At 45.5% G+C, this 144,179-nt stretch overlaps 2 protein-coding genes and 1 long non-coding RNA gene across 9 annotated transcripts; 2 read left to right on the top strand and 1 right to left on the bottom strand.

The window, feature by feature from the left end:
• Positions 1-44,374: 44,374 nt before the first annotated feature.
• PLEKHG2 (pleckstrin homology and RhoGEF domain containing G2) lies at positions 44,375-103,916 on the top strand. Its single transcript, XM_069943646.1, has 20 exons — positions 44,375-44,673; positions 58,142-58,226; positions 71,079-71,153; positions 72,278-72,714; positions 83,016-83,116; positions 84,501-84,567; positions 85,134-85,180; positions 85,935-86,085; positions 86,170-86,301; positions 87,007-87,189; positions 87,692-87,784; positions 87,899-87,985; positions 88,214-88,247; positions 89,760-89,849; positions 92,714-92,815; positions 92,933-92,971; positions 94,400-94,416; positions 95,059-95,349; positions 95,879-97,217; positions 98,550-103,916. Exons 3-20 carry the CDS (start codon positions 71,105-71,107, stop codon positions 101,000-101,002), a joined length of 5,712 nt encoding a protein of 1,903 aa, XP_069799747.1. The 5' UTR covers positions 44,375-44,673; positions 58,142-58,226; positions 71,079-71,104; the 3' UTR covers positions 101,003-103,916.
• On the bottom strand, positions 76,494-118,198 carry LOC138766230 (uncharacterized). 3 transcript variants are annotated; one of them, XR_011358706.1, is made up of 6 exons: positions 118,014-118,198; positions 92,681-92,812; positions 92,090-92,201; positions 91,689-91,902; positions 86,975-87,162; positions 76,494-76,866 (listed from the first exon to the last, which is right to left on the bottom strand). It is a non-coding gene; the product is annotated as an uncharacterized lncRNA (long non-coding RNA). The 3 variants fall into 3 exon arrangements; XR_011358708.1 differs by having other exon boundaries at positions 92,681-92,808; XR_011358707.1 differs by lacking the exon at positions 76,494-76,866 and adding an exon at positions 85,717-86,249.
• Positions 118,114-142,299, top strand: SUPT5H (SPT5 homolog, DSIF elongation factor subunit). Of its 5 annotated transcripts, none has more exons than XM_069943648.1 (30): positions 118,114-118,239; positions 127,094-127,190; positions 128,279-128,447; positions 128,532-128,597; positions 131,695-131,709; positions 132,583-132,652; positions 132,753-132,821; positions 132,910-132,975; positions 133,193-133,223; positions 133,772-133,840; positions 134,103-134,354; positions 134,725-134,814; positions 134,990-135,060; positions 135,151-135,256; positions 135,347-135,440; positions 136,419-136,555; positions 136,732-136,887; positions 137,059-137,205; positions 137,579-137,725; positions 137,847-137,972; positions 138,057-138,141; positions 138,247-138,357; positions 138,628-138,730; positions 139,493-139,620; positions 139,721-139,826; positions 139,939-140,097; positions 140,253-140,421; positions 140,501-140,704; positions 140,974-141,069; positions 141,755-142,299. In XM_069943648.1, exons 2-30 carry the CDS (start codon positions 127,110-127,112, stop codon positions 141,893-141,895), a joined length of 3,264 nt encoding a protein of 1,087 aa, XP_069799749.1. In that variant the 5' UTR covers positions 118,114-118,239; positions 127,094-127,109; the 3' UTR covers positions 141,896-142,299. The 5 variants fall into 5 exon arrangements, with proteins under 5 accessions (XP_069799749.1, XP_069799753.1, XP_069799750.1 ...); XM_069943652.1 differs by lacking the exon at positions 118,114-118,239 and adding an exon at positions 124,873-124,980 and having other exon boundaries at positions 131,698-131,709; positions 138,250-138,357; XM_069943649.1 differs by lacking the exon at positions 118,114-118,239 and adding an exon at positions 124,873-124,980 and having other exon boundaries at positions 131,698-131,709.
• The last annotated feature ends 1,880 nt before the right edge of the window (positions 142,300-144,179 follow it).

Raw genomic sequence — 144,179 nt, 5'->3', positions numbered from 1 at the left:
TAGTGAAATGATCTACAGATATAAGTGACCATATGTCTATATATTGGTTGGCTCAGATCTTCTCCTTCACTTCTTGATCTACATGAGTGCCCAACAGACTTACCCCACAAAAGAAAACATCCTTTTGCGCGCTAACCGGAGGGCGTATCACTTTTGCAGTAGCGGGACCAGACTGTAAAGGAGGGGCAGGACCAGTGGGAGTGACTTTGTCTAGCAATGATTTAATTAACAGTAACATATCCCCGGAACCCGCCCCCCAAGCATCAGCATAGGTAAAATCGCCCGCAGCAGTCTGCTGAAACTCACCCGTAGCAGCTGGTTGAGGAGGCAGAACTGGTATGACAGGTGCAGCAGGAACAGGGAGAGGAGTAGGAGGAGAAACAGGTGCAGGAGGAATAGAAATAGGGGGGGGGGTCATCATGTGGAACCAGGCTGGATGTCCTGGGCGGCGGAGGCTCCAGCCTCATGCGTGTGTGAGACCGACCAGTCTCGCCGGAGGACCATTCTGAAGAAGACGGGGATCGCCAACGGGAGTGTCTGGACCGACGAGATGATCTGGAATAATGGCGGGAGCGGCGCCTTCGGGAACTTCTATGACTACGGCTCCCAGAATCTTGTGAAGAAGAGGAGGATCTGGACCTATGCCTATGCCTATGCGAGGATTCATGAGGCCTAGAGGCGACCTGAGGGGTAGTGGGAGCAGGAGCAGAACTCACAGCTTGCTGGAAGGAAACAGGAGCGGGGGCCATAATGTGAGAGGGAGGGGGTTGGGATACCGCTGCAGATCCCGCAGTAGCAACAGTGACGGGCAAAAGAGGGGCTACTGCCACCAGAGGAGGAGCGGAAGCAAGTCCCGACTGCCCCGGCAGCATCTCCGACTGGGAAAGTTGAGGGGTGTCCGAACCCTAAGGGGAGGAACAGCGGCTGGACTGTGCTCCCATTGCGACGGTCAGCGCGGGAATAACACTGCCGCGAGGCGCACCGGAAGACTTCCGGTTGGGGGGCAGGACATAGGGTGAGGGAGAGGAGGACAGGGATTGCTGCGGCGACCCGTTGCTAAGTGGACAGAGCCTGGGCTAAGCCTGTTTGGAGGCCGCGACACTCGCGCGGACCGACGGCTCCCTGTGCTCACCTGAAAAGGGGGGAGAACGGTACCGGAGTCGGAGGGATCACACGGGTGGGCAACATTACCGGAGGCAGGGGGGGGGGCGTTATGACGGCCATCAGCCGGCCCAGGTGGCCCTGGTCAGAATGCAGACCGGCCCTGATAACCTGCAGCAGCTGATCCTCGGCCATTACTCTGGAAACAACGGACAGCAAGGGAGCGTGTGTCTTGCTTGCTACCGGACCACCAAGAGGAAGAGGTAAGCTGTAGGAGGGGGTCTTATTCCTTCTACCTAGATACCATTGGCCGGCTAACATCATGTGCCCAAAAGGGGGTTGTCCCGGAGCTACCATATGCCAAAGAGAGGAGGGGGGGAGGAAGCATAATGGAAAAAACCATCTAAGCCCTGCATCTGCTAAGCTTGCCTATCTACAAGCATTAGCAGTCCCTGGGCACCCATGCTAAACGCATGTATGCCTCCAAAGTCACCTTTCCTCTGCTCCAGCGCTGGCCTGCTGGCCTTCCCCTGAAGCCGGAGTAGTGCACATCTACACCTGAAGGCGGTGCACAATGAAATGACGTCATCCTGAGTGGATAAAAAAAGATGTGCGTCACTATGGGTTACATGACCTGGCGGGCACTGCACCCTCCTATGTCTGGTGGCTGCCGCACTCAGAATGTGCCTGGTGCCCAGGCCTGTATTTAGAGTTCATGCTGCCCTAGGCACTTTGCATACTGAGGTGCCCCCCCCCCCCCCCAGTTACATGCATGGTATATACCCTGGGTGCCGCGCTGCTTGATGCCTACTGTTTTCATCAAACAGACATGATGGAGGAAGGAAGGAGGCCGGGGACATCTTAGTTTGGGGACCGGTTCTGTCCAGTGTCGGACTGGGGTACCTGGGGCCCACCAATATAGAAGCAGTGAGACTGGGAGTTGTAGTTTCTGAGAGGACAACCCTGTAATAAATCACTGTGTGCAGAGGCTCCTGGTGGCTGCAATCTGTGGGTGACATCCATCAGCCCTGAAGGTCCAGCGATACATCTGTCTACAGCGGCAGAAACTGTACTACAACTCCCAGCATATCCTGAGGGCTACAGACTGTCAGTACATGCTGGGAATTGTAGTGCCTGCAGCTGTTGTAGTTGGGTCCTAGGTGCATTATACACTGGATGCTTTGTGGCATATAAGAATACAAAGATCTGTGGGGGCTCAGTGCAGGAAGTTGCAGTGTCCCAGAACATGCAGACTACTACTCCTATTATGGCCATTTCTCTTGCTGTGTCAATGCCTGTTCTGGTAAGTGTTTGCACTGCAACTGCTGCTGGTTTTCCCCTAGTATTCTCTGGTATTGTGCATTTTCATGTGTATTGTCATGTATTCCTGTGTATTAGTACAGTGTACAGTGGTATGCAAGGCTGTTGATCACGTGACCTGTAACCATGGTTCCTCCAATGGCCGACTAGGTCTGGCCAGGAGCAACCATGTGACCTTCCACTTCCTCCTAACAAGTTAGTCTTCCCCCTGCTTCCAAGCAAGGAGGATGTGTGTCGTCCCTCTCCTGCCTCAGAGGAGTTGGGCTTCTTCTCTGCAGCTCCCACTTCACCACTAGAAGTGTGGATCAGATGCTCTGCAGTATTCAAGTCTTCGGCTGTATCTGCCTGCTCAAGTGACCGGATTCTTCTCTCTCATCTGGGTGTCATTCCGTTATTTCTCCTCATCGCTGCAAGGATTCACAGCAAGTATTATTCTCAAGCTAATCCACCCAGCAACGCTATTTCTCTCATACTCCTACTCCCATCATCCGGCACGTATTCTCACAGCCTATGCAGCACCACTCCTGCTTTATTTGTCAAAGCCTGCTATATACCCGGTTGCATCCGGACAGAACTGTTGCTACTAGTTACCTTATCTATAATAAAACCGCTGTTACTGAACCCTGGCATTGGTGTCCACTAACTGGTGCCCTGACTAAGTGCAGCGAAGAATCGCATGCCCATCATCACCCGCAGATTCCTCAGACCGGCCCTACAGCTGTGCCGCCCTCAGGCCTATACCGTGACAAGTATAACCCCGGCAGCTGCACCGGTCATTGCCCGCTCATAACACCAGCGCTGCGGAAGTGGCCCCCAGGGGCCAGGGCATCGCATTTGGCGTCACGAACAGGATACAGACTGTGTTGTGCCAACTGTCAGTGTCCCCAGAACTGTACTGCTACCCCTCATCATCCTCAGAGACTCTGCTATTGCCGCGCTGCGGCCTGCTAAGGGGTCAAGTCAGCTTGTGACGCACTGTCTTCGCGCGCGCGCGCACTCCACTCAAGCTCCGCCCCGGCCCTGCAGTATCCAAGCCTCTGTTGCAGGAGGGAAGGAGATTGTGCCCGGACCGCCGGAAGTGTTGGTGCTGACTTCCGCCCTATCCCTCTCCGGTCCCGGACACCCTGCCTATCGGTGCCTGCTGTTCCCGCAAGCTCTCCTCACCTCTGCTCTCTTCCAGACGCCTTACACCAGAACCCCTCATCATGTCCACCGGCCATCACAGTGACTCTGACGGGTCCGGCAGTCCGCCGATGGCCCGGCGAAGACTTCCCGCGGCTCCCGTTGCTATGGCTACCGCAGCGGTCCCGTTCTTCATTGGGCCCAACAATCTTCCTAGTTATAAAGGGGAACCCCACACGTTGGCTGATTTCAAGGAAAAAATTTCCCGCACCCTTGAACTTGTCTCACTCTCTCCCACTCAGCAGGTGCAGTTGCTGCTAGGACAACTTGAGGGTCCCGCTGCAGAGGAGGTGCGGTCGTGGCCAGCTACGGAGAAAGCTAATGTACAACAGATCCTGGCCCGGCTGAGTAAAGAATTTGAGGTACAGTCACCCACGGAGGTCCGCCTTAAGTTTTATGACCGACGACAAAGGCCAGGTGAGACCCTCAGAGACTATGCACTAGCCCTCCAATCTGCCTACCGGGCCCTGAGACAGGTTGATACCATAGCCCCCTCGGCTGTGGAGAGTATGATCACTGACCGCTTCATAGAGGGGGTGGACTCTAGACTCATCCAGAGCCAACTGCGTATGCTAGCTGCCCAAAACCCTACAATGCCTTTCCTGGACTTCAAGACTCTGGCTCTGAGGGTGGTTGGCATTGACAATCCCTGTGCCGGCTGTACTCCAGGTTCAGATTGCCCGGACCCGGTGGGATCTATACCCTCACCTCCAGTGCCCAATATGATTCCGCCGGTTTCCGCTATACAAGCTGCCCAACAGTCTATCCCGGCTAGCTCACCAGCGATCCCTGCTCTCCTTACGCAAGTGGTTGACTCTCTCTGCCAAGCCCTAAGGGGGCTACAAGGGGCCTATCCAACACCTCCACCACCACAGGACCCCTGCCCTGAGTATGCAGTTCCCGATCGGCCTCCTCCACAGAGACTTAGATCCCCTGAGCGCCCCTATTGCCGCCACTGTAGGCGACATGGACACTACCGCTCCCAATGCTATCAGTTAAACGGGGCTACCCCTGGGTCCGAGGGCCAATACCCAGGAGGTCGAGATCCAGGCCCGCAGGAAGCACAGTGGTTCTCAAGGTTCCTCTCACAATGCCCGCATGTGACTCTCTGGGTGGACGGAGTCCCCCTGGAGGCTCTGGTAGATACGGGTTCCCAGGTTACCACTATCCCGAGGCATGTGTTTGAAGAACATTGGGATCTGAGAACCCTAGGTCCAGTTGAGAAATACCGTCTGAAACTTATTGCTAGTAATGGTCGTCCTATTGTGCAACTAGGTTACTGGGAACCCACTGTCTGCATAGGGAAGCAAGAGCTAGCACGTCAGGGTATCATTGTTACTGAGGCTCAGGGAGATAGTAGGACCGTGGTATTAGGCATGAATATTATCCGTCATGTATTCACTGAAGTGTTGGATGCCTTGAATGCCTCTATGTCTTGTGCTTCTCCTCAGTACAGGCAAGCCGTCCAGAAGACCATTAAAGTGCTCACCGCTCAGCGGAAGTTTGCCAATCCTCGAGGAGAAATCTGCCGTGTCCGCACTAGAGATGCTCGTCCGATCATCATCCCAGCTAACAGTGAGTTCCTCATCTGGTGCAGGGTCCGTCCGGGCCTTAACAATGCTGACTATGTGGCCCTTCTGGATGCTATTGAAATTGAGGGGCAACCTCTTGTCAGGGCCGCTAGAAGCCTGGTGACCGTCTCCAATGGTCAGGTCCCTGTCCGTCTGGTGAACCTTGGAGACTCCCCAGCTGACCTACCCAAGTTCACCACCGTGGCCATGCTATACCAACTCGATCCTGAGGACATCGTCTGTGAGGAGACCATTGCCTATCAGAGATCCATCCGTGGCACTCAAAGGGACTCAAACAGGGCTCTCGCCCCTTGGTGGGACGAGCTCCATATTGGCGATGCCAATACCCCACTTGAATACCTCCACGGCATCCTCAAGGTGGCCAAAAGGTATCACGAGGCCTTCAGCAAACACTCTCTCGATTTCGGAAAGACCAATCTGGTCCAGCATCGGATCAACACTGGGGACCATTTGCCTATCAAAGAGAAACATCGGCCAATCCCCCCTGCCAACTATCAGCAGGTCAAGAAACTGCTCAAGGAGATGAAAGACTCTAACGTTATCCAAGAAAGTCAGAGTCCGTGGGCTGCCCCTATTGTCCTTGTGAAAAAGAAAGACGGTAACATCCGGTTCTGCGTGGATTATAGGAAGATAAACACAATCACCCACAAGGATGCCTATCCTTTGCCCCGGATCGAAGAGTCTATTGCTGCTTTGGGGTCAGCCGCCTACTTCTCCACCTTGGACCTCACCAGTGGGTACTGGCAGGTGCCCATGGCACCCGAAGACCGTGAGAAGACGGCCTTCACCACCCCCATGGGGCTCTTTGAATTCACCAGCATGCCCTTCGGTCTGTGCAACGCCCCCGCTACCTTCCAGCGGTTGATGGAAAGGTGTCTCGGCCATCTCAACTTTCAGAGTGTCCTGCTCTACCTAGATGATGTGATTGTCTATTCACGTACCTACGAAGATCACGTCCATCATCTGGCTGAAGTGTTCCAGGTCCTAATCGATCACGGCCTGAAAATCAAGCCTTCCAAGTGCCACCTTCTCAAACCCCAAGTGAACTATCTGGGGCATGTTGTGAGTGCTGAGGGGATACAACCCGATCCAGAGAAGATCTCGGCTGTGGAACACTGGGATACCCCTAAGACAGTCAAGGAGGTGAGAAGTTTTCTGGGATTTGCCGGCTATTACCGCCGCTTCATTCCCCACTTTGCCCAAGTGGCCGAGCCCCTCAATGAGTTACTCCGGGGTTGCCCTCGAGAAAGCTACAACCGACGGCTCCCCGTCGAGTGGTCCGAACGGCAGGAGATTGCCTTTCAAACCCTGAAACGCCTGTTGACTACGCCTCCTATCCTGGCCTACCCGGACTATAACCTTCCTTTCCGGCTCTACACGGACGCCAGCTTCCAAGGCCTGGGAGCTGTGCTGTCCCAGGTTCAAGATGGCCAAGAGAGAGTTGTAGCTTATGCCAGCCGGAGTCTTCGGGGCGCTGAAAAGAACGACAACAATTATAGCTCCTTCAAGTTGGAGTTACTAGCCCTAGTGTGGGCCGTCACCGAAAAGTTCAAGGACTACCTGGCTGCCACCCCTGTTACCATCTATACGGATAACAACCCGTTGGCGCATCTCAACACTGCTCGGCTGGGCGCCCTGGAACAGCGGTGGGCTTCTCGACTGGCCAATTTCCAGTTTGAAATTAAGTACCGCAGTGGCAAGGCTAATGTCAATGCAGACCTCCTGTCCCGACTACCCAAGGGCGAAGAGGCCCCAGAGGACAGCGATTGGGAAGATGTAGAAATGCCTCCCTTCTACCAAAGGTTCGCTACCCAGAGTGCTATTGATGCAGCTAGGCCTGAAACGCCTTCGCCTCCACCTAGGGCCCCGCAAGACTTGGCCAGGTGGCAGACCATCCAGGAAGAGTCCCGCATCCTGGGGGAGATCTATGACTACCTCTCTACTGGTCGGGTCCCCATGCGGATAAAGAGGCCCTATCCTGATGTCGAGCTAAGGCGACTCTGGAGGCAAAGAAAGAGGCTCTTCCTACAGAAGGGACTGATCCTGCGGAACTCTCTTGACCCGGTCTCCGGGGAGAGGTGCCACCAGATCCTCATTCCCCGACGAGACGCTAAGATGGTGCTAGATGCCTACCATGACCGGTCCGGTCATTTCGGGGTACACAAGACGGAGGCCACTATCCGACAGCGGTTCTACTGGATCGGGATGAGGGCTGACATCGAGAACTGGTGTGCCGAGTGCCCTGCCTGTAATATCTCCAAAGCTGGGGGAAGAGAAGTCAGGGCCCCTTTGCATCCAATCACCTCCCACCGGCCGAATCAGCTAGTCGCCCTGGACCATGTGAAGCTGGCCCCTACAAGATGCGGGTATACCTACGCCCTCACCATGGTCGACCATTACTCCAAGTGGGTAGTCGTGGTACCTGTCAGGGACTTGACCGCCAAGACCACCGCCCTTACTTTTTACAAGGAGTATGTAAAGCACTATGGGTGCCCAGAGTCTCTGCTGACGGACCGGGGACCGGCCTTCGAGTCGCAACTTTTCCAGGAGCTGTGTGCCTACCATGAATGTAAGAAGCTCCGTACCACGGCCTATCACCCTCAAGGGAATGGTCTGTGTGAAAAAGTTAACCAGGTCTTTATCAACATGCTCCGAACGGCTTCAGTGACGAAGAGAGTAGAGTGGCCCCACTTGTTGGATGAACTAGTGGAGATCTATAACAATACCACTCATTGTTCCACTGGCTACTCCCCGTTCTACCTGATGTTCGGCCGCCAAGGCCAACTTCCTCAGGACCGTGCTCTGGGAGTCCAAGCTCCTGACACCTTCAACCCCCTACCTGAAACTGACTGGGTTCGGGAGCATCAGAGGAGAATCCAGGATGCCCGGGAAATTGTTGACCGGAGGATGGGGGAAGCTCAGCAGCGCCAAGAGGATGCCTACAACCAAAGGGCGAATGCCACACCACTACAAGTGGGAGATAAAGTTTGGCTAAAGAAATATCATCGCTCTCACAAACTTGAAAGCCTTTGGGAGCCTGAGCCCTATGTCATCTCTTCTATCCCTTACCCAGAGACTGATGTGTATGAAGTAAAAAAACCAGGGCTAGCCCCGCAGACGGTGCACCGGAATAGGATAAAACGTTGCACTAAGGAGGACCTACAGGGCCTTACAGCACCGTGTCCGGTACCTGCATCCACACCTCCGGCTCCCCCAGCAGCTCCAGCTAAACCTCTCTCTCTGGAAGAAATGTTCCAAGTTGAACCGTTCCTCATGGCCATAGGCTATCCAGCGGTCCCTGTACACATTCCAGTGGCCCCTCCACTTCCAATTGTGCCTCCAACAACTCCAGCTCTACAACCAGACACTGGGCGTGATCTTCCACCTGTACCTGCACCAATCACTGTTGAAGAGGATCCTCCGCTGAGACGGTCTGAGCGCTCTACCAGAGGAATTCCTCCACTTCGCTACAGAGACCAGAGTCCTTAACTGTTTCACCATTCTAGTGTATGCAACGTTCAAGGTTCGTGCCTGGTTCTCCTGACCAAGTTCCCTGTACTAACCAGCCATGAGCTGATGGACACTTACAGTAACAAAAGGTTCTCTAGTGCCTGTCCCAGAGCCTTTTACATGGACGATGTTCTAATTGCCTAAAAGAGACTCTACCTAACAGAGACACTTAACCCATTCCTTCCTAATGCACTTTCCTGTGATTGTGTGTTCCACACAGGGTATTATTGCACTTATTCTACTATTGTATTCCAGTGTTATCAAAGTCTTTGTATTTCCTCCTCTGAGTAAGCACAAGGTTACATAGATTGCCTCAGAGTAGAGTGCCTCTTTTGTAAAACAGTATATTTTCCAGTGTCTAAGTCAGATAGCTCCTCCTCTGAGTAAGAGAAGTCAGTTTACATATACCTCAGAGAAAGTCCAGTTTATGTAGGAGTGTATTTTCTCATCCAGTCTCATTATTGTGTATTATTATCATATCTATAACTGGAAAGATTTAGTTGAGCCAGTTCGTATGCAGATTTTTCTCAGGTTTTCATTCAGATTTCTCTCAGATTTTCATTCAGAGTCATGTGAGCCAGTTCTCCTCAAGACCTCGCAGTATTTGTTGTCCCTTGTGTTTCCTTTCCTTTTGTTTCCAGTATTTGTTCACCTCTGTCTTGTCCCAACACAGTAGTAATCACACATAGTCTTACTTAACCTTCACACTGGTCCATACATATCGCATCTTGGATACCCTTTTGTGTGTTTGGCCTATTGAGTAATTGTGTTGTATGATTGACCAGTATGTAAGGGGCCCCCATGTATGTTTGCTTTTATTATTTTGTTCTTTTCTCTTCCAGGTATCCAAGACACTACTCAGACACGCCAGGGTAGTACACAGGTCTTCACGTTCTCCTCCAGTAGGGTAACACATTTAACAGAAAACCTACTGTCTAACTGGCTGGAATATGGAGGGTCCCCCGCCAGCAGTTAAGTTGTCCTGGCTTACACATCAGATGGTTCACGCACTAGCTACCTGGTCGCCAGAGTACGTTAGGCACCCCTAGGTGAAGTCCTGCCACTAGGGTTTCTCATTCTCTCTCTTCTCACCTGTGCCTTGGGCGTGGGAAACACACACCTCATCACACTCACTCTCATCATTCATTCCTGTGGTTTGATTGTCCAGTCTATTCATGTTTGCTGCCTTCTAGATTCGCCGAGGTCGGCTCAAATTTGCTAGGGAGGTATGCAGTGTCCCAGAACATGCAGACTACTACTCCTATTATGGCCATTTCTCTTGCTGTGTCAATGCCTGTTCTGGTAAGTGTTTGCACTGCAACTGCTGCTGGTTTTCCCCTAGTATTCTCTGGTATTGTGCATTTTCATGTGTATTGTCATGTATTCCTGTGTATTAGTACAGTGTACAGTGGTATGCAAGGCTGTTGATCACGTGACCTGTAACCATGGTTCCTCCAATGGCCGACTAGGTCTGGCCAGGAGCAACCATGTGACCTTCCACTTCCTCCTAACAAGTTAGTCTTCCCCCTGCTTCCAAGCAAGGAGGATGTGTGTCGTCCCTCTCCTGCCTCAGAGGAGTTGGGCTTCTTCTCTGCAGCTCCCACTTCACCACTAGAAGTGTGGATCAGATGCTCTGCAGTATTCAAGTCTTCGGCTGTATCTGCCTGCTCAAGTGACCGGATTCTTCTCTCTCATCTGGGTGTCATTCCGTTATTTCTCCTCATCGCTGCAAGGATTCACAGCAAGTATTACTCTCAAGCTAATCCACCCAGCAACGCTATTTCTCTCATACTCCTACTCCCATCATCCGGCACGTATTCTCACAGCCTATGCAGCACCACTCCTGCTTTATTTGTCAAAGCCTGCTATATACCCGGTTGCATCCGGACAGAACTGTTGCTACTAGTTACCTTATCTATAATAAAACCGCTGTTACTGAACCCTGGCATTGGTGTCCACTAACTGGTGCCCTGACTAAGTGCAGCGAAGAATCGCATGCCCATCATCACCCGCAGATTCCTCAGACCGGCCCTACAGCTGTGCCGCCCTCAGGCCTATACCGTGACAAGTATAACCCCGGCAGCTGCACCGGTCATTGCCCGCTCATAACACCAGCGCTGCGGAAGTGGCCCCCAGGGGCCAGGGCATCGCAAAGTGACCCCAGAACATCACTAATAGGGATAGGGGTAGATGTTTCTGTTCTATCCCCTATTAGTGATGTTCTGGGGTCACTTCCCTACACTGAGCCCCCACAGATCTATGTATTCTGATCTCCCACAAAGCATCCAGTGTATAATGCACCTAGGACCCAACTACAACAGCTGCAGGCACTACAACTCCCAGCATATCCTGAGGGCTGCAGACTGTTCTGGGAGTTGTAGTGCCTGCAGCTGTTGTAGTTGGGTCCTGGAGGCGTTGTGGGAGATCAGAATACATAGATCTGTGGGGGCTCAGTGTAGGGAAGTGACCCCAGAACATCACTTATAGGGGATAGGGGGAGATGTTTTTGTTCTATCCCCTATTAGTGATGTTCTGGGGTCACTTCCCTGCACTGAGCCCCCACAGATCTATGTATTCTGATCTCCCACAACGTCTCCAGGACCCAACTACAACAGCTGCAGGCACTACAACTCCCAGAACAGTCTGCAGCCCTCAGGATATGCTGGGAGTTGTAGTGCCTGCAGCTGTTGTAGTTGGGTCCTAGTTTAAAAGTTTGTGCTAGTGTACTGTAGTGACCGCGGGGCTGTGTCAGTACACTACCGCAAACAATACACTGACCCATTTAGACCCCAATGGTACACACTGGGGGGCAGGGGGAGAGGCTGGGGGCAGGGGGAGCAGTAGGGGGGGCAGGAGAGCAGCTGAGGATGCAGGGGAGAGAGGCTGGGGGGGGGAGACGGAGCGGCCGAAGGCAGCTGGAGGGCAGGGGGAGCAGGGGCAGGATGAGCAGGCTAGTCCTCCCCACCAATGCAGCGCCAGGGTCCGGGGCCGGGGTGAGCTCCCGGCACACACAGCCTGACAGAGGCCGGAAGCTCACAGCTGCAGCCCCGCAGTCCCGGACTTCTTCCCTGCTCGGCGGCACTCACGTGATCTGACGTCATCGCCGAGCAGGAGAGAAGATCGGGCATCGCGGGGCTGCAGCTGTGAGCTTCCGGCCTCTGTCAGGCTGTGTGTGCCGGAAGCTCACCCCGGACTCGGACCCCGGCAATCAAAGACACCCCCCCCCCCCGGCGCGGACTGGGCACCAGTGCCTATGGCTGCGGAGTGGGTTTAAAAAAAAAAGAAAAAAAAAAGTGTTTCCTGCGGGTGCCGCCCTAGGCCCCGGACCACAAGTGCCTAGGGGCAAATACGGCCCTGCTGGTGCCGCCAGACACAGGAGGACACTGTGAGTGCGGCATGCAAGCCGGCATCCGATCTCGGGTGCCAGATGTGGCCCATGGGTTATAGGTTACCCACCCCTGGTGTACAGTATTAGGGAGTGCTAGAATCGGACACTCCTCCTCCAGACTGCGTCATCCTGTTCTATGTGCTGAACAGCAATCCTGTCCATAAGATGGCTGAGCGTGGAGGAGCATGTGACCATGTCAAAAGTTCTGATTGGTCAGGGTCTCAGTGCTGAGACCCCCACAGATCAGGAGAATGCATGGTATTTCTGTCCAGTGATGCAGTGATTTCCGTTCAGATGGTGATGTCTGGCAGCGGGGAAGTGTACAGTACAGATTACAGTTGTTTCACAGAATCCTATTGTTAGAGGTCATTCGCCTGCACTTGGCATCACTGAAACAGCTTCTTCATAAAGAGTGAGGACATTGGGTTAGCAATACCATCCTGCCGCATGGCACATCCAAAGTACTACTGCACCCAGCTAGTCCTGTGCAACATAACCAGTGGCGGTCTTTGGCACCAAGCACCCCAAGCGATCGATTGGGGCCCCCAACATCTTGGGGGGCCCCCACGCCCCGCTCTTGTGCTCAAGACCGCTGGACAGGGCCGCTGCCCCGCTCGCTGCCGCCATCTGAACTGTAACTATGAGCACTCGTAATGAGCACTCATAGTTACATGCAGCAGCACTGACAGGGCGGGAGACATTGGCTCCCTTCCTGTCAGTCACTCTTGTGGCCGCAGGAAGTGTTTTCCCTACGGTCACAAGTGGCCGCTCTGTCCTTGTGGTGCCGGCGCTCCAGTGACATCACTGGAGCATCAGCGCCAGGACAAGGGGAGTGCGGCCTCTTGTGATCACAGGGAAAACCCTTCCTGCGGCCACAAGAGTGAAGAGAAGAGGAGACGCCCGGATCCAGGTGAGTATAAGTGTTTGTTTTATTGTGTTATACACTATAGGGGAGGGGGAGAACACAGGGGTCTGCTTAACTGGGGGAGCGCACATCGGGGGTCTATATAAATGGGGGGAGCACACAGGGGGGCTATATAACAGGGGGAGCACACAGGGGGGCTATAGACTACTGGGGCTTCACAGAGGGGTCTATATACTACTGGGGGCAGCACACAGTGGGTCTATATACTACTTGGGGCAGCAGAATGGGGTCTATATACAACTTGGAGAGCACACGGGAGGTCTATATCCAAGTGGGGGAGCACACAGGGGGGCTATATACTACTGGGGGAGCACACAGGGGTCTATATACTACTGGTGGGGCACACAGGGGGTCTATATACTACTGGGGGAACATACAGGGGGTCTATATACTACTTGTGAGGCACACAGGTGGTCTATATATAACTGGGGGAGCACACAGGGGTCTGTATACTACTGGGGCAGCACACAAGGGGTCTATATAATACTGGTGGGGCACACAGGGGGTCTATATACTACTGGGGGAACCACACAGGGGGTTTATATACTACTGGAGGAGCACACATGGGTCTATATCCAAGTGGGGAAGCACACAGGAGGTCTATATCCAAGTGGGGGAGCACACAGGGGGGCTATATACTAGTGTGGGAGCACAGAGGGGGCCTATATACTAGTGGGGGAGCACACAGGGGGTATATACAACTGGGGGCAGCACACAGGGGGTCTATATACAACTGGGGCAGCACACAGGAGGTCTATATACTTCTGCGGGAGCACACGGGGGGCTATATATAACTGGGGGAACACACAGGGGTCTATATACTACTGGGGGAAGCAAACAAGGGGTATATACTACTGGAGGCAGGACACAAGGGGTATATAGTATTGGGGGCAGCACACAAGGAGTATATATTACTGGCGGTAGCGCACTAGGGGTATATACTACTGGGGGCAAAACACCGCGGTCTATTGTTTTGGAACGCGTGTCGAGGGGGGGCCCCAGACATAACTTCGCTTGGTGCCCCAGAAATGCCAAGACCGTCCCTGAACATAACCCCAGGTGCCCACCTCAGTTACTACATGGTTTATATGCCCCCTACAGTGTCCACTTCAGGCCACTTCTGTCACTCTCAGGACACTGTAATCTGAGTTTTGTTATTTTTGGCTAAAGATTTTTTAATAAATGCAAAGGTAGACATGGAGGGTCAGCACGTCCCCGTGCAGACGTCTCTGCTCGGCCGTCTGTATGTTGTCTCTGTCAGGACAGCTTACATCAGTGGCTTTATATCATACTATCTCATCTTTGCGGTTATACTGTTTAGTTTCTTTAGTGTCGTGCACTTCGCAGCTGTTTTATACATCATTCGTGTCACTATACTGTTACATAGCACAGTGGCTCGCTCAGTTTTATTCAATACCATCATTAGGTTTTCATTGGAGCGGAGTTTAGTGCAGAACAGAGACCATTTATAAGGTGAGAGCCAAGAAAATCACTCTACTTCAGCATGATGCTCTTAAAGGGGGTTTCCTGTTTCAGCAAATAAATGTTATTGTTTGTGAATGAAAGCTCCACCATTTCCCAGTATATCCCCTGGATGTAAACGATGAATGACAGCGAGCAGAGCGCTAGGAAACCACCAGGAATAAAGTTGATTGGAAAAACTTTATAACCTTTTATTAAACAAACAGAAACTTGCTGAAACTTACAGGATTCCTTAGGATGCTGTAAAAAAAAAAAGTATTTGCCCCTTTCCAGATTTCTTCTATTTGTCACACTTCATTCCATTTATTAAAGGAAAACTGCTGTTCAGCCATACGCGGTCCCAAGTGGAAATGCGATTGCCCCCTAAGGTTGTGTTCACATTCAGGGTTTTTTTCATAGCAGTTATTGAATATAAAGTCAGGAACAGATTCAGAACAGGAGAAATCTCGGCGTATCTTTTATTCATGTCCTCCATATATGATCTGTTCCTGGATTTGTATTCAGTAATCATAATCCTGAATGTAGTATCATGGTCTTAGAAATCTTGAAAATTAGAGATGAGAGAAGCAAATTCACGCGGATTTGTTAAAGAAAGTTGTAACAACAAAATGGCAGCCACATATGCAGTCTGGAGTGTCACTGGGCGGGAGAAAGAGATTAACCATAAACTCTAGCACCCGTACAGTCAGCTGCAGGCCCCTCTGTGATGTCAGCACCTCCCCCTCTATATAAGGCGGTTTGGTAACGGAGGTGGCCAGTCGGCTGTGTGTGGAGGAGAGTCTAGTCGAGGTACTCGTCCTACTAGGGTGATACAAGCCCCAGCCGTGGTTACCTGGGTGAAGCTAAGTGTTCGAGACTTCTCAGGGTTACTTGCACTGCAAGATAGGATATGTAGACACTCTGGTAGCTTTGTCCTATCCAGGTTAGTTCCTTTGTGTTGTAGGATACTGCCCTGCACTTTGATTGGTTCTTGGCGTGGGCTGGGTTTATCCCTGACTTTCTCCCTCTTGTAGTGTCTAGCACTGCATAGTAGATTTAGGAGATAGACTAAAAGAACTGAGTGTCTCTGGTTGCTTCATACACCTGTCTCACCACCTCACTAACACACTGTCTAGACTAGACTTGTCCTGGACAAGGGTCCTGGCAGAGCCAGGCCCTGGTTTGGCTACAGAAGGGACATCAGCTCTGGGTGTCCCCCTCCCACGAGAATCTGGGTAGAACTGACGCCACATGTTCTCCCACCAAGTAGCTTCCTACAGAGATATGTAAGAAACCCTGTAAGTTGTGGAAAGGAATGTGTGCAAAGAAAAAGGAGAAGAGGGATAGGTCTGAAAGAAAGAATATCTTCAATACTATTGGAGACAATAAAAGTGTATAATACATAAGAAACAGTAACCCTTTGTTAGCTACAGCTGTGCACTCCATAAGAGCTTATATATAAAACACTGACATTTTGTGGCGAAACTATAGAAAGCTACCTTCATCACTACTTAACCTAGAGAAGAAGCTTTTGCGACGGGTGTGAAACACAAAACACCCGTGGTGGGACACCACATCCTGTTCTCTGTTTTTACTCTGTTCCTGGTTTTGGCTTCAAAAATCTGTCAGACAAATCTCTCTGTGTAAAATGATTCTAATGGTGCGTTTACACAGATTATCTGGCAGATTTTTAAAGCCAAAGCCAGGAACAGATTATCAACAGAGAACGGGTCATAGACTTCTTCTCTTTTCAAATCCATTCCTGGCTTTAGTATCAAAAATCTGTCAGATAATCTGTCTGTGTAAACACACCATAAGGTTAATAAAGAAGGTGGCTCCAGTTCCTTCCTGTTACACGGACACTCTCCTCCCTCCCCATGCAACCCACAACTTTATTTAGCCAAATCATGGCAAGCAAGGAGAGGAATGTATGTTGGTCACCTATCACTTTAACCACAGCTTTGTTATATGGGGAACTATTCACTTACTACCACTGACCGATAGTGACAGCTCTTCCATTTCTGCACAAAAAGCTGCTTTACTCTGTGTGATAGTGCCCCAGCTCTATACTGCCCCCTATCACCCTGGCTCCCCAGTGCCCTAATACCTTACAATATGCCTGTAGTCAGGGTGCAGATTGCACAGAGTTAAGGAGGACTCCCGGGTGGAGCAGCTCACTATAGACTAGGATGAAGCTGGATTTAGTCTGCCGTGTATTTAGTGGGATTGTAAATTTAGCGCGTTGTTACGGGAGACAGAAATAATATTTTCATGGCCTTCACTTCTCCAATCTTATATTTTCAGGGTGTTCTCAAGTGAACCGGCTGTATACAATATACTTGTGTGATAATTCTGAAGTTCAGGGTAAATTCACCCGGGATGGCTCTGAGGCGGATGGGATACCGCAGAAAAACATGATGGCACAAGGACGTCTTTTTCTATTTTATGGATTCTTTAGGGCAGGTATGGGGAACCTTCGGCCCTCCAGCTGTTGCAAAACTACAATTCCCATCATGCCTGGACAGCCAAAGCGAAGCAGGCTTTCCTATCCCTGCTTTAAGAGTGTACTGCACTGCGCTGCAATCACACACACAAAAATGAATTGGATTGCATTGCGATCTTGCAGTCTAAAATAAAAATCTATTTTAGATGGATTTCGTACGACTACTGGGTCTGGTCACTTGAGGGTCGCACAACCAGATATTGCCCTATCTGTTTCTGAAAAAAACTGGGTTGCTTTAAATGTGGCTGCTTTCCAGGGTTAGCAAATCCACCCAGGTGCGGTATACTGGTCGGACTAGGGTACCTGGGGCCCGTCAATAAAGAACCAGTGAGAAATGACAAGTCGATAATTGTAACTGCAGGTTCTGAGCTGAGGGCCCACCGGAGGATTCCCCAGTCTTCCAGTGGGTCAGTCCGGCACTGGGATCACATCCCCTGTTCCAGTATTAAGCTAGGTTCACACTACGTACGATTCCGGCCGTAGTGTGAACCGCGAATATATGCACGTAGTTTTGAGGTTGATGCGTTCGCTTGAAAGTATACGATATACGCCCACACAATGCACACTACGTATGAGCTTACGGCCGGATCGTATGCGGCGCCGTGAAAAATGAACAAGACCATTGTTTGAGGACATAACTGTTCCAACTCACGGCTGTGGATTTCAGTGCGGTCCCGTACGAAGTACTTATTTCAGCCAAATTGAACTTGATTTTTCGATCCAAAGGTTCTGTTGGGCTGGGCGAAGATTTCCAAGTAAATGACCTGTTTCAGATCGCTTCGAAACAAGCTAGGGAAGCGTAACTGTACTACGGGCGTATGTTCGCGGTTTGCACGCATCCAGCCGCATGTCGATTTTTCCCACGGCCGTAGTTTCAGCCGCACATCTACGGCGGCGTACAAACTACGGCCGGAATCGTACGTAGTGTGAACATAGCCTAACAGACAACTAGGAATATGTCAGTCAGGACTGCTAGAAAGCTGGGTGATCTCAATTGTAATCACAGCCATGTTGGTTCCCAGGAACAGATATAAGTAAAAGAACGATGAAGACTTACTACCAGTATATATGTGGAATTTTCTTTTCTGATGCCGCACAGAGTGCACCTAAGGTAAGATATAAATAGGATCCATAAACCCGTTGTTGTAGTAATTTTGGTTCACGCTAAGATGAATCGAGGTTTCTAGGGCCCCCCCGGCCCCTGGCGGTGTTATATATAGGTTGGGGTTTGATCTCGCTCCTGCTGACAATTGGGGATAACACGTGTTTTATTTCAGGAGAATCTCATTTGTAGCGTCTGACATTCCAAGGCGGTGAGCTCACTGCCAATAGGACCCCCGTCTCTCTCCCCACAGAATAGCTCTGCGAGTGGAGATCCCGGCCAGGAGACACGGTCCTGAGGCTTGTATCCTGTTACCATTGACATGAATAACCAGGAACCTCTCCCCGTGGCCTATATGTATTATGTATGCAATGTCTGCCCCTAAGGATCACATCTCGGACTCATCTCTTACAATACAATTGTTTGTGTAGTCTGTAGATGTAACCGCGTTCTGTCAGGCTGAGCCATTAACCTCTTTCCTTGTAGGGTATATCATATTTACCCCCCTTATAGGCGGTCAGTCGGTCATTATAGCAACATTGCTGGGGGGTCAACTCCCATCAATCACTATTACAGGAGACCCCCCACTCCTATATATCTCAGCCAGAAATGGGGGAAGGAATTGGAGATAGAGGGGGCAGAGCGTGCATGCTGCTCTCCCATACAAATCTATGAGAGGTATGGAAGCCGAGCGTCATGACAACTAAGGGCCCTATTCCACAGTAATGATAATCGGCCCCATTTGGCCCGATTCGGCCGATTATCGCTCTGTGAAATAGAGAGAACAATCAGCCGATGATCGTGTCATTGGCTGATCATTCATTTAGGGCCAGACCTAAAATCATCGTTCCCCCACCGCGCATCGCTACGGTGGAATAGCAGCAGCAGCTACGGTGGAATTTGAGAAGCAGCAGCAGCAGCATACATTACCTGTCAGGTCTTCTCCTCCACTCTGTCTTCCTCCAATCAGCTGCAGGCCTCTCTGTGATTTCAGCGCCTCCCCCTCTATATAAGGCGGTTCGGTAACGGAGGTGGCTAGTCGACTGTGTATTACAATGCAGTCTATGGTACTATCGGGAATTCTGTACCCCGGCCATGTCAGAAGCGGACTGTCCACCTGCAGGATTTTATAGCCAGTTCCTTCAGTCATCACAACACGAGAGCTAATTCTTAAAGGGAACCTGCCACTAGGAAAATGAAGTCCAATCTATCACCATCATGTTATAGAGCAGAAGGAGCTGAGCAGATTGATATATAGTTTTCTGTAAAAAGATTTAGTATAACATTTAAATCTCTGTTGATTCTTGGTTTAGGAGTCCAGTGGGCGGTCCTAATTAGTGACTGACAGCATTGCCTGTTTTAATTTACGTGCAAAGATAGGTGTTACTCACTGAAAGGACCACCCACTGGACTCTGGGCCAGAGGTTTATGGGTCCTGTCAATGACTGAGAACCCTCGTCTATGACTGAGATAGCTGTCAGTCACTGATTAGGACCGCCCACTGGACTCCTTAACCCAGAATGAGCCAAGATTTAAATGAATAAATGACAAGTTATACTGACTCTTTTCCCACAAAACTATATATCAATCCGCTCAGCTACTCCTGCTGTATAACATGATGCTGACAGACCAGACTGCACACTGAATACAACAGATTCCTTTTAACAACTATACTCTAAGCCCGGGTTTACAGGTCAACCGAGTGATGAGTTGAGTAATCTGGTGAGTTCTTTAAAATCAAGGGACAGGGCTGAGTCTGTATTGCTGTAAGGCTAGGTTCACACAACATCCTTTTTTTTCGCCGTTTGAAGGCTGTGTTTTGGACGTGTGTAATTTTGAGGGCAAATAACGTCCATTATTTTGCAATGACGTCCGCGATTTCAAAATAACGGACGTTATTAGGCCTCAAAATGATGGGTGTCCAAAAAGACAGCTGTCGAATGGCCAAAAAAAGACGTTGTGTGAACCTAGCCTAATGCAGACCTTAGGGATGTAATTATAAAATCTAGTGCTGCCCATAACATCAGGTCACTACAGGTGTGTGACAGCATTAGATGACTGCGGGGTAGTATGCTCTATCATTATAATGGAGTGTTACTTTTATATTCCTGCACCACATAACAGAACGTTCCCTATTTTGGCAGCCTTTACTATCAGCCCACTCACAGATTGTTTCATCTTGTTTATTATTCCATGGATTCCTGAACATGAATGTCCATTTTTAACACTCGGTCATTTTTAGGTCTAACATGCTGAGTAATTTCTTAGCATATCTTTATAGCGGTTGTGGCTTCATTTTTCTGATGCAGCGCTACAATTTGCTTACACAGAGTTAAATGAAAAAAATCGTCATTCCTTCAGTCACCACTAGAGGGAGCTTAGCAGCAGCATGCATACTGCTTTATTGTCCAGATCAGTGTATTAAAGGGGTTTCCTGGACTTCAAGTCTTCCAGTATCAGCTGTTGTATGTCCTGCAGTAAGTGGTGTATTCTTTCCAGTCTGACACAGTGCTCTCTGCTGCCACCTCTTTCCATGTCAGGAACTGTATACAATTGTATACATAATACATATAGGCTGTGGGGAGGGAGAGGATTTGCTCTCCCCACAGCCTATATGTATTATGTATACAATTGTATACAGTTCCTGACATGGACAGAGGTGGTAACAGAAAGAACTGTGTCAGACTGGAGAGAAAACACCACTTTCTGCAGGATACGCAGCAGCTGATAAGTCCTGGATGACTTGAGATTTTTTTTTTTTTTAAATAGAAGTAATTAAAAAATCTGTATAACTTTTTGGCACCAGTTTGTTACAATTTAGTCTTACCTTTTAACTGTATACAGTGAGCACTTAAGCTCCCCTTAGTGATAATTAAAGAGATTCAAATTATTATTTAAAGAGGTTATCTAATTAAAAACCTTTTTCTTTCCAATCAACTGGTTTCAGAAAGTAATATAAATTCAAAATTTACTTCTATTTAAAAATATCAGGTCTTCCAATACTTATCAGCTGCTGTAAGTCCGCAGAAAATGTTGTTTTCTTTTAAAGAGGATGTACCACCAGGTACGTCCTCTTTAACCTGACACAGGGATAGAACGGCGCCGTCATGGGGAAGCCGGTGCTGCTGTCCGTTTTTCGAACCGCAGCCCGGTTCCCCTGTACAGCGCCGTTCTTTCCGGTGATCAAGCACTGGAGGTAGGCCGGCCCGCCCCCAGTGGGAGGGAATTGCCTCCCCTCTATGACGCGGCTCCTTCGATTCTAAAGGAGTACTCCAGTGATTTACTTTTTTAAGCTTAATTAACACACATTATACGTTATATAACTTTGTAATGTGTGTCAATACGCAATCTAATTGGCTGAGCAAGGTGGAAGCCATGTGATGCGCTCCAGACGCCTTTTCTCTCCCATTCACTGCTCCACAACCTGGAAGTGAGGGAGATCTGAAGATGGCGGCCGTAGAAGAAGGGGATGTGGCCGGCAGGAGATTCAAGCAGCGATTGTCACCGGAGGCATGGTAAGTATATAAGCCGTATGTGTCTGTGTGTGTGTTTTTTTTTTTTTATCGGTCCGCTGGAGTACTCCTTTAAATGGTATATAAAAAAAATTCTCAGCTCATCCCTTTACAGCTACGTCAATGGAAAATAGAAAATGTTACGGCTCTTGGAAAGGAGAGATGAAAAAATGGCAGCTACGATCACACTGACCAATCAGATCGATTCGTCATTGTCAAAAAGGTTTCCAAAAATTGAGATCTGCGATCTAATACAAGGCTATAGGGGGCAAATGATCCACTTTTTCCCATTGCCCCAGTAGGATCCATCTGTATCCTCTCCATTGTACGTTGCCTCTCTCACATATATATGTATACTGTGCATGGAAACAATAAGTCATATCCCAGGTCTTTGTGGATGTAATGAGTACAGTATGAGGAAATGTTTGACAAGTCCCCACCAGCAGTGTCCTCCGCTCAGCCGCCTCTGATGTTATCCAGCTGGAGAACAGATCTGTAAAAGACAAATATGAGAAAAGGAAAAAAAAAATCCTTAAGGTCATTTACCTATGAGCAGAATATGAATGTCGACCGGCTCCCTGGGAGACCCCCCCCCCCCCACACTGGTGCCCTACATGTGCTTAGATTTTCTTACTGGCAGATGGAACGTGTTTAGCCGAGGAACATTCAAGACAAATTTTACAAATTTTTTAAGAGGTTGTCTCATAAAAAGCGCTCCGGCGTCCAGTGATGAGTCTTGTCAGATGTCAGCAGGAAATAGAATTTTTTTTTTTTTTAACCAAGTACCACTTATGTAGTGTCCCAGTACAGGTGTGCCACTACGTCTTGTATAACACCTAAGGGTCCTATCACACAGGTCGATGGGGGCCCGATGAATACTGCAAACGAGCGCCGATCTGCTAGATTGTCACTCGTTTACTGGGCCTATTACACGGCCCGATAACCATTTAGCAAGGGCCGATATGGCCGATTATCGCTCCGTCTAATAGAGCCCTAAAGGTAACTATGGTTAGGTGTCACACTCTGGGATGATGGGTGCCTTTCCGCACTATCACCACTTGGTGTCTCACTATCCTCTGTTTGTTTTGCACAGCTGAAGGTCAGAGGGCTTCGCTGCTGTTTATTCTATGTCCAGGGGCCCATGCCCTGGTGCAAAAACTTTAGCTTGGACACCCTACCACCTGGGTAACTTTACCTCATGGCTGGAAGCCTCAGGGCCGGAAATTGCAGGGCCATAACGGCCAGCAGCCCGCCGTTATCGTTGTGATAGATCATGTTTAAAGACAACCATTGTGCATTCTGCATTTTGCGTCTCGGCTGATCGTTGTGCGATGCCCTGGCCCCTAGGGGCCACTCCGCAGTGTAGATGGTGCTAACTGGCAGGAACCGGGGCAGCTGTAGGATAATGTGGTCACGGTGTAGGCACGAGGGTGATACAGCTGGAAGCCGGGCTCCTGACCATGCGGGAATACTGGGCATGCGATTCTTCGTTGTCCTTAGTCAGGGCACCAATTATCACACCAATGCCAAGGTTCAGAAACAACGGTAGTTGTATATTTATTGTAACAGTGGTAACTAGTAGCAACAGTCTCTCCGGATGCAACCGGGAATAAGGCAATCTTGAATAAAGCAGAGTAATAGGTGATGCTGCAATAGGCTGTGAGAGTAGCGTGCTGAATGATGGGAGTAGTAGTGAAACTGAAGTTGAGATTCTGGGTGGAATGAGACTTGAATGAAATACTTGCTGTTGATGATTAGAGAAGATGATGATGAGAGGAACTGAAGAATGACTGAAGAATCGACACCCAGATGAGAATCTTGAGACTTGAGACAGGAACACAGCCAGTGGACTGGAGCAGCAGAGCACACGCAGGCCTCTCTCTTAGCAGGGAGAGAGGACAGACACAGAACTTGTCTCCTGAAGGTGGAGAGCAAGACTAGACTGCACAGGAACAGCAGAGCAACACACCCTATCCCCTCTGGGGCAGGAGATAGACTGAGGTAGAACAGGAAGTCACATGGTAACCCCAGCCAAAAGCTCAATGACCATTGGAGTTACCATGGAAGCAGGACACAGTCACGTGACATCCAGCCATTGCATCATCACACCATTAGGCATATACAGAGAAATATACATGAGAAGTACCATACTTGAACACTGGGAGGCGACATAATACCATTAGGCACTGATACCTGAATATACATGCAATAAATGAATGAAATAGCAGACCTGAATACTGCAGGGGTGACACAATACACGCAGTTTGCAGAACAGAACACTTTCCAGAACAGAACTGGTTATAATAAAAGTGTGAGCATAAGAAGGGCTGTTCTGGGACACTGCAGTTGCCTTCACAGATCTCTGTATTCTTATATACCACAAAGCATCCAGTGTATAGGACCCAACTACAACAGCTACAGGCACAACTCCCAGCATGTACTGACAGTCTTCAGCCTTCAGCATATGTTGTAGTGCCTGCGGCTGTTGTAGTTGGGTCCTAGTTTAAACGTTTGCGCTAGTGTACTGAAGTGACCGCAGGGCTGTGTCAATACACTACCGCAAACAATACACTGACCCAGTTAGACCCCAATGGTACACAGGCTCTGCACACTATAGAAGTGATTACAGTGCAGTTACTAATGACTCACAGGTGACGTCTTCTCCGATTGCTGTCGCTCACTTTTTGCTTTCTTCTCCATCTGGCGCAGCCATCATGAAGATTTCTCCGACCATAACTCATCTGCAGGCGGGCAGTTGGGGGTGACTGGGGAAGGGAGGGAAGCTGGGGGTGGCAGGGGCAGTAGATGGGCGGCAGGAGGAGCAGCTGGGGTGAAAAGGATGAGGGGGAGCAGCTGGGGGGACAGGGGGAGCAACTGTGGGGTAGAGGGATCAGCTCGGGGGCAAAGGGAGAAGATGGGGGCAGAGGGAGCAGCTAGGGTGGCAGGGAGAAGATGGGGCAGCTGGGGTGGCAGGGGAGAATCTGGAGGGGCAGGAGGAGCAGCTGGGGTGACAGGCAGGGGGAGAAGCTGGGGGGGGGGCAGGGAGAGGCTAGGGGTGTAGGATGAGAGGCTGGGGGGTGCAGGAGGAGAGGCTGGGGGGTTTAGGAGGAGAGGCTGGGGGAGAGGCTGGGGGGTGCAGGAGGAGAGGCTGGGGGGTGCAAGGAAGAGGCTGGGGGGTGTAGGAGGAGAGGCTGGGGGGTGCAGGAGGAGCGTCTGGGGGTGCAGGAGGAGCGGCTGGGGGTGCAGGAGGAGAGGCTGGGGGTGCAGAAGGAGAGGCTGGGGGTGCAGGAGGAGAGGCTAGGGGTGCAGGAGAGGCTGGGGGGTGCAGGAGGAGAGGCTAGGGGAGAGGCTGGGGGGTGCAGGAGGAGAGGCTGGGGGTGCAGGAGAAGAGGCTAGGGGTGTAGGAGGAGAGGCTGGGGGGTGCAGGAGGAGAGGCTGGGGGGTGCAGGAGAGGCTGGGGGGTGCAGGAGGAGAGGCTGGGGGGTGCAGGAGGAGAGGCTGGGGGGTGCAGGAGGAGAGGCTGGAGGGTGCAGGAGGAGAGGCTGGGGGGGTGCAAGAGGAGAGGTTGGGGGGTGCAAGAGGAGAGGTTGGGGGGTGCAAGAGGAGAGGCTAGGGGGTGCAGGAGGAGAGGCTGGGGGGAAGAGGGAGCAGCCGGGGGACAGAGGCAGTCTGGGTAGGCTGGACAGGTCCCCCCTCCAATGCAGCTTCGGGTCCAGTGAGCTTCCGGCACACACGGCCTCTATCACAGGCCGGAAGCTCACAGCTGCAGCCCCGCGGTGCACGAACTTCTCTCCTGCTCGGCGCGATGATGACACGTGCGCCCCTGCCGAGCAGGAGAGAAGGACCGCAGGGCTGCAGCTGTGAGCTTCCGGCCTGTGATAGAGGCCGTGTGTGCCGGAAGCTCACCGGACCCAAAGCTGCAAACCCCCCCCGGGCGCGGACTAGGCACCTGTGGTCCGGTGCCTATGGCGGCGGGGGTTAATTTTTTTTTTTATAAAAAAATAAATATATTGTTCCCTGCGGGTGCCGCCCCCCGCGGGGCACCGCCCTAGGCACCGGACCACGGCCCTGGTGGTTGCTCGCCTCTCCTGTCTCCAGCATTGCTCTGGCTGTAATGCCCTGCACTGATTATAGAGATGAATGCAGGGAGGGAATAGAGATTCACTGTGCAGCTGTAACTGAATGGCCAGTTGGCTACACAGTTATTCAGGAGCTATATGCCTGATTATTACAGAGATTCACATCTCAACTAATATAGTTATACTTGTAGGAATCATGAAGGTAAATATTTTTGCAAATACATTTATTTAGCAAACCTGTCTCCTTCTCCTGATATGCTGCTCTTTCCCTCCCATTGTTGACAGCTCGTTGTCTGGGTTACCAACAGTAGCGGATTATAATAGGTCCATTTTGGGCAGTAGCCCGGGGCCTGAGCTCCTGAGGGGCCCATAGCCCCACAAACAGACTTATGTTCAGTCATGATTTTCATAAAAATTGCTGCTTTTTACTGCAATTTTGCACAAATCAGGGCAAAACTGCAGCCAGGAGACAATGCAGTGACATTAGAGAATATATTGAAGGACCTTATCATGTGACAATGATGTCACCACAGGTCCTTTACAGGCTGCTTTGGGGATGAAAAAGACTTCAGTTAGTGCCGCCATAGTTACAGTGGGTTGGGGGGGGGGGGGGGGGGGGGGGCAAGCTTGGTGAACAGCCCAGGGCCCATAGTAAAGTTAACTAGAAGCTAACTAGAAGAAGTTTTCCCCCGTAGTTGATAGTTGTCAGTAGAAAGCGGCTAACTTGCATCTGTTCTCTACTGCGGATCAGTCCCACTGCCTTTTCTCTCTAGGGGGTGACTGTCCTGAAGTGAAGATCCACGGCGTTGGCAAGGGGTTACTCCTGTAACTCCAGTTACCCCAGGATTAAGTTTAGCAGTACACGACAGCTCTAATCTCCCACACTGGAACTGTTCTTAACTCCTCTCTGAACTCTCTGCTCACTAAACTCCTCTTCAACTAAACTGAACAGGAAGCCCCCCTATCTTATATAGGACCAGAACTGTGTGTAAGGGTACAAACACACACACCGTATACGCAGCAGATACGCAGCAGATTTGATGCTGTGTTCAGTTATTTAGATCTAATCTGCTGCGTATCGCAGCAGTAAATATGCTGCGTATACGGTGTGTGTGTTTGTACCCTAAGAGTGAGAACAGACTAACCTTCCTACCTGTACTGCAGCTGTGCACAGGGGGAGTGAGACACCTAGTGGCTGGAGTAGGGCACAGCAACAAACTGCACTAGCTGTGGCACCTGAGTGAACTAGTTTTACCTGGATGTGTATAATACAAGGAGAACCACCCACTACCTAGGCCACTGCTTTTAGAGCAAAGTGGTGGTCTGTAACCTTGACAACAATCTGTCAAAAATTGGAGGGAAAGAGCAGTATATCAGAAGAAGGAGACAAATTTACTAAATGATTATATAAATAAAGCTGAATAAAAATATTCAAATTGATGAGCTCTACAGGTTTAACTATATTACTTGAGGTGAAAATATCCCTTAAGGGTATAAACCCACACACCGTATATGCAGCGTATTTACTGCTGCGATACGCAGCAAACTCGCAGCAAACTCGCAGCAGATTAGATCTAAATAACTGAACACAGCATCAAATCTGTACCAACAAATCTGCTGCGTATACGGTGTGTGGGTTTATACCCTTAAGGGGAGAGTTAATATAATAAACAGGACCAGCAGGTCTCTCTGCCTTTGGGGCCTAGTTGCAACCATGACTTTGATGACTCCTATGGCCATGCTACTCTATGCATGAGGAAACCATTTCAACTGTACTTATAGTATTACCAGCTTTTAACAAAGAAGGAGCAACACTCTATAAGGGGATATCTCATATCACTAATAATAATAATTCTCGTATTTATATAGCACCAACGTATTCTGCAGAACTGTACAGCACTCCTCTTGGTCCCTGTCCCCTTTTCCGTTTACAATTTAAATTCTAAATCAACCAATTTATATAGGAAACTGAAAGCAGGTCTCTGAAGTCAACTTTGCATATCCATCTTCCCAGAATCCCCGGGGTGGTATGAACAGCCTATAAGCCTGCAAACATCTAGATGGGTCTCTCCTCAAGAAGAAACATTACCCCTTTGCCATTACTTTCTAATCGGTGGGGTCCTCGTCAATTGTTAGAATGACTTTCGGCTTTCCAGCTGTTGCAAAACTATAATTCCCATCATACCTGGACAGCCGAAGCTTTAGCTTCGGCTGTCCAGGCATGATGGGAATTGTAGTTTTGCAACAGCAGGAGGGCCGAAGGTTCCTCATCCGTGGCCTAGAGATATAGGGGGAGATTTATCAAACTAGTGTAAAGTAGAATTGTCTTAGTTGCCCCTAGCAACCAATCAGATTCCACCTTTCATTCCTCACAGATTCTTTGAAAAATGAAAAGTGGAATCTGATTGGTTGCTAGGGACAACTAAGACTATTCTACTTTACACCAGTTTGATAAATCTCCCCCATAATGTAAAGCATTGTGGCCCCCAATTACATTGCTGCTATCACTTTCCAATGAATCCATTTGACGCTGCTCCGTCTCGTTTTTTATAAATCGCCCTCATTGTGTAGTTTGGCCGTATAGCGAATGACCCCCCTCAAGTACGGGGATTACACTCCAGCCCCCTGCTTCTCCTCCGTCCCATGGCGTATAGCCGCTACAGCTCTGCTATTTACAGGCCTAGCGTCTGGCATCGCAGACAGGAAATTTTATTGGCTACAAAGTTTTTACTGACTTTATGGGATTTCTGCAGATGACATGTTCGCCCCAGATCACTTCCCTGCCTGGATGTCAGGTTTAAATTAGGGCAGGATCTGGATATGTTCTTATAGATCTTTCGCGGGACACAAAAAAGTGACGACATCTGGGAGAACATGAAGCTTATTCTGCTGACAAGACAAACAGCTGCGCCCCGGAGTGAGACGGCTTCAAACGGAGCGTGGGTCACCGGCGGCGGGCTCTGCGGTCAGCGGCATCTGCAGCAATTATCCTGCAAAATGGAGAAAAAAAAGAGGTGGAAAGTTTTGCAAAGTTTTTCTCTTCTATTGCACAATAACTCGGGCAGGTGATCCCTCCGCGGCGGCCAAATGAGGAACTGTGCGCGGCCAGGGCCAGATGAGGTGTTTACAATGCGACACATCCGCCTGGCCAGGATGTATCCATCTCTGTATGGCACGAGGTGTGGGATCAAATCCCAAAATCCATAATAGGGCTCAAATCCTTAAGGAGATCCACTGAAGGGCTTAAAGGGGGTTTTCACTTTTAATTCAATAAAAAGTTTTGCTGCATAATAAAAAAAAAAGTTCTGCAACTTTCTTCGTGGTTCAAGTTGCCAGCATTTAAAAAAAAAATCTTTATTTATTTATTTTTTTTAAATCAACTGGTTTCAGAAAGTTAGATAGATTTGTAATTTACTGCTATTTAAAAAACTCCAGTCTTCCAGTACGTATCAGCTGCTGTATGTCCGGCAGGAAGTGGTGTATTCTTTCCAGTCTGACACAGTGTTCTCTGCTGCCACCTCAGTCTATGTCAGGAACTGTCCAGAGTAGTAACAAATCCCCATAGAAAACCTCTCCTGCTCTGTACAGTTCCTGTCTCGACTGTTTCATACTGGAAAGAAAACATTTCATACAGGACATACAGCAACTGATTAGTACAGTTGATACCATGTCCTGGGTACCTACGCAGCATGACACCATGGGGATAATAAGCAGAGGGCAAGGCGGAACCTGTATGCACTAGCTTAAATGGGGTTGTCCAGCGAAAATATTTTTCTTTTTTTAAATCAGCTGATATATAGATTTGTAATTTATTTTTATTAAGAAAATCTCAAGGCTTCCAATACTTATTAGCTGCTGTATGTCCTGCAGGAAATGTTGTTTTATTTTCAGTCTGACACAGTGCTCTCTGCTGACATCTCTGGCCCAGACAGGAACTCTGTCTCGGTTTTCTATGAATCTCCATAGAAATTGAGTATCTGTGCCCTAACTTTGCACCACCCCCTCCGTCCCTCCTCCCTACCTTCTTCATCATTAGGAATGCCACTGAAACATTTTCTCCTGTCTGAACATTGCACAGGTGCCTTAACGATCCAGCCCATGTGCCGTGCTGACACAGGTGGGGAATAGGAGACAATCTGTCTGGAGCATTCCTAATGATGAGGAGGGTGGGGAGAAGGGACAGAGAGGGTGTGTCAGCCTAATGCATACACAATCTAGGCCACAACCATTGGACACAGGGCTACCAGTTTAAAAGTAGTTTTTTAAAGCGTAACTGTCATGTTTTTTTTATTGCAGAAATCAGTAGTATAAGCGATTTTAAGAAACTCTGTAATAGGTTTCATCAGCCAAAAAAGCCTCCTTCTGTACTCAAGTAGCTGTTTCCCAGCCTCCCCCCTGACTTCTTATCTGTGCATTATCAGGCAAACACGTCTTCATTATAGAGAAGCCAGTGAAGACGGGCTCTGCTCTCTCCATTGTCAGCCTATGAAGAGGGGAGGGGCTGAGGGAGATGAGGGAGCAGGAAGAGGTGACATGAAGGTCAGCTGTTTGTAGACTCTCTGGGCACCTAAACCGCAGGATTCTGGGGTCAGAAAGGTCAGTGCTTATCTATGAACTTACTGAGAGAAGATTGCAGGGTGTTGTGCTGTGCAGGACTGCTCCGTGCTCAGTCACTCCTAACAGCCCCTTCCCTCTCCATAGCCACATAATGGAGACAGAAATCCTGCTTCATTTAATGTGAGGGGGGAGGCTGGGAGATTGCTTTTTCAGTACAGAAGAAAACTCTTTTAGTACATAAAACCTATTACAGAGTTTCTTAAAATCGCTTGTACTGTTGATATTTAATGTTTTCAGAAAAATGACCCTGAAATGACAGTTACGCTTTAAGGACAATAACTGCATCACCTGCCGAACAGACCCCAGAACAGATCTTGGATTAAAAATCAGCTATCTAATGGTACAAGCGGTTTGGGGGGGGGGGGGGAATTGTGGGTACAGAGTCGCTTTAAAAAAATGGATCATCCACAGCTCTTGGATGATGTAAAGTTCCAATAGTTGGGAAACAACAACAGGCGGTTCCGGTTGGTGGAGTCAGTTCCTGAAAAATCACATTGGTTGACCAGGACTGTAGACGTTGTCCAAACCTGACTGGAAGTCTACTAAGGTTTCAGATGGCTAAGATGTCTATGACAACTGTTACCCTCTCAGACTAGTAGAAGTGTGGTGCTTCTCTTCCTCTCCAAGGCCATAAAAAGAATATGGGGCCCATGTACAAAGCTGGTACGCTGGAAACTCCTTGCAGAAACCAGACTTGATGTAACCCTCTGTAGGCCTTGGCAGCTAACTCCTTGCCGGCTCTTCCTACTCTACATTCTCTTTTAGGGTATAAACCCACACGCCGTATAAGCAGCGTATTTACTGCTGCGATACGCAGCAAATACGCAGCAAATACGCAGCAAATACGCAGCAAATACGCAGCAGATTATATCTAAATAACTGAACACAGCATCAAATCTGTACCAACAAATCTGCTGCGTATTTGTTGCGTATTTGTTGCGTATCTGCTGTGTATACGGTGTGTGGGTTTGTACCCTTAGACTTCTGCTCTCCTACTCTTACGAAAGCCTACTCCACTCAATCCCTACTCAATAAACTAACAGGCTAACAAGGTTTTTACAGATAGATGTCACATTCCACTCAACTAGTGTATTGGGATACTGCACTTAGATAAAGGGTAGGCCAGGAATCTCTGTTCTTGGTAAAGAAACACCAAGCTACGACTCACAGGTTCTTAAAGTTAAAAGGAGTACTCAGGAGAACTCTGGGGGAGATTTATCAAACATGGTGTAAAGTGAAACTGGCTCAGTTGCCCCTAGCAACCAATCAGATTCCACCTTTCATTCCTCACAGACTCTTTGGAAAATGAAAGGTGGAATCTGATTGGTTGCTAGGGGCAACTGAGCCAGTTTCACTTTACACCATGTTTGATAAATCTTAAAGTTATGCAGATTTGTAAATTACTTCTGTTAAAGAATCTTACGTCTTCCAGTATTCATCAGATGCTGTATGTCCTGCAGGAAGTGGTGTATTCTTTCCAGTCTGACATAGTGCTCTCTGCTGCCACCTCTGTCCATGTCAAGAACTGTCCAAAGCAAGAGATGTTTCCTATAGGGATTTGTAAATTTTTGTAAAGTATTTGCACATTTTACAAGTTTATTTATATTCCTACCACTCCCATCCTGCATTGCAGTTTTCAATGTACAGCTACAGATGTCGTCGGGGCTGTCTACACAAAGGGACGGGGATGGCTATGGATAATAGTTCCTGCTGGTCTCAAGATGTATGAAGTCTGGGAGCTGTCTGCTGACAAACACATGCCCACCAGACGGCCCTATGAGAAACAAAGAGAAAGAAGGAAAATGACTCAATACACAGACAATGCATGTAAAAGGGAATTCACTAATAATGTGGTGATGGTTTGTTTAGAAAGGATCAGCTACCATGTCATATATAGTTCTATATACTCCAGTAAGTATTTATAGCTGAGGTTATTTTAATAGGGATTATCCAGCAAAAAAATATTTTTCTTTGAAATCAGTTGGTTTCAGAAAGTTATATAGTTTTGTAATTTACTTCTATTTAAAAATCTCCAGTCTTCCCATACTTATCAGCTGCTGTATGTCCTGCAGGAATTGGTGTATTCTCTGCAGTCTGACACAGTGCTCTCTGCTGCCACCTCTGTCCATGTCAGGAACTGTCCAGAGCAGCAGCAAATACCCATAGAAAACGTCTCCTGCTCTGGACAGTTCCTGACATGGACAGAGGTGGCAGCAGAGAGCACTGTGTCACACTGGAAAGAATACACCTTTACCTATAGGGCATACAGCAGCTTATAAGTATGGGAAGACTTAAGATTTTTAAATAGAAATAAGTTACAAATCTATATAAATTTCTGATGTTGATTTGAATGAAAAAGATTTTCTCTGAATAACCCCTTTAATCTTATAATTATATGTAGTTACACCCTTTTACCATAGATGGCAGTGAAGAGCGAACTCTTTTTCTGCTGGAGGAGAGTTACTTCACTATATATATATATATATATATATATATATATATATATATACTGTGTATATATATATATATATATATATATATATATATATATATATACTGTATATATATATATATATATATATATATATATATATACTGTATATATATATATATATATATATATATATATTTTTTTTTTTTTTTTTTTTTTTTTGCCATGGAGCATTTGTAGAGTACAAGACTCTATTTGCCAGTTTGAAGGTCTCCTTAGATGGGCACTGTCATTCGATATGTCAAGAGTAATGCTCTGTAAGTATCTCACTGCTGAAACCATGCTCTGTAAGTATCTCACTGCTGAGACCTTTACCATGGTCCTCCTGGGCCACGCAATTGAAATGGATTTACGTTGGGCCATACACATTAATATCGGCCTAACCTTCCGAGGGACTATTTAATGTATATGGGAGTTCCAACTCCCCTCAAATGAATTAGGAGAGAAGGATCAGGCAAGCTGCTCCTTCCTTTTGTTCTCATGGTACCCTGTTTCCCCGAAAATAGGACAGTGTCTAATATAAATTTTTGCTCCCAGACATGAGCTGGGTCTTATTTTTAGGGGATGTCTTCTTTTTCCATGAAGAAGAATTCACATCACATACACAGCAGGAACAGTATGGTGGCTTCCAGCCACCGGGGCAGCTCACCACAGCGCACTCATACAGCACAGCAGGGACAGAGCGTATGGTATGGTGGCTTCCAGTAACCAGGGGGAGCACAGCACACTCATACAGCACAACATGGACAGCGTACGGTATGGCGGCTTCCGGTCACCAGGGGCAGCTCACCACAGCACACTCATAAAGCACAGCAGAGACAGCATACGGTATGGCGGCAGGCAACGGGATAATGGCAGTCTGTGTGCAGCTCTACATCTGGCGGAAGGGAACATAGGGGTTGGCGTCAGGTGACAGTCTTTATGTCCTGCATGCAGCTGCTCTGCAACGGACAGTGAAGGTAGGGGACAATGGCAGCGGCTAAAAAGAATCACACCTGCATGCCCTGGTGTTCTGTTCGGCGGGAATGCTTCCAAACAAAAACTTTGCTAGGTCTTACTTTGAGGGGAGGCCTTATATTTAGCAATTCAGCAAAACCTCTACCTGGTCTTATTTTTAGGGGATCTCTTATTCTCGGGGAAACAGGGTAATAAGTCACCACCAGAGGAGTCTGGCAGCGGCTCACTGCCCACTCCTATTTAAAACACATGAAAGTAAGTTTAAATGGAAGAGTTAACTGTCAGAATAATAAGCATTTCATTGACAGCTATGTGAAGGCTCTGCCCCGCTTTAGGGTGATGATGAGCTAACAAGACCCCCAATTCTAGTTATCATCGGACATAGGTGTGTACAGAACATCAGGTATTCATGTGTTAAAGGGAACCTGTCACCCGGCATTCAGATGCTAAGCCCGCCCGACCCCCCGATGCAGCCCTGGATACTTACCCTTTGCCGCAAGTCCCGCTCCTGGACCCGGTCCCGGGACGGAGATATCGACGTCGGCAGCCGTGCGCACGCACTCCAGAGATGAGTCTGACGCCCATAGAGAATGACGGCTCCAGTCATTCTCTATGGGCATTGGACTCATCTCATGTAATTTGCATAGAGCAAGCGCTCACCGACGCCAATATCTCCATCCGGGGACCAGGTCCAGGAGTGGGCTATAGGTTTGCATACAAGCCATAATCATAACACAACCATAATAAGATCCATCAACAGCAGGCTCCATGTTGATGATTTTTTAAAGGTGCAGCAGCTGGGGTGTGCTATGAGGTTCTGCAGCAGCTGGGGTGTGTTAGGAGGTTCTGCAGCAGCTGGGGTGTGTTATGAGCTTCTGCAGCAGCTGGGGTATATGAGATTCTGCAGCAGCTGAGGTGTATGAGGTTTGCAGCAGCTAAGGTGTGTATTATGATGTGCTGCAGCATCTGGTGTGTGTATTATGATGTGTTGCAGCATCTTATGTGTGTATTATGATGTGCTGCAGCAGCTTTGGTGTGTAGTTTGATGTGCTGCAGCATCTGGTGTGTGTATTATCATGTGCTGCAGCATCTGATGTATGTATTATGATGTGCTGCAGCATCTGAGGTGTGTATTATCATGTGCTGCAGCAGCTAAGGTGTGTAGTTTGATGTGCTGCAGCATCTGAGGTGTGTATTATAATGTGTTGTGGCAGCTGAGGTGTGTATTATTAAGTGCTGCAGCATCTGAGGTGTGTATTATGAGGTTCTGCAGCATCTGAGGTGTGTATTATGATGTGCTGCAGCATCTGGTGTGTGTATTATGATGTGCTGCAGCATCTGATGTATGTATTATGATGTGCTGCAGCATCTGAGGTGTGTATTATCATGTGCTGCAGCAGCTAAGGTGTGTAGTTTGATGTGCTGCAGCATCTGAGGTGTGTATTATAATGTGTTGCGGCAGCTGAGGTGTGTATTATGATGTGCTGCAGCATCTGAGGTGTGTATTATGAGGTTCTGCAGCATCTGAGGTGTGTATTATGATGTGCTGCAGCATCTGAGGTGTGTATTATTAAGTGCTGCAGCATCTGAGGTGTGTATTGTGATGTGCTGCAGCAGCTAAAGTGTGTATTGGGATGTGCTGCAGCATCTGAGATGTGTATTATGAGGTTCTGCAGCATCTGAGGTGTGTATCATGATGTGCTGCAGCATCTGAGGTGTGTATTATGATGTGCTGCGGCAGCTGAGGTGTGTATCATGATGTGCTGCAGCATCTGAGGTGTGTATTATGATGTGCTGTGGCATCTGAGGTGTGTATTATGATGTGCTGCAGCAGCTGAGGTGTGTATTATGATGTGCTGCAGCATCTGAGGTGGGTATTATGATGTGCTGCAGCATCTGAGGTGTGTTATGATGTGCTGCGGCAGCTGAGGTGTGTATTATGATGTGCTGCAGCATCTGAGATGTGTATCATGATGTGCTGCGGCAGCTGAGGTGTGTATTATGATGTGCTGCAGCATCTGAGGTGTGTGTTATGATGTGCTGCGGCAGCTGAGGTGTGTATTATGATGTGCTGCAGCATCTAAGGTGTGTATAATGATGTTCTGCGGCAGCTGAGGTGTGTATTATGATGTGCTGCAGCATCTGAGGTGTGTATTATGATGTGCTGCAGCATCTGAGGTGTGTATTATGATGTGCTGCAGCATCTAAGGTGTGTATAATGATGTTCTGCGGCAGCTGAGGTGTGTATTATGATGTGCTGCGGCATCTGAGGTGTGTATTATGATTTGCGGCAGCTGAGGTGTGTATTATGATGTGCTGCAGCATCTGAGGTGTGTATTATGATGTGCTGCAGCATCTGAGGTGTGTATTATGATGTGCTGCAGCATCTAAGGTGTGTATAATGATGTGCTGCGGCAGCTGAGGTCTGTATTATGATGTGCTGCAGCATCTGAGGTGTGTATTATGAGGTTCCATGTCTATTATGATGTCAGTGTAGCACTGTTCACCTTTATAAGTGCAGCCTCTTCTTTTAGCTGTAATTTCCCTACTACAAGTTCCAGGATATAGCACAGCTGCTGCAGAACATCATAATACACCACTGGTGACAAACCACACCCACTGTAGTCCACACCCTACACAGACAATAAGCCACACCCCTTGTTCAAATGTTGGCAACTATGTATGTGTAGACAGGAACCTCTGGTCTCATGAGCAGATGTGATGGAAGAGTCTTTAGTATGAGTCATGGCCGTGCTGTATTGTCTGGGAAGGGATGACATGATAATCAGAGGATTGGCGGGAATGGCTGGGTCATGTACCTCCAGTGGCACACAGACGGTTAATAGAGCCCAGGCCATGGTGGCCGCACAGGTGAGGTGAGCGCAACATTCATTGCTGGGACAACTGCATCCCCTTATTTAGGACCTGTAGGGGTCCTGGTGGTCGCCCCCCCCCAGCAACCAGCAATGAAGCTCAAATGGGAATACCCCACACGTACAGGATCTGTAGCAGATTTGATGGCGCAGATTTGAAGTTGCAGATTCAAAGCAAATCAAATCTGTTGCAGATTCTGTACGTGTGAATGCACCCTTAGGCTAGGTTCACACTACGTATATGTCCGGCGGCATATTTTTACTTTACGCAAGTTGCGAACGGATACGTACGGACCGCGAACTTACGCCCATAGCGTACTTACGCTTCCCGAGCGCTCTTCATATCGATCTAACAGCGGTCTTTTACTTGGAAATCTTCGCCTAGCCCCGGACACCCCACAGAACCTTTTGGATCGGAACAAAAAGTTGGCAAAATGAAGAAATCACCACTACGTACGGGACCGCATGTTACGCTACGGGTGTAAGTTACGGCATTTCCGTCCGGAAACAATGGTCTGGATCATTTTTTACGGCGCCGCATACGATCTGGGCGTAAGTTCGTACGTAGTGTGAACTGTGCGCCCGTAGATCGTATACTTTCCATTGTACGCAAACTACGGAACGGAACGGAACGCGCTACGGCCGGAAACTTACGTAGTGTGAACGTAGCCTTAATCTGCCAACTAGCTAGGAGGCCTTAGCTAAAAGTCATATACAGTACACATATATATTCTGGACAATTGCACAGAAATTTTTATGGCTTCCCTTACAGCTCCCCAGGGGCCGGCATCCAACTTTCCCACATTCCTGAATGGTAAATAAGCCTAGTTATGTGACATATGATACATGTCTCTCCCTTTCACTTCTAGAAGAGAATGTGTCACCAGAGAATCCTATCCTATTGTTTAACTCATGGATATATATATATAATTATTTCCCTTTCACTTCTAGAAGAAAATGTGTCACCAGTGAATCCATTGGTTAACTCATGGTGAGGTATATGTAGATAGATAGATAGATAGATAGATAGATAGATAGATAGATAGGAGATAGATAGATAGATACATAGATAGATAGATAGATAGATAGATAGATAGATAGATAGGAGATAGATTGATAGATGGGAGATAGATAGATAGATAGATAGATAGATAGATAGATAGATAGATAGATAGGAGATAGATAGATAGATAGATAGATAGATAGATAGATAGATAGGAGATAGATAGGAGATAGATAGATAGATAGATAGATAGATAGGAGATAGATAGATAGGAGATAGATAGATAGATAGTAGATAGATAGATAGATAGATAGATAGATAGATAGATAGGAGATAGATGGATAGATAGGAGATAGATAGATAGATAGATAGATAGGAGATAGATAGATAGATAGATAGATAGATAGATAGATAGATAGATAGATAGATAGGAGATAGATAGATAGATAGATAGATAGGAGATAGATAGATAGATAGATAGATAGATAGATAGGAGATAGATAGATAGATAGATAGATAGGAGATAGATAGATAGATAGATAGATAAGAGATAGATAGATAGATAGATAGATAGATAGATAGATAGATAGGAGATAGATAGATAGATAGATAGATAAATAGATAGATAGGAGATAGATAGATAGATAGATAGATAGGAGATAGATAGATAGATAGGAGATAGATAATAGATAGATAGATAGATAGATAGATAGATAGATAGATAGATAGAAGATAGATAGATAGATTTTTTTTATTAATTAGTTTTTTAAAATGATAACTAGCAATTTTCAGTCTGTTCACTAGGCCTGATATTATGCTAAAACATCCTCTCCTGTACAGATTACTTTTCAGCAGTCTCCTCCTTATCATCACATACAGGAATACAGTGGTCCCTTAACATACGATATTAATTGGCTCCAGAAAGGACCATTGTATATTGAAAATATTGTATCTTGAGGCCATTATAAGTTGAGGGATCACTGTATAGTAAAAGTTGACATCGATATCTAAATAAGACAGAATCAGATCATTCACAATAGGTGATCATTTAGATTGTGGGCCCTAATGGGGAGAGGGGCCAATCTGAGTGATGACAAGCTGACAATTGTTATTTTGCCTTTATCCATGTAGCTGCTGTAAAGCATATCTCTAAATGCTGTTAACAGTGAAAGCACAGAAGCTCAGACAATATGGCTTCCCCTATAATTACGTACAAAAGGTGAAATAAAAAAATTATAATTAGAAACTTGCTGGGTTAAAAAAAACATTGCCTATAGCAGGAATGGGGAACCTTCGGCCCTCCAGGTGTTGCAAAACTACAATTTTCCACCATGCCTGGACAGCCTTTGGCTGTCCAGGCATGATGAGAGTTGTAGTTTTGCAACAGCTTGAGGGCCGAAGGTTCCCCATTCATGGCCTATAGGGTTGGCAGATCTATAAATAATATAATTTGCATATCTTATGCAGAGTTCCATTCATGAACCAGAAAGATCAGGATGAACAGAGCTATAGGTTCCTGACAGCCATGACAGTGATGAACCAGGATGGATTTGTGGGAGGAAAGATAAAAAGCAAAAAGCAAATAATCTCCGAGGCCCCCAGGGAGAGACCTTGTCAGACGGAGGATCTCGGAGAAATAAATGTAAGAAAACTATTTACTACGGCGCTTGTGTGATTATTCTCCAAACAATGGATGGTTTACATAGCGTTCATCAAAGAGACAGGAAAAACGCAGAAGACAAGACGGCAGAGGATGAAGCCATACTTCTGCGGCCCTGGTGAGGGAGGTGGAGAGTGCAGGCCGAGCTGCGGCCATCATGCTGTGACCATTGTAATAAAGATGTGGTTGTGTGGTATCAGCATCTGTAACCGCATCAGTGAGACCTATTCTGAGGGCAAATGTGGTGCCAAGCAGGACACTACTGTGACCAATGATGGGTGGGGGGATATGATAGAGGACTCACTTATACCACTCGCATGTAAAGTGTCACTTAGACATGTCCTAGGGGAATAATGAAACCTACAGAAAGGAATCCCTCCACACAGATGACAGATATGAAACTTTTATTTATTTCCACATAATAATTGTGATATTTACATGCAGTGAGTTTAGTAACTCGCCTCAGGCAGCGTCACCTAGCAACAGAAGAGGGTGGGCAGGGGTGGATTGTAATGATGGCCTAAGTCTTGGCCACCACCCCCATTTTATTCTGCTTTAGGGCTCCCTTACTAACAGGGGATCGAGAATATTTGCCCTCGTATCCCTGGATAAATGAGTGGTGCTCAACTGTATGCGCACATGAAGATGAAAGCTGTCAGTGTAGGCCATAGGCAGCATCAGACCTGCGGCCTATACTGAGGGCAGAGTGTGACCTCTACCCCAAGGCACTGCAGGAGCCATAATGTCACTCATTGGTGCCCAAGGAAGGAGGCAGCTGGGGTTCACTGCATGGGAGAGGAAGCAAGCTTATTTCCTCCGGCTTATGAATTTTTCTTCACCTATGTGGAGCAGGGGGAATTACTAAGAATATGCCTTTACTTACCTACTGGAGGTGGGGGTTATACCAACCTAAGGACACATCTGCCTACTGAGGGGGGTCACCTTCCTAAGGAAAGGACATACATCCTTAGTGCGGTAGAGGGGATACTTAACATGTACTTACCTACTGGGGGGTGGGGGTTATACCAACCTTAGGATCTACCTACCCATGGATATACCTGTCTATTAAGGGAACTACCTAACTATTGTTGGGACATACCTGCCTACTTGGTGTACATATATACATAGCAGGGGAACTATCTAACTACAGTGGGGGACTTACCTGCTAGTGGTCATGGTGTGGTGGTATAATCTGGTCCCAGTATACTGGTACTACAAACCACAAGTGAACCGTTAGCTTTTCCCGGACTATTTATTTAAGTAGAGGGTGACTGTCCATGAAGGAATGGGATCTTCACAGTCTCAACATCATAGAAGTGACATTTACAGTGCAAATACAGCAAAGCAACAGACACTGAGCTAAATGATGCCGAGAAGTTGGCTAGAAAACTGGAGATCTTAAAAAGTACCTGAAAGTCCTGAGCCTGCAACTTAAAGCGGCCCTCCGGGACCGAGAAATATCAATACAGGGAGAACCATAAGTGGCGTCATTCTGCAGAGGACCCTGTAAATGTATGCACTATATACTTATACAGTTATGGATGTTTCCTTACAATATATCGTAAATGTCTGGTAGGTGGGGTGCCTCATCTATTAGGGGAGTGCAGTGGGTCTGATAGGTGGGGTGCCACATCTATCAGGAGTGCAGTGGGTCTAATAGGTGGGGGGCCACATGTATTAGGGGAGTGCAGTGGGTCTAATAGGTGGGGGGCCACATGTATTAGGGGAGTGCAGTGGGTCTTATAGGTGGGGGGGCACATCTATAAGGGAGTGCAGGGGGTCTGATAGGTGGGGGGCACATCTATAAGGGAGCGCAGGGGGTATGATAGGTGGGGGGGGCACATCTATCAGGGAGAGCAGTGGGTATGATAGGTGGGGGGGGCACATCTATCAGGGAGTGCAGTGGGTCTGATAGGTGGGGGGGGGCACATGTATTAGGGGAGTGCAGTGGGTATGGTAGGTGGGGGGGCACATGTATCAGGGAGAGCAGTAAGTCTTATAGGTGGGGTGCCACATCTATCAGGGAGAGCAGTAAGTCTTATAGGTGGGGTGCCACATCTATCAGGGAGAGCAGTGGGTATGATAGGTGGGGGGCACATCTTTCAGGGAGTGCAGTGGGTATGATAGGTGGGGGGCACATCTATCAGGGAGTGCAGTGGGTCTGATAGGTGGGGGGGGCACATCTATCAGGGAGTGCAGGGGGTCTGATAGGTGGGGGGGCACATCTATCAGGGAGAGCAGTGGGTATGGTAGGTGGGGGGGCACATCTATCAGGGAGAGCAGTGGGTCTGATAGGTGGGGGGGCCACATGTATTAGGGGAGTGCAGTGGGTATGGTAGGTGGGGGGGCACATGTATCAGGGAGAGCAGTAAGTCTTATAGGTGGGGTGCCACATCTATCAGGGAGAGCAGTAAGTCTTATAGGTGGGGTGCCACATCTATCAGGGAGAGCAGTGGGTATGATAGGTTGGGGGCACATCTTTCAGGGAGTGCAGTGGGTATGATAGGTGGGGGGCACATCTATCAGGGAGTGCAGTGGGTCTGATAGGTGGGGGGGGGCACATCTATCAGGGAGTGCAGGGGGTCTGATAGGTGGGGGGGCACATCTATCAGGGAGAGCAGTGGGTATGGTAGGTGGGGGGGCACATCTATCAGGGAGAGCAGTGGGTCTGATAGGTGGGGGGGCCACATGTATTAGGGGAGTGCAGTGGGTATGGTAGGTGGGGGGGCACATGTATCAGGGAGAGCAGTATGATAGGTGGAGTGTCACATCTCTCAGGGAATGCAGTGGGTATGATAGGTGTGGGGCTACATGTATTAGAGGAGTGCAGTGGGTCTGATAGGTGGGGGGGGGCACATCTATCAGGGAGAGCAGTAAGTCTTAGAGGTGGGGTGCCACATTTATTAGGGGAGTGCAGTGGGTCTAATAGGTGGGGGGCCACATGTATTAGGGGAGTGCAGGGGGTCTTATGATAGGTGGGGTGCCACATCTATCAGGGAGTGCAGTGGGTCTTATAGGTGGGGGGGCCACATCTATCAGGGAGTGCAGTGGGTCTTATAGGTGGGGTGCCACATTTATTAGGGGAGTGCAGTGGGTGTGGTAGGTGGGGGCCACATCTATCAGGAAGTGCAGTGGGTGTGGTAGGTGGGGGGGGGCACATCTCTCAGGGAGTTCAGTGGGGACGATAGGTGGGGGGGCACATCTATCAGGGAGTGCAGGGGGTCTTATGGGGGGGCACATCTATCAGGGAGTGGGGCACATCTATCAGGGAGTGCAGGGGGTCTTATAGGGGGGGCACATCTATCAGGGAGTGCAGTGGGTCTTATGGTGGGGGGGCACATCTATCATGGAGTGCAGTGGGTCTTATAGGTGGGGGGGCCACATCTATCAGGGAGTGCAGTGGGTCTTATGGTGGGGGGGCATATCTATCAGGGAGTGCAGTGGGTCTTATGGTGGGGGGGCATATCTATCAGGGAGTGCAGTGGGTCTTATGGTGGGGGGGCATATCTATCAGGGAGTGCAGTGGGTCTTATGGTGGGGGGGGCACATCTATCATGGAGTGCAGTGGGTCTTATAGGTGGGGGGGCCACATCTATCAGGGAGTGCAGTGGGTCTTATGGTGGGGGGGGCATATCTATCAGGGAGTGCAGTGGGTCTTATGGGGGGGCACATCTATCAGGGAGTGCAGTGGGTCTTATGGTGGGGGGGGGCACATCTATCATGGAGTGCAGTGGGTCTTATGGGGGGGCACATCTATCAGGGAGTGCAGTGGGTCTGATAGGTGGGGGGGGCACATCTATCAGGTAAATGCAGTGGGTCTTATGGTGGGGGGGCACATCTATCAGGGAGTGCAGTGGGACATCTGTAACTCCCTTAGACCCACACTCGGCATCCTCTCTGGCCCTATCTGGGCAATAGAGGCACCCTATAGCCCAGTAGGAAACCCCCTTTTACCTTACAGACTCTGACTCCTTTGCTGTTTGCTGAACAACTGGTCCAAATAAGTTCATTGCTCCGTAAAGTAAATGCTTTTTGTCACTGTAATAACATCTTTTCATCTGAGAATTTCCCGCACGGGTCAATGCAAATATTTAACTGTGTTATTGAGCGCTATAACTGGAGTGACTTCTGTGAGAAAAACTCTCCCATTATAACGGAGCATTTGTGTATGGAAGGAATGCTTTGATAATGATTAAAGGGAAACTCCAACATTATAAAAGTTAGACTTCTTAAAGGGCTTAACCAGCCTACAAAAAAAATGATGGCCTATTGGTGAAGGGGGACAAGGCGCTGCCTTCACTGATTTATGTACAAGGCTCGGCTTGTCAATGCAGTCAATGCAGAGTAGGCAGAAGCGTGCATGCTGCGGCTTGGCAATACCTCCTTGACACTGGAGCGCTGAGCATGATATGTATAAATCCTCTATGCTAGTGCTTATAGGAAGCTCCTAAAGTTCTGTGCCGCTGTCAGAGGGGGGCATCGTTTTAGCTAGGCTGTTCTTCACCTAGGGTAAATACAGTGAAACCTCTTTGAGAAGACCACTAGTCTTTGGAGGTGGTCTTAAACAAAATGGCCGCTATGTATAATTTACGGTGGCCTTAAAATCCAGCATACAAAATCTTGTCTGGTCTTTTACAGATGTTTCACTGTACTTAGTTGGCTTTGCTGCCCTAACCCTGAATCTAATCACCACATCGGGACGTCTTGGGGCGCACGGGGTATATTATCTGCCTGCAGCTCAGCTCGTACAATTGGCTACATCTCTGTGTCTCTGTCCTTCATCTACTGGAACATGAGATACAGAACCAGGCACCAATATAGAACAAGTTACAATTAGTTATCTGTTACCAGCAAACTATACCGGGATAGTAGTCATTGCACAGTGGTTTATCGGGAGGTAGGTACCTGCACAGTGCTAGGTAGGTAGGTCCTACCTAGCATGCAGTACTTTCCCATCCAGCAATTTAGAGGTTAAGAGAAGCAGGAAACTTTTGAGAGTTTTGTTACTGCTCCAGCCCAGTCTCCCCCCTCTCAGCTGTGCCTCCCTCCCCCTGCTCTCATTCTCTCTCTCCCTCCCCTCCCTGGCTGATTACACAGCCCTGGCCCCTTATTTCCTCTGGATTGTCCAGCTTCTTTCTCTCTCCATAGACTGCACCAGTCCCCTGTGGCTTGGGGGGGAGACGGGGCACCCTGTCAATGAATCTGACTTTGTCTTTAAACTTAGATACAGGGACCATTCTCAGGATTCAGCGCCAGGTCTCCAACTTGGAAAAGGGACTTCTTCTTTTTCATCATCATCAGTGCATGTGGCTAAGGATGTGATTTTTAGGGGGTACCAGATGGCATCTGTCTGACTGGTGGTCCTCAAACTGGGGCACGGAGAGTTGCACAGATAAGGTAAGACCACTCTTGCATAGAACAATAGGAGTATGGGGGCTGAGCTAGATAAAGGGGGGGGGGGGGCAAGACCCTCAAATTGGCTGAAACACAGATCTGCTCCAGCTCCGATGTTCTCTGACTACACCACAAAGGATATATAAGGTTACATGTCCTTAGGAAAATGATTGTATCCATCCCGACTGCCGCGCCGAAACATTTCTATTACTTTATACTCCACTGTATACTATCCTCATTGTGTTCTATCACGTTCTTCTTACAAGTCCCGAGAGACTGCAAGGATACATCGGTGAATCATTCCCACTGAGTCAGCAATGTATGAGTTGGCTTATCTAGTCGTTGTGTCTGGTTGGGTCTTTCGAGGGTCTCATCATTCATTTTATACTCCAAAAGTCTCCATTTGCACATTGGTTCCCAACCCCTTGAACATGTTCTTCAAGTAGTAGGATCCACCATTGTCTTTCTGACCCATAACTCTTGTAAATGACACGACCTCCTTACAAGTGGCTTCCTCCTTAAGGACGTGGGATTTTGAGAAGAAACAGGTGTAACTAAATAGCTAGACAATAGGACAATAGTGATGGGGAACGAGATGGACCTTTAAGGCTTCCATACGAATTCAGTGACTGTCAAGATATTTTATTGTAATTTGGGGATACAGTCAAAGTCATATGGTACCATCCCAGGGAAAGTTCATTTGATATTCATGTAGTCATTTTCCTTATACCTGAATAGCATCCTAGTGCAAATGACATTTGTCAAAAGATTCCATTCAATTGCTTGGTGACTAAGGTCCTTACAACTGTTCTACTAAGAGTTTATTCAGGTCTTTAACTGCACGTATAGTAGTAGTAGGTCTTGAGCATTGTCCTCCTTTTCTCTTCAGTATATAATGTCTGCAAACACAGCTGTTCCCTGGATAGTCACACATCTCCTGCATTCGGCAAGGCCAAAGCTCCTTTGTTAGATGAACATGTGTGTAAATAGTGCGTTCTCGACAAACATCGAGAAGATTGGTAAAGGGGGACTGCAGTTGTTTCGGCTGATGGGACAAAGTTCTGGGGGTAGGATCTGATGATTTTAGCACAATGGACACCACAACTTTGGCTACAGTGTGCTTTACAGAAGGTTCACATTATGATTGTGCCATCTCAGGAACGTATATGGGATGCCAACATGTCTATGCATGGACAGAACAGACACAAGCCCTGGTGACTTTAATGGCCCAAACGTGGTCAGCTAGTGACTACATTTGGGTCCATTTCCAAATGTATATATGTCTGGGCTCGGACCCAAAAATGCAGCAAACCACGTTTTTGGGTTAGAGCCCAAAGACTTAGGAAATACGTTAAGAAAATGACATAAATGTGGGTCTGTGTTTAGGCCATAAAGTCAATGGGCATGTTCCTTTCCATGCATGTCTACGCCGACATCCTATTTTGACATTTTGCCGACATGTACGTGTCTTTGATATCGCGGATGTTTGACTAATGGCTGGATAATATAATTCCTATTGAGGCCTTATTTGCCCCAGGACAATAGTGACTCCTGGCATCTCTTCCTTTCCAAACTATACAGCTTTTCACCCAATTCCTTTCTAATGGTTATGGAAAAAGTCCCAGCTTTTATGACTTTCGAGTTTTAGTTCATCCTGAAACTTTAAAAGCAGCTATTCATATATTTGTTAAGTGAGTAAAACCCTTGACCCGTGAGTCAGACTGGCCCTAAAAACTTCAATAAACCGGACTGTTTTAGTATGAGTAAGACTGACACGGTTGTGTTATGAGTGGCAGGACTCACCAGGGGTGGTAGACTTTGTGACGCATCAGGTAAAAGGAATATACCAGTGAGACAAGAGAACAGCTGCCAATGTAGTGTGTCACAGGGTCGGGAGACAGTATGGTCTCATATATATCCATGGGATGGTCGGTACCTTCGAGACCCATAAACAGTGGCGTCAGTAGAGTCTCTACTGATGAAACCCTCAAGAGCATTGTCAGTTTCTGTGATGCCTTGCTAGAGAGTCCCAACCTACACCTGAAGAAGGAAGCCCTCCATAACTCATAAAACGAGTCCATAACTCATAAAACGGGAAACATACATATGGGTATATGTTTGTATATACTTGGAGTATCACGTGCATCAATAACGTTGAACCATGTCTACAACCTTTCTCACTTCCTACAGCTTCATAGGGAATATTAAAGCCTGCTGAATGTGTATCGTAGACTGGGTGGCCAGCTATGGCTGGACCATCTGGTGCAAATGTGTACATCGTCTAATAGTGCTTGCTGTCTCCAAGAAATGCCAAGAATTCACTCTGTAAAGTCATGTGTATTGTTGGTGAGCACAGCTGACATGTGACGTACCACATGCACATAGCAGCCGTCCTTCATACATTTCAGTGTGCATACTATTTATCTTTGTCAAGTTATCAGCCTTGGACTGCAGGAGCCTGTAGACACAAAAACTTTGGCACGCTAAATTCTTCCCAACATTGGCCGCACCTCCTCATACAGAGTAGTTTGCAACTTGTGTGGTTGTTTTAAAGGAGCAAAATGTAGTGATACAAGTTCATACAAACCATATCACCCACCCTGTGAACCCTGGACCCAACCCCCAATATGAGGAACTAACACTCAGGGAACAAATCTGGAGAAACTATCTATCGGTGAGGACAATATGCCATCCACCATAATAAAAACATATTAAAAGTGGACTCCTGTTCTAAAATTGGTATACACCATACAGTTCCATCCCCTCTTACCTTTCCCCCTACCCTCTGAGTATGGGGGAATAATAATTGGAATCCCCCTTTAAGGCCTATCTAACTAAACAATTATGAGGGTCTATCTTCTAATTTTACAGCCTATGGCCATGTTCACACAACGTATGTTTAGCATAAATCATGGCTGTTGTTGCAATTTGCAACAACGGCTGTGATTTATGCTAAAAATACGTTGTATTTGAATAATTGGAATCCTGGACAGAGCCTATAAACGTAGTATAAGCTCCGGCTGGGATTCCATCCGGCCGCACGAAAAACTGACATGTCAGTTCACACAATGGAGCAAGTGGCTCCGGCCGCACTCTCCATAGTGTGCAGCAGTGAATTTGGATGCGGGCGCACACTGGTGCGCCCGCATCCAAATTCACCTGAAATAAAGAACAACTGACCATTACTGCAATACTGGTCGGGATGATCTTCAGTAACACCAGTAATTCTGTGACCCGGCCGGGTCACAGAACAGCCGGTGTTATATACCATGTGTAAACATGGCCTAACTCTTTAAGGCCTAAGTCAGTCCCTTGCCTTCACGCTTCCTTAACCAAGAGTCATTGGGATGATCCCAGTTTCCCCTGATCCCACTTGCCTAGGTTGATAGATCACTGCTTGTTTGTTTATAGAGAAAGATCTAGTGGTCAAGGCTAACCATGCTGGGAGATGATGCTAGGGATAGCCTCGATGACTTGTGGTTGAGGCAGCATGAAACTGATGACTGGTCCCTTTAACTAATTTTTTTGGTCAGCTATCATGCTAAAACCAGGGCCCATTGCATGGTCTTCTTGTGGGCCGGTCCAACTATAAATTCCCATCATGTAAACATGACCTAACAGAATATTTGATGAGATGATGTCTGGGTCTTGGTATACCTCCTCACTGTTCTGCCTTCTGCTTCCCATTGACTGTGCATAGCATTGTCTTCCTGTACGCTGAGTTATAATAGGCTCTGCTATGTTCCGGTGCCCTGCATTCTTCTATAATTTATGATAATATTACCTACCGACCGGTTTCGTGTTGTCTATGTAATAGGTAAAATTGGTTTCACATGTATGGTGGTGTGCTAGTGAATGAGGCAAGTTACTGCTATGATTTTATTGGGAATGACAGGGCTTTCCAATGAGCGAATTTGCAATGAAGTGAATGTTTCACCTTCTGACATTTGGTAGATCTGTTTTCCATTACATAATAAAGCCGCCCCATGTATGTCAATGGAGTCCAGTGCATTTTGACATTTGTTTGGGTTGAAGTGCATTCCAGGCCCAATACTCACATGTCAAGAGATGTCAAGACACTCCTTCAAAAGACATAAGGACCAATGGTAACGGCTCAATCTGCCCCAAGTGGTAGGAGAAGGATATTACATCTTAGGTCATTGGTATTAAGCTGTCGCTGATGGTTGTGATCTCAGTGTGGGGGAAGCCTTCTAACCCCGTAGAGTAGATCCCATAGAGACAAGTCCAAAAATAGGAGTATTCATTTCATGGACCAATGTGGTTGTCTAGCAAGGGGCTTTGCGTTTCACAAAGCCTGAGCCAGAGTGCAAAATGTTTGTAATAATATACAGACATGGACTGAATTCAGATCTGTTTCGGAGTGCAACATGTAAGAAATCAATCATGTCACTGGATTTGATGTATATTAATGGGTCACGCTTTCTGTAAGTAATCTGGTGTAACAGGGCAACGTTCTGGAGATTACTGGAGAGGTCAGTCCACTCCTTAGGGATTAAAGGGGCCATATATATTTTTGTCAAAATGGGTCATTTAGCCAAGCACATGTGGTGCTCTTACTGTGTCATATGGTTGGTGTTGCAATTTGGTCTCCGAGTGCTGATCTGGATTACCGCAGGGATGGGGCGGGGTTCTTCTCCCCATATCATATATACTTATATAAGGATGCAATATGTACATATGGTTAGTGTGTTTGTACATGATATATGGCTACGTCCCCACCTGTGCGGCATCTGGTATCACTATTATTAGTGTCCCGTTGTTCTCTACTTTAGTCCTTCTTGTTTTCTGCTATATTACGGCACCAGTGGTGGCAATGCACAGGTTCCAAATAGGATTGTCTACATTACTCTCCTTAGTATGTAAGAGGGGCTCTGCAGAACAACACAGATGTTGCATTTAAACAAGTGGTACAACCTTTCCGAGTAGTCCTTCACTTGGGTTTTGGAACTCAATTTCTGCTGAAGGTCCCACCGAATTGGGCTGTGCCAAAGTTGGGTCTTACCTTGTCCTAGCATATAACTATGGGCCTCTGTGAAACTACTTTCTAGTGCCCCATTTATTTTGTGGGATTATCCCATTCACTTATGAATTCTCCTGCACCCCATTTGGTCCTCCAGGCCACCACACCACTAGATTTCATGGGACCCAACTCTGTAAGCGTGCAAAGTGCAAGTTGTATGATACTCTGTGTGACACAATAGTACAGACCCCGAGCCAAACAGTGGCAGATAGAGTTCCAGTCCAAGTCCTTGTTCATGGGGTACCGCCTCTTCAAAGGACCGTTCAGGCTAATCTGCAGTAGCAATATAACAATAACTTTCAACACAGGATGCTTAATATTTGCAGAACACAATGTTAACTCTTGAGAGTTCCTCGACTGGGCTCCGGAGGAGAAATAATACTGTGGAACGCGTCCCCTTTTCCCAACCATTCACTCACTAAGGCAAGGAGGACAGGCCTTGTGTCTGATTACACGTCTCAGTCCCCGTCCTGAAGGGTTTACTTTTTGCCACACGGATCAGCCAAAACGGTCATGGTCTCATGGTCCATCGTTCTCTTTGGCTCCCTGGCTTGTCTCATGCTGGTTGTAAATAAGCTTTCAGCTCTCTGACATTGACCAGCTGAGCCCCATAACATGTAGTCAGCTCACCTATCTGCCCTTCTCTTGGTCTATTCTTATTCCAACAGCAACTGTTCCTGTAGTACAAGCAATTTAGGAAAATGTGTAATATATCTTATCAGAGAAAAATGTTTCTTTCTTAAATCCTCATCTTCACCTCAGTCCCCTTTTGTCTTTATAAGAGGGACTTGCAGCTCCCTTAGAGATCAGTTTACAGGCTGCCATATAGAAGTAGATAGAGAGAGGGTGGTAAGGAGAGAGAATGATTAGAGTACAGTGAGTAGAGGTAGCCAGAATCACAAAATTCTACTGTATTAGATCCCTCAGTACTTAATCCTCAGGTTAGACTACCTTATACTGCTTTATAACATTCCCCATGCTGCTGCTGCTTCTAAAGCTGTATATAGAAACATAGAAGAGACTTTGAGGCCTGGAGGAAGCGCTGGAAAGCATGAAATGGCCATTGGTGAGGCTGTGAGGAAAGTTGAGTAAAGGTGCTCTATGTTCTTGTTAGAATATCTTTTGGATATTGAATAAAGTTCAAGTTTTATGGTGAGTGCCGCTGGACATTATATTTTTTTGTTTATTTTTCACTTGATGTTTACTGCTCTTCGGAGTAAAGGGTCGAGCTGCAATGCCACACACAACCTGTGGACAGGGGGGAGCTGTCTTTGGATAAAAGCAGTCTCGTTTTTCTCATCTTGTACAACCCCAATAACATCTGGAGAACCAAATGTGGCTGGGAATGACTTCTCCTTGGGACGGTCAAGGGTCGCTTCATAGTAGTCTCTGATCTTCTGTTCCAGTAATAATGATTTGGGTCAACTGAAGGCGAGACTGAGAAATGATCAAGCAGAAAATGGACATGCAACAATTACTTGAAGGGTTTCTGAGAAATTCCGCCATCCTTATTACTGCCTTGTGATGTGTTTTATCATGTTACTTACTCCTCTAATGATTAAAATGAGCCCAGTAATTAGAGGATTGTAGGAAACAATTATCGCCCATCCCCCCTTTCTCCGTCCTCGTCCTACATGGATGGGGATAAGTAGTTCCAGCGATGAACTTTTGCAGACCACATAGTTAATGTTCCATTTAACTACAAACTTCTCCGTCCCAGAGATGAGGGACAACATGCAGATTAGAAACTTGTACGAATATCGTCTCCAATGTCATACTATGTAGAAAAGCCGGTAACGTCAAGGTCCTAAAGAGAGCAATTTCATGCTAAACTGGATGTTCAGCATACCCAAAAGAATACACTTGGGGGTAGAAGAGATCCTAGAACAAAATCAGTGTCAACTTACATCGCCATTGGTATGGGAGGAACAGTGTACAAATGCAGGAGAAAGGTCTAACAGATGTAGTGACATCATTGTGTCCACACTACATTGTGTTATCCGTACTAATCCCAACTTACACTTGGAGGAGGCATGGAACCAACTAGAGATGAGTGAATCTTGGGCACGCTCTGGTTCGTTGAAACCTGAGTGTGTGGCATTTGATTACTGGTGGCTGAAGAAGTTGGATGCAGCCCTATGGAGTCCTGGAAAATATGGATACAGCCATAGAGCATAGGCTGTATCTATGTTTTCCAGGACTCCCTACGGCTGCATCCAACTTCAGCAGCCACCGGTTATCAAATGCCACACACTCAGGTATGGACGAACCCGAGCGGGCCCGAGGTTTGCTTATCTCTACTACCAACCACATAAAACCAAAATGTTCTTCTCATAGTCCAGAAATTTGGCTATGTTTACTCTGCCCCAATATGTAAGAAAAATGCTGCTCTAAACCCTCCTCTCCTTGACAATTCTTCTTAAATGTTGGGTGTTTTAGGTGAGATGGCTTATAAGATGACTATGAGGTTGTCACACCCCATAGACCGTTACCCTGGAAGGATCACTTCATAGGAGGAGTTGCCTTTTGGGCCTTAAAGTTTGGGGTTCCCCACTCAAGACCCCCCACTATTAGCAAGGAGAGATACTAACAAGGAACAGCTCCCTCTTTGGTGGACTATTCATTTCACATAATAGAAAATTTAAGATCTACGTGGCTGGTCCCAACATTCCCCCATCACTCCACCCATTATTTGGCCATACGTATTTCATTGCTGACAGATCTCACACAAATCAACTGGATCTGCCAGAAAATATCTAATTGTTATAATTATTTTTAAGATTAATTCTCAATCTTTGTCATATGGTATATTATACCCAAGGCAGGATTTCAAGGGGGTTTCCAGCATATCAAAAATGATGACCCCCCCCCCTCCTCGCACCAGTCGGACCAGCTATCAGGGATCTAGGATGGAGGAATCTTCATTACATACTTGTTCTATGAACATGAACTTCTGCACCCTCTATAGTCCTGCCATTAACTGAATGTTAAAAAGGCAAAGTACTAACAGTGTGGAGAAGAAGGGAGGTCTGGGAGACCCCATAGTAGCGACATTCTTGGCCACTTCTCCTGGGATCCATGACAGTATCTTATAGGATGCAATGTTACAATGCAACTTGGGTGCTAGTGTGGATCTTCTTCCATACTTTTAGGGTACTATTAGACAAATCGATTTTTCGTTTTCTCCAAATAATGACTGTAAACAAGTACCCTTTCGGAACGACCTGAAATCATTCATCATAGTACATGGAACGATAGTCGTTAGTTACGATTGTAATTATGATCAGTCGTATACTCAACTGGAACAATTGTAATAACGAACGATGTGTACATACACCAAAAGACTTGTATACGATGAGGGAACGGTTAAAGATGATTTAATGGTGAGCTCTAAAGATGCGATCAACGACAGTCGACCAAATTTTCATTAGTCGTTTGACCGTTGCCGGCATACACATGGAAAGAGTATTGATTCAATTACATTTTTCGCACAATAATCTTTCCGTGTATTATTGTAACACAATGGAATATCAAACACAAGCACAAGCCACATAAAACTCCACAACCCGAAAGCGGCTGTAGACAAAAAACAATTGTCCCTAAAACGTTTTGGCCGACAATTCTACTGTCTGATTCCCCCATTAGCGGGTTCATTTAGTACTACAGGGTGCTTTGGAGGAAGGAGAACAGACAAAACCACGGAAAAACATTTTTCCTGGCAGACGGAATAGGTATTGGATTATCTGTGGATCCCATCAAGAATGTCAAGGTCCAGTGATCTCCCATCATCAGCATTGGCTTGGATCAGTGATGGGAACATCATCAGGCTGCGTATTCTACATGTACCATCTATTGGTTACATAGGAGTAAGGCAGAACATATTGCCTGTGAGAAAACATGTTTTTTTTTGTTTGTGGGAGCGCTGAGGCCTCTCGCACCGGCTCATATTATGCAGAAAGCATTTTACGATATCTGATCCCAAAAGTATTTTTGGAAACATGTCAGATATTTTGGAAACTGATTGTTTCCATATTTGGAAGGGTCAGAGAGCAAGATTGTAGAGCGAGTGTGTAATGCACACCGCCGCGTGTACCCAATGTACTTTTTGTGTGAAACGCGCTGCATCATGTGCAGGGGAGACGCGCCTCCCTTTTGTGTGCTGGCGTAAACACTTTTTATATTGTCATGGGGGTTTTTTGTTTTTTATTTTTCGCTCGGTTCATGAGGCCATTTTGAGTTGCACATTCTAACGTTACGATGCATTTTATACAATCTGTAGCGTGGAACGATAACCTATACAATGTAGATGCTGAAAAATCATAGCAATAGAGAACAACTACTAAAAATCGAAACATGAAACTATTTTGGTCAGCTGCGTGGTCGATGATGAACTTCGACAGAGAAGGCATGAGGACCATAGCCTTTCAGTCTCCTATCCCCATCATCAGAACTCCGTTCAACAACGAGCATATGCTCAGATTCCAGGAAAAGAGGAAGGGACAGTTGTGGGTGCTCCTGTGGGATGATCGATGCCAGGAAGAATGCTATGCCACCACTCGATAACCCTAGGATGTCACTAGGGTCAAACAGCTCTAATTTTGGATCCTCCTTCCTGACTGTATACCCCTGAGCACTGCTCTGAAATCCGAGCCGAACGGTCTGGAAACTTAAAGGATAAGAACTCTGTACACTAGCAAAATCCTTTGATTGGGAATACAGCCCTCGATGACCTAAGCAGACCCTTTAACTCTTTCATTTCTGGATGACCCTACGTGAATGTGTATGGCATCACCAAACTTAACTTAAAAGAATGGCTTGTTGGTCTATATACCTATATATATATATATATATATATATATATATATATATATGTATATTCTTTTTTTCTGACTGTAATGAACACTCTCTTCTTAAAGGGGTTATCCAGTGCTACAAAAACATGGCCACTTTCCACACAGCACCACTCTTGTCTCACAGTTTGTGTGGGATTTTACAACCATTGAATTGCAAACCACACATGATCTGGAGACAAGAATGGTGCTGTCTCTGGAAGAAAGTGACCATGTTTTTGTAACCCCTTTAAAGATACCTTACTAACCTACCAGACATCTTATAACACGCTTAGATTTAGCCCCAGTGAATGAACAAACCCTAAGAAAAGCAAAGGTTGCAATCACTATCAAGTTTTCATGGTGTCACATTTATGGGGTGCGGAGCATTGACGACGTATATTTGGCGTACAATGATGCAGTCACTCCAGACAAATACAAATGGTGTAATTACAGTAAATTCTATGCAGAAGTCATCACCTAAATGGCAGGTGGGGTCTGCAGCAGTTAGATGTTGCGATACCAGTCCATGAAAACATGGATACAGCCATAAGCTAGTACGTTTGCCAAGTCTCATGCTGGATTCTTTTTATAGAGATGTTGATTTTCTTTTCCTAATGACTTTTCTTGAATGAAAGGATGATAATGGAAGAAGTATGACTCTGTGTATGACTCTTATGTAGGCCATTGTTACGTTCAGTGTCAAAAGCCCGAGTCATTTTCTGACCCTGGGTGTGAGTATGTTATAAACTTACATTTCCATTACCTATATGAGGAAATGAAATGTAATTGTGTTAATGAATCCCGGGAAGCCAAGGTTTATTGGCACCGGGTTGCTGCTTTATGTGGGATTCCTGTACTTAATGTGGCTACGAGGAGTGTGGGAGGAGGGTGTAGGCACATTACGGTGAAGAACCAGGAGAAGTCCTGCTGATAAGGATATTCAGGGTCGATTAACTATAGAAGTTTAACTAAGGAAATAAAATGTAAATGCCATGCATGGGTAGCTGGCTACAATGATGGCTAGCTGCCAGTAGGCTGACAATCATAGAAGCATAGAAGATCAGCAGATATTTCAAATCCCCCCTCCCCCTCCCCAACCCCAACCCACCGCATGGTATTGTAGGGTGACTATTCCATGGCCATTACTATATTGGGGTTATAAATGGGTGAAATTAGAAATAGGCGGAGTCAGAGGAAAATGCTAAATGTTTTTAAAGGAGTTTCCAAGCACTTTTTTTTTCTCTAAAGAATTTACATATAATTAGTATATCTGGTGGAGATGATAAATACTAGCATGAAATAGAGTGAATTTACCAATTATTTAATTTTATGAAGCCTAAAAAAGGGTCCAAAATGCATCACTTGTTTTTATTATACAGACATCCAATGTCCTGTTTCCCTCTAGTTACATGGTAAAATTGTGACTGCTTGTAGCTGCCACTAGAGGGGGGTATTTCATAGGGATGTATACAGCTCCTATTAAACACACTAATACGCATGCAGTGAGTGACAGCAGGAAAAATATCATAATTTTATTTCACTTTTTATCAATAAGTGAGCGCCAGGTACTAGTAATGTCTCGCTGGGGTGTAACGGGGTGAGATTATGGTAAATCGGTTATTGGGTGTATTTTATACGTTTCTAAAAGTCAATAGGTATATAACAGGCCCTTCTCTAGGATTTCCCTAACACATATTACAGATGACTCTTCACTCTAGTGATACCATCCTATTTAATTTAGCAAGGCCCACCTTGTTTCTATCCATCAGAATGTATGTAAGATTCCTTTGTGTACTACTGGGAGACTGGTGGGAACCCGGCATGATTACTATGCATGTCTATATTAGTCCTTCTTCCTAAAATATGACCATGGAGGTCTGACTGTCCATCTGTGTCGGGTTATATCTTGGTCTCTGAAACCAAGCAACTTGTTCCTATGCTACATATTTATGCTATGTACGGTAGAGCACATGTAGGTGTGGAGCTTAGTGTGGTCTGAGCCTTTGAGATAATGATAGTGATATCATCCTGCCTCCCACTTGATGACATCACTCAGGGACTCCTAGCCAATCACTGAGAACTTATTTTAAAGGAACAGTTTGGCCTCTCTGCTCAACACTACTAGAGACCTAAAGTCTCTAGCAGCGGATTATAATAGGTCCTTTTCGGGCGGTAGCCTGGGGCCCTGAGCTCCTGGGGGGCCCATGGCCACCCAAAAAGACTTACGGTATACTTTCAGTGGTGTACTGTCTCCTGGCTAAATTTTTGCCATGATTTACAAAAAAAAAATGCAGCGTTTTTAACACAATTTTGCACAAATCAAGGCATTGTGATATTATCTATTCTGTACTAGGAACACCAAGCTAGTGCTGCCATAGTTACTGTTGGGTGGGGGGCCCAGGCTTGGTGAACAGCCCAGGGTCTATGGTAAAGTTAAAGGACAACTCCGGCGAAAAATTTTTTTGGCTTATTTAACACACATTACAAAGTTATATAACTTTGTAATGTGGTTAAATACCCGGTCTGGCCCCCTTCCCCCACTTTCCGACCCCCGACCCCCCACCCCGGAAGTTAAAGAATATATACATTACCTATTACGGTCGTCACGGTCCTCTTCTCTGGTGTCGGGTGATGTCAGAGCTGGGGGCGGTCCGGGTCTTCTTCCTCCTCGGCGTCTTCATTGAGAGTGAATGGGAGAGAAAGGCTGCTGGTGCACATGCGCACCAGCAGCCTTTGCATTGGCTGGAGCGCATCACATGGCTTCCAGCTTGCTCAGCCCTGATTGGCTGAGCTTGCTGGAAGCCATGTGATGCGCTCCAGCCAATGAAAAGGCTGCCGGTGCGCAAGCGCGCTGGCAGCCTTTTCTCTCTCATGGACCCGGAAGAAGGAGACATCGCTGGACGGCGGACGAAGGGGACGGTGAGGCGGACGGCGGGCGAATGGAGTGGCGATCGTCACCGGAGGGATGGTGAGTATGGTGTCTGTGTGTGTCTGTGTTTTTTTTTGGGGGGGGGGTCCCGCCGGAGTTGTCCTTTAATCCACCCCAGGTTTGGCCACAAGGCCATCATTTTCCAGTGTGACTATATCACAAGTAATACTTGGTAAATTGTATACTTTTATATAAGGATGATGTCACCAAAGAGAAGCAGTGATGTCACTTAAAGGGATCTCTGGTTTAGAAACTCCATTGAAAGGAGTTCTTAGTTAAGAATTTTCATCTAATAAGTAGAGGAAAAAGCAACTACAAAGAGTGTCTATCACTCAGAGGACCTATCACATGTATACAATACACAATCTATATGTAGGCGGGGGTGGGCTTAGTTTTGTCTGAGCCTTTAAGGTAATGATAGTGATATCATCACGTCCCCACCTGATGACATTACTCAGAGACTCACAGCCAATCACTGAGAACGTTATTTAAAGGTCATAGTGCGGTGGAATGGAAGCCAGTGGCCTCTCCTAGCCCATAGGTACCTTACAAAGTATCAGTCCTTTTTTTACTGACATTTATTATAATTTAAAATGTATATAAGGACAAACAATTAAAATATTTGTTCTATTTCTCTGTCTTAATCCTAATATTTTCATATCTTTCCAGCCTCAGAGATACTAGGCTCTTCATCCTCCTCAGAATTTACACCCTCTCACAATGGGATGAAGATATCTGGCAGTGGCTATTTTTGGTGAGTCCCAGACTATTCCTTCCCTCACGTCAAGTGCCAGTTTCCTCTCACATCCTCTGTAATGTATAGGCTCTCCACCATACTAACACTATAGCGGTGTTGAGGCCTCTAGTTGCCATAGTAACATTTTTCCGAAAAAAAAAAGTAAATCCTTTAAGGTGTTGTTGGTTTGGCCTAGCTGGGTGAGGGTGCGGGGTCTATGGAATCTGCTACAAGGCTTCACCATACACACGGCTGGACCATAACAGGTTAAATCATCTCCTCCGACCCAAATTCTTCTAATAGGACCTGGTCAGGGGTGACTCGGCCCACCCTTGTTTAGATCACTCCCTTCACTATTAGTGACTCTTTTTTAGTATCTCCTCTGCACAAAGAGCCCATTGTAATATAAATGTCAGGGATGCCTCTCCGTGCCTGCCGCTCTGTACGGTGATGCAGATGTACACGTTACTCCTACCCAATTCCTACTATTATCTATTTACAGCGCTTATGGCGACCACAATCCCCATATTCATTTTATTATACGACCTTTGTGCATCGCTGCCTCCTCTTTCATATGTTTCATTTCTTTTAATTCTCCAAGGCGAATCATAGAAAAACAGAACCGTAGTGTTATAACGTCCAAAAAAAACCATGATGGCGAAGAATAAAGCAGTAAATTATAGATATGCCGGGGAATATGATACAGATGAACGCCAGAAGAGAGAGCCCCATAAAGGAGACCAGACTTTCCTCACACCTCCAATTTTGTGGTCTATACACTGTTTCCCTTCTTCCTTGGATAGGCCGGCATGAAGTCTACGAGAAAGTAGGATGGGACCAGCCATACATAGAGGTCCTTCATGTACAGTGGTCCTTTCTTTATGGACACCACCAAAGACGCCATAGACAATTTTGGAATCTAGTTTATGGAGATAATACTGCCCTAATCTTTGATGATGGGACCCTTTTCCAATTTGCCAACAAAAGTGGTTGACATTGTTAGCGATGCCCATGCAGCCCTTGTCCAAACATCTGATACCTTACCTCTCTCCACTCCTGGTCTTTTCAGGAGCACAGGAGAGACGACCGGGAGTGCATCGCTAATACACGTAGCGATGCGCGGTTGGCACCCGGCGATTTTAGGTCCAAACCCAAACCAACGATCAGCTGATGATCGTTTCATCTCCTGATCGTTGTCTTTATTACACGGAGCAATAATCGGCCAAATCGGCACGATTTAGCCGATTATCGCTCTGTGTAATAGGGTCCTAAGGCCTATGGCTGTATCTGTTTTCCAGAACTTTCTAGGACTGCCTCTAACCTCTGCGGCCGTGAGGAGTCAAGTTACCTCTCCACTCAACACTACTAGAGATCTTATTTTACAGATAAAGTTTGTCCGCAAAGCCATCATTTCCCAGTGTGACTATATCACAAGAAATACTTGGTAAATTGTATACTTTTACAAGGATGACGTCACCAGAGAGGAGCAGTGATGTCTTATGCAGCAGTATAAAAACATAGCTGATTTCTTCCATAAACAGCGCCACACCTGTGTGTGGTACTACAACTCTGCCTAGTTCACTTCAATGAAACTGAGCTGCAATACCACACACAACCTGAAAACAAGAGTGGTGCTTTTTCTGGAAGCAAGCAACCATTTTTTTTTGTAATTCTGGATAACCCCTTTAAAGGAAACCTGAAACTTCCCATGCCGGGGTGATTCCCGCCCGACCCCCCGGTGGAGCACCATATATTTACCCCTTCCTCGATCCCCGGTCCTGGACCCGATCCCGCCGACGAGATATTGCCATCGGAAGCCAGACTCATCTTTGATGAGTGCGCGCATGGCTTCTGACGGCGATATCTCGTCAGCGGGAGCGGGTCCAGGACCGGGACTTCGAGGAAGGAATAAGTATATGGTGCTCCACCGGGGAGGTCGGGCGGGCATCACCCCGGCACGGGGGGTGACATTTTTCCTTTAAGTTTCAGATTGGGATCTATTGGTAATTCTTATAGTCGGCATAGGGCAGAAGCAAGTCTGTAATACCTTCAACAGCTGTTGGCAAGACGCTCATATGGCTGGCAGCTAATTTTCCTAATCCCCCCACATACATGCACACTTCACCAAGAGTGCATTGGTTTTCAATGGAGATAGAAAGTTCCTGCCAGACACCTCCTGTAGGCTTATCCCTATGGAAGAAAAAAAGATCAGGTATTGAAAGTCTTCATGGCTGACCATTCTTTTCCCCACAACACCTATTGGGAGAGAGACAAATTAGTCAGTCGACCAGTCAGCCCCACCTAGTTTTTCAGCCATCTTTTCTCCAAAGTGTATGGATCTTGTAGGTCAGGAATGGAGAACCTTCAGCCTTCCAGCTGTTGCAAAACTAGAAGTTCCATCATACCTGGACAGCCAAAGCTTTAACTAAAGCTTTGGCTATCCAGGCATGATGGGCCTTGTTGTTTTTGAATAGCGGGAGGGCTAAAGGTTCCCCATCCCTGCTATAGATGCCTTCTCCCCAGCTACTGAACCCCTAAGCACTCACCGACTTCCCCACCACTAGGGATGAGCAGTACGTTTGAATCTGTCAGAACTGTACTGATAGGCACTTTTACGTTAAGTCTACCTGCCAACCAATTGTAGAAATTTCTGATAGTGCCACCGCCACCATTATTACCAGTTGTCCCCTATAAAATCCTAATATCCAATAAATACAATGTAATAATCTGACAGTGACTAAGGCGAGAGTGTAAGGAGGAGAGGCGAGATCACAAGAGGACTTTGCTGCAGAAGCAGGAAGTGAGGAAGAGGGAGATTAGGAGAATGTTTACAGAAAACACATGAGAAGAGCTGGGATGAGATCCGCCTGGTAGGCCCCGCTAATGACCAGATGTCGGGAGAGGAGGAACTCAAATTACTTCTCTTACTGAACCATGGCAGAATTATTTCAATCCTCCTACTTTCCCATGAAAGATTAAGCTTTCCTTAACTCTACAACCCTAATCGGTAGCTGTAAGGTCAGGGGGCCATCTATAAAGCTGCCAGGATGGCCATGGTGCACCTAGGTCTCTTCTTCAGTCATACTCTGGCTTCTCTGGGGTGATCAGTATGGTTATATACTGTAGCTATGGCTCCTCAGACATCATAGCCCTTTAGAACCTGGGCCTTAGTGGTCCTCCGGGTGTGGTGGTCCTCAACCCTACATTCTTTCTCATGCCTCATCACCCTTTTTGATGTCCACGTCCAATTTATTATTATAATACTCAAAACAACCATTAATGATACCACTTCTTTGTTCCCCCGGCCTTATACATTACACAGGAGGCCACTGATGTCTAAAAGCAGATTCCATTGTCCTCGATGGAAATTTGTTTTGATCGACAAAAAAAAGAACAAAAAACAAAAGTAGATTGATGGGATGAGAACAATAAGGAGACAGAACTTAATGGAGCAATGGAAATCCTGTTAGTACACAGAGCCCCCATAGCCAAGATTGAAATGGGCCTCCTATTATGGTGACTTTGCACCCCAGGACAAAATGGCCTACAGTTCAATCCCCCTTGCTTTCTATGACCGGGGGGTCAATACCTCCATTCCTTTATTTGATGACAATGTACTTCCCTGGGGAGCCCTGTGCACTTTCCTAACACTATAACAAGGAATGGGGCCAAGCAGGGCTGAGCCCCTCTCTCCCAGGGCCCCATAATAACCACATGGTCTGCCTATTATGTGTATGTCTCTGGCCTTGCTTTATATATTATAACATGTTACAAGGTGATACCAATATTGTATACTGATATCAGAATAACACATTGTAAGGTGATGACAACATTATACGGTATATACGGTATCATTTTATATATGGTATTATGATATAGTGATATGAGAATTATACATTGTATGGGGGAAGTAACATTATTTATGCGGTTTATCACTATATATAGGTTTCAGTGTAACGTATGGCAGTATTATTTATTATATGGTGATATCAGTATTACGCTACCACCATGATAAAGTGCTTTAATAACACAATAAGCAGATATGTAGATGATGGCCGGACCCCTGAGAAGCTTGCTGTCTCTTCTTGCTGCTGTTGTCTCCTCTGCTCCAGCTGCGGGGACATAGTGAGATTACTCCAGCATTCCTGTACACAGCCCCCCTCCTCCCTGCACCAACATCCAAACCCTCCTTCCCCTGCTGAACCCCCTCCAGATGGTTAACCCCCTCCTGTCTGGCTTATCTGGATAGATGGCTAGCACACCGCTCACATCCACACTCTGACGTAAAGTAAGGCATTAACAGCTTACACCTCAAAAGTTGTTGTCCCAAGTTATCGCATCTATTATTGACCAAGAAGACATATGGATCATCCCAGGGCCGGTCTAAATAACTGTTATGCAGTGTCAACATAATAGTATCATTTAGTGTCTACATCTTTTCTAGTCTGAGCTTCATGCTTTTAGGCTGTACCACTTAGAGGTGGGCTTCCCATACAGCATATTCATGATATATTGACAGTATATGAATATTAATCAGGGCCCTAATAGCCCCAATATACAGTGCCCCGACTAGTACCAATATACAGTGGCTACAAAAAACAGACCCTACGGTGCCCCTACTAGTCCCAATATACAGTGCCCTGACTAGTACCAATATACAGTGCCTCCAAAACACCCCACAGTGCCCCTACTAGTCCCAATATACAGTGCCTCCAAAACACAGACCCCACAGTGCCCCGACTAGTACCAATATACAGCGACTACAAAACACTGACCCCACAGTGCCCCTACTAGTCCCAATATACAGTGCCTCCAAAACACAGACCCCACAGTGCCCCGACTAGTACCAATATACAGCGACTACAAAACACTGACCCCACAGTGCCCCTACTAGTCCCAATATACAGTGCCTCCAAAACACAGACCCCACAGTGCCCCTACTAGTCCCAATATACAGTACCTCCAAAACACAGACCCCCACAGTGCCTCTACTAGTCCCAATATACAGTACCTCCAAAACACAGACCCCACAGTGCCCCTACTAGTCCCAATATACAGTACATTCAAAACACAGACCCCACAGTGCCCCTACTAGTCCCAATATAAAGTGCCCTGACTTTAAAAAAATATACTGTGTTTTCAAAACACCCCACAGTGCCCCTACTAGTCCCAATATACAGTGCCTCCAAAACACTGACCCTACAGTGCCCCTACTAGTCCCAATATACAGTGCCCCAACTAGTACCAATATACAGTACCTCCAAAACACTGACCCTACAGTGCCCCTACTAGTACAATATACAGTGCCTCCAAAACACCCCACAGTGCCCCTACTAGTACCAATATACAGTGGCTACAAAACACTGACCCCACAGTGCTCCTACAGTGCCCCTACTAGTCCCAAATATACAGTGTCTCCAAAACACAGACCCCACAGTGCCCCTACTAATGCCAATATATAGTACCTCAAAAACACTAAAGCCCCACTGTGCCCCTACTAGTATCAATATACAGTGCTTGCAAAACACTGACCCCCATGGTACACCCATAGCAGTAAAACTCAAGTAATAATACACTACCCCTAGTTTAACAAAGCCATATAATAACACCACATAACAGTGCCATGGGCTGTCTGTTGTAGGACCTGTATTTATCCTGAATGGTATAGGCCCTAGAGTATTTGCCCCTTCTTCCCTCACCATCTCTTTGAGGTTTATTAAAGGGAACCTTTCACACTGCCCGAATCACCAGTCATGAGGGCGGTCCCCATTGACCTCTCACCACCCCGCCAGCCTTGATTGATAGATCTCTCCCTCTTTGGATATAGAAAGAGATTGATCAGAAAAGGCTAGTGAGGCGGAGAGAAGCCACCAGGGACCGCCCCTGATGACTTATGGTTCATCATAAATGTGATGACAGGTTCTCTTTAAGATGTGCCACATGTCTACTTATTGAACAGACAGTATCTATGATGAACTGGCCCATGGCCCAGAAACACAAGCCACAGACTGCATTATTTAGCTCTAAGAATTGAAGGCATTTTATATATAGAAATGCAGTGGCTGAGAGGATAAGTATATGTATGTACCGGATGAGAAGAGAAACTATGGGGATATTAGTTACACCGGGCGATAGTTGGTAAAGACATTTTACATGGTTGGCAAGAAAAATGCTTATAAAATTTGAGCAGTTTGTAAAAAAAAATTTCGGAGCTAAACTTTGAGGAAATAGAACTTTTCTTACAGACATGGACGAGGTTTATGCCAAGACACAGTCTAATGTCCCACACTGGACATCATGCAAAAAAGCATTAATCCTAATTACAGTCCATTCGGGCAGCACTGCAGGTAACGGATGAAACCTACAATTATTGCTCTGTAAAGGTTTGGTCCCATGAAACGTCCCACACATGCTTATCCTTATGACCCTCCAGGAAGTCAATCTGAGATACAATGAGCTCAATACCATGTTCTGCCAAGACGTGTGAGCTGTTAGGTCCATCCGTTGTCATATGGTTTTCTGTCAAATCTGTTTACCGCTATATGGTGTGCTGCCAGGTTTGTCTGCTGCCATATGATGTGCTGTCAGGCCTGTGTACTGCTATGTGGTGTTCTGTCAGGTCCATATACTGCCATATGGTATACTCTATGGCCCATGTACTACCATATGGTGTGCTCTCAGGTCTATGTACTACCATATGGTGTGCTCTCAGGTCTATGTACTACCATATGGTGGGCTCTCAGGTCCATGTACTACCATATGGTGTCCTCTCAGGTCTATGTACTACCATATGGTGTGCTCTCAGGTCTATGTACTACCATATGGTGGGCTCTGAGGTCCATGTACTACCATATGGTGTGCTCTCAGGTCTATGTACTACCATATGGTGGGCTCTGAGGTCCATGTACTACCATATGGTGTGCTCTCAGGTCTATGTACTACCATATGGTGTGCTCTCAGGTCTATGTACTACCATATGGTGGGCTCTCAGGTCCACATACTGCCACACAGTGGAATGTCAGGTTTGTGTACTGCCATTTGATGTACTGTCAGGTCTGTGTACTGCTATATGGTGTTCTGTCAGGTCCACATACTGCCATACGGTATACTCTCAGGTCCATGTACTACCATATGGTGTGCTCTCTGCTCCATATACTGCCATACAGGGTGCTGTCATAGTCCACATACTGCCATACGGTATACTCTCAGGTCCATGTACTACCATATGGTGTGCTCTCTGCTCCATATACTGCCATACAGGGTGCTGTCATAGTCCACATACTGCCATACGGTATACTCTCAGGTCCATGTACTACCATATGGTGTGCTCTCTGCTCCATATACTGCCATACAGTGTGCTGTCAGGCCTGTGTACTGTTACCTGGTGTGCTCCCAAATCTGTGCAATACCATATGGCGTGCTCTCAGGTCTATGTACTGCCATATTCCTCCATTCGGAGATTCACTTGTCTTCCCACGGTAGATTATGGTGCCATATCTAGAATCTGTAACAAATCCTTTAGTTCCATGAAAATACAAATGTTGGACTGTAACAATTTCTTTAGGATTACTGGATGCCAGATACAAAGAGTGTTATTGTATTGAGGTATTTCCCTTTAATGTTCTCATAGCTCAGTCTGGGCCTGATATGGTACATATAACATGGTATGTACAAGATGGTACACACTACATGGTATATATAAGATGGTACACACTACATGGTATATATAAGATGGTACACACTACATGGTATATATAAGATGCTACACACTACATGGTATATATAAGATGGTACACACTACATGGTATATATAAGATGGTACACACTACATGGTATATATAAGATGGTACACACTACATGGTATATATAGGATGCTACACACTACATGGTATATATAAGATGCTACACACTACATGGTATATATAAGATGGTACACACTTCATGGTATATATAAGATGGTACACACAACATGGTATATATAAGATGGTACACACTACATGGTATATATAGGATGCTACACACTACATGGTATATATAGGATGCTACACACTACATGGTATATATAAGATGCTACACACTACATGGTATATATAAGATGGTACACACTACATGGTATATATAAGATGGTACACACTTCATGGTATATATAAGATGGTACACACAACATGGTATATATAAGATGGTACACACTTCATGGTATATATAAGATGCTACACACTACATGGTATATATAGGATGCTACACACTACATGGTATATATAGGATGCTACACACTACATGGTATATATAAGATGCTACACACTACATGGTATATATAAGATGGTACACACTACATGGTATATATAAGATGCTACACACTACATGGTATATATAAGATGGTACACACTACATGGTATATATAAGATGGTACACACTTCATGGTATATATAAGATGGTACACACAACATGGTATATATAAGATGGTACACACTTCATGGTATATATAAGATGCTACACACTACATGGTATATATAGGATGCTACACACTACATGGTATATATAGGATGCTACACACTACATGGTATATATAAGATGCTACACACTACATGGTATATATAAGATGCTACACACTACATGGTATATATAAAATGCTACACACTACATGGTATATATAAGATGGTACACACTACATGGTATATATAAGATGCTACACACTACATGGTATATATAAAATGCTACACACTACATGGTATATATAGGATGCTACACACTACATGGTATATATAGGATGCTACACACTACATGGTATATATAAGATGGTACACACTACATGGTATATATAAGATGCTACACACAACATGGTATATATAAGATGGTACACACTACATGGTATATATAAGATGCTACACACTACATGGTATATATAGGATGCTACACACTACATGGTATATATAGGATGCTACACACTACATGGTATATATAAGATGGTACACACTACATGGTATATATAAGATGCTACACACTACATGGTATATATAGAATGCTACACACTTCATGGTATATATAAGATGGCACACACTACATGGTATATATAAGATGCTACACACAACATGGTATATATAGGATGCTACACACTACATGATATACAAGATGGTACACACAACATGGTGTATATAAGATGGTACACACTACATGGTATATATAGAATGCTACACACTTCATGGTATATATAAGATGGTACACACTACATGGTGTATATAAGATGGTACACACTACATGGTATATATAAGATGGTACACACAACATGGTATATATAAGATGGTACACACAACATGGTATTTGTAAGATGGTACACACTATATAATATATATAAGATAGTACACACAACATGGTATATAAGATGGTACACACAACATCTACATGGTACATACAAAGGTTTGCCGAGAGCTGACTCCGCAGTACAGTGAACAGTAGGCGTAAGCCGGGCTGTGATGCCAATAGTTGGTACAGAATCCAAATCTTTGCATATACAGATTGTAAGTGGAAACACCTCATATATCAAGCAGAAGGAACTCGAAGACAGATGCAGCTTTTCCATCAGACTCGATTTATATCAAAATCACATGTGAAGGAAACAATTAAAATGGTGGAATGTTCCAAGCTGGAATGAAAAGCCAGCACAATCTCATGTGTCTTCTGTTACGTTGCCCAGTACTGAGTTATTTGTTATATACATAATCTAACTGGGATCTGTGCACATTGCAGGCTCTTTATATAATATGGGGGGGGGGGGGGGGGGTCAGGAATAGAAATGACAGCATTAAATGTTACCTATCGGCCAAAGTGGAGAACGGTTACAAAGAGAGTCTTTCTTAATGGAGGACTCGCCATGTCCAAGAATCTTACAGACAAACCATTGATATCAATTTGGAGTGACTAATACTCCAATGTTGCATAGACCCTACAGGAGACTCAGGAACCATAATCCCTTCCCCTCCCCCCAATCATACACTAATTCCCCTTATGGGCAGAGGACTATTCTTAAAGGGGTTTTCCCATGGATGTAAAAGAATGCTCCCTGGTTATTACCAGTCTGTTTGTGGCTGCCAGGGATGGTCGGGAAGAATTTGGGTAAGTCCCATTGAAATTGTGCAAATAGTGCCGCACCAATTTGGCTGCTTTCAGCTTCCTGACCATTTCTGGTAGACCCAAATAGGCTGTAGAGCCAGGAAGCCATCTTTTTCATCCACAGATAAGCCCCTTCAGTGGACCGTTCAGTCAATGAGAGTCTTTTTGGGTCTACATATGGCAAGAATGGTAGCTGGTAGCTTTTGCAACAACTAAAAAATTATAGGTTGAGTGTCGTTCCTTAGAGTCCTATTACATTTTTTTTTTTTTAACGATTAATGTTCACAAACAAGAGCTACCGCAATCGTTCACTATATTACACAGAACGATAGTTAGTTACGATCAGTACTACAATCGTCACTACGGCCATTTACTCCATCTGATCCCATCTGGAATTACACTGAACGATTACTGATGATTTTAGGTTCCGCTCAAAAACGATTTTGTGATTGTTGCCTGCATTTACACAAAACGATTATTGTTTAAATTCAAACAATATAACAATTTTCCGCACAATAATCGTCCCGTGTATTAGGGCCAAAGTTTGAACATACTCCAATTCTCACTTGCAGTACCATTTTTCACCACTATTTGAAGCAACAACTTTCTGAAGACATCAGTGCAACAGCGCCCCCATTAATGCCACCTAGTCAGGCATTGTTCCACCTCTAAGCCTGACATGAAGCATTCGCGGAAATGCATTAGGTTAACATGCAGCCATACTCATTCTGAATAAGTAGCGTTGCCACATCTGAGGAGGGCAGAGCTATACCCCCATGCTGGGCGGTCATTTTTCATTGAACTGATTCCCAGTAACAGTGGTATGTTTTTGTTTTCCCTTTGTTCAAAATTGTCTCATAAAATATGTAACTTGGTTTCTTTTATATGGGATTAGTTTAATGAGAACCATGGCATGGAACAGGAAATTTTAAACATGCAACAATTTATGGGCGCAGATAATGTGGGTATGTACTTGTGGTGGGTGCGGGGTGCGGCTGACGTATGTGGACATGCATTCATAAGTCTAAACATTAGAGGGGCTGACCCAATTTGGATGACAACTTTTTGATTATAAACCACCAAAGAGACAAGATGATCAACTGGTTCAGCTGCTGAAAGTATATAGTCCAGTAAGAGCTTCTCCTCCCTATTCCATCCTAAGCAAACCCTGTCCCCTTCCAAGTCCAGAAAGTTGACTCCATGATAAGTGGTATTGTGGTCAAGATGGATAACTGCTGGCAGTAGTGTTGAGCAGAGTTACGGAACTGTTCGGGTTTGGCAATGTTCTCCGAACTCAAACGCTTGGTATTTGACTCCTGGAGGCTTGAAAAGTTAGATGCTGCCTTATGGCTGCCAGGACAACATGGATACATGTTTCCCAGGACTCCCTAGGACGACACCTAACTTCGCCAAACACTCAGGTTCGTAGAACTTTGCCGAACCTGAACAATTTGGCAATTATGCTCAACACAAGTTGTCAGAAGGGATCTTGAGTCTACCATCACCAACACACAATTTCAGGCCTCATGTCCTAGGTACAAATGCAAACTATTCAGCTACTATAGTTACCCACCTGCCACAGTAGAATCAAATTAGTACCCCTTTTTGTAGTGGTAACTGTTACCATATCCTGCTTCCTGGGGAAATTAAAGAGGTAAAGTAAAACTGGTCACAGATAAAAGGTTATTCAAGTATCATAACAATTTTGATATATTGCTGGAGGGGTCATACTCACCTATCTAAGTCTTCCACACCTCCCGTTCCCGCACGATCTAGTACTTTTTTGGTTACCGCTTCTTGCTACTTCAAAGATAAGTCTTTTTAGAGGAACCCAACCTTTCAACCAATCACTGAGGAGACACCAATGTGGCCAGCGATTCACTGATCAGGCAGGTCTTCTTTTAACGTCTTATCTTGGAAGCAGCGAGAAGTATTGAGGAGTGTGGGACCAGAAGAAGGCGGTGGAAGTATCACTTATCTTTACCATCCTCCAGCAACATTTTTATTAATTAGAATACCCCTTTGAAGGACACCCCTTTTCTATCTTTATAACCCCTTTTCACTGAATGCCCACCCACTGGCGATTAGCCGATTGCCATGATGGCTGTAATTTGTAGTGATCACCTTCTATCTGTGAAGGAGACTGTGGGTCTTGTTTTGGTGAATAGAAAGGGATACCACGTAGGTGATCCATCTTAGTGACAACTATATGTCCTAACAGAATATAGAGAAAGGGGTTGCTTGGATGGTGTGACCCTTTGGAAGACGTACAATAACACAAGAATGAACCTACCACAGAAACAACCTCTTTGGTTTGCCCCGTACGATTTGCACACCACACAGTGATTTGTTGTTCTTACCGTCATTAATAATATTATATCATATAGAATTACTGTATGGTCTGTTCTGATGTCTCCCCCTCCGGGGCTGTAACATGTGGGGATGGTGGGTTCACGTTAATTGCAGATTTGGTGAATATAAGTCAGTACTAATAATAATGTTGGGCTGGAGGAATAGACCACAGGCTGTGGCAGCGGCCTTAACCCCTCATCCGCTAAGTGGAAAGTAATTTAGTAGGTCAAGGACATCATTAAGCTTGACAGATCACTGACATATGGGATCTAGACATGAGCTGAGATCAATAGATCAAGACTTGAGACGCTACCTCCTAGAAGTGACAAAAATTTTTTTAATTCTTCCAAATAATATAAATATAGGATAATCTAAATATTACATTTATTTATGACATTCTTTTCCCAACAGGACGGGGAGACCCCCATCTTTTCAACATGCCGGAAGGAGCCCTGAAAGGAAGCAGAAAGCGACCAGGTGAACAAGGTGGGTTCTTACAGTAAACTTCTAGGACACTTGTCTTTTCTACCCCATCCTTTACTTCCAGTACTAAATAAATGTAGACAGCTTGTTTTCTTCACTTCTAAAACCAATATGGAACATAGATGGGGACCATACTGGTCCCTAAACAGCATACATATCCAAGGTGGTAACCTCAGGAGGCAAGACCTGTTGTTGAAGAACTTAAAGTGAATCTGTCATCTGCAGTTTAAGGTTCCAAACTGCTGATGCCATTAGATAGTAGTGTTGAGCGAACCGTCCGCACCCGAATGCTCAGCTTTGGACTCCCACTGCCTGGAGAAGTTGGATGAAACCCTAGGGAGGCTGTATACATGTTTTCCTGCATCCAACTGCTTCAGGCAGTGTGAGTCAAATGTCGAGCGTTTGGGAATGTTCGACGGCTTTCTTATAACTTCATTAGGCAAGAAGACACATGGTACCTCCTATATATCCGTCTGGGCTTCCATATGCAGAAAAATAATTTTCTAAAGTGTCAAAGAGGCGTTCCCAAGCACCTGGATTGCAGCAAGCTTTAATGCCTCCTCACTCTCTCTCCCATCCCTACCTCTAATTGATTGACAGTCAGCTGGAAGCTGAGCCCAAAGCAGGGTCAGGAATGGGAGGGGGAGTGAAGAGACATTACCGCTTGTCGCAATTCAGGGTCTGGAGTCTTTGGCACTTTGCACTGGAGAATAAAATAATTTTTTTAACATTCTGGATGTCTACAGGGAGTGACCTCCTGTAACATTACTGGTTCAGACAGCTGCTTTCTATTACAACATGAGAAAAAAGATAATAACATTAAGACTAGTGACCCAGAAGTGAGGAAAGACGGGCATTAGGTACCTGCAGCTTATATACTGAGGCAAATAAGTGAAGCCTGGCCTTTAGGATAGGCCTACACAACATGTAACTTTTCCAATAGTTTTATATATAGTAACAAATTAGACTATAGAAAAAGCTAACAAGGGAACATAACTAGGTCACTGGTAGAGCCAACCAAAACTTATTGTATTCGCCAATACAATATGGAGTACTGGTTATGAATACATGCCACCATCATATCCAATTGTAAAATAAAGTTTATACCATTCTCTTCTCTTTCCTAGCTGCCCCCAGGCCTTCATCTGTCAGTTCTCTGAGTGGAATAGCAGCCGGGATGTCTGGCAGCTGCACCTCCGTTAATACTGTGTGTTCGGACAGTGACCGTCCAGTTAGCCTCAGCTCCTCCACCTCTTCGGCCTCCCTCCAGGACAGTCACAGCTCATTTGGTAGTAGTGGGACCCTTGGATCCTCCCAGTACTGTGGCCCTTCTTATCCTCAACAAAATGGCAGCGATATCAGCCTCGACCTTACGCCAGTGGGCCAGCTGGAGAGTGAACACAAGGTGCTGTCTCATGAAAGGGCCTTTCTTGGCTGTACGTGGTCTCCAATTTTGCGCAAAGCAAAGGATCCCAAGGCCAAGCTTTCGCATGTGGACAGAGTGGTGCTGGAAATTCTGGAAACCGAGCAAGCATATGTCCGAGATTTAAAGAGCATAGTAGAGGTGAGAGGTCCACTACTACTCTGTGTCTGTCCCTACTTTTGTTCAAAGTTTTCATAGGCTCCACCTAATCTTAAATTGGGTTATTTAACAATAAAAGTTATCCCCTATCCTGTTGACCACTGGCACACCATGTTGACAAGTACAGAGGTCAATTGTCCCCCTAGTAAATAAAGTGGCAATGTGAACGCTTGGTCACTGCTCCATTCACTATGGGTCTAGTGAACATAGCCAAGTTCAGTGTTCAGCCACTTTAGCACATGCCATGGAGAGTAAGGGTCCTATTACACGGCCCAATCAATACTGTAAACGAGCGCTGATCTGCTAGTGGGCCTATTACATGGCTCGATAATCGTTTAGCTAGGGCTGCATGGACATTGTAAGCGATGTATGTGCAGCCTTTGCCCAAACAGTTTATATGACCTGTTGACGTTCCCGGTGGTCTCCTGCACTCTGCTTCCTCCCTGCTCCTGTGTGCTGCAGCTTCAGAGCGACCTGTCTCAACTGACAGGCCGTGCAGCCAATCACTGGCCGGGACCACTGAGCAGCTCTGAAGCTGCAGCGTGTGGGAACGGGGAGGAAGCAGAGCGTGGACAGGAAACGTGGACAGGAAATATAAACTGATGAATCGTTAGCCTTCGGACGTGCATGGCTATTACGCGTAGCGATGCACGGTCGGAAGCCGATTATTTTAGGTCAGGGACTAAAGAAACGATCAGCTGATGATCATTTCATCGGCTGATTGCCGTCTCTACTACACAGAGTGATAAGCGATTAGTGATTATCGCCCCGCCAGGAGTTTTTTTTATGTTTTTGTGATCAGTGGGGGTCTCTCCTACTCCCACCAATCAGCTACTTATCCTCATCCTGTGAAAAGGGGATCATTTTTAATCTAGGGATAACTCCTTTAAGTCAACATGAATATCGCTACCGTCATTACTGTGAAATATTAGATAATCGAGTTGGATTTCAGTAAGGCTTAGATAAAGCCATTTACACCACACTGTTCAAAGTAACAATCCAGTGACAAGCGTGGACAGTGGGTCGGGGGAAGCAACTTTTACATTTTCATCTTGACATGAAAATGACGGATGTGGGCGCAGCTGTCCGTGCCATACAGTTGTATTATTAGCTCGGAGGCAGCTGTGCCGTCATAGTCTTCATAACTGGCATTTCTGTGCTAGAGAACGGTGCCGACTTTTCACACTGGGAATTTTGGGATGTTCTGCGCCTAAATATTTGCTGATTTATCATTGATAGAAGGAATTCTTCAGTCTCCAGACATGATCAGCAGATGGTGTTCCCCGGGCTCTACCAGTGATGGGGAAAGAGTTTTCAATAGTCTCAGCATATGGGTTGTTAAGTTAAAGATCTTAGGGTCAAAATAGTAAACTGGTGATCCCTAGGGGCAACAGTTTACATTGCGGAACCAAGGCTATAAGTCTTATAATGACTTTTATTATGACTAGTATCCATTTCTTTTCTAAACACGTCTGGATGGGGTTAGTTCTTGAAAGTTTCTTCCAAAGTTCAAAAACATCAACACAGAAGGTCTTTTAAGCTTTTGGCAATATCCGCCATATAGGTGCACTGGGACAGTATAGTGCAGGCTCAGGAGACGAGCCCACATTATATAGCTGATATGAGACTTCTGTTGTTTAACCTCTCATATGGTATGGTCAATAGCGACTTCAGCATCTGAAGTGAAGGGGTATCTGTTACCTGAATGGCACCTCCACAATGCATTCGTAGGGTGCAGAGAAGTTTGTGGGATGCAGAGACCTCTCAGTATTCGCCACTTCATAGTATTAAATATGTGCAGCCATTTCTGTTGATGGTTGGAACTAGTCCATTCTCTGAGATTCCAATGGCCGAATATCTATCTTTTTGTACAACTTTTGCCACATCATAAGCTTTGATCAGTCGGAGTCTGGATGTTGAAACCCTACAGATCACAAAAATGAGGCAGGAATATCGCTTCTCTCCCTGTCTCCCTCCTTGCTGAAGAAGACGGCTTCTATGGAAGATGTGAGGAGAGAGATGGGAAGAGAAGCCCTTAGCTCCTGGTTTGTGCTAACAATTAGTGGTGGTCCCAGCACTATGACCACAACTGGTCAAACATTCTTTTTTTTTTTCAATGACAGTAAAATTTAAAGTAAATGTACCATCAGGTGCATCGCTTTAAGTTTTTTTTCTTCCAAGAATAGACTGACGCTGGTGCATGGATGCTGGTGCATCGGTTCTTTTTTTGAACCGTGGCCCGATTACCATGCACAGCGCCAGTCTATTCCCGGGCACCAACACGGCCTAAAGCACTTTAAGCTGGGCCCGCTGGCCCCCAGTGTGACGAACCCCCTCCTCTCTCTAATGTGGCTCACTTGATAATCATGGAGTCTTGTCACAAAGGGGAGGGGGTTTCATTGCATTGGGCGCCAACGGGTCCGTCTCCAGTGCTTTATCCCGGTGTAAAAAACTTTAAGCGATGTACCTGATGGCACAGTCGCTTTAAAGTGACAAATGTCATGTTTGAGGAAACTCTATGGCTGGTAGCATTTTGAAACCACCCCAAAATTTTATTACCAGTAATCCTATATTGTGTAGATCAATTTAGTCCCTCTTCCCTACTGCAGAACCAGAAAAAAACATGCCCCACCTAAAACTCTAGCAGATATACCTGTAGACATTGTTATTCCCTATGGAGTCTATACCCAATATGACCACCCAGATCCTACAGTCATAGTGTAGGCTACATAGAATGACTTAAAGGGGTAGTGCACCCAAAAAATTTTTTCTTTCAAATCAACTGCTGCCATGAAGTGCCAGAGATTTGTAATTTACTTCTATTAAAAAATCTCAAGCCTTCCAGTACTTATCAGCTGCTGTGTGTCCAGCAGGAAGTGGTGTTTTCTTTCCTGTCTGACACAGTGCTCTCTGTTGCCTCCTCTCTCCATGTCAGGAACTGTCCAGAGAAGGAGCAAATCCCCATAGAAAACCTCTCCTGCTCTCCAGACTGGAAATAATACCACTTCCTGCTGGGCATACAGCAGCTGATAAGTACTGGAAGGCTTAAGATTTTTTAATAGAAGTAAATTACAAATCTCTGGCACTTCATGGCAGCAGTTGATTTGAAAGAAAAAATTGGGGGCTATATTGGGTACACTATGGGGCTTCCAGTAAGTGTGATAGAGGTGGTAAAGGCGATTGTGAAACTCTACGGTTAGACCTAATTTATGGCTTTGGATAGTCTTTCTCTCTTCAATCCCATAGGGGATGTAGTATAAGGGAACACCCATGTGTTTGTTATTCAGAACAATATAATTCTCCAAAAAAACTGCTTATAAGAGCAAAATACACTGAGGAGCTCAGCTGGCGGGAGACTTACCAGAAGGATGGAGTCAATGCTTTATGGCTCCACATCTGCCCAGTGATGGATGTGCAATTATTCAGGCAGAATAAACTGGTGGCCATTGCTATTCCTGAAATTCCAGAGATTGCTGAGACCCAGCGTCTCTCTGACACATTCCCACTGGGCAGAGGTCATTGTGTGAGGGAGAGCAGACCACACTAACGTAACATGGAGCCTTTTTCGCCCTCTTCCTGCTCTTTGCAGTGCGCAATGAGACCGTCACATTGCAGAGGTTACGAATCCCACTGGGGCAATGCATGGCCGTCCTACGCTCCTCACACACATGGGGTCAGTCATATAGTCGAGCCGAGAAGAAAAACATAAAAAAATATATATTTAGATTAGGATAGGAAGCAATCCAGGGAATAACGGCAGATGCACAGGAAATATCTGTATATAGTACATGTTTTCAGACTGGACTTTTTTTCCCCCCTCTCACGGATGATGAAGTTGTCTACTTCTTCATGTGAACAAAACATTTACAATAGCAATGTCGTTGAATCCAAGCCATAAAGTAGCCCGAGAATTCATTCCAATAATATGTTCGTAATCCTATGGTCAGGCTTAGAAGGGCTGTAGTAAATCTATGGATGATTCGGATGCTGTTTTACTTTAAGAGAAGCCACCCTGGGAGGCCTGGGAGATGGCAGCCACACATACTGCTATGTCTTGGGATGATAAGCTCACGCTTTGGGACAAATAAGAAACATCTGTCTTCTTCGTCTTCCCGGATGAATAGAATGCGAGTGCTACGGTAAAAAAAAGGTAAAAAAAACCCGGACACATACTGATTATGGCAATGTAAGCAATAATTGGTTGTCTAGTCGTAAGCACTAGCGCCTTAGACTAAAGAGAGTAGACTAAAATAATATACTATACATTATGGCAATGTAGAAAAGGTGATGGCAATTCTGATGTGTGCCATAATGTTCTGTTAGCATTAGCACCATGGCTTTCTTTATGTACATAGTCCAAGACTAGACAAAAATAATATACTATACATTCATATGTTATGTCTGGATGACATCATAACAGAAGAGGCAGCATAAGTGTGATAGATGTTCACCATACAGATCCCATTATTCCCAAGGGACAGTTCCCCCCCCCCCCCCCCCCTTTACAAATGATATAGAGAGAGAGTAGAGTCTGGAGATCCTTCCTTTGCTACCTCTTTCCTTTCTCCATGTGTCTCCTCCATTCTCCGCCCTCTCGCCTGCAGTTATCACCCTCCGTTTCCCTCTCGCTATGAGATTCCAGAGCACAGATCCTGACCTCTCATCCGCTATGGGAGACATGCCCTATTTGTAAACAAAGTTTCCGGTGTAAATCCGCGGGGCTTTGGCTCCTCACTTACCAAAGGGCTGAACTGTGGAGATTGTGCACCGCAGAGTATTGCAAAATCTTATCAGTGGTTTGGAAAGAGTCTAGATTGTTAAGATCTTGGATTTTCCTATCTGATGCAAAACTATAGAGAGGATGGGGGACATGTATGGGGGACAGCCTTTTATAGGAGCAGATGGGGCAAATCGGCATAAAAATATTCGCAAACGGTATTTTTGCAAATATTTTTTTCGCATCTGCCCCATCTGCGCCACCTTCGCCGGTGTGGTGGAAAGGGGGCATTACATGGGGTGCGGCTGCACGCAGAGGGGGTGCAGCCTCTGCGTGCACCGTATTTATCATTTTTTCAGTGGAAAAATGATACTGAAACCTACTCCAGCTGGTGTAGGTTTCAAAATTTTCAGTGCGTTTCTACATAAATCCCCTGAGCTCCGGGGACATTTGTAAGCCCAGCATAAAAAACGTCGGACTTCATAAATCTATAAATATAGTGGGAGATTTATCAAACATGGTGTAAAGTGAAACTGGCTCAGTCGCCCCTAGCAACCAATCAGATTCCACTTTTCATTCCTCACAGACTCTTTGGAAAATGAAAATTGGAATCTGATAGGTTGCTAGGGGCAACTGGGCCAGTTTTACTTTACACCATGTTTGATAAATCTCTCCCATAATCTGAAAATCAAAACTTATAGTAAAAACACAAAATAAATCAACAATATGGCCACCACTGGAACATGTACATAGCTGGGCCGCTTTTAGGGCTTGTTCACAAGGGTAATAAATTCCATATCAAAACCAGCACAGATTTGAATAAAAAAAATCTCCTATTGATTTTAGTTGTTAAAAACTGGAAAAAAAAAGAACTTTCCCGTTGACATCAATGGTACATTTTAATATCTACATCAAAACTCCTGCATGGGTTTTGCTCGGATTTTAACCATGTGAACAATTTTTCCCACTCATCTCAATTTCTATTCAACCTAAAGGGTTAGTAACAGACTAAAAGAATAAAGCCCCCCCCCCATAAATGATGCCACCCTTATCCTTGGATTTGCAGCTTTGCTCCATTCAAGTTGATAAGGCTCAGCTGCAATATCACACACAGTCCGTGTACATAAGTAGTGTTGTTTATGGGGAAAATAAAGTGTTGGGCCAACTGGGTTATGGAGCTTGTACTTTAATTTCTCATTTCCTCTGCTATTCACATAACCAGTCGGACCCCACTCCTTCTGAAGACTCATATGTACGGCAGATGTGATCAGGCAGGGAGGATGAGGGACCCAGATGCTTTAATGTTATGTATATAAGTGTCTTCTCTGCAGATTGTCAGCGCCAGGTATTGGCCCGTGGAATATCCCGCACCAAATGTATAATATGTTGTGTATCATTCTGCCTTCCACTTGCCCCTGGGTGGGAGCTTAACGTGGGGTACGGTGCCGTGACGCACGATAGCCTTAAAAGAACATCTGTTATGTAAAGCTGCCAGGACAGTCGTCCACACGAGCCCACTTCCATGTCCTGAAGGCGGATTGTGAATCATTGACTCTAATAGAGTCTACTATAATACAGAATAGCAGCTCAATGCCAGGCAGCTGCTGCTAAAGCATACAAAAATTAATGCTGACCATACATATGGACATATTATAGACTAATATTCAATATGAGGCCAGGTATTTATAAAGAGCGTTATACTTGTATATGCTTTTGCAGCTGCTGCTTGGCATTGAGTGCCGCTGTCTAGCTTAGCCAAGTTCCTCTCTGCAACGCATTTTATATAATTTATATGTAAGCAGTAGATTTATAGACAACCATGTGTACTAGGACTTCCATTATGCAGAATCAGGGATATAACAGATGTAAATAAAATATTGCTGACTCGGAGGTGTTGTCATCCAGACGATTGCTCGGTTTATCTGTCCGGTCAGTATTAATTCATTCAGTCTAAACAGGGAAATCAGCAATGAGGTTGGAATGTCTGCATACAAGTGCGGTTCAGTAGATAAGTCCATGAATCACCGGCTATAACACATAGGTGCCATGTCTATTGTGAGCATGGATTCAGCGCAGAAGAGAAGGACGGGATTAGGCGCTGATGTGTCCTATAGGAGGGAGATGATCCAAACCTTATGGTTGTGTCATAAATTACTTTAGATGACGCGTTTCGGGAATGTCTCAGTCCCTATTTTAGGCCAATTCTCAGTTTGCTGACTGGGATCTGCACGCACAGGAGTATGACCATTAATATATCAGCTGTCGGCTAGACTACGGTATAGCGAAAAAACATGTGTGATTGATAAAGTGGTGGTGGCTTCTGCTAAGGGTTCTGGGGTAAAGTTCAGGAGCACTGGGAGTGATGTCATGAGATCTTGAATACTGGGGTGTACCTGGTGCCCCAAAAAGGGGCTTTTATACATTCTTAGGCTATGTTCACACAATGTAAGTTCCGTGGGAATTATGGCCGTTGTTACACTCCGTCGGGGATCCCTAGCGGCGCCGTAGAAAATTGACTTGTCAGTTTTCTGCGGCTTATATTCAGTGAATAGCGGCCGCACAAAACCCTGTCAGTGCACACAGTAGAGTGAGTGGCTCCGGCCGCACGCTTCATAGTGTGCAGTGGGGAGTTCTGATGTGGGCACGCACGTATGCGCCCGCATCAGAACTCTGTGGCGCTAAAGATCATCCGGTCGGTACTGCAGTACCGGCCGGGATGATCTTTTCAGACACCGGCCGTTCCATGACCTGGCCGGGTCACGAAATGTCCGGTCTCTTACGTAGTGTGAACATAGCCTTAAAGCGGATGTACCAGCAGTACATTTGTTTTAAGGGTTACACATGGATAGAATGGCGCCGGTGCTGCGGTCCTTTTTTTGAACTGCCGTTTCCCGCATATGGTACCATTCTATTCCAGAATATCGGGCGGGTGTGAAGCACTGCAGGCAGCCAGCCCGCCCCCAGTGGGAGGAAACCCCCGCCCCTCTATGACGCGGCTCCATTACTGCTGGTACATTCGCTTTGAAGGAAAAACAAGGCTGCTTTCTTTGAGAAACAACGCTACCCCTGTCCTCAGTTTTGGGTGTGGTATTGCAGCTCAGTTCCATTGTAGTGAATGGAGCTAAATTGTGATACCATGCACAACATGAGGGCAAAGGGTGGTGCTGTTTCTGGAAGAAAGTAGCTGTGCTTTGTTTGATCCTCTAATCCAACTACTCTCAAAACCTAAATATTCAGGCTGGACAAACTCACGAATCACAAAGGGGAGCTGTGTGTTGGGGATGCCAAACAGTTTCTCAAATAAGGGCCATATTACATGGGACGATTATCATTCAAAAAATTATTAAATTGTTGGGATTTCAACGATAATCGTTTCGTGTAATAGCAGGCAACAAATAAACGGCCAACGAGAAATCGTTGATTGTTTGATAGAATCTGGACCTATTTTGATTGTTGATTGTCACAAATTGTTGGAACATCGTTCGTTGTAATTACACGTCGTTCGGTCATCCCCTGGTTTATCAGCCAGGAAAGGACGAGCGCAAGAACGACCGCGAGTAACAGTCATTGTCCTGTGTAATAGGGTGAACGATTTAAGATAGGTCATAATAAAAAATTAACAATAAACGATCGCAAACGAGTGGAAATCATTCACCATAACCCACAGAACAATAGTTGTTAGTTAAGATCATTACTACGATTGTTACTAAGATTATTCATCCTGATCCCAGCAAAAGAAGGTTGATTAGCAAACATTTAGGGCCCTTTTACACAGACAGATTATCTGACTATTGATTGCCAAAGCCAGGAGCAGACTATAAACATAGAACAGGTCATAAAGGAAAGACTGAGATTTCTCCTCTTTTCAAATCCATTCCTGGCTTTGGCTTCAATAATCTGTCAGATAAATCTGTCTGTGTAACAGGACTTTTAGTAAACGATTAAGAATGATTTTAGGGTCAGTTTAAAAGATGTGATATCAATTACACACAATCGGTTTTTCAATCGTTGCTTGCATACACACAGTAAGATTATCGTTTAAATTCGAACAATATAACGATTTTTCGCACGATTCCCATCCCGTGTAATAGGGCCCTAACCCGCACCCCATTTATGACGTCTTTTTAGATTCTGCTGACAGTTATTACTCTTTAAAAATTAGACATTTTTGTCAATTCCCCCCCCCCCCGCCCCCCTTGGGGTGCAGATTATACTAACACCGTCCAATTCCTAGACAATGTAAACTTTGGGCAGACAGTTTAATAATACACCAAATCATCTATCACATTGGTTCAGGCAGTTTGATAAAGCTGTCACATTTATAGACTGTCTAGTTTAGGTTTAGTCTAAGGGATGGTTTAAACTGCACCAGAATCTTGTGCATTTTTAGCACAAAGTGTCACGCTTTCAGACAGGCCCCCCTCTGACAAAGCCTTAAATAATGCAGACCCTTATATCTATATTTCAAAGATTGTCCAGGACTTTAAAAAAAAACAAAAAAAACAGCTACATTCTTCCAAAAACAGCGCCACTCCTGTCCTCAGGTTGCCTCTGGTATTGCATTGGCTGATTAAAACAAAGGGCCAGATAAATGATCTAGTGATTGTTTGTGCAGGTCTGGCTGTAAGATTACTGAACGGTGTAATAGGCTCAGGTAACTGATCAGCATCTGTTTACTACGGCCCTTGTGCTTACCTGCCTTGCTCCTAGGCTCCTTTCTATCCCGGCAATACCACACCAGGTCCTAACCCTGTCCATTTATCTATGGGACGTTGCAAGCTTATACACACTAAATCCTGATGTTGAAAGGGGAAGTGTAACAAAAAATTTTTTTCTTTTAAATCAACTGGTTTCAGAAAGTTATATAGATTTGTAATTTAATTCTATTTAAAAATTTCAAGTCTTTCAGTACTTATCATCTGCTGTATGTTCTGCAGGAAATGTCGTTTTCTTTCTTAGTCTGACACAGTGCTCTCCGCTGCCACCTCTGTTCATGTCAGGAACTGTCCAGAGCAGGAGAGGTTCTTTTATGGGAATTTGCTACTGCTGTGGACAGTTCCTGACATGGATAGAGGTGGCAGCAGAGAGCACTGTGTCAGACTGAAAGGAAAACAACATTTCCTGCAGGACATACAACAGCTGATAAGTATGGGAACACTTGAGATTTTTAAATAGAAGTAAATTAAGAATCTATATAACTTTCTGAAACCAGTTGATTTGAAAGGAAAAGATTTTCGCTGGACAACACTTGAAGGGTGCCAGGGCCCAATGTGAACATAAGGAGGAGCCCAGACAGGAAGAGTTATCCAATAGATAATGTCCAAACACATTATAAAGCATGATGGGCACTTTAGGTGGTAAAGGGCCCTCTGGAGCCAGATTATAACCTGCCACTGGTCGGACAGTGGGGCCTGGATGTGAGAACCTCTGTACCCCCTATGGCTACACTACTGTGATACTCATCCATCAGCCATGACAGCAGTGCTGACCCTGCACACCAGCAGGATGTTACTGGATATATTGTCTGTATGGTAATGCTTTTGTCTTCCATGTTCTCTCTATACAGGATTATTTAGGCTGCATTATAGATTGTGGTCAACTCCCCCTGAAACCCGAGCAAGTCAGCACTTTATTCTGCAACATAGAAGATATTTATGAGTTTAACAGGTGAGCGGATCAGTCATACCCCAGCCCGAGGCCTTGGTTTAGGTTTTCTGTGACATCTATTCTCCATTGAGGCCGATATATCACAACTGCCAAACAGATAAGCCATCCTTGTTGCCCATAACAATCAGTCAGACGCGGCTTTCCTCTTCCTGAGCACTAAGAAATGGTAGGAGACCGGTTGTTATTGGCAGGAAGAATGGTGGGTCCGGGGTTGTGCGATTTTCACACATGCTGAATGGTAAACTCTTTTTCCTCATAGCCGATGTACTCTGCAAAACACTGCACTTTTTACTACTCATTCATACAGTTCGGTGATGGCTGATGGGTGAGTGTATGATGGATGGGTCAGTCTATGACTGATGGGTAAGTGTATGATGACTGGTGGGTCAGTGTATGACTGGTGGATCAGTGTACTGCTGATGGGTCAGTGTATTGTTGATGGGTCAGTCTATGACTGATGGTTAAGTGTATGGCTGATGGGCCAGGGTATGGCTGATGGGCCAGGGTATGGCTGATGGGTCAGGGTATGGATGATGTGACAGTGTATGACTGAGGGGTCAGGGTATGACTGATGGGACAGTGTATGGATGATGGGACAGTGTATCACTGATTAGTGAGGGTGTGACTGATGGGTCAGTGTATGGCTGATGGGTCAGGGTATGACTAATGGGACAGTGTATGGATGATGGGACAGTGTATGGATGATGGGTCAGTGTATGACTGATGGGTCAGTGTATGATTGATGGGTCAGTGTATGACTGATTAGTGAGGGTGTGACTGATGGGTCAGTGGATGGCAGATGGGTGAGGGTATGACTGATGGGGCAGGATATGACTGATGGGTCATGGTAAAACTGGTGGATCAGTGTATGACTGATGGGTCAGTGTATGACTGATGGGTCAGGGTATGGCTGATGGGTCAGGGTATGGTTGATGGGTCAGGGTATGACTCATGGGTCAGTGTATGACTGATGGGTGATTGTATGGCTGATGGGTGAGGGTATCACTGATAGATAAGGGTATCACTGATTGGTGAGTGTATGACTGATGTATCAATGTATGACTGATGGGTGAGGGTATGACTGATGAGGCAGTATTTGACTGATGGGTTGGCGTATGACTGATGGGTGAGGGTATTGCTGATGGATCAGTGTATTGCTGATGGGTCAGTTTATGACTGATGGGGCAGGTTATGACTGATAGCTTAGGGTATGGCCGATGGGGCAGTGTATCGACGATGGGTCAGTGTATGACTCTTGGGTCAAGGTATGACTGCTGGGTCAGTGAATGACTAATAGGACAATGTATTTTAATCCTACAGGCAGCGCCATAAGAATCTGTCCTAGAGCCGTGCTCTATAATTCACTGTCCTCTCTTTTTTACAGCGAGCTGCTTGAAGAGTTGGAGAACTGTACGTCGGCTCCCATGATTGCCGAGTGTTTTGTCATGAGGGTAAGATGCCCCCTGCTGGCCATGTTAGGTTTAGCACACATACAACTTGAACAAACAGTAATTTATCATGTGACGTGCAGAATAACTTAAAGTGACACTGTCACCTCCTTTGTGCATTTTGACATCTCTACACAGGTGTAAAGGGTAAATTTAGTGGTTTTCATACCCTATTTTATATCATACGTCATGGTGCTTATTCAAGTAAAAAGTCATCTTTTATCAACTGCAGGTTGTGTTAAGTGGGAGGGGCCTCGCGGCATTAGCGCCGCTTAGCCCCACCCACAATGTCACCGTTGGCCCGCCCCCTCGCCTGCCATTGGAACAGGCTGGCCTAAAGGTCTAAATTTACCCTTTGCATCTGTGTAGAGAAGTCAGAATGCACAAAGGGGGTGACAGTGTCACTTTAAGTCCTATTGTAATTGCTGTCAGTAAGCTATCAACATTACAGTCCGCCTCTCCCCTACCTGAATGGCTGATAACAGAGAACAATATGCTGGATACACTATAACATCAAGAGGATATAAGATAGACTTTAGTTTTACTGTGATCTTACCTTTCATCCACAGAGTGAAGAGTTTGACATCTATACACTGTACTGTATGAACTATCCCAGGTAAGAGCCCCCTATATTACACTGATATATTATATAACATATTATATCATACGTTTCTATCACCTCTATTAAATGTAAGTACTGTGAATCTAATATTGTATTCATATCTATGGAAGTCATCTTTAAACTTTCACCCTTTTTCTCCAGCAGTTTTGAGACTACAACTCCCACCCTATAGGTGTCAGGGTATGATGGTAGATGTAGTGTCAGACCATTGACCATAGACATTTTTATAATTTTAGGATGTACACTTTCTATATTATTCGCTACAGTATATTCACCAAAGAAGGGTGCACACACCCATAAAAACATCCTTTATTGCAGTCTCTGGATACAATCCATAAAAATTTGATGGCTACACAATGTCACCTTCAGTGTATGTGACAGCTGTTTCATGCAATCAATGCACTTCCTCTGACGTCCAGAGGAAGTGCACTGATTGCACAAAACATCTGTCACATACACTGAAGGTGCCGGTGTGTAGCCGCCAAGTTAAGGCGATTCCCTACAGTATGTTACAACTCTTGCAATCCCTGTAGTTAGATGTCCTATTCTTCAGAGTGTTTGTATGCGTGCAAAGCACCACCAAACATCCTCAAAAGGGGGTTGCTTGTTTTATTGAATTAGGACAATCCCTTTAAATACTGGGTTATAAGCAGGGAAATTCTTAGCATTGCTTGCATATGTACAGTGCATTCAAAGCTTTTGTGAATAACACACAGCCCTGTGCACTTACCCCCCTCCCTTTCCCCAGCTCGGTGTCTGTCCTCCGTGAATGCATGAAGAATGAGGAACTTGTGCAGTTCTTCAGAGAGCGTCAAGCTGTCTTATCTCACTCCCTGCCTCTGGAGACGTATCTCCTGAAACCCGTCCAGCGTATTATGAAGTACCATCTTCTTCTTCAGGTGAGACAGGAGCTTGGTATCTTCTGATAGACACCACCCGATCTGTGTCGTATATACTTAGGTCTTCTCTGGATTATATTGCAGGAGTTGGCCAAACACTTTGATAAAAATGTTCCTGGGTACGAAGTGATGGAGGAGGCCATTATCACTATGACGGCTGTGGCCTGGTACATCAATGACATGAAGAGGAAGCAGGAACATGCTGTCAGGCTCCAGGTATGCTGCCCTGTACACATGTGAAGGTGACTATAGACCTAAAGCCCCCCCGCGAGCTGCGGGTTTGGACGGTAATCTAAGGTGTATGGGTTCTCCCGAACAACCACTAACAGATGAAGTCAGTGGTGATAGATGTTGGCTGAACATTTACATCATGGCGACCCCTTTATTTCCAAAGAGATAAGATGCAGTGAGAGCTCTCCTCCCTATAGAGAATACAGGAATGCTCGGCCAATATCTGTTATCTCACAACTTTCCATCAACATCTCCTGACTTCCCTTTGAATATCTCTCGACTAACCGTCAATGTTCCTTGTCTATAGTTATCTTTAAAGGGGTTATCCAGCGCTACAAAAACATGGCCACTTTCTTCCAGAGACAGCACCGCTCTTGACTCCAGTTCAGGTATGGTTTGCAATTAAGCTCCATTCACTTCAATGGAACCAAGCTGCAATCCTCACCAAAACTGAAGACAAGAGCGGTGCTGTCTCTGGAAGAAAGTGGCCATATTTCTGTAGTGCTGGATAACCCCTTTAAATACAATGGATCATCAGTGGATATCTCAACAACAATCTCATGGTTGTTACCATCTTTTTGGACATTGGACTGTTATCAATAGACTCTCTATATACTGTATATATACGAATGAATATTGCTTCCCCCATTGTACTAACCTTCAGTATTCGCGTCACGTTTCTGTCTCCAGGAAATCCAGAGCAAGCTGGTAAACTGGCAGGGTCCAGACCTAAGCGGGTTCGGGGAGCTCATCATGGAGGGGACATTCCGCGTTCAACGCGTCAAGAAAGAACGAGCCTTCTTCCTGTTCACCAAAATGCTGCTTATCACCAAGAAGAGGATGGATCTGTTCATATACAAAATGCATATCTTCGTAAGAGCTAGTACTGTTACCTACCTACAATCTCTTCTCTTAGACGTGGAGATTTTACAAGGCCCACCAAATTCACCACCAATTCAGGGGCCACCCAACGAGATTCACATATTATACCAATAATAATAGTCCACTGGAGTACATAGAGCACACAATATGTACAACTATAGTGAAATACTGTAAATACCACTACTCTGCAATTATGCTATTGCTATAACCTCATTTGTGTGTGTTGGGGGGGAAGGATACTTCTTAGTCAGGCCAATAACTCGACTCATGTTTCAAGGTTCTTTCATGGGTCAACGCTGACTTAGAAGGTAACTACCTATGGGTGGCAACAGAGAGACTGTTTTCTTTTTTCAAATGGACAGCTGATTTGCATACTTATTCCCATGAAGCTTTACCTGTAAGTGTCCATTAACCGACTAGGTCCCTTCCAGTACACCTTTGAGCTATGGCTTATTAGGAAAATCAACACACATCCCTTTGCTTTCTCCTTTAGTGCTGTAGTCTGGCCTTGACTGAGCATCTTAAGGACAGCCTGAGCTTCCGCGTATCAGACCTCACCATTCCCAAGCATCAGCAGGTTATTCAGGTAAGGGATGGCTTCAGGGTTGGTTAGTTCATGCCAAGAAGTATTATCTAAAAGTACATTGGTGTGAACACGTGACTGCCCCCTGTCGGTTCTGAGTAGCACTCTCTTCTTCAGGCCAGGAATCAAGAGGAGAAACGTCTTTGGATTTATCACATAAAGCGACTTATTGTGGAAAACCATCCAGCGTCAATTCCTCAAAAGGTAAAATTTAGTCGCTACAGAAATAATATTATCTAATTTTTCCAATAATCCGTGGGGGTGTCAGATGTCTGTACCCTACCAATCAATTGTTGAAGATTTATCCTGTGGATAGGCCATTAAAGAGTTTTCCATTGAAAAAACATTATGTTTAATAACGTTTTGTTAATTTGAATGTATTATTAAATTATACTATTATTTATTTATTTTTTAATTATTATTATTTCTTAGGCAAAACAAGTGCTGCTTGAAAACACATTCCAAAGTAAGTTATGTTAAAGATTAAGGTTACTGCACTCATTTTCCATATAAAACCCTAGAAGCCTTGCGACGAAACCTTCTTGGTAGAGATGAGTGATCCTACAGTAAGTTTAAGGCTATGTTCACACTACATATGAGATCAGCCGTTCCGTGACCCGGCCGGTCTCTGCCTGGATCATCCCAGCCGGTACTTAAGTACCGGCTGGATGATCTTTCCGGCCGCAGGGTTCTGATGTGGGCGCATCAGCGAGCGCCCGCATCAGAACCTCCCACAGCACACAATGAAGCAAGCGGCCGGAGCCGCTCGCTTCATTGTGTGAACTGACAGGGTTTCCTACGGCCGCAATTCATTGAATTGCAGCCACGGAAAACTGACATGTCAGTTATTTGCGGGTCCGCACGGCATCCCGGCCGGAGCGTATACAATGTGTATACGCTCCGGCCGGGATCCCATAGAAATGTAGGCAATGTTCCACACTGCCGATGGCAACAACGGCCGTACTTTTAGTGTGAACATAGCCTAAGTCTGTGAAACCCTGAACGCTCAACATTTGACTCAAAGTGGTTAGAGAAGACTGATGCAGCAGCCCTGGGTCTGCATCCATCTTCTCCAGCCACCAAGAGTCAAATGCAGAGCATTTGGGGTTACGCGGACTAAATTTACTGTAGTTTTGCTCATCTCTACTTCTTGGTCATGGAAAATATTAAGGATATTGTAATATATATTTTGGATTTACTAATTTAAAGGGGTAGTGCACCAAAAAATTTTTTCTTTCAAATCAACTGCTGCCATGAAGTGCCAGAGATTTGTAATTTACTTCTATTAAAAAATCTCAAGCCTTCCAGTACTTATCAGCTGCTGTATGCCCAGCAGGAAGTGGTATTATTTCCAGTCTGGAGAGCAGGAGAGGTTTTCTATGGGGATTTACTCCTTCTCTGGACAGTTCCTGACATGGACAGAGGAGACAACAGAGAGCACTGTGTCAGACAGGAAAGAAAACACCACTTCCTGCTGGACACACAGCAGCTGATAAGTACTGGAAGGCTTGAGAATTTTTAATAGAAGTAAATTACAAATCTCTGGCACTTCATGGCAGCAATTGATTTGAAAGAAATTTTTTTTTTGGTGCACTACCCCTTTAAGGGCTTTTTCTGGGACTAAAACACTGATGGCCTATGCTTAGTATGAGCTACCAATGTTTCATCAGTGGGCATCTAACCTCTGGGCCTCAGCTGAATGACTGGCCACTTGGCCCCATTGTAGTCATGGCAGCACATTAGTCCATGTGGCTGTGCTGCCTAGACCTTTCACATTGCTATTATCGTCAGATCCTGGAGCTCAGACACCTAAGAATAAACAATCATGGCCTATTGTAAGGGTATGCCATTTATTTCTAGTTACAAAAACCACTTTTTATGTAATTTTATAATTGGCCTTGGTCCCTTTACATTGGTACTGGGTTTATTCTATTTATTTTTTCCAATAGTAATTTTGCACATAATTTCCTTACTACAGACTCTACGGATGTGCCTATCACCCCTGAAAGCCCAAAATCTCCCTGGATGGAGGATTTGTGGACATTTCCCCGTAACCGGAGACAATCTGGTGAGGTTTTTTTCTAGCTTCTACACAGACCTAAGTGTTTCCATGGTTACAGACTACAGTCAATATGTGTTGTTGTCAGATTTTTTAGTTGCGATTGGACCATAGGCTTCTCAAGTGGTTCTCCTCATAGGATCCATAGAGAATGTTTGGCGAGATAGCAGCGCAGGCATACTGAGTGCTCCATTAACTGTGGGGCACTTGTGTCCCCGTTCTCCTCGGCGGTCAGACCCCTGAGTATAACTTGTCCAGATGGGAATATGCCTTTGCTTCTTTTTATACACAGGTACAATCTTTAAAGTGTTGGTTCACAAATGAGGCACAAACTTCAAAATGAAATTCACACAAGGAGGAACTGTTATATCAGTAGTACAACAATACTCTACAGCACAAATTCTATTTCAGGTCCCTGTGCTTTTCACGGGGCCCCTCTTGTGTTACTTCACCCAGGCCCATACTTGTTACATATTTCCTGCTAACTATATCTCCCCACAACCCTGCCCTACACCTCACTCTATATACCAAGGCGCAGTCTTCCCATCAGAACTATACCAAAAAGCCATTATCCAGGCCTGTAGGGTAACTATACCTCACTAGAGCCCTCTACCATCCCAGTAGGACAAGGATCTTTCTTCAGCTACCAGACAGGACCTAACTTTAGCTTCCTATACTGGGATGGTCTTACAATCCCAGCAGACTGTCGAGAGCTAGCCACTCCCAGGCTGGCCTATGGGTAACACCATAAGCCAAACTTCTCCACTGCCAGACCTTCCAAAACCCAGCTCACTGTCTTCCCCATAACATTCCTTCTTCATGGAAAAGCAGACAAACCACTTCTCCCCCAGAAAGGCCCAGTTCATACTGAGCAAAAACTGCAGAATTGACAAGTCATTTCTTTGAGTGGAGAGGGGAGCAAGCGGACGCGCACGCACCCTCCCATTCAGACTCTGCAGGACACTGAGCACGTCAGGATTCCACGTCGGAGAGCTCGCTGCAGAATTCCGCCGTTTTTGCTTAGTGTGAACTGGGTCGAAGTCTAAGGGCCCTATTCCACCGGACGATTATCGTTCAGATTATCGTTAAATCGTTTGAATCTAAACGATAATCGTTCGGTTGAAATGCAATTAACGATTAACGACCGAATGAGAAATCGTTGATCGCTTTCTAAGACCTGGACCTATTTTTATCGTTGCTCGTTCGCAAAACGTTCGCAAAACGTTCGCATTAAATAAGACATGGTTCGGTCGGTCGCAGTAGATACGAACACAATAGTGAAGAAATAGCGAAGAAAAACATTCGCAAATATGATCATAAGTAACGATTATCGTTCCATGGAAATGAGTGAACGTTTTCAGGTCTTTCGCAATAACGGTCGTTTGAGATCGTTAATGATTATGCGAACGATAATCGTCCGGTGGAATAGGGCCCTAAGTCTGGGTTAAATGTATTCTGGCCTCCAGCTCACACCACCTCAGAGAGCAAACCACTCCCCAGCCTTGAGTTTACTAGTGGTCTAAAAGCTTACAGACCCCTCTCTCCTGAAGAAGGCTACAGAATCAGTCTGATTGTGGGCTATGTTTTCTAGCTATATTTTCAGGCTATGTTCACACATAGTATTTCTATCAATCTTTTGGTCAGTCCAGGAGTGGAACTGACAAGGGAATATTTATATATATATATATATATATATATATATATATATACATATATATATATATATATATATAGTTTTTGTGTTTTCAACCCACTCCTAGTTTTGGTTGAAAAAAGACTGACCAAAAGACTGATGGAAATACTAGGTGTGAACAACATAGCCTTAAAGTGTTGTTTATGAGCGCTTACCTCCCTGAGTCACATGTTTGATGTTCCTGCCATTTTTGGATGCAAATCTGTAGAAGTGATGTCTTCCACATTCTTGTAGAGAGCTGCAATTCCCACAACAATGTCTTTTAGCTTCATTTCGGAAGAAAATCAAACCACAGAGGCCTTGGTCAGGTCAATACCATGGGAGTGGCACCAAAAGAATTCTAATTTCCAGCCAAGAATTCCTGGAACCCTAGAAAGATGTGTGCGAATAAGCCTTATGATATGTTCCAGTAAACACTGATTGTCATCCAGCCTGCCGCCCCTCTATGGACTCAAACACTCAGTGGAGTGGTTGTTTTATTTTAGAAGAAAGGATTCTATTCTAATTAGTAAAAACACCCACCCTGGTCCATGGGGTGTATGGTGTTTCCAATTACCTCCAATAAAGTGGACCTTTGGCCTCCCTTGACTTGTCTGTTTTAGTAAATACTTGTATTCCTCATGGGATAACAGCTCTGGAACATTTTTTTTCGGCTCTGTGTCGTTTCTCTGAAATATATGAAAAAAAAGAGTCAACTGGACATTTCAAGCCGGAGCATGTCCGTTGCTGTCTATGACTATCCAATCACAGCTGACAGTGTTTAATATTTATTACATCAGATCAGGGGAGGTCATGAGCCCTATTCAAACTAAAAGGGGCTAAGATGCAATTCCCGACACAGATTGGGTATTATAGGATTGGGTGTATTGGATAATAACATGATTTGCCCTTCGTTCCTGTGGAAGATGTTCTTCCCTTCTACCCACTGAGATAGACATAAATGCATAGCTGAGTATACATGGCTATGGTGGAGTTAGGAATAAAAGCTTTTCGAAAATCTTATGAAGTCCATATACAAGCAGATCTTGGCCAACTATTCGTCTGGAGACAGATGGCCCTGGTTGTTACAATAAAGCCAAATAATCTTTTCTAAAAGATTACTATGCAATCTTGATGGATTAGACGGAAAGGACTAGCAACTTCTTACCCATAATACTGCATACTGCAATTTTCCTTTCAGAACCTCCTCAGTACATGTGCAGCCCGGGAAAGACCAAGAAATCATTTACTCTCCAGAGCCTAGGTTCCGGCTCTCAGCACCGTCGGGGGCGCAGGCTATCTGGTAAGAGTCATGGGTTACAGGTCACAGTCATCATGGAAAGGAAAAATCACTTGAAGTACTTTTCAAGATTTGGAAAATTTTCATGGTTAGTAATAACATGTTTCTTACCTCCCACAGAGCCTGCCAAAGAGATCCAAGCAGCATTTGAGCAAAGTGGTAAGTACATTCTCTATGTTCTCTTATAACTTTTCATTGAACCAAAATTGTAGACTTGATTTCCCCCCCCCAAAATAAACACTGATCAGCTACCATGTGCAGGGCACTCCATTTATGATTGCTGGGGGTCCCACCACTAGGACGTCTACAAACAACTAGTACACTAGCACAGGGGTCCAAAGCCCAGTGTAGAGTTTTCTGTAAGCTCCACAGTCACTGAATGGCCGCATTTAAGTTGACTTTCCAGTTGCAATGACTGGCACCAGTGATCTTAAGATCCCTGTTCTAATGATTGGTCAGGGACTTAGTAGTATAGACTCCAGCAATCAGAAATTTAGAATCTATATTGTGGTTTATGATAAAAAAAATTCTATGCTGGTTAATGTTATACAAAATATTTTAGATGCTTTCCTGTTGGATTGCTCCAAAATGCTTCCCATAAAGATGTAGACTTAAATGATAAGATTCTACCTGCCTTCTGCCACCCATAGGGTGAGAATGGTGAAGAGGTATTTATTATTGAGTTTAAAAGAGAAGTCCGGTGAAAAATTTTATTAAAGTATTGTATTGCCCCCTAAAAGTTATACAAATACCAATATACACTTATTACCAAAAATGCTTATAAAAGTGCTTTTTCCCTGCACTTACTACTGTATCAAGGCTTCACTTCCTGGATAACGTGGTGACGTCACTTCCTGGATAACGTGGTGATGTCACTTCCTGGATAACATGGTGATGTCACTTCCTGGATAACATGGTGATGTCACTTCCTGGGTAAAATGTTGATGTCACGACCTGACTCCCAGAGCTGTGCGGGCTGTGGCTGCTGGAGAGGATGATGGCAGAGGGATGCTCAGTGTCCCTCCAGTGCCCTGTGTCCCTCAGTGTCCCCCTGCCATCATCCTCTCCAGCAGCCACAGCCCACACAGCTCTGGGAGTCGGGTCGTGACATCAACATTTTACCCAGGAAGTGACATCACCATGTTATCCAGAAAGTGACATCACCATGTTATCCAGGAAGTCACATCACCATGTTATCCAGGAAGTGACATCACCATGTTATCCAGGAAGTGAAGCCTTGATACAGTAGTAAGTGCAGGGAAAAAAAGCACTTTATAAGAATTTCCCGTAAAAAGTGTATTCGGTGATTTGTATAACTTTTGGGGGGCAGTACAATACTGTAATAAAAATTTTCGCCAGACTTCTCATTTAAGTTTAATGGGTTCTGTATTAAAATGTATGCACTTAGCTCCCCCTAGCTGTAGTTTCTATGTAATAAGGATATGAAGCTCTGTAGCAGATAAATGCATCACCAGCCTTACAAATATATAATATGAAACCAATGTGCAGAGAATTTTCATACATTGCTAATGTGAACTGCAGATGTGCCCAGCTTTATTCTCACAGTGTTTTATCCATTTATTGTAGGCTTGGCACAGATGAAAGTAAGTATGTGGAAATTCTTAATTGTATCTATTAACATTCTGTTTAACGTTTTGGGGGGAAAAAACCTGACATATCTTTTCTATCAGTCTTGCATTTAATCTTGTTATATGAATGCATGTTATACTTTTGCTTCAAGATCCAAGTATCAGTTGTACAATAATTGTCAGTGAAGAGCTGCTGTGAGATGGCATGTAAACAGGGAAAACTCGGTTCAATGGTCTGTTCACACTACGTTTGCAGTTGTGGTGCATAAATATGTTCTTAATAGGTCTTTATTGAAAATGTAGCTTATTTTTGCTTTTATAGCCTCTAATATTTTATGTTTTGTATCTGCTCATCTCTCTTTTTATTCCAGTCTGTGTGAGCTGCCCTCCGAGATTTCTCTCCCCCCGTTTACTATCTCAGCTTGCATGTAACCTTTCTCTCAGTATAAGATAAATTGTAGAAAATTTCAAAAAAAAAAAGACCAGAAAGATGCTTCACTTTGCATGCAGGAAGCAAATCAATAACTAAAAAAACAGTGCAAAGGTGTTCTTTGTCTTTAAAGCACCTCTGAAGTGCTACCTGGTCTAAAGGAGTAAATATTTTACATTATGGAAAAAAGATGAATTATCAGGTGTTTCTTTCTTTTTGACCTGTAGCACGCAGGCAGCGAAGGAGAACTGTTTCCATCCACTACCTCTCTTCAGTCTGCGGACAGCATATGTACTCTGGAGTCATGTATCTTGGAGGCCTCGGGTGAAGGTGAAGGCTGTGAGGACAGTGTTGAGGATTCTTCCTTTTGTTTACCAGAAGATGCTCTGTCAGGTAGTCTATCCATCACAGATGAAATAATGGAGCTACTGAATCAGAGAGGACTTCGGGGTGAGCCACTAAATGGAGAGGCCAAGCCTTCAGAGTTGGAACAGGCAACACCTGACAATAAGGAGCAGGTAAATCTCTGGGTCCAACTCTTTCTATCTAACATATCCACTATTTTATATCAACTTATATATATCTAGGACATATTCAGTGGAAAGGAATAGTTGGGGTGTCTGCCATGTGGTCCTCAACTCTCTAGATGCAGACATGTTTATCTGTATGCATCTTCTTTATGCACCCATCACAGATATCAGTGCATATCCAGGAAGATACAAGACTGCCCACATGTATCTTTTATACCAGAACCTGCAAGGGTTAATGGTGCATGGTGTGGGGGTGCTGTGTGACTTTATAGGGTTAAGTTACTTAGAGCAATCCATGAAAACTGCTATGTTTTATGTTTGGTACAGACCTTATAGCAGTGCGTGACTGGTATTTTCCCTATCGTGCTTCTTAATTGCGGCCCTTGGAAGTGGGACAGGCTGACAAAGTGGTCGACAGGACAGAATGTTGTGTGCCACTGTTTTAAACAGTTAAATGATTTATCCAACCATCTAAATGGTGATGTGAAGTTAACAAAATATTATTTATTTCTGCTAGGAATCTGAACGCTGTGAGCTGAGACAATCCAGATCCTTAGAAGGCCATGCCGAGATTGGGAGAACAAGTTCCACGTCACTTGGTGAGACACCAGAAGTATTTTCGAGTGGTGATTTAGCTTCATCTGACTCTGTGGATGAGCTGAGAAGTCTGGAACCCAGTCAAGATGGCCCTGAAGTTCCTTTCTGCATTGGATCTTTCGATGAAGACTTGCAGAATAAACAGAATGGAGAGTCCTCGGTGGAGGCAACTGCTCAATTGGAGGTGCCAAGGCAAGCCGATGATGAACCTATCAATTGCACAACAAATGACGATAAAAATGAGAAGATTCAGATATCAGTATTAGCTGGTAAAGAAGAGGGTGAATCATCCAAGCATAAACAAAAGGTTGATGGACAGGAAGTGGCTAAACTGCAAGATACAGAGAAGACCATCTTGGAAAAGAAAGAAAAAAACATGAAGGTTAAAAGAGATTCCACCTTGACCCCAGATGACCGGCTGTTGATTGAAAGAATCAAGAATTATTATGAGACTGCAGAGGCTGGAGCATCATATCTAAGTAAGGAGGAAAGTATATCCTACATTCCTACAGGTGTGGTTAAGGACTCTATCTTGAGATTCAATTACATTCTGCAGCAAGAGGTCAAAAAAGATCGAGAAAAAAGCAAATGCAAGACAAATGGGTGTGCTACAGAATCAAAGCAAGTCAATTGCCAAAGGAAACCTCCAACCCCGGCTGCTGAAGTAGCCAAAATCAAAGGAGAAATAAACAAGGATGGATTGGAGCAGGAGTCAGAGTACAAGTCCTGTGCTGAGATACGAAAGGCCTGGAAAGAAAAGGAGAAGCCGAGCAATGCAGAAACTGGAAGAGTGCTGAAAAGAGGGAAATCGAGGAGAAAAGACATGGAAGAGCCCAGTGGTGAACTGGTAATTGTGGAAGAATCGGATTTAGAAATTGGAAGTCAGCTACCAAAAGAAAGTCCCCTGAAGAAAGAATTGGTAAAGGAACAACAGAAGCACAGTTTAGAGGAAACCATCACCAAACAGGATGCTTACGTGAAGACAGGGCGCGAGTGCTTGCCTGGTGACACAAGTAAAGCTAGTTTATGTTCTTCTGGCATTAGTCTCTATGAAGCTGATGATATTTGTCTGATTGAAAACTCAGAGAAAATAATTAACAAAGTGCAACTGCTGGCAAAGATGTACAGTGAAAAGATCGGCAGGATGAAGACTCAGAAGAAGAATGGGGGCAACAAGACACCGGAAAATCAGAAGAAAGCAACGGTGAAGACCTTCCCTCATATCAAGGAGGAAAGTACCGGGAACAGACAAATGACAGGTAAAAATAATACAGTACTTTGTCTTATACAATTAACCCCTTCATGACCAAGGGTCATTGATGCACAGATGTCCAGGTCTCATTGATTGATTGTTATTCCTCGCCTTCTAAGGGCCATAAGGCTTTTATTTTTTAATCTACAGAGCTGGCTGGGGCATCATTTTTTTCTCACTATGGTCTATAGTTCTTATTGGTGACATATTAGTGTAAGCAATTATTAATTTTTTTTTCAAATGGTGGTGTTTCTTTTCCTCTTTTCGTTTATGCTGTTCACTGTGCAGGAACAATATTGTTATATTTTATTAGATCAGACAATTCTGCACGCTACTATATGTTTTTTTTAACATATTTTATTTGTATAATGGAAAAGGGGGTGTTAAACTTTTATTGCGGGAGTTTTTTTTTTTTATATTTTTTGTTTTACACGTTATAAGTCCCCCTAGGGAATCATTAGATTGCATAAACTGATCAATGCTTTGCCATCGCATAGCATTCATCAGTATTATCATAGATTGGCACTGCCTGAGGGCAGACTCTATGAGAAGATCGCCAATCCGACAGGACAGAGGTAAGTATTATACCCACGCCTGTCAGGGAAAGGGATCCTGTCACTGATCATTTTTATCCTATCACCGATCACTTTCTTTGAAGTCAGTTATCCTGTCACTGACTCTATACATTGGGACGTTTAATGGGTAAAAACAGGAAGCTATGTGATCGTAGCTGCCTATCGTTATGCCTGGCTCCTAGGACACTCATGTTTGCGGGGCTGCTCACACTGAAGTGGCCCCACACACATTAAAACCTCTTCAAAGCAATACTGTATATACACATTCCTACTGCACGGGTCATAGGCAGTAGGCTGACGCAAAGGGGTTAAAATTATTTACTAGCCAGATGTCCTTAGACCACTCTTTAAAACTATTACGATCCCAAGATTAAGTTATCCCCTATCCACAGGATAGGTTCGGAAGAGTAGTGGCCACACATGGGACACTAGTGCTCCATTCATTTGGAGAAAAATTGACTTCCATTTCTTGAGATCAGTGGGATCCGAGCAATAGGACGTCAATAGATCAACTAGATATCCTGTATCCTGTGGTTAGAAGATAATTTTAGATATTGGGATAACCCATTTAGGGATTGCACAGCTGGTGTGTAATTGTACCCATGTTATACTAAAAGACCTACCCTGTATTGGTGGAGGGGCCTATTCTTTGCTCCTTACACTATGAATGTTCTGATGGTTTCTCTTTTAATGCTAAAATACTGACGTATTTACAGCAGTTTCTATACTCTTATTACATATCAATGTGTTCTTTTTGCATTTAGAGCCCCAGCTATATGGACATCTGATGATCCATGAAACTTTGCTTCATATTAATTGTGTTCAAGAAAATGGTCTCATCCTCCCGGCAACCCGTGAGAGCACCTTGGATCTTCTCAAGAAAGAGACCTTAATGATGCAGAACCCAACAAAGGAACAAACCCCATTACTAAAGTCACCAGAAACAGATGAAGTAGCTTTGCCTGCCCAGGAAAGACCTCCTACAGAAATAAAGGGATGTCAAGAACTCTCATTTGAGTTGTTAAAAGAGGATGAAGAACTACATATGAATTATGACCCTGAACCTCAACCAAAACCAACATCCAATGATGCCAGATTAGACAATGTCCATGCTTATAGACCATGCTTAATAGAAGACGAGGAGACATTTGTTACCTGTGATGATTGTGAAGAAAGAGAAACTAGTGTATTAGAGATCAATGTTCCCGATAAACTCAACTTCTTAATGGCATCAAATACACTTCATGCTGAAACAACTCCAGACATTTCAGAAATCCAGGAGTTGGAGGAAAAAGAGGTTGAATCTGAGTCTTTTAAGAACCACTTAAATGCTCACTACACTATAGTTAAAGCAAAAGAAACTGCAGAAGAAGGTCAAGAGGCTATAGTTATTATAAATACAAGTGGGCATGTTATGTCACGTGAAACCGAAGCTGATAGTGATGACCCGCAAACAGCTCTACCGATTACTAATGCCTGTGTTACTGACCAAGACCATGCAATTAAAGAAACAAAATCCCCAGTTCCTACAAATGCTCAGGAGAATGATGACCATTCAAGCTTAGACTTTAACTGTGTTGAATCAAACAATATGCCTACAAGTAACACATCTGAATCTCAAAAAGCCCAGAAATCCAGGGGAGTCTCTCCAGCAGTTATGGATGTGATGCAGCGTCTGCAACTCGACTCATCACTTTCTATTCCTTCCTCCAACAATATAAACAGCTCAAATAAACTAAACATGGCTACTCGTTCATCATCCTTTAAGGGTAGCACTTCGACTGCTAAAGAATTTCAAGGCATAATCAAGCCAAAGGCACAAATTAAGAGACAGCAAGCAGTTGTGGCAACCCCTGGTCTCTTATCTCCTTCCATTTTGCAGAGGAAATTGGCTAGAGCGGTTTCAATGTCCAAAGGTAACCTAGAGTCACAGCACGCTCTTCCAAGACGAAGCCCCATGACAAAGTCTAGAAGTTCAGACAGTGACGCTCATATTCCTCTCATAAGGTCCCAATCCTCTCTCTCTGGACCATCGCCATACAGAAATTCACTTTATTCTGGACTTTTGCTTAGTGATCCAAAACCCAAAACCCTTAAGAATACAGTTTTGTCAGGGAACCGAAAAGATGGTGAGGCAAATCAGCTGGATTCCAAAATAACACAAACTACTTCAACAAGTGACATATCATATAAGCCTATATCTTCTACATATCAAAAGGGAAATACAATGGACCGACCAGTCTGTCTTTCTCCAGGTTCAGCAGTACTCATTGCAATACCTTGCCCTTCATCCATTAGACAAACTCCATCATCCACAGTCTCTGAACCAAATTCACGGGTTCAGTCCCCTTTGACATTACGCTCTAGGATGTTTTCTCCTCCCCCAAGTCAAAACCCAGTATGTCCAAAGTCTCCTCGCGTCCCTTCCTTCTCTAACACAAGAGCATGTTCATTTGCTCCACTTTCCTTTAGCAATCTTGAGCGTTCATCCTCATCATCTGCAAATTCTACTCCAACTTGCACAAGTCCCCCACCTTGTCCCTGGTCTCCTGGATTCACTGTCCATTCCAGGAGATCCTTTGGAAGCAATGCATACAGCACTGGAGACAATCCTATCAGCCCAAGTGCCTTGCATTCCCCAGTTGGGTCCTCCAATGAAGAAAATACATTTTGGTGTTCAAGCAGATCACCACCATGTTTGGCTTCTGAATCAAATTCACATACCACTGGCATCAGTACTCATGAGTTAACCAGCATTCACTGGCCTGATGTCCGAGAACTACGCACAAAGTATGTGCCCTTTAAAACACAGAAATCTTCAAACTCGGAGAAAAAATATGATTTGAGGTCTCCACCTTTATTTAGGCAATGCAAGTCTCTTGATGAAAGACCAGACCTATTCTTCAACAATACCAGTTCCCTGAATTTTGCCGCCTCGCAATCCCAGATGGCAGAGCCTAGTGAAACCATAGAGCATTATGAAAGTACAGAGAAGGTGGACTCTTCTGACACAAAAGAAAGAGCCACCTTAAAAGCAAGTTACTCCACCACTGTTAACATACAAATTGGTGGAAGTGGCAGAATTGCATCTTTTAGTAATGCTCAGGTGAGTCTAACGCATCCCCTGCTGCAAGCTCCAGAGACTCTCTCTTCAAGGAAGATAAACATTAATAGAAGCACCTTAGAGCATAAAAATGTGAAGTACAGGAAAAAGTGAGGTGGGGAGGGACTTCAATATAAGTAACGTGTCCTCTAAAATAGAGGAAGAACAAAGAACAATGTTACATACCAAAGATAAGACACAGTATACCAGTCTGCACTTTCTTTCTATGTAGAGCATTGTTATTGTGTGCAAATATGGCAGGCCACAAGATGGTCGGCCAGTAGGACTTATTAGTACAAAGTTCATTTAGGTTGCACTTAACAGTGAACTTTTTGCTGCAAAGATCCACCGCAAGGTTTTTGTATTGCCAAACATACACCAAAGAAAAGATATATGTTGATCTTCTGTACATAACCTTCACCGCCCCTATTAGGTAATGGACATGAGACAATATTTCATGAGAGTCGTTTATTGCATTGTATTCTGTCTTATAGGACAGAACACAAGTATAAGGGATAACAATGTAGGAAGCATTGATTAAGAACACAGCAATTTGCCATATGGAACAACAAAACATTTCACCATCGGAAGAAAATTTATTCTGATTCCAATCCATGTGTAAGTGTAAATGTTCTCACATTACTGGATCAATGTCTGACTTTGATTCCTTGGGTTTTTCAAAAATTTAATTTTGAAAGTAAATTAAGTCAACTTCAAAGGGGGTCTTCTTAGGGTTTGGTCATAAGTCCTGTTGGAGAAGGGCCACTTCCTTCCAGTGAATGGGCTAACCTAGGGGAACCATTTGTTTTCTGGTGGACTGGTCAGACATTGATCTTTAAATTCTGTAATGAGAATCTACCACTTTCTACTGTACCAACCCGTGTTTACATGAAAGGGCATCACAGAAATTCTTTAAGCAGACAAAGATTACAAAAGCAGTATATGGCAGTGATTTGGGCCAGGTTTCCTCCCAAAACAAATACTTGCTAGGGAAAAGCAATATCTGAAATTTCCAATATGAATTTTCCAATATGCTTTAGTCAAATGCAACCTGTCAATGGGCAATATTTGTGTCTATACCTTACATCCCAAGAAAAACAAAACGTATAGACCCGTACATTACCCAGTTATTGGTTTGATCACTGGACTTGGCTGAAATATCTGTGTGTGGTTACATCAGTGGATCCCATCAATTTCAGTAAGGTGGCATAATGATCTAAGGCAGCTAGAGGGCCAAAGTTAGACACCCCTGTTGTTAGGTGAACTGGGGCCATCTAACTGTTCCTCGACCGGGGCAACAAGGCTTCAGCATGTTGGATTTCGATACTACGTCTAGTCACTTCTATTCTAAACACTTCTACTCTAATAAATAAACAAGTGAGCTTGGCCAAATGTGCAGGTTTATGGAGAGGACATGGAAGATGTTGGATATCCCAATAGCCTTGCAATTTAGTCACTTAGCCCCTTTAATGTAATAAAAAAAATTGCATTAGATGTAAGAAGAACAGCATCATCCCCACCATTTTTTTTCAAACACTAGTGGGAGTATATACAGTGCAAATATTACATCCTTCATATTCTGAGAACTTATGTCACAGGTTGTTTTTACCAAATAAATCAGGCTCTCAATTTAGCACTTTACAGAGAGAAGTAATATCCCTACAATAAAAGAAACATCTAACCACTACTCCTTAGGCCTTCAAGAGGATTATCTGTCTTTTTAGCAAGTAAAATGAGGCTTACCTTTAAAACTCGCAAATATTGGCAAAGAAAAGGCCACTGAAATAAATGTGTCATTAGGTATTACAGGGATAACAGCAATCCATTATATGTCGTGTTCTATAGTAATGCAGGGCCGCCGGATGATCTTTAGCGCCGATTAGCTCTGATGCGGGCGCATCCGTGCGTTCCCACATCAGAACTCTCCACTGCACACTATGGAGCGTGTGGCCGGAGCCGCTCGCTCCACAGTGTGCTCTGACAGGGTTTTCTGCGGCCGCTATTCAATGACATGTCAGTTTCTCGCGGCGCCGCTAGGGATCCCGGCCGGAGTGTATACTATATTCCATAAGCGGCAACGTTGCGTTTATTTTCGTATTAATCACGACCGTTGTTGCAATCGGCAACAACGGCCGTAGTTTTATGATAATATACGTAGAGAGAGAGAGTAACAATGAAACACTGCTTACCTCTCCCCATGCCTGTGATGCACCATCTAATCGGCCCCAGGACCTCCGCCGGAAGACATTCTCCTCCGAGTTGTGATGATGTCACAACTCGGGTGGAAATGCCCATCCCGGGTGATGGACAGACTGAGCAGCCATTCAGTTACTGGAGCGGCGTCCCGCCCCAGTCATTGACTGGTTGAACGACCAGTCCATCAGCTGGTTCCCGGTGTCTAAAGAGGCACAGGGAGAGGTGAGTTAGTACCCTTTGTTTTTTCCCCTGTGCCTTTAAAATAAATATGCGGAGACTGGACTTCTCCTTTAACAATGGGGGAGAGTGGCTGCTTTTTTGTGAAGTAAAGAAAAGTTGATTGCAAGTTTAGAGAATGTAGAGACTGTAGTGTAATGTATGTGAGCAGTACTGTGATTTGGCTTTACTTTGTGGCCACTTAAATTCATCCTGCCAATTCTGCCATTGATCATTTATATCTATATATACAGGGGTAGTCATCATGATTATACATGATACAAGTACTGTATTGACGCTAAAGGCCACTCAGAACAGGACAGATAACATTTTTACTTGAAAATTAAGAATACTGCTATGAATAACAGCAGCCATTATAGCTATGTGATAACTAGGTACATGATGCTGTATCCATACAACAATACCCTAATGGTACTGACTGCATATTTTGGTTTGCTGTGTGATATCCCATAAAACACGTCCCTACCCTGTGAAGTTCAATAAAAGAATTCAAGACTATTTAAAGAGGTTATTTCTAGAGATGAGCGAACCTTGAGCATGCTTGAGTCCATCCGAACCCGAACGTTTGGCATTTGATTAGCGGTGGCTGCTGAACGTGGATAAAGCTCTAAGGCTATGCGGAAATCATGGATATAGTCATTGGCTGTATCCATGTTTTCCAGACAACCTTAGAGCTTTATCCAAGTTCAGCAGCCCCAGCTAATCAAATGCGGAACGATCGGGTTCGGATCGACTAGAACCCGAACCCGGTTCGCTCATCTCTAGTTATTACCAAAAAACTGTCTCCTTAGAAACATGTGAACAGAGACGCAGGGATGAACAGACATCTAGTATAGCACGGTCTACAGGTGGGTATCTCTTCTAGAGATGTGCGAACTTAAAGTAGGTTCGGGTTCGCACAAACTCCAACACTAAGCATCTGAATCAACAGCCTGAAGAAGATGGATGCAGCCTTTTAGGCAGTAGGATTCAAATGCAAAGCATTCTGGTTTGCGCAAACTCAAACTTACTGTAAGTTTGCTCATCTCTAGTCTCTCCCTTTTGATGGGGACCCTAGTTCAGCTGTTCATATTCCAAGGCTCTCGTATGGGTCGGACATTGACTTATAGGGTAGCTACCTATAGATTTGCATACTTCTATTCCAAGGGTCATTGCCTGTAAGACTCATACAGCTGTATCTCCTCAATAACCCCCCCCCCATACCATTTGTGATTATTAAAACAGCCGACCACTAAGCCAAAATGATACAAAAATACAAGAAAAATTTAAGAAAAAATATAGACAAATTACCCCTTTACATAAAGGACTGGTATATTTCTGGAATAATATCAGAACCTTATACTATGTCATGATACAATGCAACGGAAGAAGTGTCTGCACTCATTTATCTTTACTAATATAGATACCTCAGGCTCAGGAACTCTGTATGAAGATGCTCACCTGTACTAGTATGTTTATTGGTACCACTAGCAGGCAAAATTGTTATACAGACTGGTGCGTGCAGGATTGTCGGACCAACACTGACTGCATTTATTCTGACCAATAAGCTTTAGTCTTAAACGTCGGATTATATTATGGAGTGTCCCTTTAAATAAAACAAGACCAAATAAATCAATATTGAGTTACCAATATGGGGATAGAGTGTTCTATGCTTATAAAACAATGGCGTACCCAATAGACTACATTACAACAGGATTACGTTGATGGCATTGTACAGTAGAATATTCGCGGACCAATACGACTCCAATTCTAAATGGTACGTAGCAATAGTTAGTTGTGATCTCACATACTCTTGGCATCCATTGTGATATTGGACTCTGCTGTAAGGGCTTCGTACGGACTGAACACCACGGTATGTATACTGGGGTGGTGTAATATAAACTCACCTGTGTACATAGATATGAGCAGTTATTAATCCTCAGTACCTGTGGCTCATTTTATATATCTGTACATTATTTTTGTGTAATCATTTTCTATTGTCAATAAACAAAGCTCTTAACATTACTAGCATTCTCTCTATTCATTTAACTGACTTTCTATTGGCTGAAAGGGTGTAGAAGGTCTTGTGCACATCGAATTGCCCTGTGCCCATTATGTGTTCGTAAAGTTCTGTACTACGAATCCGTACCTCTGCACCAATATTCTTGTCTAACAAAGATAGTGTCAGGACTTGAGGACTGGAGGACACAATACAAGTGATGCCCTATAACTGACACCCGCCCCGCTATCCCTGTCTAATTACCTCAACTGTCCTAAATGGCAGCGGATAACTGGTTGACAGTCCCTTGCCTGCAAAGGTCTGACACAAAACGTCGTCAAGACAGACAAACACGTAGTCAGGAAGCAAAGGTCGGCAACTAACGGTCAGCGTAGTACAAAATCGTCAGATGAGAGGGAAGTCAAAAGCCAATAGCCAGAATCTAAAAACCAGGATAACAGCTGGTGCCGGCCGCCAGTCAGCATAATACTAATGCCGAGCGCCTGGGTTTGGCCAAGGATGCTGTCGGCTTGTGTGACAGGCCAGCCGCGTGCTCCAGCAGTGCCTGGAAATGAGCGCGCGGCTCGGCTTATGACAGATAGTTACAACTTTTTTTTTTATTAAACTAATGAATTTAGAAATGAATAGGTAAAGCTGTAAAGCTGATAATAAAACCTATGTGTCTCCATGGTAACAGACTACAAATAAAACTGAGTAGTCCCCTTCTGCGTTTTGAGTCTATGGCAACAGACTACAAATAAAATTGTGTAGTCTGATTCTGCATTTTGTCCTTTTGTTGTTTCCAACCATTGAGTTAGAAAACTCTTCTTTTCTGACACATTTGTATGTGGTAATGGCTGAATGCCAGATAAAGTCAAATATACTGTCAGGATCCGAGCCGCTGCAGAACAGAGCCGCTGGCGTCCCTGGTGACGTGCGGGGCCGGTTGCTGGGGGCGCGCCGCCGGCGTCCCTAGCAGCCGGCCCGCTGTTATGATTCTACGGCTGGCCGCGCTCCCGGCTCTCGCTCTGCTGGTGCGCGCGGCCAGGCTCAGGAGACGCCGACGGCGTCCTTAGTGCAGGGCTGGTTGCTAGGGGCGCGTCGGTGGCGTCCCTGGCAGCCAGTCTGCTGAAAGACGCCCACACTGTTAGCCGCGGCTAGGCTCATTCTCCCCCAGCTGAGCGGCATTAGGGTTGTGTGAAAGACGGCTAAATGCCCCAGTCAAAACATCTCTCTATACTAAGCCTGGAGCCTCAGCTCGAATTGTGTTCAGGGGGCTGGGACTCCAGGCTGTATAAGTTCCTTCCCCTGTGTCTCAGTCCTTACCTGCGATAGAGCCTAGTACTCCTAGTGTTTTCTTGACCTCGCAATCTTTCCTGACCTTGCTATTCCCGTTACCCGACCTTCTGGCTTGTATTTTTGACTATCCTTTGGACTTGTGTTTGTACCTCGCCGCTCGACTGTTGTACCTCGCCGCTCGACTGTTCTTGTTTTGTTTCGTGTTGCACCTTAGAAAGTACAGGGACTGCCGTCCAGTTGTCCGTTTGCCATCTAGGGCATCTGGGGCAAGTAGGTAGGACCAGTGGGGCGGGTGCGGAATCCCATCTATTGTCCATTCAGCAGGGCCGTCGCACCGCGGAAGAGTATTGCTCGGAGTTCCGCCAATTGTGCTCCCTGACTGGATGGCAGGATTCCCCTCTGAAGAGGTCTTACGGATTTCATCAAGGATGCCATGGTCAGTCATCCCACTCCTGATTCCCTTAGCGCATATATGACATTGGCAATTAGTATTGACCGGAGACTCAGGGAAAGAAAGCGAGAAAAAATGGGGGTGACCACAGTGCAGTCGAGGATCAGCCAGCTTCCTAAACCGTTCCCCAAGGTGACAGAGTCGCTTCCCTCTCCTACGACTTCCGACGAACCCATGATCCTGGGAAGTGCTTCCGCCCGAAGAAAATTCCGTATGGAGCATTCTCTTTGTCTTTACTGCGGAAAGTCGGGGCACTACCCGAAAGACTGTCCCACCAAGCCTTCTCGGAAGCCGGAAAACTTCAGTGCCTGAGTGATAATCCGGAGGGTCACTCAGGCACACAGGTACCTCCTAGACAGTTTGATAATTTTTGTTTACCGGTAACTCTGTTGTAATCTCATGTATTGCCATGGTTGATTCAGGTGCCGCCCTGAATTTCGTCCGTACCTCCGTAACAGAGTCATTGGGTTTAACATTGATGCCTCTCAGTACTCCCTTCACAGCGGCCGCTGTAGACTCCGCCACTCTGAGAGGCGGGGCAGTGAAATATCGTACCCCGGAGATATTAATGCAAGTTGGGTGTCTTCACCGTGAAGAGATATCATTCTTTGTGTTGGATGAGTTGGCCGCTGATATAATACTGGGTCTACTGTGGTTACGCCAACATAATCCGGTATTTGATTGGAGATCCACAGAGCTGGTTCAGTGGGGTGGCTCCTATGACTCTCATTTGTTACAAGTGAATCCTATTATGTGTACAGTGATTGATTCTCCTATTCCTGATTTTATTTCAGATTTTTCCGATGTGTTTAATGAGGCCACTGCTGACGCCTTACCTCCTCATCGTCTGTATGACTGTGCCATCGACCTGGTGTCCGGGGCCAAGTTTCCCAAGGGCCGCATTTTTAACTTGTCCCCTCCGGAACGAGAGTCGATGCGCCAGTACGTCCAGGACAGTCTGAGGAAGGGTCACATACGGCCTTCAGTGTCCCCTATGGGCACTGGATTATTTTTTGAGGAAAAAAAAGATGGTGGTCTGCGTCCTTGTATTGACTACAGGGAACTAAATAAGATCACCATCAAAGATCAACACCCCCTTCCCCTGATCCCGGATCTTTTGAACCAGGTGGTAGATGCCCATTGTTTTTTTAAAATAGACCTACGGGGCACCTACAATTTGATTCGGATCAGAGAAGGGGACGAGTGGAAGATGGCTTTTAACACGCCGGAGTGACATTTTGAGTATCTGGTAATGCCTTTCGGGTTAAGTAATGCCCCCGCCGTCTTCCAAAGATTCGTTAACGATCTTTTCCGTGATCTGTTTGGTCAATATGTGGTAGTCTATCTGGATGACATACTTACTGTATTTATTCCACTGATTGGGAGTTCCATGTTAAACATGTCCGCAAAGTTTTATCTAGACTCCGAGAGAATACCCTTTGTGCTAAATTATCTAAATGCCTATTTGGGGTTAAGGAGGTTGGATTCTTAGGATATATTTTAACTTCAGAATCTGTACAGATGGACCCTCAGAAGGTGTCAGCAGTACTTAATTGGGCAAAGCTCACCACCTTGAAAGAGATTCAAAGGTTCCTGGTTTTCGCAAACTTCTATAGGAAGTTTATCCGTAATTTCTCACTTATTGTCAAACCTTTAACCGAATAAATGAAAAAAGGTGCGAATCCAACCTCCTGGCCTATAGAGGCAGATGAAGCCTTTACCCAGCTTAAACATAGTTTTTTATCTGCTCCTGTACTGGTGCATCCTGACCTAGATTCACCATTTGTGGTAGAAGTAGATGCGTCTGAGTTTGGAGTCGGAGCAGTATTGTCCCAAGGTAGGGAACCGTATACCAATCTGAGACCTGTGGCGTACTTCTCCAGGAAATTCTCCATTTCCAAGGTCAGCTATGACATTGGTAATAGGGAACTGTTGGCCATCAAATGGGCTTTTGAGGAGTGGAGGCATTTCCTGGAGGGTGCTAAACACCAGATACCGGTTCTAACTGACCATAAAAACCTGTTATATCTAGATAAAGCCAAAAGGTTAAACCCACGTCAATCGCGTTGGGCCTTGTTTTTCACCAGGTTTAATTTTGTGGTTACATACCGTCCAGGGTCCAAAAATGTAAAGGCAGACGCCTTATCTCGGAGCTTTGGGGCTAATGATATGCCTGAGGAGGAACCCAAAAATATCTTAACCCCAGGTATTGTGGTCGCTAGTGTATCCATTGACTTAAATGAAAAAATTTTGAGATCTCAAAATGACGCGCCTGCTAATGTACCCCCTGAAAAACTGTTCGTCCCTGTACACCTTAGGTTAGCAGTTTTGAAAGAAGTTCATGCGTCCACACTTGCTGGCCACCCTGGTATTGCCGGTACTGCTTATCTCTTGTCCCGCTCCTGCTGGTGGCCCTCATGGCAGAGGGACGTACGAGAAAAAACTTCCCAATGCCAGGTCTCTTGCCAAGTTATTTGTTCGGCATATCCTTCGTCTACATGGAATACCTACCAACATAGTTTCAGACTGAGGGGTGCAATTCGTTTCAAAATTCTGGAGAGCATTCTGTAAACTGTTAAATATATCACTGTCTTTTTCCTCAGCATTTCACCCCGAAACCAACGGTCAAACGGAATCAAAAATGGACCAATCCATCCCTTGAGCAATATCTAAGGTGCTTCGTTTCCGATAATCAACTTACATGGTCAGAATACTTACCAATGGTGGAGTTCGCTTTAAACAATCACGTAAATGCTTCCACGCAACTAACTCCGTTCTTTTGCAATTATGGTTACCATCCCAGGTTTTCTGCTGTCCCTAATCAAGAAACACACTTTTCTTCTGTCAATGAACTTACAAAAAAACTGTGCACAGTTTGGGCGGAGAGTCTGGCGACTCCAACCGTTTCCCAGGAAAAACAAATTCAATATGCTAATCGGAAACGCCGTCCCGGTCCCCAGTACGTAGTGGGTGAAAAAGTATGGCTATCTACAAAAAACCTGCGTCTCCGAGTTCCTTCGTATAAACTCGCCCCGAGGTATATTGGTCCATTTCCCATCGTAGACATTATAAGTCCTGTGTCTTTTAAGATGCAACTGCCTCAATCTTTGAAAGTCCATCCTGTGTTTCACAAATGCCTCCTTAAGAAATATACTCCTCCAACTATTACCAGTTCCCCTCCTCTTCCAGTGGTGGTCCAAGGCGAACTAGAGTATGAGATTGAAAGAATTTTAGATTCTAGGAGAATCCGCAAAACCATACAATATCTCGTGCATTGGAAGGGGTACGGGCCAGAGGAACGCACATGGGTCACTACACAGGATCTTCATGCCCCAGTTTTGATTAAAAAATTTAATGAGGAACATCCTACCAAACCTGGAGGCTTTTGTGAGGGTCCGGAGGCCCCTCCTCAAGGGGGGGGGGGGGTTCTGTCAGGATCCGAGCCGCGCGCTCGGCTCCTGGCCCTGCCGGAGCGCTCGGCCAGACTCAGAGCAGAGCCGCTGGCGTCCCGGGTGACGTGCGGGGCCGGCTGCTGGGGGCGCGCCGCCGGCGTCCCTAGCAGCCGGCCCGCTGTTATGATTCTACGGCTGGCCGCGCTCCCGGCTCTCGCTCTGCTGGTGCGCGCGGCCAGGCTCAGGAGACACCGACGGCGTCCTTAGTGCAGGGCTGGTTGCTAGGGGCGCGTCGGCGGCGTCCCTGGCAGCCAGTCTGCTAAAAGATGCCCACACTGTTAGCCGCGGCTGGGCTCATTCTCCCCCAGCTGAGCGGCATTAGGGTTGTGTGACTGACGGCTAAATGCCCCAGTCAAAACATCTCTCTATACTAAGCCTGGAGCCTCAGCTCGAATTGTGTTCAGGGGGCTGGGACTCCAGGCTGTATAAGTTCCTTCCCCTGTGTCTCAGTCCTTGCCTGCGATAGAGCCTAGTACTCCTAGTGTTTTCTTGACCTCGCAATCTTTCCTGACCTTGCTATTCCCGTTACCCGACCTTCTGGCTTGTATTTTTGACTATCCTTTGGACTCGTGTTTGTACCTCGCCGCTCGACTGTTACTGACCCGGAGTTCTGACCTCTCTCTTATTCTGTGTCTGTCTTGTTTTGTTTCGTGTTGCACCTTAGAAAGTACAGGGACTGCCGTCCAGTTGTCCGTATGCCATCTAGGGCATCTGGGGCAAGTAGGTAGGACCAGTGGGGCGGGTGCCAGCTTCAGGGCTCACCTGTCCTTGTGCCTTCCTGTCCTTTCCTGACATATACATTGGTAAAGCAATGTATCTGGTAGGAATACACATTTCAAGGGGTTCTCTAAGACAATGATAATAACAGCCTATACTTAGATGCGCTAATACACAGATAGCTGTCAATCAATGACTAGGACTGCCCATTTGACTACTTAGCCCAGAATGAGGCAATATTTAATGACAAATTACTCTGGGACTTTTTGTTGCCATAAAATTATATATCAATCTTCTTAGCTCCTCCTGCTTTCTAACATTATGCCTGCAGACTGGACAGTATTTTAACATGACAAGTTCCCTAAAAGGGGTATACCTATCTCAACTCCTATAGTTGAAGGGAATCTGACAGTTTTAGGCCCAGTTCACACTGAGCCAAACAGGCACAATTGAAGAGGAAAGTTTACTGACTGAAATTCTGGCGTACTGAAATTGTGCAGAATTACGCACAAAATCAGTACGCCAGAATTTTAGTCAGTAAACTTTCCTCTTCAAATCTGCCTGTTTTGCTCAGTGTGAAATCCTTTTTAAATTCAGCGCTGAATTCAGCGATATGTCCGCTTGGAAATGACTCGGAAATGGCGCTAAATTCAGTGCTGAATATTTATAAGGCGTAAAATAAAATCCCCATTGATTGTCAATGGGATCCATCTAGCGGAATCCGCCCAAAGAATTTACGTTAATTATTTTGGACGGAAAGCGCATCCGTGCCGGAATTTTCTGCAGTGTGAACAGTACAGTCCCATTGAAATCAATGAGAAATCAATCTGCAGCTATTTTTTTAGGCGGAATTTCGAGCGGAATGGGTGGAAAATTGATGCAGATTGCGCTCGAAATTCTGCCTGTTTTTTTTCCTCAGTGTGAACTGGGCCTTATATAGGTGACAGCACCCTTGTGGACAGGGTACCTCTAGTTTACACATCCAATTAAGCATACACTGCATGCTACATGTAACAAAGTGTCAAAAAGGAGTTGCAGCTCTCTGCCCATGCCGCAGTCTGGCGCGCTTCCATCGTTCCATCCTCCTCCATTTGAATAATAATTTATTCTTGTCTACAGTTCACGCGCCGCTGTATAATATATGTAAATATATATATATATATACCATAACTATATATACCAGCCAGAGCACTGTTTTTAGAGCAGAGTGGTGGTCGGTAACCTAGACATCAAGCTGTTAACAATGGGATGGAAAGAGCAGCATATCCGGAGAAGGAGGCAAGATTACTAAATTAATGCATATGCAAAAATATTGAACTTGACGAGTCCTTCAAGTATAACTATATTAGTTGAGATGAGAATATCCCTTTAAAACATGGCTATGGAAGCATGTTGAAAGATCTAAGACAGGGTTTATTTCCCAGATAAATTCTTGTTAAGGAGAATGTGAAAAGATGATTTGCTCGAGCTTAAAGGGGTACTCCAGCGGGGGGGCACTTTTTTGCTGGGACTGAGGAGGAGGTGGCCGAGGGAAAAGACGTCCACTCACCTCCTCGGTTCCAGCGGTGGGTCCCGCATCGCGGCGCTCTGGTGCCCGGTTCCCGGCCGCTTCCGGGTGTCTGACGCGGGCCCGAGACGTGACGTCTCAGGTCCGCTCAGCCACTCAGTGAAGGAGGCGGAATCTGAGTGGACTTGAAACGGACGGGCACCGGAGCACTGCGATGCGGGACCCGCAGCTGGAACCGAGGAGGTGAGTGGACGTCTTTTCCCTCGGCCACCTCCTCCCTGGTCCCAGCACAAAAGTGCCCCCCCCCCCCCCCGCTGGAGTATCCCTTTAATATGCTTTGACTGGGGACAACATGATGTACAAAGATGTAAATGGCTGCTAGAGACAGGAAGAGGTGAGGGGTAGGGTCTGGCTACAGAAAGTTGGCTGGGGCAAAGCAACGCAAACATATTGCAACAGCAGCACCACAGCAATAAAACAACAGACTAGACAAAACGAGTCCTGGGACATTACATGGGTATGTTGTGGGCAAAACTGCATGAGAATTTGCTTAACTTTCATTCAATGACACTTAAAGGGGTTATCTAGCACTACAAAAACATGGCCACTTTTCCCCCCTCTCTTGTCTCCAGTTCAGGTGTGGTTTGCAATTAAGCTCCATTTACTTCAATGGAACTGAGTTTGAAACCCCACCCAATCTGGAGACAAAAGTAGGGGGAAAAGTGTATGTTTTGTAGCACTGGATAACCCCTTTATCCACTGCCCCCAAAGCAAGTGCAATGGCCCTTATTTCCATCACATATGAAAGGACTTGTGCAGCCTGTGCCTAAACTGCCGTCAAATCCAACCCATGTGAACAAGGTCTAAGCATCCTACTCAACTATCCGGGTACTGGGCCGAGCCCTCCTGACCCAAGTGTTCCCACATTAAAAGTGCACCTGGCACAATAAAGAACATCGCACTGTAAAGTGATGCTGTCCTCCATTGCTTTTCAATATGGAGTGTGAGAGCCAACCCGAATGAGGACTATGTGATATCACTCCTTCACTGCAGGGAGGGCACTAACAGACCAATGGTCAAGGGGGCGGGGTAATGTCCCATACTGTAATCATGTCTCCATTCAAAATCTAAAACTGTAAAATCTGTCACCAAAAACCTCTACAACGCACTGGATAATGTTACCTTATTGGCAAATGGTGGGAATGTAAATCACTGCTAAATGGTGCCTGGCAACACTTAAAGCGACTCTGTAGCCACTGTGGAAACCCCCCCAAACTACTTATACCTTGTTGTAGCTTAGGCGAAGTCCTTTCTGGTGGTATGTTTTGTAAAGTTGGATTTTCTGCCTCATCAAAGCCTAACCTGCTTTACAAAACATACTACCAGAAAGGAATTCGCCTAAGCTACAACAAGGTATAAGTAGTTTGGGGGGTTTCCACAGTGGCTATAGAGTTGCTATAACCCCTTAAGGTCAAAGCCAATTTTCGTTTTTGCACTTTTGCTTTTTCCATTTTATGTTTAAAAGTCCATAGCGCTTGCATTTTTTCACCTAAAGACTTATATGAGCGCTTATTTATTGCGAAACCAATTGTACTTTGCAATGACAGGCATTATTTTTCCATAAAATATGCTGCGAAACCAGAAAAAAATCATTTGCGCTGTCAAATTGAAAAAAAAAAAAAGAATTTGTTTTGATTTCGGGGAGTTTTGCATTTACGCCCTTCGCCCTATGGTAAAACTGACTTGTTATATATGTTCCTCAAGTCGTTACGATTACAACAATATGTAACATGTATAACTTTTATATTATCTGATGGCTTGTAAAAAATTCAAACCATTAACAAATATGGGTTCCTTAAAATCGCTCCATTCCCAGGCTTATAGCGCTTTTATCCTTTAGTCCAGCGCTTCTCAAACTTTTTCTACTGGAGCCTCACCCAACAGACCAAGGCAATGCCTGGGCCTCACCAGACTGACCAAGAGGGTGCCTGGGACTCACCATCTGTGGTGAAAGTCCATCTAAAAGCTGAAAATAATGCAAGGGCTATCTTCCACCTGTCTCCCAAGCTCTATATACTAATAAAGAAAATACAAAATAAAATAATAATGTTGCTAAAATGGAGATTTTTGCAAACAGCAAAAGGACTGTGCAGATTATAGTTACTTTTGTAAAAACTGGCTCCCCAGCCGGGCCTCCCCAACAACTAGGGGACGCCTCACTGGTGAGGCCCGCCTCACAGTTTGAGAAGCACTGCTTTAGTCTATGGGGCTGTGTCAGGTGTCATTTTTTGCGCCATGAAGTGTTCTTTCTATCGGTACCTTGATTGCGCATATACGACTTTTTGATGACTTTTTATTACATTTTTTCTGGATTTGACGCAACCAAAAATGCGCAATTTTGCACTTTGGAACTTTTTTGCGCTAACGCCGTTTACCGTGCGAGATCAGGAATGTGATAATTTAATAGTTCGGGCGAAAGCAAACATGTTTATTTATTTATTAATTTATATTTATAAAATGGGAGAAGGGGGGTGATTAGGACTTTTTTTAGGCGAGGGGATTTTTTATTAATAAAAACACTTTTTTACTTTTCTTTTTACATTAACTAGAAGTCCCCCTGGGGGACTTGTATATACACAGCACTGATCTCTCATAGAGATCAATGCTGAGTATATACACAGCAATGATCAGTCACATCGGTCATAGATTGCTTTGGCCTGAGCCGGGATCAGCGTCATTGCGACGCTGAGGCCTGGGCTGGCCAGAAGAACGGATCTCCCCCCCCCCCCCCCCCCCCCCCGCGATCGCATCGCGGGGGGGAGATCCGACCCACTAGACACCAGGGATATGAAGTGTAAAGCACTTCAGTGCAGCTGTCAGGTTTGACAGCTGCATTGAAGTGCTTAATTAGCCGGCCCGGCAACGGGACCCGCGCCGGCTAATAGAGGCACTGCCCGGCGGGACCCCGCTCTGAGCACCCCCCGCGGCACCATGACGTACCAGGTTCGTCATGGGTTGCTAAGGGGTTAAATGGGTTTTCCAGTGAAAATTAGTTTCTCTCAAATCAATTGGTTTCCTAAAGTTATATAAATTTGTAATTTACTTCTATTTAAAAATCTCCAGTCTTCCAGTAGTTATCAGTTGCTGTATGTCCTGCAGGAAGTGGTGTGTTCTTTCCAGTCTGACACTGTGCTCTCTGATGCCACCTCTGTCCATGTCAGGAACTGTCCAAATGCCCATAGAAAACGTCTCCTGCGCTGGACAGTTCCTGACATGGACAGAGGTGGCATCAGAGAGCACAGTGTCAGACTGGAAAGAACACACCACTTCCTGCAGGACATACAGCAACTGATAACTACTGGAACACTGGAGATTTTTAAATAGAAGTAAATTGCACATCTACATACCTCCCAACTGTCCCGAATTCCGCGGGACAGTCCCGTTTTCGGGGTGCTGTCCCGCTGTCCCGGAACGCCCCCCCTTGTCCCGCAATACAATACAAAACAATAAACCAGTAACTCACCTGTCCGCCGGCCCTAGCAGCTCCTCTCCCGGCAGAGCACGCACTCCCGTCATCCTCCGGGGCGGGCAGCGGGGTACAGAGACACTGACTGTGCCGGAAGTGACCTGCAGCCTCCATCATGACTCACTTCCGGCACAGTCAGTGACTCTGTGCCCCGCTGCCCACCCCGGAGGATGACGGGAGTGCGCGCTCTGCCGGGAGAGGAGCTGCTGGGACCGGAGGACAGGTGAGTTTCTGGTTTATTGTTTTTTTAGCTGGGGCCACACTATATGGGGGATTGGCTACTATGTGGGGCATATATGGGGGATTGGCTACTCTGTGTGGCACTATATGGGGGCATTGGCTACTCTGTGGGGCGCTATATGGGGGCATTGGCTACTCTGTGGGGCATATATGGGGGATTGGCTACTCTGTGGGGCATATATGGGGGATTGGCTACTATGTGGGGCACTATATGGGGGATTGGCTACTCTGTGGGACGCTATATGGGGGCATTGGCTACTATGTGGGGCACTATATGGGGGATTGGCTACTATGTGGGGCATATTTAAGGGCATTGGCTACTATGTGGGTCACTATATGGGGGCATTGGCTACTATGTGGGGCATATTTGGGGGCATTGGCTACTATGTGGGAACTATATGGGGGATTGGCTACTTTGTGGGGCATATATGGGGGCATTGGCTACTATGTGGGGCGCTATATGGGGGGATTGGCTACTATGTGGGAACTATATGGGGGATTGGCTACTTTTTGGGGCATATATGGGGGCATTGGATACTATGTGGGGCACTCTATGGGGGCATTGGATACTATGTGGGGCACTATATGGGGGGATTGGCTACTATGTGGGAACTATATGGGGGATTGGCTACTTTGTGGGGCATATATGGGGGCATTGACTACTATGTGGGGCACTCTATGGGGGCATTGGCTACTATGTGGGGCACTATATGGGGATTGGCTACTATGTGGGGCACTATATGGGGGGATTGGCTACTATGTGGGGTACTATATGGGGATTGGCTACTATGTGGGGCACTATATGGGGATTGGCTACTATGTGGGGCACTATATGGGGATTGGCTACTATGTGGGGCACTATATGGGGGCATAGGCTACTATGTGGGGCATATATGGGGGGATTGGCTACTATGTGGGGCACTATATGGGGGCATTGGCTACTATGTGGGGCACTATATGGGCATTGGCTACTATGTGGGGCACTATATGGGGGCATAGGCTACTATGTGGGGCACTATATGGGGGCATTGGCTACTATGTGGGGCACTATATGGGGGCATAGGCTACTATGTGGGGCACTATAATGGGGGATTGGATACTATATAGGGCATTTTTGGGAGGATGGGATACTGTATAGGGCACTATTCAGTCAGCAGCATGTGGTGACTGTAGGGGAGTGGCTATGGAGGGTTGCTATGGGGGCGTGGCTATGGAGGGTTGCTATGGGGGCGTGGCTATGGGGACCACGGCGCACATGTCCCTCTTTGCTTTTTGCAAAAGTTGGAAAGTATGCATCTATATAACTTTATGAAACCAATTGATTTGAAATAAAATGATTTTCACCGGAAAACCCCTTTAAAATGTATATACGCCTAATTTTTTTTTACTTTCCCCAATATATGTGTATAGAATATCTACAGACAAGCCCTACTATCCCTCACTCTCAATACTGAATTATTAGTATGACATTTGAGCAGTTCTTCGAGCCCTCCATTGGTTTAGTAACTATGCAGCTACGGACCCACTTCTCGCTCTCTGATTGGTAGTCGCGTCCCACGTGGTATGGAAACCCCTTCGATTCCGAATCTCGCCTACGTCACATCTGGCGCGACGTTCTCAGTCCCCTCAGTAAGTCGCTTCCGGTTCGGGCGGCCGTTTAGTGACGTCACGCCCGCTCAGGTCGGCGCTTTACTACCTTCCTGGATGTAGCTGAGGCTAACGGGGCTGCTGAACGTCTGTTGTGAGCGGTGAGTTTTCGGTTCGGCTACGGCGGGGGGTGTACTGCGCTGTGTATACCGGGGTGTGACGGTCTGTACTGCGCTATAGGGACCTCAGGACCTCAGAGTATGCTGCACTATAGGGCTTCACTGTCCCTGGCCTGTACGTATCGCTGTGTAACTAACCTTACAGCTCCATACTGCCCCTGGTCACGTGCCCTCAGGGCCACAGACTGTACTAGCACGTCACAGCAGCATTGCCCTGTGTGTAATGGTCACAGAGGAGTGTACTGGGTAACTGCATGTGTGGTGCAATGGAGCAGCCCTTTAAATGATGAAGTCTCGTTCTGCCCTGCCCCTGCTGCAAGATTACTAAATGAATGCATATGCAAAAATATAGAACTTGACGAGTCCTACAAGTATAACTATATTAGAGAATATCCCTTGGCTATGGAAGCATGTTAAAAGATCTAAGACAGGGTTTATTTCCCAGATGAATTCTTGTTAAGGAGAATGTGAAAAGATGATTTGCTCGAGCTTAAAGGGGTACTCCAGCGGGGGGGGGCACTTTTTTGCTGGGACCGGGGAGAAGGTGGCCGGCAACAGACTAGACAAAACGAGTCCTGGGACATTACATGGGTATGTTGTAGTGATGTCACCATACCAGAATCTTGAGTTCGATACCAATACTTGATTTTTTACTTCGATACTCGATACCAGTTCGATAACTCGAAAAAAAATAACCCCCCCCCCCCTTATAAGATCAGAACCCTCCTCTCCTGACATCCTCTGTGCTGTGACCTCTCCATAGATCAGCACCCTCCTCTCCTGACATCCTCTGTGCTGCTGTGACCTCTCCATAGATCAGCACACTCCTCTCCTGACATCCTCTGTGCTGCTGTGACCTCCCTATAAGATCAGCACCCTCCTCTCCTGACATTCTCTGTGCTGCTGTGACCTCTCCATAGATCAGCACCCTCCTCTCCTGACATCCTCTGTGCTGCTGTGACCTCCCTATAAGATCAGCACCCTCCTCATCTGACATTCTCTGTGCTGCTGTGACGCTGTGACCTCCCCTATAAGATCAGCCCCCTCCTCTCCTGACATCCTCTGTGCTGCTGTGACCTCTCCTATAAGATCAGCCCCCTCCTCTCCTGACATCCTCTGTGCTGCTGTGACCTCCCTAAAAGATCAGCACCCTCCTCTCCTGACATCCTCTGTGCTGCTGTGACCTCTCCTATAAGATCAGCCCCCTCCTCTCCTGACATCCTCTGTGCTGCTGTGACCTCTCCTATAAGATCAGCCCCCTCCTCTCCTGACATCCTCTGTGCTGCTGTGACCTCCCTATAAGATCAGCACCCTCCTCTCCTGACATTCTTTGTGCTGCTGTGACCTCCCCTATAAGATCAGCCCCCTCCTCTCCTGACATCCTCTGTGCAGCAGGGGACCAAACATTGTGTTTATTGGGGACAGCAGTGGGGGGGGGCGGGCAGTGGTGGATTATAATGTGGGCGGATTGACGGGGGGGGGGGGTCAGTAGTGGATTATAATTTGGGCGGATTGACGGGGGGGGGGGGGGGGGTCCAGGTTGGGTGAACAGCCCAGGGTACATTTAATCCGCCACTGGGTACAGACTACAACCCCCACACTGCAGGGAGATGGTGAAGGCTGCCAGGTCTGGACAGACAAGAGAGGGTTACTCTGCCTGGCAGATCAGTTCCTGTCAGAGGGCAGGGGTGTAAGGGCAGGGATGTGGGGGGCACACCAGAGGGCAGGGATGTGGGGGGCACACTAGAGGGCAGGGATGTGGGGGGCACACTAGAGGGCAGGGATGTGGGGGGCACACTAGAGGGCAGGGATGTGGGGGGCACACTAGAGGGCAGGGATGTGGGGGGCACACCAGAGGGCAGGGATGTGGGGGGCACACCAGAGGGCAGGGATGTTTGCAATGTCTGCACACATCCCCTGCTCTCACTCACTGCGGTACCACTCAAAGCATGAGGCTTGTCAAAGCAGAGGGGAGGGGGGGATTTGTAAAGGGAGTTTAAGGTGGAACAGACAGCCTGAACCTCGGCCAGCAGGAAGATTAAAGGGGTTGTCCGGCGATAAAAAATTATTCACAGAATAACACACATTACAAAGTTATACAACTTTGTAATGTATGTTATGTCTGTGAATGGCCCCCTTCCCCATGTTTCCCCCCACCCACGCTAGACCCGGAAGTAATAATAATAATAGTAATAATAATTGTTTACAGTTTTATTAAAACACTATTAAAAGTTAAGTTTTAAGCCGCCAAGGAAACCTAGGTACAATGGGACTTTGTCTCTTAGTAATTGACAGGTAATGTATAGCGCACCACACTTCCGGGTACACGGGTGGGGGTGGTGGGACACGGGGAAGGGGGCCATTCACAGACATAACATACATTACAAAGTTGTATAACTTTGTAATGTGTGTTATTCTGTGAATAATTTTTTATCGCCGGACAACCCCTTTAACCTTTGCTACTGGCCGAGATTCAGGCTGTCTGTTCCACCTTAAATAAGCTCCCTTTACAAATCCCCCTCCCCTCAGCTCCGGGAAGCTCCCAGCTGTCAGGCCTCCGTTCCTCCGTGCATATTCATGTGTGCACACTCAGGCCGGTCAGGAAGCGCAGCCACCGAGAGTGTGCACACATGAATATGCATAGGAACAGCGCCGCAGATGGACCGAGAGCTAACCGGCATCAGAGCCTCACCAACCTCCCACTGAGAAGCGCAGCCCTAGACGCAGCTCCTCACACCGGCTGCATTCCAGGAGGGACAGGAGGCTGAGGTGTGACAGGCTGCGGGTCATTAGCAGTGGGGGTCTGTTACACATAGTAGCCGACCCCCACTGCTTCTGGAGAGGCTCAGGATGGGTCAGATGCCGCTGTTTTTGTTTGACAGCTGCATTGAAGTGCTTAAAGGGAACCTGTCACCCCCCGTGCCGGGGTGACAGGCTCCCGACCCCCCGTTAGAGACCCCTATACTTACCTCATCCCGCCGGGTCCCGCTTCTGGATTCGGTCGGGTCCCGGAGATCTCAGCCGCTGCAGCCGGGCGCGCGCGCTGACAGATGAGTCCAACGCTCATAGAGAATGACGGAGCGCTGGACTCTCCCGTCATTCTCTATGAGCGTTGGACTCATCTCTCAGCGCGCGCGCCCGGCTGCAGCGGCTGAGATCTCAGGGACCCGACCGAATCCAGAAGCGGGACCCGGCGGGATGAGGTAAGTATAGGGGTCTCTAACGGGGGGTCGGGAGCCTGTCACCCCGGTACGGGGGGTGACAGGTTCCCTTTAACCTCTTAAGGACCCATGTCGTACCGGTACGTCATGGATCACTGTCACTTAAGGACCCATGACGTATCGGTACGCGGGTCCTTTAAGAGGGCGCCGCGGCCGGCCGGGTCCCGATCGGGGGAGATAGCCTGCTATAATACATAGCAGGCCATCTCTCCCTGTCGGCATGGAGGGTTGTTAACCCCCCCCCATGCCGACGATCGCCGCTATTGGCTGATCAGCCCATAGCGGCGATCAGAACCTTTCCGGGCCATCGGTGGCCCGATCACCCGGAAAAAAATGGCGGTCGGTGCTGTCCGAGGACGGCACCGACCGCCATTACTGTAAAAAGTAATGGTGGTCACGGTACCACCGTCCCGATCGCCGTTCACGGCGATCAAAGTCCCCACAAGTAATAAATACCTGCTCCGGACCCCTCAGCTAGGTAGCTGAGGGGTCCGGAGCAGGTATTTGTACATTACTCACCTGTCCCGGGGTCCTGATCGGCGTCTTCCGGTCCTCGTGTTCTCCTTCGTTCTTCGGCTTCTACCGTGACGTCCCGATCGGCTTTTTCCGGCTCCAGCGTCGTCTTTTTTCGTATTTTTCCGGCTCCAGCGTCGTCTTTTTTCTGATCTTGCGCTCTGCTGCCCCCTAGCGGCTGATAAGTGTAATACACGTATCAGCCACTATAGGGATGTTCAGAATGTAGTAAATTTTTTTTTTTCCCAATCTTTTTTTTTTTTCTATTTTCCGCACCCTATCGCCGCTGAGTGTTGATCAGCATCGCACGAAAGTGCGCTGCTAATCAGCAACTCCTCCTTTTTGGCGTAGGGTGTTTTTTTCTATATCCTACTGCCACGGTCTGCTGATAAGTGCCGCACATAAGTGCGGCATTTATCAGCAACACCATTTTTGGCGTAGGTTTTTTTTTTATACTTACTGTAAAAAAACACTACATTACACCACACTACACTACATTGAATAAAGTTTGACACTACACCACTACATACCCCATATACCAATCCCTGTATAAAAGTGGCCCCTGGCGTGTTTTCGGTATCGGACGCATATGTTATTATTGCCTCCGACACTGAAACAGCCAGTGAGGATGAATGGGGGGATCCTTCGTTCCTCCATTCATCCTCATCATCCGGTGACGTGTCTGGGGGTAGCGTAGCGTACGCTGCCCCCCAGACACGTCTTTTCCGCCAGTACCGTCCCAATAAGAGATCACGGTATGGCGTGAAATTCTACAAACTCTGTGACCGTACCTCAGTGTACACTTACAGATTTAGGGTACGTGCACACTGCGGAATGGCGAAGGATAACCCTTTGTGCATTCCGCAGCTGGCACCCGCTGGCGGACTGATGTGGGCGCATGTCTCCACCCGTGTCATAGACTCCATTCTATGCACAGGCGTATTCCATCGTCCGTCCAAAGAATGAACACGTTGGACGGAGAGCGGAATCCGCCCGTGCATAGAATGGAGTCTATGACACGGACGGAGAGGCGCGCCTGCATCAGTCCGCCGGTGGGTGCCAGCTGCGGAATGCACAAAGGGTTATCCTTCGCCATTCCGCAGTGTGCACGTACTCTTAGAGTGTATGAAGGAAGGGACAGCCGAATCCAGCCCCCAGATGCCTCCTCCCCCCCCCCCCCCCCCAATCCTCGGAGTTAGTGGGGAGATAGTTTGGGAACTGATCTTCCCACTGCTGGATAAAGGTTACCACCTGTACGGGGATAACTTTTATACCAGCACCCCCTCTTCTGGTCCCTCGCTGCCCGAGCTACTGTAGCTTGCGGCACGATCCGAAAATATCAGAAGCCGTAATAGCGCCCTAATATTTAGCAGCCATGCAGCGGACCCAGCGCTTCTGGATATGAAGGACCCCGTATCGCACCAGGAAAACATTTTCCAGGTGACGTCCCCCACACTGGAAAACAGGAGACCCCAGAAGAAGTGCAGAGTGTGGCGTAACAGGGGGATCAGGAAGGACAACATTTTCCAGTGTGACGCCTGTCCTGATCACCCCGGCCTCTGCATACTGGATCGCTTTATACTTTACCTATCCTCTTCTTTGGTGCAGCGGTGGAACGCAAGGCCCGTAATCAAGATGGCGGCGCCCGGCCGTGCGGCACTGAAGCAGAGGATAGGTAAAGTATAAAGATACACACTGCAAATACAGTCTGTATCTTCATGAAGTCTATCTATGAAGATACAGACTGCCTTTGCAGTCTGTATCTTTATACTTTACCCGATTCTCTGTTCCCTGGCTGTTCCGGCGGCGGCGCCATCTTGATGACGTCACGCTGGAACGCACCGCTGGAACGCAAGTGACGTCATCAAGATGGCGGCGCCCACCGGAACAACCAGAGAACAGAGGATCAGGTAAAGTATAAAGATACAGACTGCAAATGCAGTCTGTATCTTCATGAATAGACTTAGGGAGAGATATACTTTCATAATAGGGACAGTTACATTTAGGTGATTGGTTCTCTTTAAGGCCATTTCAGGCCCGGTCCTTAAGGGGTTAATTAGCCGGCGCGGCAACGGGACCTGCGCCGGCTAATAGAGGCACTGCCCGGCGGGACCCCGCTCTGAACACCCCCCGCGGCACCATGACGTACCAGGTACGTCATGGGTCGCTAAGGGGTTAAAGGGATCTTCCGGTGAAAATAATTTTTTTTCAAATCAATTGGTTTCCTAAAGTTATATAAATTTGTAATTTACTTCTATTTAAAAATCTCCAGTCTTCCAGTAGTTATCAGTTGCTGTATGTCCTGCAGGAAGTGGTGTGTTCTTTCCAGTCTGACACAGTGCTCTCTGCTGCCACCTCTGTCCATGTCAGGAACTGTCCAAATGCCCATAGAAAACGTCTCCTGCTCTGGACAGTTCCTGACATGGACAGAGGTGGCATCAGAGAGCACTGTGTCAGACTGGAAAGAACACACCACTTCCTGCAGGACATAAAGCAGCTGATAACTACTGGAACACTGGAGATTTTTAAATAGAAGTAAATTACACATCTATATAACTTTATGAAACCAATTGATTTGAAAGAAAATGATTTTCACCGGAAAACCCCTTTAAAATGTATATACGCCTAATTTTTTTTACTTTCCCCAATATATGTGTATAGAATATCTACAGACAAGCCCTACTATCCCTCACTCAATACTGAATTATTAGTATGACATTTGAGCAGTTCTTCGAGCCCTCCATTGGTTTAGTAACTATGCAGCTACGGACCCACTTCTCGCTCTCTGATTGGTAGTCGCGTCCCACGTGGTATGGAAACCCCTTCGATTCCGAATCTCGCCTACGTCACATCTGGCGCGACGTTCTCAGTCCCCTCAGTAAGTCGCTTCCGGTTCGGGCGGCCGTTTAGTGACGTCACGTCCGCTCAGGTCGGCGCTTTCCTGGATGTAGCTGAGGCTAACGGGGCTGCTGAACGTCTGTTGTGAGCGGTGAGTTTTCGGTGCGGCTACGGCGGGGGGTGTACTGCGCTGTGTATACCGGGGTGTGACGGTCTGTACTGCGCTATAGGGACCTCAGGACCTCAGAGTATGCTGCACTATAGGGCTTCACTGTCCCTGGCCTGTACGTATCGCTGTGTAACTAACCTTACAGCTCCATACTGCCCCTGGTCACGTGCCCTCAGGGCCACAGACTGTACTAGCACGTCACAGCAGCATTGCCCTGTGTGTAATGGTCACAGAGGAGTGTACTGGGTAACTGCATGTGTGGTGCAATGGAGCAGCCCTTTAAATGATGAAGTCTCGTTCTGCCCTGCCCCTGCTGCTTATGCTGACCCCCATCTTTCCTTTGCATCTTTCTCTGTGATATGCAAATGGCCAGGGGGTCTGTAATGTCCCGTGCCCCTGGTGTGTGGCGGCTGCGTCCCGTGCCCCTGGTGTGTGGCGGCTGCGTCCCGTGCCCCTGGTGTGCGCTGTGTGGCGGCTGCGTCCCGTGCCCCTGGTGTGCGCTGTGTGGCGGCTGCGTCCCGTGCCCCTGGTGTGCGCTGTGTGGCGGCTGTGTCCCGTGCCCCTGGTGTGCGCTGTGTGGCGGCTGCGTCCCGTGCCCCTGGTGTGCGCTGTGTGGCGGCTGTGTCTCGTGCCCCTGGTGTGCGCTGTGTGGCGGCTGCGTCCCGTGCCCCTGGTGTGCGCTGTGTGGCGGCTGTGTCCCGTGCCCCTGGTGTGCGCTGTGTGGCGGCTGCGTCCCGTGCCCCTGGTGTGCGCTGTGTGGCGGCTGTGTCTCGTGCCCCCATTATATAGTATCCATGGTGTCACTGTGCTGCTGTGTAGTATACTGCACCCTTTGTGTTATTCCCTGCTATACAGTATGCTTCCCCCATTGCTCCTCTCGTGCTGATGGAGATTGTGGATGTGGCAGACGCCTAGTTTGCAGTAGTCGTTGTCTTTGTTTCTTTTGATTGCATTGGCATTCAGCCACTGCCATTCTGCTGCTTCCTCCAGTTTTATTGTAACCAGTCACACTCACTGCTGAGAGAATAACAGAAACCACATCAATGGAGCAGAGAAGGAATCAATCCCCAGCCATTATACATCTTTTTTGGTTTAAAGTGTTCCTGTCCTTTGGAAGAACTTTTGACTTGTCATAGAGACCTGTCAAAAGTTTTGATGTGTCTGGGTCTGACTGTTCAGATCGTTTAGATCATGAAAATGAGCTGGGAGAAGACTGTGCTAAGCGCAGTCCTTTCCTGGTTGTGTGTCACGTGAATCAGGCTCCTAATGTAAGTCTATGGAGCCCGACTTTCACTGACACAGCGGGGAGTGGACCTTGCAGCAGCATGGTCCTTTCCCCGCTCGTTCTCATGATCAGTATGGATCTGAACACTCAGACCCGGACCCATCAAAACTTTTGATGTGTTTTTTTCCTTTCTTTTAAAGGACAGGTACACTTTAACATGTTAGCATTTAAAGGGGTTGCCCAGCGAAAATCTTTTTCTTTCAAATCAGCTGATGTCAGAAAGTTATATTGACTTGTAACTTCTATTAAAAAAATCTCAAGTCTTCCCATACTTATTAGCTGCTGTATGTCATGCAGGAAATGCTCTTTTATTTTCAGTCTGACACAGTGCTATCTGCTGACATCTCTGGCCGAGACAGGAACTGTGTCTCGGTTTTATATGAATCCCAATAGAAAACCTCTCCTGCTCTGGACAGTTCCTGTCTCGGCCAGAGATGTCAGCAGAGAGCACTGTGTCAGACTGAAAATAAAACAACATTTCCTGCAGGACATACAGCAGCTAATAAGTATGGGAATACTTGAGATTTTTTAATAGAATCTGTATAACTGTCTGACACCAGTTGATTTGAAAGAAAAAGATTTTCGCTGGACAACCCCTTTAAACAGTTGTGCAGACAAGTCAAAAGTTTTGATTGGTCGGGTTCTCAGCACCAATCTCTATATCTGGCTGGTAGAAGTGCAGAGCAGCACACTTCACGTTCTGGCCTGGCGCTCAGTCTGTCTTATTGATCAGAGCTTACAGTAACTATTGGTAGGTAACACATACTTGGCATCTCTATTATTGCTGGTGTGTTTTTTTTTTTCTCACAGTATTTAACAAAATAAAATGTCGGACAGCGAGGACAGTAACTTCTCTGAGGAGGAGAGTGATAGGAGCAGTGAGGCCGAGGAGGTGGAGGACAATGAGGTGAGTTGTCCGCTTAGTTTTATGTGTCCCTTATACTCTGTGATCCCTACCATTCAGGACTATACATAAAACAATACATAATATAGAACCTTAAAAAAGAGGCTTATTGGGGAAAAAATTATTGATGACATTCTCAGTATAATCATCAGTATTGCTATTGTTGGATGCTGACACCTGGCACCCTGCAGTTATGGTGCCAGCATACACGGTGAAGTAGACATTCATGTACACTTTGTAGGGTTATAGGTTACTGCAGCGGTACGTCCATTCACTTTAGTGCTCTGCAGTACCTCACCTTGGCCACTAGTGTGCACTGTTTCACTGTGTGTGCCAGTGCCCCTTTAAGGATCTATAATTGTGGACATCACTGAGTCCTCCGCAGGTCATAAGTGATGTCCATTCCTCTCTCATAACAGGTCACAAGCTCCCTTGAAGTTACGCCTGGGCTTTTCAGGGATCTTAGGGTCCTATTCCACGGAGCGGCCGATTATCGCTCAATGGAATAGAGACGACGATCGTTTATGTTCAAACCTAAGGTCATCGGGCACCGACTGTGCATCGCTGCGTGGAATAGCGATGTGCAGTGGGCGACCGATGATTTCACAAGCACTATGCTTTACCTAAGCATGTTGCAGGTCTTCTCTTGCCCTCATTCTTCCTCCCGGTCCCGTGCGCAGCAGCAGCCTGTCTTAGGTGACAGAATGCTCAGCCAATTACTGGCCAGGACCGCCGCGGCCATTGATTGCCTGAGCAGTCTGTCAGCTCTGACAGGCCGCACTGAAGCTGCTGCTGCGCGCGGACTGGGAATAAGAAGGAGCGCAGGAGAAGACCTGCAACATGTTGAGGTTAAGTATGGTGTTTAAACTAGGCCTGCAGCCCTCGCTAAACACTTATCGGGCCATGTAATAGGCCCAGTAAATGTGCGCCGATCTAGTGTTTAGGTAATCTCATAAAAACCCTACAGAAAAACTGAGTTTTTCATTGAGTCTCCAGGAGCAGTCTCCTCCTTCCCAAACCTTTCTACAGCGGCTGAGGTGCTGGATGCTAGATAAAGCTATAGACTTATATCTTCCCTGTATTACCTTTAGGAAGCAGATGAGAGGGCCAGTCCAGCTGGGAGCGAAAAGGGAGAAGAAGCAGAGGAAGAGGAGGTAGAAGAAGATGAGGATGAATATGACGAAGAGGAAGAAGAGGAGGATGATGACGACCGTCCAAGAAAGAAGCCAAGACATGGGGGATTTATCTTGGATGAAGCCGGTAAGCTGTCTATGTCCAGTGCCCGGAGCTCGACCCGTCCGTCCAGGAGACTGATCACTGACTAGACTTGTTTCTTCTCTGCAGATGTCGACGATGAGTATGAAGACGAAGATCAGTGGGAAGATGGAGCAGAAGACATTTTGGAGAAAGGTACTTTCTGGGACATTTTGTGCAGCTGTGTGCTGCCCTGCATTATCACTATGTGCACACTTGTATATGCTGAATGTGGTATACATAGGCAGAGCGGTGCTTGTATATTCATGGGTTAGACTGACTGCCACACGAGTGACTGGAGGGCCTGTAAACTCTCTTCCTTTATGACCTATGTATCATAGGAAGGATGCCTGATGTGAAAATCCTGGTAGATTTATTGCCTTACCGTTCATCTAATGCTTATGATAATTTACATTAAAGTGACTCTGGTCTGGGGCCACTTTACACATTATATTAGAGAATTTCCAAAATAGCAGTTCCCTAATGTCAGAATGGCTACAGGTGGGAATCTATAGTAAACCATCAGGGGGAATCCAATCCGTGCTTGGTTTATTGCTGCCTCTACTCTCTCTGGTATAAAGGGGTTGTCCAGCGAAAATCTTTTTCTTTCAAATCAAGTCAAAAAGTGTCATAGATTTGACAGCCCCCACGAAAACACAGTGGATTGCCAAAGTCCATCAGATCTGCAGACTTGAAGAAATGACGAATCTACTCGCAAGGAAACAATACGTATTCCAAAAAACCTGGGCACCATGGCTTCTGTTTAGGAGTTCCCATACAACAACTACATAACTAAGTGACTTAGCCCCTTGGTCCCTCTTAGCCTGGGTCACTACTATTCATCTGTATTACACAACTTAACAATACAGCAGCACAAGTCCACTTCACTCCCCCTCCTACCCCCCCACCCCCTCTTCCCATTTCTTCCCTAGTGTCTATACCTTTGTCTATGCCTCTCCCTCCCCTTCACCCCCCCCCCCCCCCATTTCTTGTCTCAGTTTATTCGATTAGTTAATGGCTCTATAAGATGGTCTACTCATTTGGTCATCAGACAGTAGATCGTACTATAACGAGGTTAAATTGATACATGGACAGTACCAGGAATCGAGAGCTGCCTCCAGAACCATCAACGAGAAGTGATATACACCAGATACAATGACAATGATAAGTCACCTCTCGTCAATTCCTAGCACTACCCGGCTAACCACCTGATACACGACCTGACGTCTTCAGGTCTTAACTTGAATTTTCCTGGAATATATAAACCTCTACACACTCTTGCTCTTTTTACTGTTTGTTTACCCGACAACTTTGTTAACCTTTTGATATGAAAACTAAAATAAAGAATTGATAAAAAAAAGTCATAGATTTGTTATTTACTTCTATTAAAAAATCCCAAGTCTTCCCATACTTATCAGCTGCTGTATGTCCTGCAGGACATGTTTTATTTTCAGTCTGACACAGTGCTCTCTGCTGACATCTCTGGCCAAGACAGGAACTGTCCAGAGCAGGAGAGGTTTTTAATGGGGATTTATATAAAACCGAGACAGATCTCGGCCAGAGATGTCAGCAGAGAGCGCTGTGTCAGACTGAAAATAAAACATTTCCTGCAGGATGTACAGCAGCTGATAAGTATGGGAAGACCTGAGATTTTTTAATAGAAGTAATCTACAAATCTATATAACTTTTTGACACCAGTTTATTTGAAAGAAAAAGACTTTTGCTGGACAACCCCTTTAACTTGGTTTGGTCTCCCTAGCTCCCATTGTCTTTCTCAGGGGCTGCTAGGGGGGATTGTATGTTCAACTACTGGACCCACAAGTTGTCATGTAAATCATGTGCCAGATAGAGCACAGGCTTCTATAATCTAACATTGGCAGAGCCACCAAGCTGAGCTTGGATTCCTCATAGGTTAGTATTAGACTGGAACTTGCTGTGGCCCCATTGGATGATTGATATGGTTTCTTGCCCCATTGTGATTGATTCCTGGGGAACCTTTGTGTGGGGAGTGTTTCTTGGATGCGCTGGTCAGGGCTATAGAGACTGTTGCTTTTTTACTTTTTATTTTCTATATGTTAGACCTATATCACTCAGTTTATCTTCTAATTCCTTGCATGCCTTCTCTCAGTGTCTGGTAATGATTCTTTCTATTCTTGTGTGTTGTGCTGTTGTAGTGTATGCATTGTGACATATCCTCCCTTCATTGTGCTTGTGCTGGAATCGGACAGCATAGTAAAGTGCATTCATCCCACCCAGCAAAGGCGACAGAGGCACCCGGGCATTGAGTGCATTTCAGTTAGCTTCAGTCATGTTTTCAGCTTTCATTTGCTCTCAAATAATTTATGACCACCTAGCGGGCACAGTTACTCTAGGACCCCCTTCTCCCCCGTCCCTTAGTATGGCAAGGCCACCATGGGGGCCAGTGACGTCAGCACGTCACTGGTAGCAATACCAGGGCAGATTGGTGACCGGATTATATCCAACCCTGACATAGGTATCTACGCTCATTGATTATATTGGTCCATGGACCCTGTCCCTACGCACTATGGCTACCATTTAGTCAGTGCAGGGACCCAGCCTATTGACAAAAAGAATGGAAACACTTTTTATTGTCATTACACTATAGAGGTCTCGCCTGTGCTGCATTATGGGAAATTAGACTATTCTCTAACATTTGACTCAGGTTGTTCAGCTTTTTTTTTTCTTTTTCAGTTAGTTTTTATTTTAGCCCCTTAACGGCAGATAAATGCTCAGGTTTTTGTTGGGGTTCTCCTATAGCAGCCTTGTTCCTGTATGTGAGATTAGTGACTGTGTGCTCCGTCTTATCACCTGTGGTGCCGGTCACTGTGTGTGACAGAGCTGTGTGAGGTTCTCTGTGTAGTCAGTGGGTGTTGTATGCTCAGCAGGACGGCCTCCTCCTCGCCCCCTTACATTACTATGGAGGATAGTTACACAGAACCACCAGTGCAGTAGTAGTGATTGCCAATGGTCCTAACTAGAACCTGACCTTACTATAGGCTGCATTGTTTCTGTTTGCACGTCATACTATTTTATTGGAAATGTTCCTCACTGTTTTGCTTCCATCCCTCCTCACATTGTTTTTCCGCCTCACTGACTCGCTTCCATGCTGCAGCTTTTGCCACATATTTTAATTTCTCCCTTTCCCCCGTTTCCGGTCCTCCATCTCCGCCCCGTGGTTGATTTTGCCGCTATGTTTTGCTCCATTGTGTCTTGGCTTCATCATCGGTCACAGCAGAACAAATTGAAGGTAAGCAGTCACGCCATGTTCACCAACCATTTTAGTGTGTATAGTTACTGATAGTCCACAGACAGAAGGAAAGGAAACTTGGGGAAGGGAAAAACTAGACAAAAAACACCTGAGTTATATTATCATTGATAGGTGCCAAGTTATCAGATATTCTGGCTTATTGGGCATTTATAAAAAATATAAGTGTACTGATAGGAAGGGATATCTGAATCCACTGTCAAAAACTATGTTCACCTTCGCAAACTGATTTTTTTTTTTTCTTAAAAAAAATTGTCTACACGTCTAAAATGACAAATGAAATAACAATAGATCTTGATTAAAATTTCTATTTTGTTATCTATTTGTATCCATGGTAACAGACTACGAACAAACCCTGTGTAGTCTAAACCTGCAGTAATGGTTTAATGTATGTAAACATAAAATTAGGAACAGATTGGAGACGGGAGTACGCAGCCTGTTGCATATTCTGATGAGAATAAATGCTCATTTGGCTAGTGTCATTTGAACATGTGTTCATTCAGTCTAATGTCCATTAGGTCTTATATTATCAGATATTGCAGAAGTAGAGAAACCTAAGAAAAAAGGCCCAACATTAAATCTACGCAGGTTCAGTGATGTGAATGAGCGTGGCTGTTTCCAGTGCCCCCATTTATATTGTATGGAGAGAGACAGAACATGCTGATCCTGCTCCCTGCATCAGAATAGGGCTATGGGGTCTCTTGGTTATTGATGGTGGTGGAGGTCGATGTTATGACAATGAGTCATAACAGGACGTCATAGGTTTTCATATTGGCTTGTCTTTGGAAGGTGAACACAGTTTAGCTATGGGCACGTTGTATTGGCCTTGATTTTACAGTCAGTCTCTTCCTGCAGCTTCTAATATCGACAATGTCGTTCTGGATGAGGATCGATCTGGTGCCAGACGTCTCCAGAATCTATGGAGGTGAGGAGGTGTTTTTTTGGGGGGGTTTTAGCATGGCTCAGTGGTTCTCTACCAATATTATATGTTGTTCTCAAAATGTGCAAATTAACTTTCTCCACAGAGATCAGAGAGAAGAGGAGCTGGGAGAATATTACATGAAAAAATACGCCAAGTCCTCTGTGGGGGAGCAGTGAGTCCAGGATTTTTTCTATTACACATTTAGCAACAATCTGCCCTGTCTATGTGTGGTTCTCTAATTCTGACCTCTCTTTCCTTAGTATATATGGCGGCTCCGATGAACTGTCGGATGACATCACCCAGCAGCAGTTACTTCCCGGTGTCAAGTAAGCCACACAATCCCCTTCTAATCCTGTATGTTTTCTATATTTATTATGTATGCCAACAGTCTCCATCTTTAGTATATCCCCTGACAGCCTTTGATTGTCAGGACAGTCTGGGAGTTGTAGTCTGGCAGCATATAAGAAAGCACTGATCTTCACAGTGGCCTGTAGAAGTGATCAGTTTTGGATTCGCTAATGGTACTTCTCTTTCCTATTCCAGGGATCCCAATTTGTGGACGGTGAAATGTAAGGTGAGTCTTACAAAAGGTTTCTCACTGCTGCGAATCCACATTCAGTTGCTGGATTGTTGCAGTTTTATTGCAAGTGTCTTGCAGTCTAGCCCTAAGCAGTTAGGAGGTATATGTAAATTTAATTAGGATCTGACTTTAGGACCCACTTCAATCAGGCAAAAAAAAAAAAAACTGTGAAGTTTAAAAAAAAAAAAAAAAAAAAAAAGTCCATATAAGTCATGGTGCGTATTGCATTCGTCACTGGCTCTATTATAGGAAATATTAATAGCGTTTTCCAGGGATAATTGACACAGGATAAGCTATCAATAGCTGACCGGCTGGTGCCAATACCAGGCACTCCCATCAATCAGCTATTTTGCCTTGTCAAGGCTTCCCCAGTGGGGGAAAAAAATAAAAATAAACACTTGTGACTGTCTGAACAGCAATAAGAAAACTAAAAATTTCTGTTCCATTAAATAGCTGCATCCTAAAGGGGCTTATAAGTTTTAGACATAATCTATATGGGACATGTGTGCATTATTGTTTCAAACACTTGTTTTTCCGTGCAGATCGGAGAGGAACGCGCCACCGCCATTGCTCTGATGAGGAAATTCATTGCATACCAGTTCACAGATGCAGTAAGTAACAATCCTGAGTGCATTACATTCATCAGTTCATCACTGCTATAAGATTAGTTACCAACTTCTTCTGGATCACACAACTTACCAGGCCATATTTTACATTGTTTAGTTGACTTAATTTTCTGTTCTGGATTGATTTGTTTTATGGCAGCACCTCGTAGAATCACATCCCTTTTAGAGCCACAATCACATGCCCTTGCGCGCTTTCTCATATTTCCTTTCAGTCTTCACTAACTGTTGTCTTCGTCTTTGTACTCAGCCACTTCAGATTAAATCTGTGGTCGCACCAGAACATGTCAAGGGCTACATCTACGTGGAGGCGTACAAACAGACTCATGTCAAACAAGCCATTGAAGGAGTGGGTAACCTGCGCATGGGTTACTGGAACCAACAGATGGTGCCCATCAAAGAAATGACTGACGTCCTAAAGGTGGTAAAAGAAGTCACAAACCTCAAACCAAAGTCTTGGGTACGGCTCAAGAGGGGTATCTACAAGGACGACATTGCTCAGGTATGTAAGAAGATAGAACTGAACACATTTACCAAAGTCCAGAAAGCAGCATGGTCAAGTTCAGACTTGGTTGTCCTCATCTTGTGTGTGGAATTGCAGTTCAGCTTCAGTATTCACTTAATTGTAACTGAGCTGCAAAACCTACGCCCAAACTGAGTACAGGCGATGTGCTGTTTCTTGAGAAAGCAGCCATGTTTTTCTAAGCCTGGATAACCCCTTTCAGTGCCCTAACAAAGCTTATAGGGCAGTGTGATCCCCAAGTTATTTAGCTGTCATAAATTCTTCCCTTTTGTCTTATGGGATTTTGAGATAACTTAGTGTGGTATTCCTTTCTTCTTCAAGTAAAGTTGAGTACCTTGTCTTTTTCTAGGTGGATTATGTTGAGCCTAGTCAGAATACCATCTCCCTCAAAATGATTCCCAGAATCGACTATGATCGGATCAAGGCACGAATGAGCCAGGTAAGTGGGTGTAAATGCTGCAGACTTAGTCATACCTGAAATTACCTGTACACCAGTGCATTGACAGCTGTGCCCAGTGCTACAATATTTCCTATTGCTGCGTTTGCCTTTTCTTTCATGCTATCCTTTCTCTTCAATACTCCTACCATTATACTCTCTCCTGTCCAAAATATAGAAAGATTGGTCCGCCAAGAGAAAGAGGTTCCGCAGACCCCCACAGAGGCTTTTTGATACGGAAAAGATTAGGTAACGACTTACACCAACACGAGGGGTTGTTTATTATTCTTGTGCGTGTTATATTCTCTTGTACTAACAAGGATCTGCCCATCTGCACAGATCCCTTGGAGGAGATGTTTCATCAGACGGAGACTTTCTCATCTTTGAAGGTAACCGTTACAGTCGCAAAGGATTCCTCTTCAAGAGCTTTGCCATGTCTGCTGTGGTAAGTAACCTGAACCAAACTCCTTTTATGTGTTTGATGTAGAAGACAGTATGTTTATTGGTGTATTACATGGACACTTCATGTCTGCAGATCACAGAAGGAGTGAAGCCGACTCTCTCTGAATTAGAAAAGTTTGAAGATCAGCCGGAAGGAGTTGATTTGGAGGTGGTAACAGAGTCCACAGGTAAGGTTTTATAATAGGATAAATTATGCTGCAGGATACCCATTTAGTATATCATCTAGCCACAAGATATTTTGTAAGTTTGATTATTGGGCCCCTTACCATTGCGACCCCATTAGGCTCTTTTATTAAAGTTTAAGAGAAGCAGCAACATGCATGCTTGATTTAAACTGCATTCAGACTTGGAGGTCCCTGTTCTAGTCATGGGGGTCCCATTGATCATACTCCTATTCCTTTTATCACTTATAGAATAAGTGATAATTTGGGAAACCCATTTAAAACTAGTTGAAGTGCCATATTTTATCCACGTGTATATTAATTCTGCACTCGTGCTCATCCCAGTCCTGACTACATTAAAGGGGTTATCCAGTGCTACAAAAACATGGTAGATGTCAGAAATCGGTTTTCTCTGACTTTCTTAGAAGAATTCTTTAGCTGTACAGTCACTAAGGTAACATGGTAGCGTAACTCCAGGGGTTATCCAGTGAAAATCTTTTTCTTTTTTATTTAAAAATCTCTTCCCATACTTATCAGCTGCTGTATGCCCTGCAGGAAATATTGTTTTCTTTTCTGTCTGACACAGTGCTCTCTGTTGCCACCTCTGTCCATGTCAGGAACTGTTCAGAGCAGTAGCAAATTTCCATAGAAAATCTCTCCTGTTCTGGACAGTTCCTGACATGGACAGAGGTGGCAGCAGAGAGCGCTGTCAGGCTGGAAAGAATACACCCCTTCCTGCAAGACATACAGCAGCTGATAAGTATGGGAAGACTTGAGATTTTTAATAGAAGTAAATTACAAATCTATATAACCTATTCTGAAACCAGTTCATTTGAAAGAAAAATATTTTTGCTTGATAACCTCTTGGAGAAGATTTTTTTTTATTGGCATTATAAAGATCATTTAACACTTACTTTGTTGAGTGTTGATTATGTTGGCCACAAAAACATCTTCCACACTCTGATTTGTCCCATTTTGTTACAGGGAAGGAACGTGAACACAGTCTGCAGCCTGGAGACAATGTGGAAGTGTGTGAAGGAGAGTTGATAAACCTTCAGGGTAAAATTCTCAGCGTGGATGGAAACAAGATCACTATCCTGCCCAAGCATGAGGACCTTAAGGTGACTTTCTTTTTAAGAGCCCATATCTTCATGAGGCCCGGGAACTCCTAGTGCTATATACTGTCAGTTCTCCTGTGTACTTACTAGATACTAAAATCATGATTTCCAAATGCATTCTCTGATCCTATAACTTAAGGGACATTTGCAAGTATAACTTTCTTGTTCATCTACTATAGGACATGTTAGAGTTTCCAGCTAATGAGTTGAGGAAGTACTTCCGTATGGGAGACCACGTCAAAGTCATCGCTGGACGCTATGAGGGTGACACAGGTCTGGTTGTTCGGGTTGAAGAAAACTTTGTCATCCTCTTTTCTGATCTTACCATGCACGAGGTGAGGGTCTTTCCACCCATATTATGTTCTTTTAAAGTTTTAAATATCTTATGAATTTTGCTCCCTTGTGTCTAGTTTTGTTTGTATATGTGACTTTGCTGATTTTCATTCATTGTTGTCTTTTCACTTTCTGTTAAACCTCCTTAAATGTTTTCTTGCCTCCTATTATAGTTAAAGGTTTTGCCTCGAGACTTGCAGCTTTGTTCAGAAACTGCTTCAGGAGTGGATGTTGGTGGACAGCATGAATGGGGGGAGCTGGTGCAGCTGGACCCACAGACTGTGGGAGTTATTGTTCGTCTGGAGAGGGAGACCTTCCAGGTGAGTTTTTCAGATTGAAAAATCTACATTGACCTTAAAGGGGTTATCCAGTGCTACAAAAACATGGCCACTTTCTTCCAAAGACAGCACCACTCTTGTCTTCAGTTTGGGTGGGATTTTACAATTCAGTTCCATTGAAGTGAATGGAGCTTAATTGCAAACCACACCTGAACTGAAGACAAGAGTGGTGCTGTCTGTGTAGTAAAGTGGCCATGTTTTTGTAGGGCTGGATAACCCCTTTAATAGTAGTGAAAAAGGTTCCACAGCCACGTGTTTTCATGCCAGTGTGTGACCACTCCACATACTTTAACATAGTTTTGCATTTCTTTATGTATCATAGTTTATATTTGACATTTTCTCTTCCTTTTTGAAGGTGTTGAACATGCATGGTAAGGTGGTCACGGTCAGACACCAAGCTGTCAACAGGAAGAAGGACAATCGCTTTGCTGTGGCTCTAGACTCAGAGGAGAATAATATTCATGTCAAAGATATAGTCAAAGTCATTGATGGACCCCATTCGGTGAGGAAGATTAATACTCTTGTTTTTCTCTTTATTATTATTTTTTTTATGACTTCCAGTAGCTCTTTCCACAACATATCAGAGCTTTACACGTCCTTTGCCTCTTCATTCAATGTTTTAGGGCCGTGAAGGTGAGATCCGTCATTTATTCCGGAACTACGCCTTCCTTCACTGTAAAAAGCTGGTGGAGAACGGAGGCATGTTTGTCTGCAAAACGCGTTACCTGGTCCTAGCTGGAGGCTCTAAGGTACAAATTGTTCAGTACGGTTACCTGAGTATCGCTTCTTGTGTCTGAATGATTGCTACCTCTGCTTTTCTTCTCCCCCCACAGCCTAGAGATGTGACAAACTTCACCATCGGGGGATTTGCTCCAATGAGCCCGCGAATCAACAGCCCGGCTCATCCGAGTGGAGGAGGTAGGGATCTAATGTGAATTGGTTCTAGGTAGTTCTGAAATGAAGCTTATATCCTACTCACTGTATTATAGAAAGTGTTTCATCACTTATGTTGCCCTATCTCAGCAGGCCAGAGAGGCGGTATGGCAGGCGGAGGAGGCCCAGGCAGAGGAAGAGGCCGCAGGGACAACGATCTCATTGGTCAGACTGTACGAATTTCACAAGGTCCCTACAAGGGTAAGTAACATTAAACACACCCTATGTTTAATACTTCTGCTATGATTTGTTCATGACATGGAGCATGTGTTAGTTTAGTGATGGGGAACCTTCGGTCCTCCAGCTGTTGCAAAACTACAATCCCTGTCATGCCTAGACAGCTAAAGCTTTAGCTGTCCAGGCATGATTGGAACTGTAGTTTTGCAACAGCTGGAGGACCGAAGGTTCCCCATCCTTGTGTTAGATCATCTTATAGTAGTGAGTGGTCACCACAATGTCTTCTCTTTCCAGGCTATATTGGAGTTGTCAAAGACGCCACAGAATCTACTGCGCGTGTTGAACTTCATTCCACTTGTCAGACCATCTCTGTGGACAGACAGCGTCTCACCACTGTGTTAGTAATCTTTTTGTTCCTTCTAAATGGGGACCTGCATCTATCATAGCGAATTTAACTAGTGCAAGGAATCCAAAAGTCTTAGTTACAGGTGTCAAGGAGAATATGGGCTCCTAGAATTATTATCTCAATGTCACCTGTCACTTCTCACAGTAACTTAAGCTCCAACAATACTGCTTTCCATGTATATCTGTTGCAGGGAGACCCCCTATAAAACTTATATTGTCAGCAAATCCCAATCAATTAATATTAATGTGTATGGACACTGCGATTTGAAAGAAAAACTTTTGGCCTGGGGATGTTTAAAAGTTTGCAATGTCTTCTGGGTCAGGGTGTTAGGGTGTTCAGACCCCAACCAAAGGCTTAAATGAGCTGTGAGAAGCATGGGGCTGAACATGCCCCTCCAAACTCTATGCCACATGACTGACACCCAATGTAAGGGACCATCCTGATCACATGCACAGAGCCCGCACCTCTTTCCCACTCGTTTTAAGTGATCGGTTGGGGTCGGAAAACACACTCTCTAACTTTGATCCCTTTATGTTAGTAACGTTAGTACATAGGCTTACAAAGCAACAAGGAGCCTTGTCATGGCTTGTGTACGTTGGCCAATATAGCTGTTATCCAAATAGTTATCCCTCCCAATACAAGCACACATAAATGTACATGCTGGAGCCTCCTCCTCTGGTGGTTGCCTATCTCCCTGAAAATATAAAGCCCTTTGATCTGAAATATGTCAGATAACTCTTCCTTTCTTTACAGTGGTGCTCGTCGCCCTGGAGGAATGACCTCCACGCATGCCAGGACACCCATTTATGGTTCGCAGACCCCAATGTATACTACAGGATCTAGGACGCCAATGTATGGCTCACAGACGCCGGTTCACGATGGTATGTGGGTCATGGTGTATGCTTCCAAGTTTCCAGCCTTACCTGAATGCAGTTCTATTGAGTCATAAAATGTTTTTTTTTTTTCTTTCTTGTTAAACAGGAAGCAGAACACCTTATTATGGGTCTCAAACACCTGTACACGATGGAAGCCGAACTCCAGCTCAAAGTGGGGCCTGGGACCCCAACAACCCAAATACCCCTTCAAGGTTGTAATTTGTGTATTCCTGGCTGACAGAGCTCTGCTCACCCCTACAATCCCTTCTCAGACCACCCTATAGATGCTATTCTAGTATTTTAACGCTTAATTGGTATTCACAGGGCGGATGAAGAGTACGATTACAGATATGATGATGAACCATCTCCATCACCACAAGGTTACGGAGGAACGCCAAATCCACAAACTCCAGGGTACCCTGATGTACCGTCTCCGCAGGTCAATGCACCATATCACCCACAGACACCGGGAACGCCTGCAATGTGAGTCCCATGGGTCACATGGGTTTATTCTTCCTACAAATCATATGGCACAGAGTTGTATACCTGATATATTATGGAGTTACATTTTAATCAGATATACACCTATATATATATATATTTCAGTTCTGACTGAATAGAGATGTGATTCTTGACAGGTACAACACAGACCAATTCTCACCCTACGCAGCTCCATCTCCGCAAGGCTCCTACCAGCCTAGTCCGAGTCCACAGAGCTACCATCAAGTTGCTCCAAGTCCTGTTGGTTACCAGAACACACACTCGCCAGCCAGTTACCATCCGACGCCATCACCCATGGCTTACCAGGTAAGTGCCCATCTTTTCCTTTATTGTATATGTTTATGGGTAGAAATGTTCACCAGTGTTCTGATTTCCTTTCTTCCAGGCCAGTCCAAGCCCCAGTCCCATGGGTTACAGTCCGATGACCCCTGGGGCACCTTCTCCAGGCGGCTACAACCCTCACACGCCGGGCTCCTCTATAGAACAGATCTCCAGTGACTGGGTTACTACAGACATTCAAGTGAAAGTGAGAGACACCTTCCAGGACAATCAGGTCATAGGACAGACTGGAATCATTCGTAGCGTCACTGTAAGTCCAGTCTCTGTATGTCACCAATGTTGCTACTAAAAATAACATTGCAGTCATTCTAATCCACAGGTATGAAATTCGTGGCCCTCTACCTGTTGAAATGCTACAGTTCCAATCATGCCTGGACAGCCAAAGCTTTAGCTGTCTGGGCTTGATGGGAATTGTAGTTTTACAACAGCTGGAGTTTGACTCCCCTGCTCTAAACCTTCTGTAAGTCACAAATGCACTTTCCATTGCTCAATGTCTAAAAAGTTATTTCTTGTTTGCAGGGTGGACTGTGCTCGGTTTTGTTACAGGACAGTGATAAAGTGATCAGTATCTCCGGAGAACACTTGGAACCTGTCACCCCCACCAAAAATAGCAGAGTAAGAAAAAATATATGTACTACCACCGTACAGTATTTTAGTGGTCAACTGGAAATCCATGCATTTGTCAACTGCAAACTTGTGGAGTAACGCTTACATTGTGAAAGTTCTTTGACAGTCTTCTATGTGTCCATAGTAAATATATGTGTGTGTGTATATATATAGGAGTGTATGTACATGTGTGTAAATAATAATAAGTTTATGTATATATAGATTTGATATGAGTCTTGGCAATGCTTTGCTGCATGATGACAAGCGCCAATCTAAAACCAGGACTTGTCTTTTGAGTTTTTACACAGCTCAGTCAATTGAAGGCAGGGCCCACCAGTTTACACAGGGTGATGTACAGCCAGTAATAAAGATGATTGTAATGACCTTAGTACATGGGTCTCCAAACTGCAGCCCTCCAGCTGTTGTAATACTACAATTCCCATCATGCCTGGACAGCCAAATCCCAAGCTTTAGCTGTCCAGACATGATGGGAATTGTGGTTCTGCGACAGCTGGAGGGCTGCAGTTTGGAGACCCATGCCTTAGTAGATGCTATTAATGTTTGCTGAGGGTCTGACTGTTTTTAGAATGAAGTGGCGGCAGTGATATAAAAGGGTCATGCCACTGTGACTCCTTTATCAGCTCTCCTGTCAGGCTGTATCATGTCTGACGTCTGTCCCTCATATCTTTTACAGGTTAAAGTCATTTTAGGAGAAGATCGCGAGGCGATGGGCATCCTCCTCAATATAGACAATGAAGATGGAATTGTGCGTATGGATTTGGACAACCATCTTAATATCCTCAACCTCCACTTCTTAGGAAAGCTTGAGTCGTGAAGCTGTGCAGCGCTGTGTCCAACAACAGGGCCTCCATTTTATTTTCTGCCATCGCCTAAGATTAACCCTTTATGCAAGGGCAGTGTTCACACCTGGTGTTCACTGGGGGGAGTTTCTAGGAACAGATCTGAATATAGAAATGATGCAGATGTCTTTTTCTTATTATCACGAACTACATTCAGGGCCCGAGACAGCCGGCACCCTGTGTGGAATAGGTCTTGAGGGTTTGCTGAAGTCGTCTCCGCACACTTTATTTCATAACTTCTCTTTCAACACATTGGCCCTTCAGAAGTGTTTTTATTTTTAATGTTGTCTTATGGTTGAACAGATAGTGATATTTTCTCTGGTGCAAGTTCCACTGTGTAATATTTATATGGTGCATTCAATAAACCAGGAGAGCGGTGTCTGAATGTGATCTATATGTGGTGAACAACACGGACGGCAATTCCCTCCAATGCTCATCTGATATATTGTGATGATGTATGCCATTACCTCTGCACTATACACTACTTAGCCATCACACACTGCACCTCAACCCTTATTCTGTTAGTCACATCCTGTACTGTATATGATTGCTGTAGTGCATATACAGTACAGTAGTAGTACAGACAGTGCACCACCATCTCCCATCCTGTACAGTACTGTATAAGACTGCTGGAGTGCATCTACAGTACAGTAGTAGTACAGTCGGTGCACCACCATCTCCCATCCAGTACTGTATAAGACTGCTGGAGTGCATATACAGTACAGTAGTAGTGCAGTCAGTGCACCACCATCTCTGATCCTGTACAGTACTGTAAATGATTGCTGAAGTGCATATACAGTGCAGTAGTAGTAGTAGTACAGACAGTGCACCACCATCTCCCATCCTGTACATTACTGTAAATGATTGCTTAAGTGCATATACAGTACAGTAGTAGTACAGACAGTGCACCACCATCTCCCATCCTGTACTGTAGAAGACTGCTGGAGTGCATATACAGTACAGTAGTAGTACAGACAGTGCACCACCATCTCCCATCCTGTACAGTACTGTATAAGACTGCTGGAGTGCATATACAGTACAGTAGTAGTGCAGTCAGTGCACCACCATCTCCCATCCTGTACAGTACTGTATAAGACTGCTGGAGTGCATATACAGTACAGTAGTAGTGCAGTCAGTGCACCACCATCTCCCATCCTGTACAGTACTGTAAATGATTGTTGAAGTGCATCTACAGTACAGTAGTAGTAGTAGTACAGACAGTGCACCACCATCTCCCATCCTGTACTGTATAAGACTGCTGGAGTGCATATACAGTACAGTAGTAGTACAGTCAGTGCACCACCATCTCCCATCCAGTACAGTACTGTATAAGACTGCTGGAGTGCATATACAGTACAGTAGTAGTGCAGTCAGTGCACCACCATCTCCCATCCTGTACAGTACTGTATAAGACTGCTGGAGTGCATATACAGTACAGTAGTAGTGCAGTCAGTGCACCACCATCTCCCATCCTGTACAGTACTGTAAATGATTGTTGAAGTGCATCTACAGTACAGTAGTAGTAGTAGTACAGACAGTGCACCACCATCTCCCATCCTGTACTGTATAAGACTGCTGGAGTGCATATACAGTACAGTAGTAGTACAGTCAGTGCACCACCATCTCCCATCCAGTACTGTATAAGACTGCTGGAGTGCATATACAGTACAGTAGTAGTACAGTCAGTGCACCACCATCTCCCATCCTGTACTGTATAAGACTGCTGGAGTGCATATACAGTACAGTAGTAGTACAGTCAGTGCACCACCATCTCCCATCCAGTACTGTATAAGACTGCTGGAGTGCATATACAGTACAGTAGTAGTACAGTCAGTGCACCACCATCTCCCATCCTGTACTGTATAAAACTGCTGGAGTGCATATACAGTACAGTAGTAGTACAGACAGTGCACCACCATCTCCCATCCTGTACTGTATAAGACTGCTAGAGTGCATATACAGTACAGTAGTAGTACAGTCAGTGCACCACCATCTCCTATCCTGTACTGTATAAGACTGCTGGAGTGCATATACAGTACAGTAGTAGTACAGACAGTGCACCACCATCTCCCATCCTGTACAGTACTGTATAAGACTGCTGGAGTGCATATACAGTACAGTAGTAGTACAGTCAGTGCACCACCATCTCCTATCCTGTACTGTATAAGACTGCTGGAGTGCATATACAGTACAGTAGTAGTACAGTCAGTGCACCACCATCTCCCATTCCGTACTGTATAAGACTGCTGGAGTGCGTAT

This window comes from Dendropsophus ebraccatus, chromosome 10, assembly GCF_027789765.1.
Source record: "Dendropsophus ebraccatus isolate aDenEbr1 chromosome 10, aDenEbr1.pat, whole genome shotgun sequence".
NCBI lineage: Eukaryota > Metazoa > Chordata > Amphibia > Anura > Hylidae > Dendropsophus > Dendropsophus ebraccatus.
Note: the sequence above shows the minus strand (reverse complement) of the source record. Positions and strands in the feature narration are given on the sequence as shown.

What these genes read in the sequence shown, in the direction of transcription:
- SUPT5H (XM_069943648.1), top strand. Translation starts at nt 127,110, where the DNA reads ATGTCGGACAGCGAGGACAGTAACTTCTCTGAGGAGGAGAGTGATAGG. An exon ending in ACAAGGACGACATTGCTCAG is followed by an intron (nt 134,355 to 134,724) that starts GTATGTAAGAAG and finishes GTCTTTTTCTAG; the next exon opens with GTGGATTATGTTGAGCCTAG. An exon ending in ACAGACGCCGGTTCACGATG is followed by an intron (nt 139,621 to 139,720) that starts GTATGTGGGTCA and finishes CTTGTTAAACAG; the next exon opens with GAAGCAGAACACCTTATTAT.
- PLEKHG2 (XM_069943646.1), top strand. Translation starts at nt 71,105, where the DNA reads ATGCCGGAAGGAGCCCTGAAAGGAAGCAGAAAGCGACCAGGTGAACAA. An exon ending in AGCATCAGCAGGTTATTCAG is followed by an intron (nt 87,785 to 87,898) that starts GTAAGGGATGGC and finishes TCTCTTCTTCAG; the next exon opens with GCCAGGAATCAAGAGGAGAA. An exon ending in GCTTGAAAACACATTCCAAA is followed by an intron (nt 88,248 to 89,759) that starts GTAAGTTATGTT and finishes TCCTTACTACAG; the next exon opens with ACTCTACGGATGTGCCTATC.